Source organism: Leptinotarsa decemlineata, unplaced genomic scaffold (genome assembly GCF_025532065.1).
Source record: "Leptinotarsa decemlineata unplaced genomic scaffold, Ldec_3_MD MMD2_tig00026328_RagTag_RagTag, whole genome shotgun sequence".
Lineage (NCBI taxonomy): Eukaryota > Metazoa > Arthropoda > Insecta > Coleoptera > Chrysomelidae > Leptinotarsa > Leptinotarsa decemlineata.
Window position 1 is genome coordinate 13,047,363 of NW_027412688.1, and position 144,179 is coordinate 13,191,541.

The 144,179-nt window shown below is 33.7% G+C and overlaps 6 protein-coding genes and 1 long non-coding RNA gene across 7 annotated transcripts; 1 reads left to right on the top strand and 6 right to left on the bottom strand.

Moving 5' to 3' along the window:
• Window positions 1-2,046: 2,046 nt before the first annotated feature.
• LOC141485494 (V-type proton ATPase 16 kDa proteolipid subunit c-like) lies at window positions 2,047-12,236 on the bottom strand. Its single transcript, XM_074182305.1, has 3 exons — window positions 11,934-12,236; window positions 5,928-6,117; window positions 2,047-3,857 (listed from the first exon to the last, which is right to left on the bottom strand). The coding sequence occupies exons 1-3, from the start codon at window positions 12,013-12,015 to the stop codon at window positions 3,650-3,652; spliced, it is 480 nt and encodes a 159-aa protein (XP_074038406.1). The 5' UTR covers window positions 12,016-12,236; the 3' UTR covers window positions 2,047-3,649.
• A 12,143-nt stretch (window positions 12,237-24,379) lies between these two features.
• On the bottom strand, window positions 24,380-79,477 carry LOC111510019 (TNF receptor associated protein 1). Its single transcript, XM_074182519.1, has 13 exons — window positions 79,283-79,477; window positions 79,133-79,225; window positions 78,832-79,073; window positions 78,642-78,713; window positions 63,952-64,112; window positions 63,536-63,882; window positions 63,273-63,456; window positions 63,000-63,147; window positions 39,750-39,874; window positions 39,502-39,689; window positions 37,180-37,411; window positions 25,570-25,642; window positions 24,380-24,559 (listed from the first exon to the last, which is right to left on the bottom strand). Exons 1-13 carry the CDS (start codon window positions 79,398-79,400, stop codon window positions 24,458-24,460), a joined length of 2,085 nt encoding a protein of 694 aa, XP_074038620.1. The 5' UTR covers window positions 79,401-79,477; the 3' UTR covers window positions 24,380-24,457.
• LOC141485591 (uncharacterized) lies at window positions 29,141-30,736 on the bottom strand. The gene is made up of 2 exons (XR_012467300.1): window positions 29,821-30,736; window positions 29,141-29,614 (listed from the first exon to the last, which is right to left on the bottom strand). It is a non-coding gene; the product is annotated as an uncharacterized lncRNA (long non-coding RNA).
• LOC111510016 (Fanconi anemia group D2 protein) lies at window positions 46,442-63,256 on the top strand. Its single transcript, XM_074182518.1, has 12 exons — window positions 46,442-46,973; window positions 47,027-47,459; window positions 47,877-48,285; window positions 48,381-48,792; window positions 48,848-49,213; window positions 51,317-51,650; window positions 51,699-52,010; window positions 52,673-52,894; window positions 52,947-53,117; window positions 60,647-61,125; window positions 62,296-62,652; window positions 62,748-63,256. The coding sequence occupies exons 1-12, from the start codon at window positions 46,609-46,611 to the stop codon at window positions 62,980-62,982; spliced, it is 4,095 nt and encodes a 1,364-aa protein (XP_074038619.1). The 5' UTR covers window positions 46,442-46,608; the 3' UTR covers window positions 62,983-63,256.
• A 9,165-nt stretch (window positions 79,478-88,642) lies between the features above and the next one.
• LOC141485514 (uncharacterized) lies at window positions 88,643-92,702 on the bottom strand. The gene is made up of 3 exons (XM_074182350.1): window positions 92,646-92,702; window positions 92,089-92,439; window positions 88,643-91,242 (listed from the first exon to the last, which is right to left on the bottom strand). Exon 3 carries the CDS (start codon window positions 90,519-90,521, stop codon window positions 90,096-90,098), a length of 426 nt encoding a protein of 141 aa, XP_074038451.1. The 5' UTR covers window positions 90,522-91,242; window positions 92,089-92,439; window positions 92,646-92,702; the 3' UTR covers window positions 88,643-90,095.
• A 37,338-nt stretch (window positions 92,703-130,040) lies between these two features.
• Window positions 130,041-131,126, bottom strand: LOC141485491 (uncharacterized). Its single transcript, XM_074182302.1, has 2 exons — window positions 130,963-131,126; window positions 130,041-130,899 (listed from the first exon to the last, which is right to left on the bottom strand). Exons 1-2 carry the CDS (start codon window positions 131,112-131,114, stop codon window positions 130,188-130,190), a joined length of 864 nt encoding a protein of 287 aa, XP_074038403.1. The 5' UTR covers window positions 131,115-131,126; the 3' UTR covers window positions 130,041-130,187.
• Window positions 131,127-131,209: 83 nt separating this feature from the next.
• On the bottom strand, window positions 131,210-137,201 carry LOC141485471 (uncharacterized). The gene is made up of 2 exons (XM_074182250.1): window positions 135,927-137,201; window positions 131,210-135,864 (listed from the first exon to the last, which is right to left on the bottom strand). The coding sequence occupies exons 1-2, from the start codon at window positions 136,483-136,485 to the stop codon at window positions 132,581-132,583; spliced, it is 3,843 nt and encodes a 1,280-aa protein (XP_074038351.1). The 5' UTR covers window positions 136,486-137,201; the 3' UTR covers window positions 131,210-132,580.
• Window positions 137,202-144,179: the final 6,978 nt, after the last annotated feature.

Sequence of the window (144,179 nt, forward strand, 5' to 3'; positions counted from 1 at the left end):
CTGAATCATTGGGAAAAACTTGGAATAATTGGACAGGTAGACAATGAGAATAAAACAGGTGGTAAAAATTTCACACTACCTACCTTATCGTGCTGTACCAGTTACCTACCTACCAGTTTTCGATCTCTTCAAAAAATGAATTTGGCAATTCAATAAACAATAATGTACGTAACTCAATAGAACATATTCCTATATTCCTTCCTTTATTGAAATTTATGGCTGATTTTACGGAAGAAAAAATGAAATTTTATAGACATTGTCGTGTTATTTTTGAAGTGAAACCAAGTCTATATTCACTAGCTGCTACTATAAATTTTCTTTTGTCCCTTGACTCTTGACTGATGGCTTTAGATAATGCCAGTCTCAGAGAATGGGTATAGGTATAGTTCAGAAGATTGCTGAAAAAAAGTTATACTTTAGTATAAGGAATGACTTGTATCTGAAAGTAACTTCTATGCATGATCTATACATTTTTTGCTTCCCTCGTAAATTTCCTATTTTTTTTATATTAAAAAAGAGAATTAGAAAGCCAAAACCTTTTTTTTTCAAAAATCAACCTCTCTTAAAAGAAAAATAGGATTTGTATATGTTCATTATACTATTGTAGCCAACTAAAACTTAATAAGGTCGTTTTTAGCCTGAATAACCCCGTAGACCTCTGATTTTCCGTAATCTAAAAAACTGATGAGATTTCCACATGAAGTGTAGGGTTAATGCAAATAATCACCTTTAATATATACCATAAATGTGTCTTTGTCTGTTTGTTGCTACTCTTCAATTCAATCAATTTGCGTGCAATTTTTTTAAATTACAATCTGTTCATAAATGAAAAAGTTATGTTACTTAAAAAAATGTCATCGAACATTTGATGAAAAAAAGATCTATGAAAATAATGTTCAGTTAGTTTGGTACTATTGTACATTGTACCTACTACTGTACTTACAATTACAAATTGAATAAACCTGTTGTGTAGTACTTATTCCACACTAATACCAATTTCAGAAATTCAGACGAAATAGTTCGTTTCTATTGATCAAAGCAATCTGTGGGAATTCTGTTGGATCTAACCCCGTAGACTTCTGATTTTCCGTAATCTAAAAAACTGATGAGATTTCCACATGAAGTGTAGGGTTAATGCAAATAATCACTTTTAATACATACCATAAATGTGTCTTTGTCTGTTTGTTGCTACTCTTCAATTCAATCAATTTGGGTGCAATTTTTTTAATTACAATCTGTTCATAAATGAAAAAGTTATGTTACTTAAAAAAATGTCATCAAACATTTGTTGAAAACAAAGTCTATGAAAATAATGTTCAGTTAGTACTACTACTGTACTAATACCAATTTCAGAAATTCAGACGAAATAGTTCGTTTCTATTGATCAAAGCAATCTGTGGGAATTCTGTTGGATCTAAGAACTTACTCTGATATCATTTTTTCATTTCCAAAAGTTATGACATGTCTTTCATTTACAGTAGTACATTAATGACCACTGTGTATGGATTGTCTTCAAGAGATGTTCTGCCTACTCCAAAAAAATTGACTCATAGATCAACAATGCTTTCAGATTCAGCCAATTTCAAAACTAAACTTTATGAATGTTGATCAATTTCTGTAGAATTCACGCTCCCTTAAAAAAAATACATAGCAGCATCTTCTTAGCTTGTTCGTGAAACAGTATTGAAAAAGTACATCTGTTTTATTCCAAAAACAAAAATGCAAACAGAATATTAAAAGACATATCTGCACAACCATATCAAGACTTATGCCTGACTTATTTGTAATACTTTGAAGCAAACTTCTTCTTAGTTTTAGATTTATCGCTATTGAAAAATATTCTCATTAAATTCCACTCTATGGAATATAGTATTTGAAGGATCCAATAACTTCACTTGTTTTTAAAAATTATTTGAATGATAATCAATATATTTTAGCTAGACTTGAGGTCCATATTCGAATCAATAAGCTACCTTTATGTTTAAACAACTGTTACCCAGGGCTTATAGCCATAAATTCTCAGACCACACAAAATAAAAACACAAATTTAAAAAACAGAGATATAATGGAATGTACAAATTATTCATTTTCAACATAATTTTGCCGCATCCTCAATACAACATAATGGCTGTAAACAATATAATACTCTACAACTTCTAGTCTAGTAAGTTCTGAATCTACTTTGACTGAGAAACTCACATGCCTTAAATCGTATGACAAATAATAGTTATAATTACATGAATAACAATTCTCATCTTGGGTTCTGAATGATTCGAAAAGCAGTTAATAAAATCAAATGGTTGTGAAAAACAAACTGCGTTATACGTTTTCTGACAAAAAATATGATTTCATAATTGTCACGTCTTAGATGAGTGATATATTTTGGCAAGTCTTTCAATAACTGAAGATTCCTGTCATTTCTATGCAATATGAATTTATGATATATTATATGTATAAAAAAACCTACTGACGATTTTACACATTTTTTTGATATTGTTATACATCGTATTTAAGGTACTTTGAAATTCTTCACTTGTTACATTGCATAATATATATTATCATAATGCCTTCCGTTACGCCAAGTTGGCAACCCTAGATAATTATGTTACTAGACATGTAACAGCATATCTAGTAGGGTAGTTCAAAATGTTACATTTGTGAGTTTCTACTATCAGATCCAAGTGATTCCAGAACCAAATAATTTAAAACTTCTTAGTGAGGTTTGGACAATTATTTTTTTTTAAGTGTTTTTTTCTCGTGAAAGTAAAGTTCATTGAAATTTCTCAATCATCATTATCATTATTCTTATTTGATTTATGATTTTATGTAGTATATGTGGCAGTAGGCTATATGTGTCACATTCTGCAAGTTCATGAAAAAATGTTGTAAAACTGTAAGGGTTAACATCTATTACACGCCAATCTCAACACCTTCAATACACTCTTTCATCACTCTAAGATAATAATACAACATTGAGTAAACATTGTACAAAGCTTTTGATTTAAAATAAGACTTGACTAAACTTCGGCAAAAGTGGAACAAAAAAATGAGTATATTAACTAATGACTCTTCAATGTACGAACACTCATACACCATTTGAAAGTTTAGTTTTATGTTTAATGTTCATTTTGATACCACAATTAAAAAAAAAAGATAACTATCAATTATTTTAAAGAAAGGCATGATCATACTAATATTAAAACTGGGAAACTTTTCACAAATATTTGGTGAACTCGGTAGAGCTTCTTACTTATAGAAAAGAAAAAAGAAACATACAATTAATTTACCGATGAGAGGTGACTAGCTATGAAAATGAAGTTGAACGCATTCAATTCTATTAAAATTATTTACAATGATAGTACTAGTGTAGGAGAGTACCAGGCAAAATGAAAGAAAAACAATACAAGTCAGACGTCACATTCAAGAAAGTCACATCTTTCGTGGGAGTGTTGTTTATTTTCTCTCATACTTCTGAATTATCAGTCCTAAAAAAACTAACCTATTTACAACTCCCACATTTGTCACTTCGACCCCTTGTTACGAATGTTATACAATCATTTTCCTTTATAGTGACTGAAACATTGAAAACAAAATGATAAGCAGTGAGGTGAGACTCAACATTTTGTTTGCTATGTTGTACTCTAGTAATTTATGATTTAGTGTACAGAAAGATGGCTACAATGAGACCATAAAGACCTAATACTTCAGCAAAAATGAGAATCAAAATCATTCCTACGAAGAGTCTTGGTTGTTGCGCTATTCCTCTAACCCCAGCATCACCTACAATACCAATGGCGAAGCCAGCAGCAAGTCCAGAGAAGCCTACTGAAAGTCCTGCACCCAAATGTACGAAACCACTGAAAAAATAGAAAACAAATTACAGAACTTCAAGATTTTTCCACGTTTACAGAGAAATACTGAAGAACCTCCAAAATTATATTGAACAGCCCTTAAAAAATAATAATGAAAGTTCATTTTCTTAAAGAAAAAAGGATAGAATATTAATTCCATAAAATAATGTATAAAACTAGCTGGAAACAATAAAAACAAAAAATTTTGGAATATCTGAAGCCATCTGAGTTATTTACAAGGATCTATTTTTGGACCTCACCTCTTTTTAACATACATCAATGATGTACCTCAAATCATAAATTTTTAATACCAATGATACCTTCTTTTTCAAAAATAATAAATGAAACTGATGATCTTGGACACAATAAAACAACTGTGAATAATACTATATCTTGAAGCAATTACATTACTGCTTTAATAACACCAAGCCCTCTTTCATTCAGAGTTAACCTGTCATACCACACTTGAAAGAGTTTTTATTTTTCAAAAAGGGTTTCGAGATGGGTAATTGTTAGAGCCGTTAGATGAACACAGTGCTCCAATTCTCAAGAGCAATTAAATATAACTTGATTCACCTTCAAACAAGGATGAATTAGGTTAAAAAAAATTGGAATACTACCTCCCATGAACATATGTGATCTACTCCTCAACGAGTGTAAAATAAAATTGTTAACGACATACATGCGTCTTTATAAAACAATAAAATCAACTTCAAAGTACAATACATTTTTTTAAAAGGTATCTACCCCTCAATAATTTTATGAATAGGTCTAAAAGGTAGGAACTAATGTATTGAAAATTTTCACAATAATTTGTAATGTAGACAGGTGAAATGACTTTGAAGAATAAAGAGAATTTTTGTGACAAAAAAAACAATTTCAAAGAGAATCAGTTGCAATTTCTCCCCAGTCTCCAGAAAATATTGCAGCCTCATGGGCTATTGAGATTTTCTCCCATCTTTTTATAACACCCTGTACTAGTTTGCACAGGACCATTGCTGGATGTGTCACATTCTCCTGGTTATAATTTGGGTTGTCCATAAATTGTTTGCCTCCTGTTATCCAAATCCTCACATTCACATAAAATATGAAGAGCCGTCTCTGTTCCTTTGTTGCATGGTCTGCAGTTAAGATTTCCGTTGTATCTATTTTGTTCAGGTGTCGTCTCAATGGACAGTGTCCAGTGAGTGGCCCTGAGCCGATCCCTGCTTTGTTGAGGCAGCTCTTCGGTTCTATTCATAGATGTTTCCTTTATGACGGTTTTTCAGTGTGTGTTTTCCCACCCATTTATTAATATGATTCCACACCAAAGATTTTGGCACACCAAACTTTTTTTAGGACCTATATGTGGAGTTGATGATCCGTGTCTGGCACACACATCTGCGATACCTGAGTGTATTCCGGTCAGCCAGATTCCTCAGTTCTTCACGGCATTCCCAGACCAGTACTAATGTCACTTTTGGGTTCGTCATTGCCCCAAGGCCTAGCTGTCTGTGAAAAATATTGATCCACTGATTTTGCTGAGCCCTCACTTGAGCCTGAAAGCATTGTGTCACAGTAGGTGATTATTAAAATAATGGATCAAACTTCGAGTTACTAGCTTCACTCTATTCCAAACTATTAAAGCATTATTTATATACTTGTATTTTCAAAAATTATACCCAAATGTGTAATGTCAACCAACCCATTTTGATTTCGTTTAACCCGCCTTTTGTTAGGTTAGAAACATCTATAATAGTTTCATCTTTCACCTCACTATATTTTAGACTCCTCAGAAATAACAAACTTATTGAAGCAGGTTCGATCTCTGAAATATTTTATATTAGAACTTATAAAAACAATTAAAAGGGTAACAAAGCTGTAAGATGCCTAATATCTCAAAAAACCACAATTGGTACTAATCAATGCAGACATTAGAGGAAGAAAAAAACATCCCATCAGCATTGCTTAGATAGGGTACTAATTTTGAAAATGAGGAGCAACTGAAAAATTTAGTTGTTAAAAAACACTAGGGTGATTACGATCCCTTATCTTTGATTGCATTAGTCAATTTACACAATATCTAAGTTAACTTACTTATATAAGCTGTAGGTTGAGTTATCGTTTACGCTACCAGAGATCAGTACGGCAATGACCAACCCGTAAATGGCGACAATACCCGCCATGACAACAGGTATGATACACTTCATAATCTGTTCAGGCCTCATGACGGCCATGGCGGCGATACCTGTGCCAGATTTAGCCGTTCCATATGCAGCACCCAAAGCTGAAATTGAAATAAATCAAATGATACAATTGTGACATTGAAGCAATGATTATATTTTGAGAAAAAAACCTTCAATATTCATTCAAATTTTTCACATAGACAAAGGCACTTACATCACTAATGGTTCAAATAATATTATTACAAGTTATATGAAGAATGGGTTATAAGGTGATGTAGTTCAAACAGAATTCTCTGATTATTGGAGACAGAATGCTGACAGTAAACTGCTACGTTATTCAACTCCCTGAAAAGATGCAAAAGAGCAATGCGCGCAGGGAATTGATATCGTGGGGTTGAAAAGAATTGGTAGTGAACTCTATATATGAAATAGTAACATTCTACTCTTGAAATACATTTTAGTAGTGGAAAAGAAACCTGATAACACATTCCCATAGTTTGTAAGACCTCAGGTGGAGGCTGAGGTAGTTACTATAAACATTCAAATAACCCCTCCTTTCAATAAAATAGTACCCCATGCTAATTTGACTTCGCTTTTAATGACTAATCTTTTTTAGCGATGATAATGTTTACTCAACTTGAGTTTCATACTTAGGTATTGTCGCGAAATATTTTGTTTACACAACCTACGCACCAATACCAATACAATTGAAGAAAAAAGTACAATATTACACCAATTAGCAACCGGAGAATCAAATTCAGCCCTTGCAAAGGAGTTTGGCGTATCTCGTTCTACAATATCCACTAAAAATCGAGCCGCTGTTTAATGCCAATGTTTAATGCCAATGTTTTGAAATGCAAAGGTGTAAAGACTTCTACGAAAAACAGTATTCGAAGTGAAATAGTAAATGTTGAATTATTTGATGATAATTTTCCCTCGTTGATTTGATTACATGTAGATGCTTTTTAAAGCACATTTCATTTTGAGGGTGTTATTTATATTCCACCATCTGTAAGCACTGAGACTTACGACTAGAAATTTTGCAGACAAAAAATATTGCTTGAATTGGTGACTTCAATGTTCCTAATTTTGTATGTGTCTCCGCTCTTGATAACAAGTCCTACACTCTCTATAATATGATTAACTTCTTGAATATGAACCAATGAAATAATATCTTGCATGACTGGAATAGGCTCTTGGACCTGATCATTTTCATTATGAAATGTGAGGTAACAAGAGAAAATATCCAGCTCTAATTATTGATTTCAATAATTTTTTGATTGACGAATCTAGTTTCAACTCAAATGATAATCAAAACAAAAAGAAATTATTTCAAATGAGCCAATTATCCTGCATTATATAATGCGCTACTTTCCACGTTAAGGTATTACTTCATCATGTCCAGGCAGACACCTCTCACTCCGTAGAAATCTAATTTGGCTAATAAAATCGAGTGATTTACCGAGTCGAATGCTGAAGTAAGATCTGTAAAAACGCTCACATATTTTTCTTGGTTATCAAAGGCGTCTTTTATACTATTTGTGAGAAAGTTTATTGCATCAGACGTCGATTTTTCTTTTCTTTCCGAAATCCAAATTGATGAAGACTCAGAAGATTATTTATATCAAAGTATTTTACTAGTTGTTCGTAAATTATGTGTTCGAAAATCTTCGAAAAAGTTGGCAGTATTGCTATCTGTCGAAAATTTTTTTGGTTCAGATGTAACACCTTTTTTATGAATTGGCAGGATTCTACCAATTTTTAATTGCTGAGGGAAGCAGCCTTCACTTAGACAGGTATTGATAATATCTGTTAAGGGTTGAGTTATACATTTAATGGTACTTTTTATGACTAAAACATTCACACCGTTTATATCTTCCGTTTTTTTATTTTTTAACTTGGTTATGATTATTCTCACCTCATCTGTCGTTACAGGCCTAAAGAACATCGACTTATTTGTGCGTTCATTTTTTTATCCATAAAAGCAATAGGGTCAACATCAGATTTGGGGTAGTGCAGTAGAGTTGTGTTTATGTTATTGATGAAGAAGTCATTCATCTGGTTAGCTGTTAGATTTTCAGGTTCATTTAAGATTTTGTTTTTTCGACCTGTTTCGGAGTTAATGATTTGCCAACCAGTTTTGCTGTAATTATCTGTTCTACTTAATATACTGTGGTAATGTGCTTTTTTAGCCTCCAATAGTGACTCCTGATATTGTTGTTTACAAGTTTTATAGATGTTTTTATGTTGCTCAGATGGATTTTGCCTTTGTATATCATATGCAAGCATTAAAATATCTTTTGAGGCTGTAACCTCAGGGGTAATCCATTTTGATGCGCTCTTTGATTCAAATCTTGCTTTAGTGAGTGGAAAGCTAAAGTTATAATAAAACATAAATGAGATTTCAAAGTTACTGAATTTTTCTTTAGCATCATTTTTTGTATATACACTGGACCAATCTTCTTTTTGCAGATATGACTTTAGTGTTTCTATATTACTGGTTGTATACTTTCTTGATAGTTTACTTTCACTGTGTTTACTCGACTCCACTTCAACTTTGACTATCAAACCCAAGGGATGATCGGATAGTCCTGGAGGCAACATGGATACTTTGGCAAGATCATTATTACAAAATATGTTATCAAGACAATTTCCAACCAAGATCATTTGCAGTATCGAAAAGAAAGGTAACTATGCAAGAAGTACAAGAAAACTGGTAATATGCAGTACAATTATGAATCTAAGAGCCTTAAACTTGTCATCAAAAACCAAATCAAAGTTGCATATGATATTTGTTTAAATTCTATATGATAATCTGTAGTATCTAATCCTCAATCATTGTTGTGGTCATACGTACATTCCAAGAATAGGACCTTCCGTATTCCAGGTAGGATGAAATATGACTTCACTACTGATTTTCCAGATGGCATTGTAAATAGTTTTGCAAATTTTTTTCACAGTGCATGTTCACACTCTGCAGTTGATGAAAATACTTTGCATCCATCCTTATCAAATTCAAATTGTTTTTATAATAATATAGACTTAAGTTGTAAATGGTTTTAACTGTTGGGTAATAAAGGTATTATTATTACTATTATTATTATATCACAAAATTTAGTAAAAATATCATATCTAACATCATTTTATGTGACCTTATTTCAAAATTGATCATAGAGTATTTCATCTAGTCTTCCCACCAATTGGGATGTTAATTTTGTTTCTCCATGTATATTTGTGGATGTCAAATTCCCATGGATTGTCTACAGACAGTGTAATTATTTTGATAAGGAAAAAGTGTTTTTATTCAATAGACTTTCTGCTGATTCAGATATCACCCTGAAAGTTATGGTTGAATATAATCAGTGAACAAGATTCCAGAATTTTTTGAGTAATTTTATTACTCAGTAAACCATATTAACAGCAATGGCTCCTACCAACCACTACTAGTTTAACTTTGTTACCGAATGTATGCAACTAGTAAAGCATATGAACGTTAAGGTCTTTGTTCAAGTAAAAAAATACTAACATAAACAGACGAAATAATGCCCCTAAATGATGTATCATCCTGAGGTGTGTGAATCAGTCAAAAGGATGTATGAAACTTGAGTCCATGATATTCCAGTAGTCCTCTGGTCATAGCAAGCTATGCCACAGTGATGTGGAACTCTGTCGTGATGGACCTTCCATTATTCTAGCTACTCGTGGGATTCCTTATGGAACATGAAGTAACCAAAATCCTGAACTTGATTCTACAGAGGAGATGGCTGTCAATTAATCGACCCCAACTGCCTTCCTTTTAGCAGAAGATCAATAGCAAGATTTTCCCATTTCTTCTGCTGTTGAGCTGAGTTTGAAGGGGACGTGTGAGTTCTCTAACTTATCGCCTCCCAAAAATTCAGATATTTCATGAATCTACCTCAACCAAATATATCGTCAGGAGAAGAAATAATCTCCCCCTAAGCAGGTCCTCCAAATAATCTCAGTCAACAGTGGAAACGAACGTCAAGTAAAGAACCCTAACTGCTTATAACAAAGAATCAAGAAAAAGAGCTTCTCGGTTGTCCAGCTCTTGAGCTTGATTTACAAAGCAGATGAAGGTTGTTCAAACTATGTTAGGTAGAACACAGAGTTACTATCCTAGATTATTTATAAGGCAATAGAAATTAGGAAACAAAAAAAAATAAATTAATATTAATATAATCGGCTTGGCTTTCTGGACTTCATAGCTCTTGTATGAGGTTATTCAATTGACTGAAAGTATTCTGTAGTATCTACTTCAAGCATAGCTTTTTAGAATGTCTACCGCAGTTGTAGAAGAAACAGCAAGCATAAAATCTGCAAACCACCTCTGACAAAACCGGAAAATACCTTAAACAGAGTTATCTCCATCCGTGAAAGTGTACACTCTTTGATTCAACAATGCTAATTATTTCATAATTTTATGTTTATTCTACTTAGTTTTAAGTGGTGCAAACAGGAACAGGATTGTCAACAAAATATTAAATGGGATGAGCTTACTCTAGAAATATGTTTGACTAATCAGTAAGTCATGATTTGCTTGTGACAATAGTTTTGACTAGAATTATTGTGTGCTTGATACAGGCTCCCAATTGAAGTAAGGCTTAACACTATAGAGAAATACAACAAAATACTCAAGGTGTATAAGTAGGGAACATTATCGATGTATAGGATTTGTATGATGTATAATAACCAAGATAATAACACCGTGCTAAACGAAATAAAAACTCGTTATTACAGTGTACTCAAAAGAGAGTCGGAAACGATTTTTATCAAACACTGCTTCTACTATTTTGAAAAATGTTCATCTAATTGTTGTGGAATTAACCTTTCCATTTCCCTCAAAGAGCTCATAGATGTGCCTTCTTCCTATTCTGAAAGTATTGTTTTTTTCGTAGGTATACGAAATAAAATTCTATGGTTCTTTCTACTTGTCTTTGACCAGTCTTCGACAGAGTCATATGATTCCAAGCATTCCAGATAGCTGGAGATAAACCTTGACATAAAGTCAGATGGTTTCATGTGACGCATACAACCAACCAGCTGTTAAAAATTGACATTGTAATCAATTCTATACGCAGTTTAAAATATTTTATATTATATTTCTGGTTTTATTCATGGAAATAACAGTTGAACACAGAATTTGGAAGATCAGTGTATTATAAGTATTACTCCAAAATTTTTATCAAGGGAAAAGAAACGCATCATATTTTTATTTGAAAACTTTCTAGGTTGAAAATTATTCTTTTTTTTTCAATTTCTATTTTTAATATGAAATGCTTTGGAATCAATAGTTACCCTTATGAAAAAACCATCAATTTCTCATATTAAGACCAATTATTATTTCATTTGGGTGTGCCTTGGATGACATGTGATCATTGGAAATATGATAGGTAGGTGTACTTAGGTATTAAATTCCATTTTATGAGAATGTAAAAAAAAATTGCTTAGGATTCTTTAAAACTTTCACCAAAATGATTTGAAAAATTAAATCCATCTATGAACTACTAGGTCATTGACCATTCCAAGTGGTTAAAAAGATTTCAAACCAGAAACTCATTAGGATTATTTTTGTAACCAGCTTTGAATACTAACTATACATAAGTTGAATACAATAATTACTGAAATGTCTATAAGTTGATAACATTTTAAAAAAATAGATGGCACAGAATCGATATTGACGAATCACAGTCACTATAATGTTTGTACATACAGGTCTAAAAAGCCTCCTTGAATCTGGAAGGATTTCAAAATTTGATTTGATTTAGTGAAAACCATCGGGAGTTTAACAATATTCACAGGTTAAGATAACTTCAAAAGTGCACACCCTACAGATAAGAAGAGAGAATAGGTCATGTGAAGTTTCCTAAAATATTGTAATTTGTGAAAATCTACTTACAGCTGAATATAATAGCCGAAGCGGCCCCCATAACGCCAAAGAAGGGTCCATAGACGGGATTAGTTTCTGTGTTAACAACCATTCTGAGTTTTTTTGAGAATATTCACAAACCAGAACTATGTTGATGGTGCACCGCTCATAAAAACTACAGACCCTCTGACAAATACAGCTTTCAGCTTAAACGACACTGCTCATCTGCTCAATGCTCAACTACAATTCTGTGGCTCAACTCGATCAACTAGGAAAAGGGGGTCGTATGTCATGTGACGAAATGAGAAATGACGATAATTACAAATGGAGATATCAGACATCCGATTTCGTTGTGACCTTGAAAAATAGAGAAAAGTTCATAAATGATTTCATCCTTTTTTTTCAGGGAAACTTTTCCTAGGCAAAATTTCAAAATCCCAATTTTAATACTTAACACCCTAATAGTTACCCACAAATTGAGAGATAAGTGATGAATTTCTAGAATAGTTTTGCGATGATCAAGATGACAGAAAAATTGTGAAACTTTTATTAAAATGTAAAAGAGCAACTTGAGTAATCTAGGCCGTCATTTTTCAGTCGGCCCATTTGATTTTCAGCTGCAGAAAACTCGTTGTTTCGTGATCATGTGAGATTCTTGCAGTTTTTAAAACATATTCTCGTCTACAAAATTCTCTCGAAGAGATTTTCTCAAATAAATTATTTTTTCAAATATATAGTACATTCCAAAAGTAACCAGAAATGTGGTACCATTACTGTGGTCACAGCATCTGTAGTACTATTGGAAAATCGGTAAGTCATGGAACACGGTTATCTGAAAATTAGTGAACCAAACGTCAAAATTCAACCAATGACTTTGTTGTGGTGAGAGTGACATCTGGCACATAATGGGTTTGAATTTGTAATTTTCGAACATGTGATTGTTGAAAGGTACCTTTTTGGTTATTTAATGTTACTTTCTCAACCAAATAATTTTTGTAATTGTAGAGTAAGAACATTATATTATGTTTTACTCAACTAGATGAGTAAATCGTATGATTTTTACAGTATTTTATCATAGACATTTTATGAAAAATAAATGATGTTTATTCCCAAAATGAATTCATTGACGATGTTGACTACTAATATACCTTAATTTCCATTTGACAATTTACAAGCCTGAGTCTCACTTCAGCTTTTTCATAAACAATCAATCTATTTCCAATAGCTGTTTCCAGAATAGGAACTGCTAATAACGTATTCAATTTACTTGTATTGGAAATGTCGGCGCTCATTCCTGATCTCATTGCTTCAATTTCGATTTCGTCAGATTTTCCTCAAAGAGTGACGCGTCATCCTCAGCGACAGCTACAACTCCGTGTCACGAACTACATCGACGAAGCTATAGACACTAATCTAGTGGGTAAATTTATGGGGTACTTCTGGATAGGCCAGCCTTACCAACCTTTCGACGTCAGCCCCAAACTCCTGCAGACTCTCAGAGGGACCTCTCGGATGGACCTTGAGTAGTCATCATCAGTTGAGCATGGTAGACTAGTTGAAGGTGCTCACTACCATGTCTGACTTCCAAAGTTGATAAGACTACTTTATAGTTTTTCTGCGTATTCACTGGATATTTCGCAAAATTTCGGAGGCTTTTCTTTGTAGTGCCAATATGAGGGCTGTCGCTTTCTCCTTATTTATCTACTCTTTAATTTCCTCAGTTTAAATAAAACTACTGCCAGACAGGAGAGATGTTGATTCCGATTTGAATTTTTCCACAGCTATCATCTCGGCTCCAGAAATTAATACCCAAGTTCCCGGAAAACCTCATCAAATTTCAGCTCCTTCGAGCAGCTTTTAATCGACTACTTTTTCAAGTTCCTCCTTTGTTTCTGCAAATACTTTTTCAAATTCTTTCTTCATGTTCTCAACAACTCATTCAAATTTTTCCTGAATAAACTTTTGTACCTCCCCGTCATGTCTGTCTTTTTCTAACTTTTCAATTAGCAATTTTTTTCTATTCTTGTTTTTGCCGAATATTTATCAATGCTTTACGATTTTCCTCTATGTCGATTTCTTGTTTCTCCTGAACTTTTTTTGTATTTTTAGATATTTCTTCTTCATTCTCTGTCAAGGATGCTTGCAAAGCCTCGAACATTCTCTTAAGGGGCCGTCCATTAATCACACATGAAGTTCGAAAGGGGAATAGAGGGTTTAGCAAAAATCACGAAATATCACAAAGGGAGGGTGAATGTACTATGACTTTGACTCGCCGTTGCCAGCGAATGAAGTACCTGTGCGCCGCGCACCATGACGACCGCTCGGCTCGGCTTGCCAGTCGCCAGTTCATATTCTGTTATTTCGGTGCCAAATACATGCATACACCCATTACCTCGTACATTTTTCATTAAAACTATGTTTAAACTAGGTGATCTGTATAAAGACCTTTTTGCAGGGTATAAGTAAAAAAAATTCAAGATTCTTTATAGGTATTGAAAAATACACGTGATTTTGAGTTTGTGAGGGGGGTTAGTCTTCAATCTCACCACGTATCACCAAGGGGGAGGGGTTAATAAATTCAAAAAAAATATCACATAATCAATGGGCGGCCCCTAAGTTCTTTCACCCTGTCGTAATCGGCGTCTTGCCGTAATTCTTGTTTCCACTAACGAGAAAATTTTCAGTCGATTATTTCACTTCCGATACCAAATATAACATTTTCCCCATAGGTTTGATAATTATTGAACACACCGTGTTAGGAATCACACGTTAAAGGTATAAGACCTCGTTAGTCCTTAGCTCGCACAAGTTTCTCAACTTCTGAGAGTTGTCGTTCGTATTGGGGCGACAGCTGATTAACAGAAAAACAGATTTTAAACAGATTTAAACCATACTATGGAACGCCGTTTTACTTTTTATCGTCACAAATATTCATACTTCAATTTATTCAACTAACAATTTATTTGTTTGAATTTAATTGATTCATTTAATTGATTCACTGATTCATTGTTCGACACATTAAAAACGATTTTAAATGGCACTTAATTTAAAATGTTACATGAATTAATTTGTTTGATGAAAAGTTGCGAACAGCTATAATATAGATTCATTGTTTGAAATTTTTGGAAGTAAATGTTTGTCATATATACTTTTTTTGTAACTATCGTAATTCGGCGCTAGCGTCGAGCGGATTCTTGAAAAAGCTGAATTTTTAAATCTGGCAACATGATAGTCTAGTGATGGTAACACAATATTCCGTCCAACCGCAGCGCCGAATAAAAATTATCAACAATCAATTTAATTCAAGTATCAACTTAAAGCAACAATCAAAACAATTCGTTTTTACAAAATACCAATAAAAAGTAAAACGGCGTGCCACGCCTTTTTATTAATATTCCTTTGAAATGAGCTGGATTATTTTGTTTGTTGAATTTCAGTGATACATGAATTAAATTGATTGTTGATAATTTTTATTCGGTGCTGACGTCGGGCGTATTTTTGTGGAACTACAATTACCAACGCATATATGTATAGCGTTGGTCATAGTACGGTTATAATCCGTTCGACCGCAGCGACGAGTAAAAATTATCAACAATCAATTTAATTCATGTATTCCTAAATGCAATAGTCAAAACAATTCATTTTTACAAAATACCAATTATTATTATTCCTTTGAAATGAGCTGAATTATTTTGTTTGTTGAATTTCAGTGATACATGAATTAAATTGATTGTTATAATTTTTATTCGGCGCCACCGTTGAACGGTTGAACGGCGTTTTGTCGTACTATAAATGAACTAGCATGTTGCCATATGTAACACTTGAAGTTCTTGATAAATCCGCTCGATACCAGCGTCGAATTAAAATTATCAACGGTCGTTTTAAATGTATCTTTCAAAAACAATAAACTTTTTAAATCATCAAAAAATTTAATTCTTTGTCAGAAATTAGCTTTTTAAAAATATTGATATTCATATAAGAATATTCAGTATGGAAAGTTCATTTGCTATATTTTCAGACAAACGAAAGTCTATTTTTATTACCAACAATTTTTCATGGGAAAACTGTGACTGTCATTGAAATATATTCATTAAAATTTTATTCCCAAATTCACTTTTAGAAAGTCAACAGTCATATAAATAACTAACATTTTATTCGAAAGGTCAAAAATGTATGCGGAATTGAAACGTTTGTTGAATTTACTCGAATAATACATTCCATTGACTGTTGAAAAAAATGTTTGTTCATTGCTGAGTTGAACTATATGTATATAGATTATTTTTCAGCATAATATATATAGTAAACTGGCGTTCCATTTTCCAATACTCTGAAACAATATTTTTCTTCGGAATCATTAAAAGCTTCAAGTTATTTCATTAGTCTTTTTTATTCAAATAACAATTTTATTCATGTAACATTTTAAATCAAGTGTCATGTAAAATAGAACAAATTTTGCGAACAATCGTTTTTAATGTGTCCAACAAATGCATGAATGAAAACAAATAAATTGTTAGGTGAATAAATTGAAGAAAGAATATTTGTGACAATAAAAAGTAAAACGGCGTTCCATACTGTACATTAAACTCAGCTTTATTTCACTTCTACACTGTCAATACAACACAAACAGTCAAACTAAACTTCAGTCTAATGCTTAAATATTCATTATCTTATTAGTTCGATGCGCAATACACTTGCCGAATTGGACTGCCCTTCCCTACATGCTCATATCTAGATAGAAGTCTTCGAACGCCGGTGGAATAATTCTAGAAGCGACGCAACATCCAGACATCCAGAGGATCGAGAGACACAAGTGGGATTGAGCGCAAGCTTGAGCAAGTCGCAGTCGATCGGTGGAGACCAGCGGCGGCCGGCGTTATTTTTTTTTTTTCAGGAGATAGTTTACATCAAAGATGGAAACATACACTAATATGAGGAACTGAGTTTCCTTTTCACACCAATATATGCATCCATCCTTAGAGAATATAGAAGTATACTTGATTATTCATAAGGTCCCTTTTTACAATCACACATAAGTATTGTGTTTTCACTGTTATCAGGTTTTCGTTTCATTCAGAATCAGAAAACTCTTTCTTTGACGTCAGGGAACGGTGTCAGTGTTGCCGTTTTCATTACTTTCAAAATAATATTAATAATATTATATATTTTTCAGTACATCGTTATACGTCAAAGCACAGTCTATTATCTTTTCATAATAGGCAACTCGCATGTATTTTTTATTCTTCAAATTATTGATGTGGTCCTCAAATATTTTAGTGACACACTGAAAGAAATTTCTATGCAATTTTTTTTATATTCAAATTTGAAAATAGCCTACAATTTTAACTTCATTAGATCTGGATTTTGAATAATTTTTCTTATAAATATTCAGAAAAACCCAACTACAATCATTATCATCAATAATAATACGATCTACAGTAATGCTGGCTCATCAATAATATTTAAAAATACAAACAATCCGCAGAAAGTATCGGTTAATTACATTTTGGAAAAATTGAAACTAAGTATTCACCAGAAACCGTCAGGCATACGTTTTTTGACGGGTCCAAAAATTCGGTATATTCAGTTGTGTAGGTATTATAAAAAAAGTTTTATTTGTAAATTCCAAGCATATTTAACAGCTTCGTTAGGGGCCTGTACCTGTTGAAATCGATATATTTTAAAACTGAGACATGTTCCCTATTGGATATTTTGCTAGTGTTTACCTTTTTTAAATAAATTTGAGAGCTATATCAAACATTTATTGACTTTATTATCAATTTCAGGCCAAATATCGTCTAGACTCTAGACAGATATAAAACTCTGGTTGTGATTCTGCGAGTTTGTGCAAGCTTCTGAATCAAATAGGTTGCAGTTTTCATTTTTTCTATTCAACAAAACGTATAGGAAAATACTTTAATGAGAACATTTGAACATACCTCCTGACCAATTGATATTGCAGATTCAATATGAATGAGAAACTTTCTGTATGTAGAAAAAGGCTGTGGTATTCACCTTATGGTCACGAAAAATGAATCAATATCGAATAAGTGATAAAATCAACCGATCCTTGATGAAGATAAAAAAAATATATTCATTGTGAGATTTTCACTCAACAGATCACAAAACTGCGTCACGTGCGAGCTTCTTCGGGCGTGTTCAATAGGTAATAACTAATATATTTAACACGCCTGAAGAAGATAATGTAGAATTAAACACCCCTCGCGGATTTGAAAAATCTTGATTGAAATTCTTACAATGAAGTGTTCTCAAAATACATCAATTTCAAGTACTTCAACACTAAGATGAAACTGTAATGTGATTGCCTCAGAACATTTTTATTCGGCCTCACTACATTTTCCCCTTCCAAAAACATATCAGTTGCAAATATAGATCAATCTCTAATATTTTTTCCAGTTGTCTGGACGTAGAACTTTCTACGTCCTCATATTGGGGTGCGAGTGGTTACACCCTTCATCCTATTAATACGTCATTGATTTCAAGTTGACATAAAAAACTAAACTGTAACTCTGACATCATTATTGTACTTAGTTTGATGCTTGAGTTTGATACTATATTTCGTAATAACATTCATTATTATAGCCGGGTTATTGAATATATTACATGGCTGTAACTATAAAGTGAACATGCTGAATCATTCCACCTGTTATTTGTTGAGTCTCATCTACCAACCGTATTCATCAAATGCGTTCTTTATCGAAAACGAAACAACTTTTGAGTTAAGATTCATTAATGTGTTCAATAGTTTGACATTGAAAGAAAATGATTGCTGACAGCCGACAACAAACTAATTGAAAGAAAAAGTGCTGTACAACTATGTGTTGGTTATTTTGCGATTCGTAACAAAAATGCGAATATTTAGATAAGCATGAACCAGGGTTCTTATTTAGGGGGTTAGCTAAATTTGAATAGGTATGGGATACAAATGATGCATTTCTTTTCTATTTGATGCATTCATAATCTTGGAGATGTTGAAAATGAAGGTGGAAAACTAGGTTAGAGGCAAATTGTTGAAAGCAATCAAAAAAAACATCACAACTTCCTCAATAATTGTATCAAAATTGTTACGTGCTTACATTCCTCATTATAAATTCAATGCAAAGAAAATATTTTACGAATCATCGATATTCAATTCAATTATGTTCAATTATGCAGATTCTCTTTATAGGTCTAATTTGACCATTAAATATAATAGTAGATGTTTGTTTACATAAATTTCCCAATCACAATAAATGCATTGAAATCAAGTGTTACTAGATAGCAAACAGAAAAGTATAGTAATATATATCTATATGAATTCTATGACAATCCTTATGGTAAAACACGTATAAATTTGAGCAGGTTCATTCTGGCGATTTTACGTACTCCGATCGGAACCTAGTGGAACACCCGCACGTAGATCAACTATGAGAGTTCTGTGACAGGAAGTAGCTTATCAGTGTTTGTTCATGTGAATGGCTCAAGAATCGGGTTAGCGGCGGCGTTATCGCTGTTTGAGAGAGTCGAGCGCCCTTGTAATGATTTGAGAATAATAATTGAGTATACAGGGTGTTGTTTTAAAACAAACCAATCATTTGAAAAAAAAAAATCAATTTAACGGATATCTTAACTTTTTAACGTGCGATCCAACATGCCAAAAGGACAGCACCATTTATCATCGATGATGGTGACCAATATATGAATTAAGCATTTTCAGAAGTGTAAAATACATTGTAGGCTAACTTTCTTATCATCTAAGATAGGAGAGGATGCGGGTGCTCTAATTTCAAAATTTTTACTGGAGAACATGAAAATAAATCATAGGTATGTAGCATTTTATTTATTTTGCTAGTATATTATAAAACCATTTATTTGATCATTTATTTAAAATGCATACAGGACTGCAGCGTTGTCAAATATTAGGTGGTGGACGTCAAAGAAAACACGTCGCATTGGGGAGGTGGGTAATATTATTGTTTGGAAGTATGTTAATGTCATTGAGCAGATGAAATAATCAGTAATAAAATGTCACGTTTCAACGTGCGATCCTTCAATGTGTACAGGGTGTCTGAATTTTTTCATTGTTATGAGAAAAAGCATGAATTTTTTCGGTTGTCATTTAGTGAATTGTTTTATCATCATCGACGAGGAGATATATCAGCATTATTTATCATTGATGATGGTGACCAATATATGAATTAACGAAGATTCGGATCTTTACGATTCATTGAAAAATAAACACTTCCGGTTTTTAAAAATCGAGATAGAAAAAACCTAATGGTGAATTCTTATTGCCCATATCGAGGAGAGTCCAAATCTACAATAAAATGTCATTTCCGGTTTTCACTTCCGGTCATCCATTTTCGATGATTTCGGCATCAATGGATTTGTTTCGAGTAATAGTGACATAAAAAATGAAACAGCTAATATACTCATCAACTTTTATATTACATGTAGATTCAGATTTTCTCTTAACAAATTTCAATATAATTTTCATTATTAAAATGAGTATATATGCTAATATTATACAATCTGTTGCAAAACAATATTTATTTCACTTTTCATATTCTCCTCAACTTTGCTTATATTGAACATGTTCGTTCTCATATGTAAACCGATTTTGTTCAAAAACAATCTCAGGTTGAATACGTCTTTCGGATATGTTCTTACTGTGGTTAGTCGTCTCAAGGTGTAGTTTAAAACACTGGCTCCTTGCTGTCGATTTATTTCTTTGGATACCAACTTTTCATGGTTCCGCAATACACAAAGGTTATCTAATATTTTCGTAACCTCACTTTTATCCTCAAATCGCTAATCAAAAGTATATCATACGTCATGAAAATTACCAACACGCCCCCATTTTTTCCTACATAACTCTCAATGCGATGTTTATATAAATTACTTTATAATATACTACCAAAATGACGAAAAGGCATGCTACATACCTATGATTTTTATTTTTCTCCAGTAAAAATTGTGTGGTTAGAGTACCCGCATCTCTCCTATCTTCAATAATAACCAAGTTAGCCTCCTATCTCTTTTACTCTTCCGAAAATGCTTAAATATGTTTCTTGGCATGGAAACGAATTCATTGATGCCAAAATTATCGAAATCTGACGACCGGAAGGGAAAACCGGAACTGACCTTTGTATTGTAGATTGGGACTCTCCTCGATATGGGCAACCCGAATTCATAATTAGTTTTCTTCTGAATCAATTTTTTCAAACAGGAAGTGTTTTTTTCAATGAATCGTAAAGATCCGAATCTTCGTTGATTTATATATTGGTCACCATCATCAATGATAAATAATGCTGATGTATCTCCTCGTCAATGATGATAACACAATTCACTAAATAACTGAAAATATTCATGCTTTTTCTAATAACAATAAAAAAATTTATACACCTCGTATGTATATGCATATATATTTCTCAATAACATGACACACGCGCGATCATGTTTTTTTCTTGAATGACACCCTGTTTACATTTATGGATCGCACGTTGAAACATTAGGGTCCCATTGAACGGTCATGTTTTTTCTTGAATTATGTATTTTGCCACACCTTGTACACATTGATGACATGTTTTTCTTCTTAAATGATGTATTTTGATACACCCTGTACACATTGGTGGATCGCACGTTAAAACGTTAGGACCCCGTTGAACTGTCATATTTTTCTCAAATAATTTATTTTTGCCACACTTTGTACACATTGAGGTTATGTTTTTTTCTTCAATAATGCATTTTGAGCCACCCTATACACATTGACGCCATGTTTTTTTTCTCAAATGATATATTTTGAAACACCTTGTACAGATTCAGGTATCGCACCTTAAAATGTTATTTTTTTTCGAATGACGTATTTTGATTCACCCTGTACACATTGAAGCCATGCTCCTTTCATAAATGATGTTTTTTGAGACACCCTGTGAACTTTGAGGGATCGCACGTTAAAACGTGACATTTTATTACTGATTATTCCATCTGCTCAATGACATTAACATATTTTCAAACAATAATGTTACCCATCTCCTAACGCCACTTGTTTTCTTTGGCGTCCCCTACCCCCACCTAATATTTGACAACGCTAATTTTTCATTCATAATTATTATTATACCATTATTTTTATAGTTAGCAGCCATGTTTTTTTCTTTAACTTTTCTTTAACGCAGGCAGCCATGTTTTTTTTAACGCTGCACACAATATACCATTTGGTTGATGTGTTTTGAAACAACACCCTGCATACCTGAATGGTGGCCATTTTTTTTTCTTCAACGAAAGCAGCCATGTTTTTTTAACGCTGCACACACCATATATACCAATTGATTGATATGTTTTGAAACAACACCCTTTATACCCACTTATTATTCTTATTCAATCATTCCAAACGCGCTCGACTCGTTATCTCTCAAACAGCGATAACGCCGCTGCTAAACCGATTCTCCAGCCATACACATGCACAAATACTGATAAGCCACTTCCTGTCACAGAACTCTCATAGTTGATTTACTGGCAGGTGTTCCACAAGTTTCCGATCGTAGGTCGTAAAATCGCCAGAATGAACCTGCTCCAATTTACACGGGTTTTTAGGATTGTCATAGAACTCCTATATCTAAATTACTGAGTATAGGTACTCAAAAAAAGTTTCATCAAGGAACTTGCCTGAGTATTCATCCAGTTCACGTTTAGCAAAAATTATCTTATTCCTAATTATGTTATATTACTAAGTTCTATATGAGACATGTATAATGTTATTATGACACAATATAAAAACAAAAATTAAAAAATTCAGAAATGCTGCCTCATATTAATATTTGGTGTTTGTCTATAAGACGAAGGATGTCATAAAATTTTGCTAATGGGGAGGATTCATATGAACAACAGTCTGCTTTTTACATCAGTCGTTACTGAGATTTCGAGATATAACTTCCATATTCGCTGTCAAGCCGCATACCACTGATGATTGCCATTATAGAATCGTGTAGGATTTTTTGCTCATATTCTGAGGGTTCTGGATGCGCCCGGTTTCTCTTAATCCGGAAACGCTTCACGCTGTCACTGATTTTTTTAAGCATAACGATTTTCTCGAGTGCATTTGGTTCCACACATTGGAGTCATCTGCAGTCAGACATACTATATCACAGACGTTGAGCATTTTGCATAATTCGTCTGCTAATACACAAAGTACTTCGTCCTCGACATCTTCCTATCCCCGGGACTCCTCATATGAGAAAAACATCCGTTCTACGTCAGTTTCTATATCTATTTCAGCTTCCCCTTCTGCGAGGTTGCATGGCAAAAAGTCTGGAAGTTGTTTCTTTCTTCCCGGAATGTGCTCCACTTCGAAATCATATTCCTGTAGTAGCAACGACCAACGGGTCAACTTAGCCTTATCATTCATCCGATTCAGCCGTGTAAGGGCTGAACTATCGGCGAAAAATGCAAAGTGACCGTCCTGCAGATACGTGCTTTTACTTACGGATCCTCCAGACCAGTACGACACTCTCCTTCTCATTAAAGTGATATTTGCGTTTCGAAGATACCTATCATTTTCGCGCTGCTGTTTAGGATGACCCTACGTGCACCGGTCTACGGTTCCACTTAGAACAAGACGATGTCTATGTGGCTAGCATCCGGCTGCAAGTCGTACAGGAGGACAGGATCTGGTTGCGCTAGCTAGGGTTAGAAGACTATTTTTTTGGTAGGCTGGAAGCTTTACTGTGCTTCCTGGTTCCACTGGAACCTCATTTTCTTGTCGATCATGCCTGTTAGGGGTTCGACTATTTCTGCGAACTTCGGAATATATACTCGAAGATATCTGGGAGTGCCGAGAAAGGCACGCACCTGCTTGATATTTGTCGGGACTGGAATATTTTTTACGTTCAACACCTGTTTTTCATGGGGTTTGTTCCCGTCCTCAGAGACCACCCTACTCAAGTAGTTCGAAGTCGAGGACCCAAATTTACATTTAAATGGTGATGGAGTCCGAGTCATTCCAGAATCAACTGCAGATGGTGACAGGTTCGTCTTTGGTATGTGAGTATACTATAGAAGTAGACTTTGCAGAATTTATCTACAAAGCCTATCAGGACTTCAAACATTAGTTTTTGGAATACGACAGGCCTGTTCTTTAACTCAAAGCTGAAAACTTTGAACTCATACACTGCGCCAACGCGGTGTATTTCCTGGAATCCTTATCGAGCGGGGCCTGCCAGAACCTTAAAAGTTTAATGCATAGGTTTAAAACTATAAGACTGGATAGAATTATTGAAGATGAAAATAATACAGGTTAATTGATATAAATTCATTTAGTAATTGTATTTTCTAGTTTAATGAGAACTACGCATATAATATCTTTGAATTGACAAGAAAAAATTGATAGGTTAAGAATATTATATTGGCTCTACAAAAAAATAATATCATAAAATCCTTCAGAAGCCTACATGTTGGCTTTAATTTGGAATAAATGAGGAAAATGAATCATTCAAGTTACTTTATTGAAACAACGTACAAAATTAACAACCAATTAAATGTAGGTTTGGCAAGTCCACTTGTCAGTGCTTATCCAGCACTTTAACCAGCAATTCGTTCATAGAAGTGAGAAGAAATCTGGAATCTTCCACAAGTCCTGCTCCTACCATAGAATTTGCAAATAACTGAAAATGAAATACACATTTATTTCAAATCGATATTCATCTGATCTAACAAGATCGCGGAAAATATTTCAGAAGAAGTAAACACCTAAATATTATCAAATATGAAAATTTCAAAAATTTATATTGCTTGGTAGATATTTATCTCGACCAATTGAGTGAGTAACCTGTTTATTCTATTTATTTCTCTCATTATGCGCGATTTTTCAGTCCAATAAGTATGGAAGAGCAATTATTGTCAGACAATTGTTGAATTATGTTAATGTATTGTAGTAGTAATTGAACTCAAGAAAGATGTATATTATTATCATTATTATTATCATTATTATTATATTGATTATAATGGATAGATGGATGGATTATAATTTTCATGATTATGTTTTTGTACTTACTCATCCTTTTGAAAAGGTCTATATTATTAATATATTTACATAATATGTGGTGATTATGAAAAGAAGGAATAATAAATACATTCATTTTCTAGTTTCTAGTTTCTCAATTCAATTCAAAAAATGTATTTTTTCTAGATGCTGTACCTAGATGGAAAAAATGTTATATGCATTTTTTCAGCTGGTTTATGACATAATTTTTAGCGAGCAGTTCGTTCATTGAAAGTTTATATTACTTGATATGAACCTATAATTATTTTGAACAATTTTGGTAGCACTTATCACAAATTTTATTTTTACTGTTAAAGCACACAAATCGGCTATTGAAACATTTTTGCATCATAGTGAAATAACTGCACTAAAAAAAAAGTACATTAAATTAAAGATATTAAACATCAAGATGCATAATACATTTTTCAAAAATGGCTTGACTAAAATATTTCTTCAAATATTCTAATTTCAATTCCAACAATAATAATAAATTTTTGAGCATTGGTGAAGTTTTCATCAGCTCAATTTTCAAGTAGGTAAGTCAATTTAAACAGAGTTGAATCACTGTGAATGAGTTGAGTTGAATAAACATTTCACTTTTAAATATGTATGAACTATATGTTTTCCACTCACTTGTTTTGCTAAAAGTTCTGCCAATTCTGGATCCGATTTGGTCAATTTGTGTAGTTTTTTAATGATGGGATGCCTGAAAAAAGTAAAAGGAATCACAAATATGAAATGCCAAGCACTTAATGAAGTGACATTCTCTATACCCTATATGAAAAAAATTAAAGAAAAAATTACAGCTGACTATTCTTCCAATGACTGCTCTTACTTATTTTGAGAGATTACATGAGAAACTGCATTTGTTTTGGTGAACACAATGCACTAAACTGGCCAATATTCTTTGTGAATTCAAAACCAAAATTGTTAACCACACTAGATTTGTATCACTGGTAGCTTAATCGACATTCTTATTTTTCAAGTAGTATTGAGAATGTTATGTAATTTTTTTTTATTAGAAGTTAGAGGTTTACCAATCAGTTATTGTTATATATAACTTTTTTGCATATCAGGATTTATTCCTACTTAAATTTTAGTCATACACATACTGCTATCTGTCTGATCTCATTGAAGGCAAAAAGGAGGAGGGATAGAAGGAGGGTGGGAGGAGAAGTTAAGTTTTTTTTTCGGGATGCTGGCAAGAAGGTAAACAAATCAATTGGGTAAACAAAAAAAGATTCTTTGTAGCTAAATAATGAAATGGTGACAATTTTAGTGGTGGGCCATACCAGTGAAATGATCCTATGGTGGTAGAATAAAAAACCAATAGGAAATATTTGTAACTCATGATATTTTCTAACCTATGGAGGTTTATCGGCAATACGCACTGTTATATTTTATATTATTCAAAGAGCAGTTCTCCAGTAGCATTGAATCTGTACCTAATAGATTATTAGAAGCTAGTGGGGAGCATTTTCAGAAATAAATGACAGGACGGAGACTATGAGAGGAAAACATCAAATAAATGAAACCATATTTCATCAAAATGTACAATTACTAGGAAATAGTTTGGATTTACTATATGTGTCGCCCGGTGAGATACCATCGCACCGGCTTAGGCAGCGCGAAGTTGCTTTCGGGCTAATGTTTCATTGCTGTGCCGCTGTTTCTGGTTTCAAAGGTGGGAATATAAGAAAAATGCATGATAACGTTCCTAGGATCAAAATACTCCGGAGGTAAAATAGTTCCCCAATCGGATCTCCAGATGGGAGCGGATTCAAGGGCATCATTCTACAGAAGTTATTCGAAAACCAATTTTTCTGACAGTCAGCAGGGTCTTCCTAACATCAGTCCACAGGGTAATAGCATCGTAACTGCAGTTGCTAAGAGGCCCACTAACAACTTCAACATCGATTTCTGCAACATTAGAGGACTCAACTCAAATATAAACTCAGTACACCAACATCTGCAATCAAATAGTCCTCAAATTCTTGCAATCACAGAAACCAAAGTCAGTGCTTCAATAAACCCCTTCAATTTTCTATATCCCGGCTATGATTTCCACTCCCAATTCAGACGTAACTTTGGAATATCTCTTTTTATCAGAAGCTATATCTCCCGTCAACGAGAGGAAATGCTGAAATCCCGAAACTTTGATGTTATATGGTTCAAAATATTATCACAGAAGATCACCAAATTCATATATTGCGTTTATCGATCACTCAAATTTTCAAAAATCAACGAAGAACAAGGTCGCTTTTGTGATATGGACCGTTATGGAGAATATGCTAGTCTTCTGGATCTATACCTAACAACCAATCCAGAAATTTACACAGTCACCGTAAGGTCTCCATTGGGATCTTCTGACCACAAACTCATTTTAGTGTTGAGTTAATTACCGATAAATGTTAGGGGAACAATCTAAGCCGTGCAAAGTTTGGCATTACAAATCAGCTGAATGAGAGGATCTTCAAGATTCAGAAATTTCCCCTGACTAGATGTTTGTTTCAGCTCTAAAGATCCATCAACTCGTGCTTCTAAAGTCACAGAAGTTTTTCTTTCATCCATGGACGCATATATTCCTTTTTCAATAAAACGAACTTCTAACGGCAAACCTTGGTCAACAAAAATTGTGAGCAAGCTGTCGCCTCCAAAAAACTTGCCTATCGGCCGTGCCGTAAAAATCCCAGTGCCGAAAACCGAACTAGGTTTGTTAATACTCACGACAGCTGCAAGCTTAGGTTAACATTTAAATATGTTACTCAGAACTTTACAAAATCCACAATTCCACCACTAACACAAGCAGATGGTTCAATTGCAACAACGGCCATAGAAAAAGCAAATTTACTAGTTGATGAACAATTTCTTTTCTTTTCGAGTTTGAAAGCCGTGGATTTTTGGAATTTCTTCCTGACGTTTCGCTGGCGCGAGTGGCTAGCTTCTTCAGAGGTTTAACCATCATGGCTTGCTGTCCGACTTTACAGTCGATTTTCTGGGAAAGGCACCATCTACTATTCCCACACTAGAATACACAATGCTGAAAATTACTTTTCGACAGCGTCTAGTCAGGCGAATTTTGAACCAGCTCACTATCAACAAGACGTCTGGTCTTGATAAAGTGCCCGTCATTTGCACACTTAAAAAGTGTACAAATGAACTCGCACTAGTATTTTGCACACTTTTCAACCTGTCTTAAGAAAAATGTGTTTGCCTATTCCCAAAAAGGGCAAGAAAAATCTTCCAAATAACTATAGACCAGTCGCTTTGCTATCAGTGATATCAAAAATCATGGAGATAGCCGTAAACGACCATATCCTCAAATATCTGAAAGGCTTCAACATCTTGAGCGATCATCAATATGGCTTTCGGAAACAAAGACCAACAGGCGACCTTCTAACGCATGTCACCCATATTTGGAATAACGCAATCGAGAAACATGAAGAGTTAAGAGGGTTTGCTGGTCAAACTTCGATGCTATGGCTTGTGGGATTATTTTTGTGTATGGCTCTTCAGCTTCCTGAAAGAACGTTTCCTGCAAGTGGCTGTCGATGGATATCTCTCGAATACTTTCAACATCAATGCTGATGTTCCCCAGAGATCTATATTGTCTTCAACACTCTTTTTATTATATATCAACGACCTATTGGAAAAAAACGAGAATCCAATATATTGCTTTGCTGACGACAGCACACTTGTCTCGTCATTACATTTGGATCCCAAGGAATCGTCTGTGGATACACATCTTCACCGGCAGCAGGAGCCCACATAGCAATAGATATTCCAGGTATATTTCATGAATATACATTTAAGGATATTGTATTATGCTATGAATATGCCATGGATATATATATCTTCTGGAGAATATTCCCTGGAAGTGCTCCTGGCGAACCTTTGATATATTTTAAGAATATTCCTTGGGAATATTCTTGGAATATCTTATAATATTCTTAGAATATCTAAGGTATATTCTATTAAGAATATTCCAGGAATAGAACCCGAGGAATATTCATAAAATATTCAGGATATTCTTAGTTTATTGTAGGAATATACAATAGAGAAACACCATAGAATATTCTTTAAATATATTTTATGAATATTCTAGGAATATTTGGAATATTCCAAGAATGTGACGAGTAACCGCTATTAGGCATGTATATATTGCATTTTGATACAAGATTCATACAAGTAATAAAACACATAATATTCATAAACAAATATATTTTAAAAACAATATACACTGAAATATTTGGCGTTTCAACCAATATTAAAAATAAAAAATCTAATTCAAAATATTTATTCACTGAATAAAATATTCCTGAATACTATCATATTACAAATATTAGAAATGTATTCAAATTAGAATGTTCCTACTCTCAAACAAGTGTATACTAAAAAATATACTAAAATTAACAACTCTGTGAATTCATCAGCACTAATTAAAAAATAATAAATATATCATTTCATTGAAAAAGAAAAAGTGTATTACATCAAGAAATAGGTTAGGTTAGGTTTCTCACTTAGAAAAATAAACCCACAAATGAAGTATTTAAAATGAGTGGTATGATGGGTTCTTCAATGAATTTCACTTACTTAAAGTTATTCAAACTTTGCTCACCAGAATAGTTTTCCTTATATTTGTCCAACAATGCATCAGCCAGTGTTTCAATAGTAATACCTGGAACAAAATGTACATTAACGTTCATTATCACTATTTGAAAGTGGCACAATAAAACTGGAATAAAAATCAAATAGATATTTTTCGCATAGGTTACTCATGAACATTTACAACATTTTATGACTTGGAGAGCAACTTGCATTGTCCTATTGAAAAGTAATCATTACGTTTTCAGTTTACTATCGATACTATTGCATTTTACTTACTTTTCTTGAAGACTGAATAGATGCAACTCTCATGTTTGAAGATCCAAAATCAAACTATTCGCTGTACTGCAAACTGGACAACCCCAAATTATAAATGGTACACTGAACGTGACAGAATTATACTTTGATAATAACACCAACACATCATGCATTACACACGCGAACCTGCCACGTCAACCGCCATGTTGAATCAAATGTCGAATTTAACGCAAACGCAAATGTACCATGCATTAAGGGACAGCCGCTTTCACAGAGCTTATTCGACTGTCGCGCGCTACACTTCAATTGACCAATGAGAAACGTTTACTCCAATTATTCACTTCCCCATTTCTCTGTTTCCAGGATTTTTCGCTTTGTAATTAAATAATTTCAAATACAAAAAGACAAATAGGATGAGAATTAACCAATTTATTGATGCAATTGGTTCATTTATTGGCCCATTCAAATTTTTTTGTCGTTTCCAACAACTGCTGTTGGAGCAATTCATCCAGAATCTTTGCGTTGAGTTCAAAAACTGGTTAACACTATCAGGGTTATATACATTAGGTTATGCATTCGATTAAGATCTTCAAATATTTTTGTTTTTAATAATATTGAATTATTTGAATACGTTATTATAAGATAATTCAAAATTCCATTGTATAGAATATTCCAAAATATACCGTGGGGACATATTCTAAGAATATACCATATGGTATATTCGATCGACAATATTCTTAGAATATTCAAGGGAGAATAATCCATTTATAGACATTCTATGCACATTCTTTCGGGAATAATCCTGCCATATTCATTCAAGCATATTCTATGAATATTCTAAAGGTATGAATATATTCCAAGAATATTCTATGAATATTTGGAATATATACGTTCGTTTTATGATATACAGGGAATATTCCAAGAATATCTAGTGCTGTGTGGGAGGTTGACTAGCTTTATGAGGATCCAGAAGTAATTTCGAATTGGGGTGAAAGTAACCAGGTTCAATTCAATGCCACAAAAACGTAGGAATCGTTTTTTTCCCAAAAAGATAAATGTTTCCGAACCGGATGTAATAATGTCAGGTCAGACAATTCCGCTTTCTGCTTCGATAAGTTTCTTGGGGTTAAAGTGGACACCAATATGTCTTTGCACGATCATGTCGCAAAGGCTGCTTCTCAAAAGCTTGGAACACTGTTCCAAACCAGAAAACTGTACACACGTCAGCGATTTTTGATGCTTTATAAAGCTCAGATCAGACCTTCTTTGGAGTATTGTTCTTATGTATGGAGCTCTGCCCCCAAACATACCCTGAAGCTGCTGGACTCCATCCAAGAAAGAGCCATCCGCCTGATTGGAGACGCGAACATCACTTGCAACCTTGATAGTCTAGAACAGGGGTCTCCATACTTTGAAGCCTTCGGGCCATAATGACTTTTTCAGTTTGTTCCAAGGGTCAATTTCTGCCCTTAACTATATTTCTAGACTAGGATAGTCGCAAAGTGCGTGACCTAAGCAAACTTACGCTTTTTTTGCATTTCAATTATTATTGTGTATTGTGACACTTAACGATATCTAGTGGCGAGTAGTGGTACTATGTACTATCTTTTTCAGCTACCCGCTAGGTGACATTAAGCGTAATTAAATATTTGGAATTACCGCGTTGGTTCGAGAAAGTTCTGGTTCTAGCTAGTGTATTCCGATCACCTCGAGATTGCAGTAATAATTGCATATAAAAAGGCTAGCGGTGCAACTGCGAGTTAGTCTGCGTAGGAAAGGCGAAGGAAAGGCGAAGGAAGCGAAACTGTCTATTGTGAAATAAAGTAACACCCGTCAATAAAAGTATTTTGATTTGACTTATTGTATTTATGTGTGATTTGTTAGTATGGAAAAGAAGCGAAAAATCGACAGTGAATGCAGAATGTTTTAAGAAAAATGGAACTTTCAGTATTTTGTGATTGAGTCCAGTAATAAGGCGCTATGTTTAATTTGTAATAAAACCATAGTTGTTCTCAAAGACTATAACATTAAACGACACTATGAATCGAAAGATCTTCAAAGTTACTCCAAGTATACAGGAAGTTTGCAGAAGGAAAAATTTGAAACGCGGACTCAAATCGCAGCAATCTTTGTTTACCAAAGCGAATACTGAACAAGAGTCTGCAACTCGCGCCATCTTTCTTGTGGCTCTTGAAATCGGAAAACGTGGCAAACTATTCACCGATGGAGAAATGATAAAATAATGCTTGATTGCAGTAGCCGAAGAAATATGCCCCGAAAAGGTAAATTTATTTAAAAGTGTCAGTTTGTCAGCAAACACCGTGGCTCGGAGGGTGCAAGTCACCGCAGAAAATATATCATCTCAACTGTCTGACAAAAATGGACATCATGAGTGGTTTTCTCTAGCATTGGATGAGTCAACGGATGTGTCAGATACTGCTCAGGTGTTGATTTTTATTCGCGGAGTAGATAAAAGCTATGAAGTGTATGAAGAACTTCTTGATATTGATAGTATTCACGGCACGACAACTGGGGCAGATATTTTTAAGGGAGTTTAAAATGCCATTAGTAAAAAGAACCTTCGATGGAGAAATTTGAAATTTATAACAACTGATGGAGGCAAATATATGTATGGTAAAAATAAAGGAGTGGTTGCACTTGTGTCAAAGGCTGTAGAAAATGATGGTGGTTCAAAACCATTAGTCTTACATTGTATCATTCATCAACAGTCCTTGTGCGGAAAATGTTTGGATATGTCTGAAATTCTAAAACCAGTTATATCAGTTGTTAACTTCATCAGATCCACTGGGCTGAATCACTGACAATTCCGCGAGTTTATTCAACAGATTGGAGAAAATGATTTACCATATCATACTGCCGTATGCTGGCTTAGTTGCGGAAAAGTCCTTAAGCGCTTTTTTGAACTTCGAGCAGAGATCGAAATTTTTTTAAATGAGTAACAGCCCCTTTTGCCGATTTAGAAAATAGTGAATGGATGTGGAAGTTAGCCTTCTATGTCGATTTGACAAATCATATGAACGAACTGAATTTGAGATTGCAAGGAGAAAATCAGCTTCTCCCTGATTTATACACCAATATCAAATCCTTCAGGCAGAAAATAATACTATTTCAATCGCAATTATGTAAAACATGTTTCACACATTTTGAAACATGTGAAATACTACAGCCACACTACAGAGACTGAATTTCCCGTCAATTTTGCAATCGAAACTTTGAGTGCTTTGAAGATAAATTTTGATACTCGTTTTTCAGATTTTGATGTCAATGCGAATTAAATTAAGCTTTTTCAAAATCCTTTTGATTCTGACATTGAAATCCTGGCTCCAGAAGTCCAAATGGAAATTATTGATTTACGGTGCAGTGATATGCTTAAGAACAAATATCAAAATTCATCTTTGTTGGAATTTTATAAGAGTCTTCCACTGGAACAATTTGATAATTTGCATGAATTTGCTCGTGGGTTGTTTTCTGTTTTTGGTACTACTTACTTGTGTGAGAAAACGTTTTCCAAGATGAAGTACACGAATAATGTTTACAGATCTCAATCAACCGATGAGCATCTTAAATCTCTTTATATAATTGGTACAAGTAAAATTGATCCACAACTACAAAGTATTGTCGGTTGAAAATCACAATTACATAAATCTCATTAGTGTTTTTGTTTTACCGTGATTCATTTCAATTATTTGTTAGTTATTAATATGCTTAAACTTTCTTTTCTTTGTCATCATTTCTGTCGTTAAGTTTTACCTTGCAAGTAAATAAAACCGAGTAATTATCATTCTGTGTTTTCTTCTTCAACTTATCACAGCAATAGTAACAACACCTAATTGTTGTTGTTGGCTGTCGCGGGCCAGATTGATGACAGTAAATCATTGGCTGTCGCGGACCGGATTTGGCCCGCGGGCCGTAGTTTGGAGACCCCTGGTCTAGAACATCGAAGAAAGGTTGGAGATTTGTCTCTCTTTTATAGATACTTTCATGGGTAGTGTTCAAGTAACTTGTCATATTCGATTCCACCAAGAGCGTAACATATCAGAAATTCGCGACGGAATGTGGCTGCTCATCGTTTTGAGGTTCAACTGAGTACACCTCGAACATCACTGTTTAAGAACTCTTTCATTTGGAGAATTGCGTTTGTGGGAAATAAACTTCCTGAGAACGTTTTTCCAAATGGATTTAATCTCCAGCGATTCAAATCCAATTTGAATCACTACTTTCGTACAGGCACCACTCTAAGAGCGCCTTAAAAATTTTCCTGTAGCGCTTGTGTTTTTTTCTTTCAAAAATGCCATAATTCGAAGTATAAAGTGTCCAGTGGTCTGGCTATCTATTTAGAACGTGGTGCTCCAACCTAGCAGTAAAGTACGTTTTGAAACGTGTTCAAGTGTAGACTGCGTTTTGAGTGGAATGAGGTATATTATCATCTGTATACCGGGTGTCCCACATTTTATGTGACAGGCAATATCTGGTTTGTTGAAGGAGATACACAAAAATGTTTCATACAAAAGTTTTAGGAGTTCATGAGAGCTATATTTTGATATAATTTTTAAATATACAGGGTGTTTGGTGTTGGTGCTACAGACCAAAATTCCATTTTTTAAAATAGAACGCCCTGTATATCATTACATATTCAGAAGCTACGTTAAATTCTGATATCATTTCATGTTTGGTTTTTGAAATTCGGTTACGGCGTTGTTGAGTTATTGCTTAAAATGTAAAGTCTTGAGAACGACTATTATTTTTAAAAATATCTCATACAATTATTCTCTCTGCATCAGATCACATAAAAATTAGTCAAAATTTTGGGTGTCGAAGTAATGGTTTCAATTTTGAGTTGTGGAATTCAGTCAGGAATCATTTTGAATATGAAACAATTGCGAAATTGAAAGAGGTGTATTCGAAAACAAATCTTTAATTAATAACAATGTAAATAATATAACTTGATGAATCATTACATAAGAATGGTAGGTACCTAGAAATAAGTCATAAAAATTGTTCAAAGTGATGCCCATTAGATATTATACAGGCTTCGAAACGTCGAATCACTTCTCTCTTACAAGTCGCTCTTATAATATCAGGCGTAATATCACTACACGTTAGTCGAATTTTCATTTTCAGATCATCCACATTCAAAGGGGGAGTAGTGAAAACAATATCTTTTAAATAACCCAATAGGAAAAAATCAAGCGGTGATAAATCTGGGGAACGAGCCGGCCACCGAATTGGACCCTTATTACCAATCCATCTATTTGGGTACGTTCTATCCAGATATTCAGTAACAACCTGTGAATTGTGAGGAGGAGCACCATCTTGTTGCCACCAAATTCCTTGTCATTCTGCTATGGGAATATCTTCCATCAACTGGATCAATCATTTTCTAGAAAATGTAAATATTGCAATCCATTGAGATTTTCATTGAAAAAGTAAGGTCCTATGATGCGGCCATTGAACAATCCACACCATACATTAATACCCCAAGTAGTTTGAAAATTACTTTCGCGGACCCAGTGGGGATTTTCTTGAGACCAATAGTGACTATTATGTCGATTCACAACTCCATTATTGTGGAATCGCGATTCATCGCTCCACAAAATTTGACTGAATATGTTAGGACTTTTATGTAATATTACCTGAATACAAGCAATGAATTCAAGTAGTCGTTCAAAGTCCGTGGGTTTCAAACCTTGTACTAACTGAATTTTGAATGGGTGGTATTTATTTTCTTTCAGAATTCTCTGTACATTAGATTTACTCACACTGACTTCTTCTGCAAGAGTACGGATAGAAACATGTGGATGAGTAATAATATAAGCCAACACATTGATCTCTAAATCTTCAGTTCTAACAGATCTCGTATGATGACGATGCTTTATAGTAGAAGGAAATGACCCAGTTCGCAATTTTTCTACAACTCTCGAAAAAGTCATTCGTGACGGAATGGGTCTGTCTGGAAAACGTTCTTGGTGTAGACGTTGTGCTTGACGGCAGTTTTTCTGACATTCCCCAAAAATTAATAACATATCAATGCAATCACTTGGACTAAACGCGAAAGGCATACTGGGAGTTTTCGCACAAAGAACACAGTTACTGTTTTGCAAAGAATCACTGAATCGAACTGACAAATAGATACAATTCAACAACATTTGTTACTATGGCATCAACAAGCATAAGCTACTTGATGAAATTGTGCAATATAAAGCAATTCACCCTCAAGTTAGTCACATTCTCAAGAATTTCAATATTATATTCAACTGATATCGATATCGTATTGTAGAGGTGAGAATAATGGTTTGTATTCAGTAGTAGTCTAGTTCAATTCAATAAAAGATATAGACTGGATTTGTGTACGAGTAAATGAGTTTTTTTGAAACTTTATATTTAAGGAATAGTGCAATAACTCAACAACGCCGTAACCGAATTTCAAAAACCAAACATGAAATGATATCAGAATTTAACGTAGCATCTGAATATGTAATGATATACAGGGCGTTCTATTTTAAAAAATGGAATTTTGGTCTGTAGTACCTACACCAAACACCCTGTATATTTAAAAATTATATCAAAATATAGCTCTCATGAAGTCCTAAAACTTTTGTATGAAACATTATTGTGTATCTCCTTCAACAAACCAGATATTGCCTGTCACATAAAATGTGGGACACCCGGTATATAGGTCACCTTTGAGAGGTGTTGAAAAGTTTTCAAATGAATTTGATTTTTTGTTGGATTTGCTTGATGAAGATAAGTATACCAATTTTTATCAGACGATTTTAATATCGACCTAATTACAAGCAGCAAAGCTAGCAAGGCTTTTTCGAATCTGCTAACATCCTACAATGCACACTTAACAATCCAAACTCATTACAAGAATAACCTCAAGTAAGTGAAGTCATTAATACTGGAATTTCAGATCACATAATTCAATTACTATCCTATAATCTCAAAATAAGCTATAGCATGAAATTAGAAAAAAAGGGCATTACCAAAATCATCAATAAAATTTTTCAGAGATAAATTAAAAACCGAATTAAAAACCCAATACAGTCGCCGATTTTCTTTTGAGAAAAAAAAAGGATTAATCAGTTTTTTTATACTTTCAATTTTTCAGTGTTAGTTTTGTTTGTATGTTGTATGCAATATTTTTATTTAAGTGGCGTTATGTATTCTTAAAAACTTTTTGGACGTTTTTCGCAGTAATTATTGTAATATTATATGTTGTATATATTTCTGCAAATAATATTTCTCTTTGTTAAAAATAAAATCAAATTCCTGCACAACCTGTACTACTTCAATAATAAGGTTTCTTGTATGAATTTCCAGTAGCTACAGAATAAGCATTCTCTAGCTATTATTTACCTGGGGTTGATCTCAAATTGTGGTCTCAAAATGGAGTATCTTCTGTCTTCAGGTAAATTATGACTCTGTGTTTTGATGAAATGTCTTGCAGCTGCCATTTCTTCAACTGTCACTACACATGGATGATTTTCTAAGCGCGTAGTAGCATGAACAGAATCCGCCTTGCCACTTAATTTATCTTTCACCCAATTCGACAGCTCATCGATTTCACTGCGTTTCAAACTATCTTCCCCTGCAACAGAAAAAAAGTTGAAATCAGAAAACTTCAATCAAACATAAGAGGTTCAGATTTTCACTGCCTAAAAAAGTTTCAACATATTTGAAATATTAAATCAGATAATATAATGATTTTTATTGACGTCAAGTATGGAAAGTGTAGTAGTCAGTAGGCCATTTGTTTTGACACGATGACTAAATGATCCAGTGGTTCACCAAAATATTACAAGGTTGAAATTGGTGTTACTGGGGCTTTTTAAAATCTGAAAGTGTATATTTCTTCATTTCCATCAGTAAAACAGCTTTAGTTTTACTGGGACAAGATCAAGTTCATTCTTCGGCATCCACATGTTGATCTTTTCCAATGCTCTGTTAGCATTCGCACGGTTCATTCTGTAGAACGCCATTTTTTGCAGCTCATGTGCCAACCGTTTACTTTCTTTGCCATATACGTATTCACAGAGGTAAGATCAATAACAGATATTGTATTTCTCTCTAAGTTTTGTGTGTTTCCCAAGTTCATTATTATGAGTTCTACTTCAAGAATCCAGTCTTCAAATACTTCGCCTCTATGGCTATTCTTTGCACTTTTCCATTATTTGGTAGAACTGGCATAAAATCACCCGTCACCAAAATAGGACCAGAATGTCTTCTAATGCCTCTACCCAATTCGTAGAGTATTTGCTTGAAAGCTTTAATTCCTCTATAAAATGTCCCTGCTTTCAAGGTTTTACTCATAAAACTATGTCCAGCTTTACCCCGACTCACACTAATGTTACTTATTGGTGTGTGAATTATTACGTCTTTATTCAAGTCTATGATTCAATTGCTTTTCTGGGCCAGCCTAAAATTGGGTTCGCATACAAGTTCACATACATATCGGTCTTCTGTTTATTGATTCCTCTGCTATTGGATATTGTTGCTCAATTTTTTGTAAATTCAATTTGGCATTCCGCATGGCCTTTTCGTTTGAGCTCTCCTATCTCTGAGTGTCTCTAAAGTAGAGCCTTCAAAGACTCATTCTCAGGGTTCATATTTGGCTTTAGGAAAATAGCAAGATCTCTGATTGTATTCATCCCAGATATGTGATCATAAAACTTTGCGTTGTTATCAATACATAGACCTGCGAAGTTTGTTGTTTTTTTCTTCAAACGAGGTATTGTTAAGATTAAAATCCGGAAGCACGCATCGGACAGTCATGATATATGTCTGTTTTAGAATCAAGCAACTGCAAATAATGCGATATTCACTTTTTTTGAAATCGTTAACATATACGGAAGGAAGAGAATTACTTCTAGTAGAGATCTCTGAAGTAGTCCATAGCTGATATTAATTTTTGTGGGTGCACTTGTGCCTCATAGATTTGATCATTTAAATAAGATTCGATCCAAGCAATACTTTAATCCATCCATAAATCATAGAGCTCTGCCAAAATAAACTTACCACTATTAAGCTTTTCATATGTTCTGGTCATTAATTATAAAAAAGCTTTTTATGTAATTCTTTGGGGAGAATACTTCCTCACAGCTTTTTGGAAATATTGCAATAGTAGTTGTGCTTCAAAGGATCTGTGACCCAGTTTTACCTAAAAGTCGTGTATTATTAACCAGCATTCTGGTTGTTCATGCAAAAAATATAACTTTGAAATAATTGAGTGAGTCGTTTCATCGTTTCAAGTCTGTCAGACCTTTTCAGACATAACTCATAAAAATTTGTTGTAGTTTGAAGCATTATATATTCTACCATATTATCATATGTTCTTGCTTAGTAGATGATCTAACAATCCCGACAGATAACTTTGAGCAAGATATGTTTTCTGTGAAAGTTACTGCTGAAATATTTAATTGTCGTTGCGGAATGTCGAAAGCTTCTGGCTGATGTTTCCACTTGCTGATGATGACTTATACATTGAATGAGCAGGGCTTGAAAAAATCACAACCATAAAAGAAGGAAGGAACCAAACACCTTCTCTGTGATAGATTGATAATGACTATTAAAAAATTGAAACCGCATTTGATAAAAATAACATTCTTTGGAAATAATCAAGAAGAAACCTTTCTATTTACCAACATCAATTTTAGAAGAAATCACACAAGCAATACATACCCAAATTCGTAAGATCATTAGCCGTCTTGTCATCTCTCATATCACTTTCAACGGACACCAACTTATAACCTTTGAACTGCCTCAACTGTGTTAAAACTAACTCGTCGTATGGCTCATAACAGAAGAGCACTTCCTGATTTTTAGTTTTGAGAGATTCATAATATGGAGATGATTCTGCCAGAGTGCGACTGAAAATTGAAATACATTTACAATTATACAAATTCGTTTCGTTCACAAGATATTTCTACCTAGGAGCTGCTAAAAAGAATATGGTCCTATTATCAGCGGCTCTGGATATATATTCATTAAGATTTACTTTCTTATTAGGTTCTTGTTGAGATGATTCGAACATTAATAGATGAGCAGCTTCTTCCTATAACGAAAAATATATATATATATATATTAGAATGTTTTGTTATGGTTATGAGAAGTTTTTGTGATGGAGCAGGGCCAGTTTCGCCTTTTTGTTAATAGGAAAGGGAATCGAGTGATACCTCATTGAAAAAAGTTTTCGATTCTCGGTCCATTCCTTCGTTTTTGAAAATCAATATGTATGGAGTTTTTCCGAAGAATTGAAAAGTTAAATCGATATCAAATGAAAATCTATCGCATTGATCTAAATGTTAGTAACAATTTACAGTTTTTGACGAACAGCGAGTACGTGTATGCCGAAAAGGCATAACTTATGCCGGGAAGAGGTAATTATTAAACTCAGGAATAATGAATATGGAAATTGGGTTGACGAACTCTTTAACCAACTGCGTTCTGGTAGCTATCTTTCTGAGAAAATTTTAGAAAACTGGATATATCCAGAATAAGAAGAATCAAATTGAGAATCCGATACCTAATAAAGTAATAAAACAAGAACGTAAGTGGCGTGAGTTCTCCCATATAAGATTCGGTTAGTGTAAGAAATAAACAAAGGAGATAAAATCGTCGCATGCAATTTTGCAAAATTATAAATAATGTGTGTTTTCCGGACTAGTGTACTTTCCTTTTGAGTGGGATATCGAGACAATTAACGTTAGTGGGTCGATAGCAATCCCAAGATCATCCAAACGTTACTTGCACAAAACACTCAAAAGTTTTACGCTGGTATTTTTTGAAATTCCCTTCTGAACCCAGAAAAAGTCATTGAATTCATCAGAGGAAAGGTCTGAATGTTTGTGTTTTTTGTTGTTTTAGCTTCTGTTGCGCACTTTTTAAGTACGATGAGGGGACTTCATCAGGATTAGACGCCTTGTTGATATTGAGCTGTTTCAAAATTCGCCTGACTAGACGTCATCGACAAGTAATTTCCGCCATTGTGGATTCTAGTGTGAAAATAATGGGTAGTGCCTTTTCCAGAAAATCGACTGTGGAGTGGGAGGAAACAAATTGTTCACCTAGTAGATTTGCTTTTTCTATGACTGTTGTTGCAATTGAATCATCCGTTCGTGTTAGCGGTGGAATTGTGGGTTTTGTAAAGTTTTGATTAACAGCTTGTAGCTAACGACCAGAAGGATCTAGACCCGTTGAGATTGGCAAGCAGTTTATCCCTAATTCTCTGATTGTGAAGTTCTTTGCTTTCATTTATTCTGAATTTGCAGCTGCTTCGAGCATTTACAAACCTAGTTCGGGGATTTTTGCGCCACTGCCGGTAGGCGAGATTTTTGGAGGCTACAGACAGCTTGCTCACAATTTTTGTTGAACCAAGGTTTGCCGTTAGAAGTTCGTTACACTGAAGGAATATATGCACGAATGGAGGATAGAATAACTTCCGCGACTTCAGAAGCACAAGTCGATGGATTACAGCTGAAGCAAACATCTAGCCAGGGAAAATTTCGGAAATGGTCTTGACGATCCTCCCACTTAGCAGATCTGTAAAACCAAACTTTGTTCGCCAACATTTATCGGTAATTTGCCCAACACTGAAATGAGTTTGTGGTCAGAAGATCCCAATGGATACCTTACGGTGACTGTGTAAACCTCTGGATTGGTTGTTAGGTATAGAACTAGGAGACTAGCATATTCTCCATTGCGGTCAGGAATCCTGGTTGGCTCATTTTTATTCTGAGTAAGTCCGCTGCTTATTGCAAAAGTGTCAGCTTCGCGACCTTGTTCGTCGTTGATATTTGAAAATTTAAGCCATTCGATATTGTGAACATTGAAGTCACCGAATATGGAAATTTCGGCACTGGGATGATTGATTTGCAGAAAGTCAATGGTGTTTGCAAGTGAAGAGAAAAGTGCCCTATATTGTGTATCGCTTGGATGTCGATAAAGGCAACATATGAATTTTGTGATCTTCTGTGATATTATTGTTTCGAAATTGGATGATACCGTAGAACCAGCCCCCACCCGAAGATCCGATTGGGGAGCTGTTTTACCTCCGGAGTATTTTGACCCTCGGAGCGCCATCATGCAATTTTTTCTTATATTCCCACCTTCGAAACCGAAAATAGCGGCACAGCAACGAAACGTTAGCCCGAAAGCAACTTCACGCTGTCTATGTCGTTGCAATGGTATCTCACCGGGCGATGCCGGGTGGGACCAGCATCTACCATTTGTGTAGGAGGTGGAATAATGAATTAGGAAAAAACAAATATCTCAGCGTGTCAAAAAGGCACTACGTCGTATATCCGTTGATAATAACAGGAACGTGGCTTGCAGCACATCAACTGAAAGGGGAGCAGATGCTAAAGTGGAAAAAAATTGATAATAGCCCGAAAGGGGACGTGAGGTGAGTCGATTAAAGAAAAAAGAAAGATTGTTACCTGCCTAAAAGGCACTGCATAGTATCCCCTAGTATCCCCATTAATAATAGTGGAATTGTGACATATGATGCGTCAAATGAAGGGAAAGATGCTGAATTTATTGGTATAAGAAATAACGAAAATTGTTGTATGTCAAAAAGGCAATAAAGGAAATAATTTGTATCTTCGTAAATAATTTGGAAAATAATGACATATGGTACGTCAAATGAAAGGGAAGAGGATGCTGAATTGAAAAAAGAGACGGTACCTACAAAGATTGTTGCATGCCAAAAAACACTAATTCGTAACTTCGTTAATAATAGTAGGATCGCGATGTATGATAAGTTGAATATAAGAAGAATGATGATTTGAGAAAAGAGATAAAACAAAGATTGTTGCTCGTTAATAATAGTCGGGTCGTATTGAAACTAAGGTAGAGAGTTGAAGAACTTAATCTTTGCAGACGAATATCAATTTGTCGTTTGTCAAATAAGCAAATGCCAACTGTAAAACAAAAAAATGGTAATCCGATTTTGCTCAAAGTGGTATCATTGGAATTATCTAGATATTCAGAAATATTATTAATCATTATCCGGAACTAATGGGATTTTATAACCTATTTTCGTTATAAGAGGTGCAATAGGCTGATGTGGATACTCATTTCATTCGATTTACTTTATAGATCACGAAATATATGATATCTAGCTTTAATAATAGTATAGCCCAATGGAAATCTCAAACGTGACGGAAATTGATAAAAAATTATATTTGAAGGTGTTGAACAAATGTTAAATAAATTCAATAGTAGCAACCATATGAACTTGAAGGTTTTGATTAGTATAAAAATGCACTGTCATATACGTTTTTTATTTATTGGGATTGAAAGAAATATATAATTCAATTCTTCTGCCGATGTTTTAGTACTCAGCGATGCATATTAATTGTCACACGATAGACTCCTAGGTGTACTGGGTTGGGGAAGCGTGATTGGGGGATTTTTCGTCTATTTACCTCATCCAAAATTGATTCTATGATATTTACTTTTGATTCACTGTTTGGGGCCTTTGGTGTAGTAATGAATATTACTGGATTTTTTTCCCAACACCATACCATTATTTCAACACCTCGATAAGTGTTTCGATCACCAAGCAATTATATTCAAGAGGAAGATCAGTTTTATCTTGGTGATCACTTGGTGATCGCAATACGTGTCGAGGTGTTAAAATAATGGTTTGGTGTTGGTAAAAAACTCCAGTAATATTCGATGATATTTGTTGAATATCTTTCAAATTCAGATGTTCACTTTCATAAAAAAAATAAATTAAAATGAGGTAATAGATGTTCTACAAACATGACAATCATCACATGTGATACGTTTAAAGACGAGTACTACTAGCAAACATCAGAACTATGACACTTGACGCGCATACACCAATCAAGTTAGCGTCATCAGGAAATCAATAGACATGAAAAAACCTTCAGAAGAGAAGAGAACGTCCTAAAAATACGTTATTGTATTCGAAGGCAAGGCTATATGTTGAATTATAGAATTTTACCTATAGAGATATAGGAATTCAGTCTATTTTGGTTTATTCATAAATATGCTGCAGATATCCAATTATCATTTGTTACAAAGGTACTATGTGAAAAAACAATAATTTTCCCTTCAAATCGCTAGATTCAGAAAAATAAATGACCACTCCAACTACGTATGTATTTGTTGGTAGACATGTGAGGTATTTCATTAAGCGGATGTTTTTACAAAGAAGAATATCAGAATACTTCAAATACAGACGTTTACTTGAAAAAGAGTAAATGTATAATATAGATTCTGGCCCCAAATCCCATGCTTTTTCTTATGGCTATGACTATAATTGCTACTATCACTTGAGCTATTTTCATAAGTTATCCGTCAGTGATATATAATTATGTAACTCTATTTTAAACCAGTGGGGAGCGACAGTTTCTATAACTTCAAAAATCAAATTTGCTGCCAAACAAAACTTAAATTGTGCATAACTGATTTTCGTGCATACCTCAAAATGAGTGTATTAAGCCAATTGGAGTTTTCCTGTTCAAAATCACTGGTAATGTCAGCTAGAACTCTCCAACACATTACGTGACATGTGTTCCGTTATCCGATATCCTGCTCCCCAATGCACTCATTGAATATTTTTATTGTTACAAGGTAAAAATTATATCGTCGTAGTGCCTTTTGACATGCAACAACATTTGTCTCCAATCAGCTCACCTTCCATTTTCATTCGACTTACCACTCTCATTTCATGTGCCACGTGCCATCATGATTCGACCATCAAAACCAAAGATTTGAGCTAATGCCTTTTTGGCAAGCAATAATTTTATTTTATTTTCACTTTACTCAATTTAGCACTCCATTCATCCGCGTCCCACACGTCGCAATCCCCTTTATAAATACCGATATAACCCTTTTGGTACGCTACCATCACTTCCCGATTCAATATCCCCAATCCCTCATACCAATCGCGATTCCTTCAATACGCAGCCACCTTTTTTTTCTCTTCTCAATTCAATAAATTCAGATATGTGATGGAATCGGCCTATACTTGATTGAAATTCATAACGTACTCTAGTGAAAAACTCAAAATAAAATGTTTCTTGAATATAATAAATTCAGCAAGTCTCAATTCATCTATTACTAAAGAAGATACTACTTAGTGGCTGTTCCACAAGATTCCGATCGGAGGTCTGAAATTTTGCAGACTGACCCTTCATACGAAAAAGCATGGGATTTTGTCAAACTAATACAATATTAGTTTGCAAATGTCCATATAGGACAAATAAAAGTGGTAAAAACATAGAAATACGATATTATTCGTATCACGGGGACAATACATATAATCGTAAATTGCACAGCGCGTAATTCGGACGGCAGACATCAACGCAATACAATAAAGAGAAAAAGTGTACAATATGGACTCTCTACTTCTCCATCGATAATAGGATTACGATTCGGATATCGGATGAAGGAACTGTGGGAATCGAAGCTTAAAAGAACTGTCTCGTGTATACTAATAGTATTTTCGATTAGTAAAACTAGTGTGTAGGTATTTCTTTCCTTCATTAATGTATCAAGAAATAGAGAAGAGAGAAACAATGAATATGCACTGGTTGCAATTGAGCAACCATTAATTCTTTATGTCCTAATTATCTTTAGGAGTTTTTTCCTGAAGCTAAATATTCTTTTTGTTGCGAATCGCACATCAAAAAGTAACCATCGCATTGATCGTTCATACCTATATGGCACATGACAGTTGTCATTTGCTTCAAATAATAAAAACTACACAGCTGCAAAATTGTAATTTTTTTGTTTACAATAAATAACGAATATTGTCTGAATACAGTTTGTAGGCAAGTTTAGAAACATAACTGGAAAAATAATTTAACTTGTTCACCTTAGAATTACCGAAATCCTTTCAGTAGGAGGTATTCGTTTTGTAATATTGAACTATTGTATCAATCTCGGCCCTGCCATCAACAATTCTTCAAACTGAGAGGAATTTATATGAATATAGTAGAAATCAACCTCAAAATGAAATTGCTCAATTAATAGCAGTCTCAACATAAACTTTTATATTTATTTTACCACTATAAAAATAATTGAATGTTAATGTCTTCTTTTGAAATGTTTTTTAAACATAGTTGAATTCAAGCATAGCGTTCTGCTACACTTCGCCATGTTGAATAAAGACCATTCATTATTATTATATTTCCTTGTATATGGTTGTCTTTCGGTATTTCTTTCAATTTCTACGAACACTGAACTTTTCATGGAAAGTTTCGATAGTTTCTAGAGACTATGTATTTGAAAAAGTTGTAATAAATTATTCCAGGCATCCATATCTGAAACCAATGTAAATAAAAGTTGAAACCTATTACAGAAGTTCTGTGATTTCATGATGTATCCGATTTGCAAGATGCAAGAAAGTTCAAAGTTCTTAACCAAACTATAGCGAAATGACTTTGGCCACAAACTATGACACAATACCTATCTAACTGGTATAAGAACCTAATATTAATCTTCGACAAATCAACTGAGTAAGCTAATGTCAGCAACGACTCCGAAATGATTAGAAATAATCAGGAAATATTGGAAAGTTCTGCTACCTTAGGTTAAGAAAAAGTCATGGCCGGATAACACTGGTTGTGAGGCTAAAAATAGTTATTACAGAAGAAGAATTCGTTTTCGCAAAAACAAGCAAACGTCAAATTACAAGGAAAACCGGGAAAGTTTCAGGATTTCATTAATGAGAATTTATTCCTTCAGAATTCTAGGTATCAGACATAATAACTGAAAAAATTCAATCAAAGGAATATCAAGCAAGTATACACTATGTCTGAGACAGAGAGTGATATCTTAACCTCGCAAATCCTCCCGTCTTTACAACGGTCACAACAAATCAAAAATCACCTAAATGACTTTCAAAATAAACTACAAATATTCGGTATAAAGTTGTCTTTGGAGGATGAAGACACACATAAGTTAACCCAAGAACAAGCTCTTGTTGTTAGAGACTTAGAGAAATATTTTGAAGGTTCCAAAGACAGTGTTGAAGATTTTGTTAAAGGATTGAAACAACTTTGCAAGAAAGAAAAATATTTTCGCAAATTATTACTATTAACACGTCTTGAGAAAAATGATAGTAAAGAACCTTCTAGATATAGACCAGGACGAATTGAACAAGAAAGTTTATTCAGGTAAAAGACTCATAAGTTCAGTGAAGTTTTCTTCCAATTCAAACATGTTTCAGAATTTTCTTGAAAGTATCTTGTTTACAAAAGGAAGTTATGGATATTCTTCTAACAGAAATAACGGAGACATCCGAATCAGCAGAGGATACTTCACTGCTTCATCTACTGTTGAATCCTTTTCGCTTCCTCCCACACATCAATGATCCGCAAACTCTTACCACAAAACTATTAGATATTTTAGAGATTGCAAGCTATCCAGCTCAGCTGGAAATACTAGATTCAATTCCCGACATCATTCCTGATAGCCAGAATTCAGAAACGGCTCAACAACTTAGCAAACTTATGGATGATAAAGATGAGTTAACAGGGGCTATTGTTGACTGTTTGAATGTATTAGATTTAGATTCTGAAATGAGAGCAGAAATACAAGATAGAGTTTTGACAAAAATTGCTAGTGGGACTTCTCTGAAGATATTTCCTATACTTCTATCAGTAAGTAAAAGTGTTACTGAAAATATTTTAAGATTGATTAGAGGCTATAAACATTTGATGAATCAATATTCAACTTGTATTATTATTTTATTGAAATATTTGACATATCAATAAAGAATTGAACCTTTTTTATCACTAATACAACCTCATATCAATTATTTATTTACTTTTTATTTATTTACTTTTTACTCCTACAAACACAATATTGAATTGTAATTAAAAGTAAGAGAGATAAAACTACAATAACAAAATAAGCTAATAATAAATAAATAAATTATTTTAACAATTCATTATTTCGTGATTCCGTTTACTGTGTTGATCGTTTTCAAGATCTAAACACTGTCAACTGGTACAAATGAAAATTAGTTATCATTAACATTAACTCAAATTATTATTCAACAAGTAAATCTTTTTCAGTTTCTCTTGACCGACCACAAATCACAAAACTGTATTCAAACACTTCTCAAAATACGTAGTGCACTTGACACAACTATGTTGTCTACGGACAAAACCAAAGAAAGAGATACCTGCAAAATTCTCATTTTCAATAAACTTCAAGCATACACTCTGTCATCAAAAACTATAACTGATGCTTGGTTGAATATGATTTCTAGCATCAAATCCCATTCAGATCATAAACCTATCGATTTTCTGCTACTTTTTATGCTTCATACCACATCATCTGCTAAGAAGAGAATAATTGAGGCCATTTTCCGAAAACGTGTGCAGAGTGGACTCTTTAAGATCAGTCAACTGGAGAAAATGTTTGAAAAGTATATGTCACATCAGCTTTTAAAAGACTATTTCACATCTATAGTAGAAATAGGTAAGTTAAAATGTGTCAGGTAGTAGGAGGAAGTATTTATACATGTACAATTTTCTTAAATTGGAAATATTAGTAAACTGTGAATTATTTGCTAGGTTGCAGTTTAGTTCGAGCCTCAAATAACCAAATGATCGCGGAATTTTCTTCTACGCTATTTCAAATCCTGTTTGATCATTACTACACCGAAACAGTCTACCGAAGAGAAATTCTCGATAGCTTGATAGTTCTCACTGGTTCTAATGACAAAAAAACAGTCAGTACGGTTTTGAAAATCATATTTTCACTCTTGGAGAAAAAGGAAAAATTGCAGCAACATGTTATTCTATTAATGAGACTGCTGGAAAGATTGGACTCTTTGGAACTGAAAGACGTAAAAATGATATTTGAAATATTGTGCTGCTTGACCTGTGGACCTGATGTTGATGAATCTGTGTCTGGTTTGGGAAATGAGATTCATATGGTTATCAGAAAACAATTGTATAGCACCAAGAAAGCTATAAAACACAGGTGAATAAAAACGTGTGGGTTGGCAGAATTGAAGTTTTTATTGTTTTTTTTTCAGAGGAATTGTCTCTGCTGTAGTAATGGCTCAAAACATTGTTCGAACTACAAAAGATTATGAACCACCCCTGTTACCTAAGGATTCTATAAAAAGTATATCGGATTTGCCACGAGGATCAGCCAGAGAGGCTGGATCTCTTCTGGATCTTGCCACTATGTGCACTTCAGGCTGTGCCGAACTTATGGGTCTTTACTATGATCAACTAGCTTCAATGCTAATAGCCAATCATCATTTAGACCAGGCTTTCATGGCTTGGTTATTTGAAAATATTACCGCTGATTTTACGTTCAAATACATTGGTGGAATATCAAAAACAGTTATGAAGGAAAGCAATTTGGAACTTGAGTTACAATTTTCACTCAACAGGTAATATATTTCAGATAAAATGTTAAAGGTATAGACTTCCATTGTATTGAAATATTGACAGATATGACACTTGAAGGTGAAGAAATTAGAAAATTACAGGCTCAAAATATTTCAGTGACCTTAGAACATTTTAAGTGAAATGGAAATAAAAAATTAAATAGGATCAAAATGAACAATAAGTGGAATTTGATTATTGTGATTAACATTAATGTAAGTTCAAAAACAAGGCTGGGAGGTAAGTAATTAATTGTTCTAAATGATATGCACCCTGCTCTACACCTTCAAGTTCAAATCCACCACTAGCCAGGTATTTTTCTTAAGAGAATTAAATTAATCTTGTTGATTGAGGCTTGTTTCTGCTAAGTTACATGATTGACCTGGCAGATCTTGTTACTCTTTAAGTAGCTCAGGTAAGTAACTGTACCGGGTGTCAACAAGTCTATAAGACAAGTCATAACTGCAACATCAGGTTTATCAGGTATCAGGTATGTGAAGAGGAGATATTTCACACATTTTTCTTTCCAGTCATTCTAGTTTTACAGGAAGTGGCTCCGGTTTTGAATTTTTGAGTGGAATACCCTGTATGTAACATTTCTTATGAGTCACTTTTAATATTGCATTTACATGGCCATGATCGGACATGAACTAATCTAAGGATTTCAGGTAATGCCAAAAAATCACAATCACAAAGTTGCTTGGCGCTTAGTATGATAGATAGGAATAAGACAAGTTGTCGAAATTATATTTTCTTGTCTGTTATTTTTCAAATAGCCCCCATTTTTTGAAAAGCACTTTACGAAAAAAAGATTTTGATGAATCCAACAAACCTAATTTATTTGCGATTAGACTATTAAAATTAACAAGCTAATATTGGGTTTATCGATAAAACATTAAATAGGGATGACCTTGTATTCTAGCTTATAATTTTATTCTAATATAACTATATAATGAAAACGTTGCGAATGTGAATCATATCTGTACTCGAATGACTAGATATTATGGTATATATTAGTCAGTTGATTCTGAGCATTCATCAAGATAGCGTGTATAACTGAATATAAGTGGGTCTACCTAAACTGGTCGTTTTAATTTAATGCCCCATCCTCATAGCTAACACATTAATGTTAAAAAAAAATCAAAATTAACCTCTATGCTTTTGAAACAGCCAATCTTGAAACACTACTCATCTATTGCCATCTTTAGCTTACAAAATGTATATATATATATATATATATATATATATATATATATATATATATATATATATATATATATATATATATATATATATATATATAGATATACAACTGTGATATAAAAACTTGGCAAGTTGATATGGGTATCACACCAATAGGTGGTTCCACTTATGTTTGGCTTGCGTTTACGCAATTATTTTTATTAAGTACTTTTCTTGGCATTTTGTCTTCACTTGAGTACCTCCTGTCCGGTACTGACGATGCCCAATAGGCTGAAACAGCTGTCTACTGGTGGCTCTTAAATTGAAATCAATATGGGAAAGATTAGAATGGTAGGGTTACTGAGTGTCTTGTTAATAATCGGACATAGCACTCAAGAAAGTGGCAAACCATAGACACGTGTTTCGGGCTTTTGGACCATCAGTTTGGTACAGCTAAGTGTAAGGATGGGTAACACTTGTTACCAAAAAAAAAATACAAATGCACGGAGCCACAAGCAGAAGCCAGCCGAATATTTGTGGTTTCAGTTAATAGATCTTGTGTTTACAAGAAAACTATCAAAATCACCACCGAGGCAGCTATAGACCTGCGAGTCCAGGAAATAATACAAATATGAAGGTTATTGAGTGTCTATATATAATTTAATAATAGGACATAGCACTCAAGAAAGTGGCAAACCATAGACATGTGTTTCAAGCTTTTGGAAAATGTTCATTTTCCTCAAATATATCATAGAAAATTTAGCGTTACTGTAAAATCAAATTCAAATGCAATTTCGCAAACAAAAGCTGATTATTGAACGAGTTGAAAAACTACGTAACCTAAGTGCTCTTATCTAAAAACCATTTCTTAATGATTTTGTTGAAGTAATGTTGATGATATCAAACTAATATTAAAGCATTTTCAGTCCTGAAGAGACAGATTCGCCTGAAATGGGAATAAACATAGCAGAATTAACTTTAACGAAGAACTCTTCCATTTTGCTCCTGGCACCTCATTTTCGATTGCTCAGGCTTCTTCACTATAGACTACAGGATGGAAACCTTGCAACAGTTAATGCTCTGCTTGGTTGCGCAGTGGCTTTACCCAAGGTGGAAGACATTGATGACTTGGAGTCGGATCAGGTGAAAAATGTAGCCGATTGTCTGTTTCACTGTGCCAATTGGTTCAGAGAAATAATTAGTGGGTTTGTGACCCAACACAAGAGATCATTGAGGGTAAAAGTTGTGGCTAGATTGGAGGTAAGTTTCTATTTGTGTTAGGGTTGAAATGAAAACTTTTGCTTTCAGCATTTACTTGAAATTGAAAAGAAACTTGAGCATTGCTTGGAGAAAGTTCCTGATCATAAACTACCAATGAGCTACTTTGACTCAGATTCTGGTATTTATACTAATAAACAGAAGATAACAAAAAGTGAAAGTAAATCCAAAAATCCAAAAAAGAAAATGAAGTCAGCACCAGTTGTGGATGATCCAGATGAGAGTGCAAATACTGTTGCTTTTTCTCAAGTAAAAAAAAAGAAAACCCTGATGAAAATGCTTAGTGGAGGACAAAAATTGAACTTCAGAGATTTAGATACCGACACAGTACTGTTATTTAAGGTGAGATCTTAGTTTTTTATGAGAAATTTTCAATTGATTCCAAATTTTACTTCAGAAATTAAAAGCATTAATGTTCGGGATGTGCACAAATTATAACATTCACGTGAATATCTGAAAGTTCATTTTTAGAAAGGTACTTCATAAATAAAAAATATGACAATTTTTATTTTAAATAAATTGAAGCAGACTTACTGTTAAGAGATAGATACACCAAAAAAATTTGTAATATTTATCTCACCCAGCTTTCTTTCACGGTAGGATTTGGAAAATGCCTACTGAAATATATATTTTATGACGGATATTCAGGATATACAAATAATATCTGACAGGTGTTTAGCAGAGGTTCACAAATTAAAAACTAATTGAGCCAATAATTTGTTCACTCAGAATATTGATTGAACATCCGATCTAAAAAATATGAATTCACTTTTTTTTGCATATAATAATAGATGATACTGTATGAATAATCTCATAAAACAATGTGTCCAAAAGACCAAACTTGTATAAGTAAGGTTTAAAGATTTAACTGATCAATTTGAAGAGCATATATTTTCTGATCCAGAAAATACAAAAAATTGCTAATACTGATAAAATAAATCAATCTAAGCAGCTTCGTTTGAATGTATTTTGTGTTTTAAATAACTGATGATCATCATTTGAAGTACCCTTTGAAATTTCCCGAGGACGACTGCACCCAGCTGACGCAAACAGCATCTTTGAATATTCAGCAGCTTGAATTTCTACTGAAGGATTTAGTTTCCAAACTGTCTATTGCAACACAAAATAAAAACATTGGATTATCCCATTTGAATGAAGTTGTTCCTCTACACCTCATAAAAGATTCTGCAGCACACATATTGCCGAACTTGGATTCCCACCTAGAGGTAACGATATATTTTTGTTCAAACTGTTGCCATTCATTTAATGATGTTGCAGGTTCTTACAGAAAAAATAAACAAATTATTAGAAGACAATGATGGCAGATTAGATTTGCCGGAAATGTTCTCTCCAGATGCTCTCGTTATCAAGAATTGTTTTGGATTGATTTTGGAGTCCTTTTATTTAATATTCAGTTGGACTGGGTTCCAACATTCTAGTAATCTGGAGGTAAGGGTCTCATTTATTTATTGTCCTATCAGGATAAAACACACTGATAAACCCGCTGAAGTGAACTGAAAGGAAATTGAATAGCTGGAGAAAATATGATTGAAAATGTAAAATTAACTCGGTCTAAGAAACCATGAAGATAGAAAATATTCTACCTTTTCATCCAATGGAGTGAATGATATTTTTGCACTAGAAAATGAATCATTCGACTAATAATGAGAGAATGAATTTTGATTTTATCAATGAAAAATCCATTAATTTATATTGAGAAATTTCTTCTTGATGTCCGTAACTTATATACAGTGTCACCATTAAAGTGCGCACCAAATGGGAAACTTTTTTTTCAAAAAGTTTCAATGAAGTTCAACTTCGGCACATGTTTGTGATTAAGTTGTGTCTACGGCAATTTTATATCCATATGCCAAATTTTATGCAACTAGGATAAAGTTAATGTTTTGCTTATTTTTGACATATATCCCCTTTATTTTAAAAAACAAGTTTGGTTAATTGTCATCAATTCATGTATACATAACAAACTCATCATGGAGTTTAACTTTTCTGATACATTTTTATTTATACGGACATTTTTAGGGAGAAATTGAAAATTTGCTATAAAATTTTTAACATGACTGGTGCAAAGTTTCAATCACTTGGCTATTTTCTTAAACAAACCTTTGATTTTGAAAAAGCAGAGGCAACTAAAAAAAATGCAAATAATTTCGATAGAACTATTATTATTATTATAAATTTTAAACAACAATAATATTATAGAAAATACAAATGGGTACAAAAAATTACTTATTGATCTAAATGAGGTTGTCAAAAACTTATAGCCTACATTTCAGTATGTCGTCCTCCATGTTCAATACAAATTATGTTTTTTCTACTGACATCTGTAACTGCATTTTTAATAAATCGGGGATTTATATTTTCACAGCACTCGCGAATGGTATTTTCCAGATGGCTTGTAAGGCCAAAATTTATTCTTTAATAAAATTTTTCTAACTTTCTCTCTTGTAATCGGTATTTTTTATAATATCGGTTATGCTTGTTTGCCCGTGTTCAATAACTTTTACTTGGAGTGTGCTTTTTCTTAAATTGATTTGCTACGGATCCTGTTTCTCTGAATTTCGACATTATCCTTGACACAGTAGTATGTTGAACATTTTTTCCTGGATGCCGTTCATGGTGCCGTTCATGATGCCGGTATGGTGTATTCTCACCACATATTGAAACTATTTCTATTCTTTCCTGACGAGACAACATTATTGCAACAATAACTGTTGAAAATTTGACAAGTAAATCAACAACTTGACACTACCATAGCATGCATTTTGTTTGTCAAGACCTACTTAAAAATTTTATTCAACGTGATTAAGCATCCTTACCGCTCTAGTCAGTGTTTATAAATAATCTGTAAATACTGAATATTGAAATTTTAATGTAATTTCAACTCTAGTAATTTTATTAATACTTATTGCAGTTTTTGAGTTGTGTCTGCTTTTTCAAAATTGAAGGTACTGACGTTTGTTTAAGAAAATAGCCAAGTGATTGAAACTTTGCACCAGTCATGTTAAAATTTTTATAGCACATTTTTAATTTCTCTCTAAAAATGTCCGTCTAAGTAAAAATTTATCAGAAAAGTTAAACTCCATGATGAGTTTGTTATGTATACATGAATTGATGACAATCAACCGAACTTGTTTTTTAAAATAAAGGGTATATCTGTCAAAAATAAGTAAAACGTTAACTTTATCCTAGTTGCATACAATTTGGCATATGGATACAAAATTGCCGTAGACATAACTTTTTCAAGTAACTTTTTGTTAAATTCGATCTAGAAATGCACTTTTTCAATTTTTTTTCAAAAAAAAGTTGAATTTGATAAACACTGAACGTCAGTGGGTCGCAGTTGGCCACATCATTTTAGGTTGAATTTAAAGCACAAACAAGTGCCGAAGTTAAACTCCATTGAAACTTTTCGAAAAAAAAATTCCCATAAGGTGCGCATTTTAATGGTGACACTGTATATTGTCGTAAATCATCCCATGAAAAAAATAACGCCGGCCGCCGCTGGTCGTCGTCAATCGTTGTGCCTCAGCCAAGATCGCGCTCAACTCTACTTGTGTTTCTATATCGTTCTAGGTGTTGCGTCGCTTCAAGAATAATTCTATCGGCTTCCTAAAACTTCCATTGGCATATATAAACACTACCAACATGCATATCGAAAAGTCTAGTTGACAGTGCGATACGAAGTGATCGATCTAATAAGGCGATAGACGATTGCATGTTAGTTTCAAGTTTCAGTTAGTGTTTGGTTGTATTGTCAGTGTAGTAGTGAAATAGTTAGTTTTAATTGTACAGCGTAGTCAATTACTGGCAAACCCACACGAAAAATTCAACAATATATACTGTACAATATCTAAATTATAAAACGCTAAGCGGCGTCTCTCTAGTTACTTATCAAAATTGATACAAGCTTATCTCATTTTGTGGAAGTACAAATTTTGTGTGTTTGTTTAACAACAATTGAATATGATGATGGTTCCGGGACCAATAATTTTTTTATAATTTTTATTAGTGTTTTTGTAGTCCTGTCAGGACTGGGACCGTATGTATGATGACGGACAGAGTATGATGAATTGTTTTTTGGGTTTCAATCCGTGTTGTGTCATTTTGGTCCTCACTGTGATTGTTTTCACGACGTTTCGGCAAATTCTCATTTGCCATCTACTGGTGATATTTAGGTGTTCTGAACTAGCTTGATCTTGCTGGAACCCATTTCCTACTATATAGGTATAGATGTTTATGTTTACCTCAGCGATTCGATTTTTATCTCCTCAATCGTCGCAAAACGCCGTCCTCTCATGGGTATCTTCAATCTTGGGAACAGGAAAAAGTCGTGTGGATCAAATCTGGAGAATACGGTGGCTGATTAATGATTACGGACAGCTACCGGACTGAGTCATGGCCGGTGGGAGAAATCGTATCTGCGTAAAGTTTGGGTCGGTGTATGACAAAGAAAGTATTAGGAAAAAAAGAATAGAAACACTTGTTTGCAATTTTACGTATATGGCTCGAATAATCCAACAAACGTTTAACAGATTTCTACACATCTACTGCACATCTTGATGGAGGGGCTTCTCAGCGGCCATGACTCAGTCTGGCATATATACATACTAGTTCTGTTAAAAAATAAGATAAGCGATTTTTTAAGTGTTTTTATATTGGTACACTCGTCTTGAACATATATATGTTCATAGTTTGAGCTGTTGAGCATGCTCAGGTTGTTGGTGAGAGACATAAATGTTAGAAGTGTTTTGCGTGTTCGGCAATTTTCTGCTGTTGGAAAAAATGGGTCAAAGAATTTTGATTAAAAATTGTCTTATAACTCTATACCACGTAGAGTATGTCTAAGAGTACTCTGAGAGATGTGAAACAAAGCAATTTTGGTCTCATTATATTTGATAAAATTCTAGACAAAGGAGAATGTTTTCCATAATTACACCTATGAAAGTCGAGACTGAAGTTTGGTTGTTACATGTCTTCGGGGAACATGCAGATTGACTTGACAGAGAAGAGTTGGGCAATTAATTACGTTGTTCAACAATTTATAGAGAAATAATATATTTGCATGTGCCCGTCTTGGACTGAGTTTGAGCAAGCCAATAGTAGAGCGAATTTCAGAGAGCGAATGAATTTTAGATGGCATATTCATTTTGAAGGCAACATGCCTAAGAAATAAATTTGTTCCGAACTTTCTCAATATTATGACCATGGTTGAAGTTATCTGGAGACCAGATACAAGTGCAATACTCAATCACTGATTTTACCAATGTAAAGTATAGTATTTTAATAGATCTCGTATAGATTGTACACATTCCAACTTCTTTCCTGCAATACTATAATCAGCAGTATATAGGTTCAATGACTGAGAAGATTGTGAAAACACAATCCATGGTGTTTGCATCATGATAATGCACCTGATCACTCGTCATTGCTAGTTCGTAATTTCTTGGCCAAAAACAACACCGTAATCATGTCTCAACCACTGTATTCCCTAGATTTGGCCCCCACGACTTCTTCCTGTTCCAAAGATTCAAGATATCCATGAGAGAACGGCGTTTTGCGACGACTGAGGAGATAAAAACCGAATCACTGAGGTAAACAGGTAAGCATTAACATCTAGTCCAACAAGTTTCATGTATTTACACTTTTTTTATGTTGTACATGTGAACTTTAGTGATGAATAAACTTCTATTCTATTCTATTCTATTCTATTCTATTCTATTCTATACCTATATAGTAGGAAATGGATTCGAGCAATGTCAGGCTAGTTCAGAACACCTTAATATCACCAGAAGATGGCAAATGAGATTTTGCCGAAACGTCGTAAAACAAATTGGGGACCAAAAACACAGAACACGGATTGAAACCCGAAAATTAATTCATCATACTCTGTTATACATATCATAATCTATCATACATATTGTCCCAGTTCCTGACAGGACTACAAAAACACTAATGAAAATTATATATATATATATATATATATATATATATATATAATTGATATAAAAAAAAATTGATCCCAGAACCATCATCATATTTGATTGTTGGAAGGCCTACAATCGGTTGGGAACAGTGGGTTAAGAGAACCTCACTGTGAATCAGAGTATAAATTTTGTTGATCCTCACACCGATTAGTTGTGCCTATTCTTTTTTTAATATTCATCATAAATTAATATATACTTTACGTGCTAACACACAGTCCTTGAAGATCATGTGAATGGAAGTTCTACACAATATTCTCAGCTTCGGATGAAAAAAAGAATATTTCACTAGCTATCTGGCAGAATATTTATTCAAATGAAACATTCCACTTGATAACACGTTTTTGTAGTTTTCTAGAAATTACAATGTATATGTTGCATAAAGATGCATGATTACGTTATTTGTTGTTGAATATGTTGAATAGAGAATTGAATAACCTTTCAAATGAGTTATGAATGTTTATTCGAAAAATATTTAAAATCATATTTTCTGAATTTGATTCAATTACAATTCAAAGTTTTTAGTTTCTTTCACCTTTTTATCTTTCTAATTTAACCATCGCATCAGTTCGTTTCGTGAAGTCGCAGTCAATCGCTAGACTGTTACAAAAAACTCTTTGTTATGTGCACGCTTTCGGTATATTCATACCTTTGTTAGGACAACTACAATAAGAAGGTTGCATATTTTGTAAAAATATTAATATGGCGAACTTACTAACGTGATAATAAAATATAAAATGGCTCAAAAATAGACAGAAAAAATACAAAATATTGAATGTTATCAAAATTTGACTGACAATGTCAAGTGGGAAAACACTGAATATTAGTCGATCTTTTGTTGTTCTCATCATATTATATTTTAGTATGTATGTGTAAATTTTGTATGTATTTTTCAATACCAGTTTTTTTATTCATTGAATGTTCCTCGAGATATATGTAATATTTCTAAAAATATTCTATTAGTATGCATAATGAACAGGAATTAACCATTGAGGCTTTTTGGGTATTTTGAAAGCTGTAAGAAACAAACTCAATTCTGGCGAAGTTTTTCCAGTTCCCAAAATTATATCATGACACTATAAGTACAACGGAAACCTCTTCTGAAGAATGAATCTTACGAAATTAATTTTCCCCACACCTTAAAATGTGTCAAAAAACTATTCTCGGCAGCGGCGGCTCGTCAGAGGAGGCAAGGGAGGCTTAGCCTCACCATAAAATTAGAGGCTATTCATCGCAATAAATTAAAAGATATTGACAAATAATTATGATTATTTTTTTCTAAAAATGCTAGGGTATCATTTCTTTACCATTAATTTTTAGTATAAATATATAATATGCCCGAAAAAACACTATCACTCACTACGTAGTACGTACCACACTGTATGCTGCATCAACAAAACTCAAACGCACCGCCCATGAACGAATAATGAATAAACTATCAACCCGAAATAATAAATGCCATACGTTGCAAGGGAGCCAAGCCTCCGACCGCTTTAAAAAGCACAGGCTCGACGAGACCGATCCAACCAGCGACATACATCCCGATTTGTAATTTCAGTTGCAGAAATTAAAGCGTCAGAGGAGGCTTGCCTCCAGTTGGTCTCCGTTAGTGTACGAATGCGTTTGTATTTTATTTTATTATTCAGACGGGATACCGTGACGGACTGGGACTAAAAAATATTCCGGTAAATCGTTTTAGTGTTTCTTGATAATATTTGTTATTTGTGTATAAAACAGGCAGTATTATATTATAGCAGTGCTTTTTGGTAATATTTTTAATGTGTTTTTAAAGTGTTTCCTTTCAATTTCAAGGTGTTTTCAGGTTTTCACTTTTCGGTAAGTTTTTTTTTTCATTTATTATGGATAAGTTGGACGAAATAAAAAAATCTGACGATATAGTCGATTGGTTGCTGACGAATAATTTCAAGTCTTTATCGTATGATTATAAATTTTACATTATTAAAACTCTGGAAAGGCCTCGACCAAATTTTATTTCAATTAAATCATCAGGTAATTGACAAAATCGTGGATTTAATATTAGATGGTACGATAAATGCGATTGGTTAACCGCCTCCATTAAACAGGAAAAACTTTTTTGTTGGCCCTGTGTTTTATTTTCCGTACAAACCGAATACCAAACGTGGTCTAAAATAGGATACTCAGATTTTAAAAATTTACCTCGTGTTATGGGGCAAATATGATTCCCAATTTGGCACTTTTTTAAACGGTAGCGTTTTTTTTGGGCACCCCAAAAACCATCCAAAATGAGCTTATTATACACAGTGTGGCATACATTATTAAGGAAAATATAAGCAAGGAGATTGAAAGTGTTTCTTTTTTTGCATGGGAAATTGATGAAACTACAATATTACCTGTACATCACAACTTTCAATCGTTTTTAGATATGTCAAAGATGGTAATGTGGTAGAACGTTTTATGTGTTTTTATGATGCTTCATCTGGGCGCACAGCTGACGATTTGTTTAATTTTTTAATTCGTATGTGTGACACCTATAATTTTAGGCAAAAGTTAATTGCGCAAACCTATGATGGGGCTGCGGTCATGGTCGGTCATTTAAATGGTTTACAAACTAAAATAAAGTCCATAGCTCCTCATGCACTTTTTACGCATTGTCATGCCCATACCCTAACTTTAGTATTAAGCAAAGCGTGCAACAACATAAAAATTTTCGCGCCTCCGGCGGGCTTTTCTGTGTGTATATAGTCTATATGACTTAAGCCTCCCCTGTTCTCCAATGCACGAGCCGTCACTGATTCTCGGCACACGTTTGTTGCATGATTTCGACTGGGATATTTTTCATTGATTTCAGTCATATTTTCATTCTTAGTCCATTCTTATAACCCATAGTCCAGTCTTAAGTGTTTGACAATTATGATCAAAAAAGTATTTTTTACCATATTTTTTGAACCCTTTTTTATTTCGCAATCATTTTTAAAAACAAAATATTAATTTTAGGTACTGAAAACACTGTTGAAAAGCATGCGTTCTACCAACCAAACTCAAACACTTAACTCTGCACATAAACTGATCATTGATTTTATCATGCGCCTCTCAGGCTTCACTGAGCAATGCTTGGAACTACCTCAGGCAGTAAATTTGGTTAAAACAATGGAAGCTTTGTATTCGTTAACAACACCTAGTCCTGAAATTCAGAAGAAAATAGTATCAGTGTCTGAAAAACTTCTTTCCAAGCGATGGTACAATTCCAAAGGTTTATTGGAAACTGGAAGAAGTTGCATTTTGAACATTGACGTTTTGATGAAAGTATACCTAGGAACTGCTAATGTGAAAACAATCAAAGGCTTAGTAGGTACGCTGCAAGAACAAATCGACTCTTTGCAAACTAATGAAGATTGCTTACTGATGCTGTCCAGTATTGACAAGAAGAATTTTCATGTCTTCTTCAATGGATTGTGTAATGCATTGCTGAACAGGTATTGTAAAGTTTTCTAGCGTTCTCCCTACATTAAATTTGTTGAGTGTCTCAATTGAAAAATCTGAAACTTTTCATGTGCCGTCAAATTTCTACCGAAGAAGTTACGGTGTTAGCGAAACGTATCTAGAAATTAAATAATCGTGAAAATTGTGTTCATGGATTGTGTTGATGATTTTTATCAAGTAACGGGTGAGTTCATTCATGAGCCGTCAATCAAATTGTGAAAATGTTTTTAACACGCTTTTATTAGCTTCACTTGTATGTTAGTTTATTTGTAAACGGCTCCTTTGGACTTGATTTTGACTAACTTTAAACGGACAGATGTAGGTTAGCGTTCCTTTCTACACTTGTCAAGAATCTGTGAGCGTGGGGTGCTAAATATCCATTGTTATGAATACTCGGTTAGGAGCTGTTTGCCAGATTGGAGCTATAATGAAAATATAATTCAAAGGATCCCACGATTTTTTACAACTAAATTAATTTTTTCGAATTATTTTCATTTTGTGTTTCTATTAAAGCGTGTTTTTTTCAGTTTGTTTTAACTATTACTTTTTTTGAGGTAATAACCTCCTAGTAGACACACCTGGTCTCTCAGTCGAGTCAGCACTATATTACAATTAAATGAAAGGTTGAAGGGATAGTATGCTCTCATAATAAGTAACTTCCTGTTCTTCGCAATATATCAGGGTCAGTTTTAACAGATATTTGTTGATACTCTAGTGACTACACTAGAGTACTAGACTAGGGGTGTCTGATACCAGGATTTTGATATTGGTGAGCATAGGAATAACTTGTTATTTGTGATTACTTTTGGATAGACTGTACAACATAATTTTTCATTTTTGACAAGCAGACAATACCTTTTAATGTTAATGCATACAATATGCATACCACGTTTCACATTAATATATTCCAAAGTTATCACGAAATAGAATTTTTTTACTATGTAATTTTTTTCAAGTTGTTCATTTCATGTATATAAATTGCATAGTTTGCAATGAAAGTTTTCTATTTAAATTTTAAAAAATACAATAATATCTAAGAATGAATTTATTTTGAGATGTCATTTTAAGCACATAAAAGTGTACTCTGATCGAAGTCACATGTTTTTTAAGCTTCATCTCAAAATATATCACATAGGCGATTGAAACTCTTTTTTTGTTCACAGGATAAAGAGTGAAGTTCAATCCTTAACCAATTATCAGCATCTAACCTTATGGAGGAATGCAGCTTTAACCATGCAAGGTTTGATGACTATTGCAAAAGCCCAAGAAACTAAAACCAATTTGGCATGTTTCTTAAAGAAATCCATCGGTATCCTCAAATTATTTTTATCACATGGGATTCCGATAATGGAAATAACACTGCGTTCAAAACCCGATGATGTTGTGTCCATTTTCAAGTCATTGCAGTTGAGTACAAGATTTTTGCATCATTTGTGCTGTTATACGAAGTTTACTAAAGATTCCAGCTTGATGGCATATGTTCCACAATTTCGGTTAACTCTGGAATCGCTAGTTTACAGGTGAATCAAATGTTTTTTTTGAAAACTAGAAGTATTTTGATATGGCGAGATTTTGACTTCTAAGTATTTAAAATTTCTCAAAAATTTGTTAATAGGGTCAAAGCTACTTTGGCAGCCAACAATTGCTCAACAGCATTCTGGATGGGTAACTTGAGAAATAGAGACTTAGAAGGTCATGATATTTTGTCCCAGAGTACCACAATTACTGAAGATAATGAAGAAGGCAGTGAAGAGGAGTTACCTGCAGACGATTCTGATGATATGTTAGAAATTGATTTTTCAAGCAATAACGATAATGAGCAACGGTCAAGTAGTGAAGTGTTTGATTGAAATACAGTTAAACTCACCTTTTCGGCTTGATCATAGTTTGTGATAATTCCTTCCTTAATGAAAATTCCATAGTCCTGGTAAAACTTTTCGTATTCTGCTTGATTTTTCTTCAATTGGTCTTGCAGAAATTTAATTATTTTTGCAGTTAAAACATCACGTAACTTCCTTGAATAGAGAATATTATGTTAGCATTCCATAGCTCTCAATTTAGTTATAAGATGAGAGTATATTTTGTACTGTTTTTTTAAAATAAAATTTTCCTTGTTCTATAACAGTTTTGATTTACTTACTTTATGAGAGCACTGTTCTGCAACAGTTCTCGACTTAAATTCAATGGAATGTCTTCAGAATCAATAACTCCTTTAACGAATCGCAACCACTTTGGTAAAATATTATCAGCTCTATTTTTTATTAGAATTTTTTTTGTATAAAGTGCAACACCTGATTGGTTTTCCTGGGACATTTCAAACAGTCCTAAAAATATACATTGTTATTTATATAAAAATTACAATTCAATAATTATTTACAAGAAATGAGTCCATAAATTACAAACCTGGTTTTCCTTCAGGAAAATATAACAAAGCTCTAATCGACAAAGGTACATCAGTCTTATAATGTAAAGTAAACCTTGGCATATCGTAACTCTTACTGACGAATCTATAAAAATCGTTGTGTTGTTGTGGTGTTATGCTTTTGGGATCTGATAACCATAAGGGTTGAACAATATTAGCTTTTTTCCCATTCAGATATAGAGGGCTTCCAACAAAATTACTGTATTTATTTATGATACTCTTGATTGTGTCATCATCAGCAAACTCTCGACAGTCCGTTTTTAAGTGTATAACTATTTTTGTACCAAATAAAACACCTTCTGCTGGTTGAATTTCATAAGTACCAGTGCTGAAAGTGATATGAGTGGGAAAGTACAAACTTTACGAAGTATAACTTCAATATGAAGTGGTTATTTACCCATCCGATGTCCATTTGAAACCCTGATCTTCTCCTGCTGCTCTGGAATAAACTTCAACTTTATCTGCGACCATAAAAACACTATAAAAGCCTACTCCAAACTGGCCTATTATGTTGTTGTCACCATTTGTTTGTTTTGATTTCATTTCTTCAATGAATGCCTAAAAAAGAATTTATCATGTTTTGGTTTATCTGAATTTAAATAACAAAATGTCAGACATATTACAAATAGACCTTCTTAAAATCACAAGCTACTCAATTCAAGTGGCTTATTGAATTTATTGTTTGATGATGATCGCATGTTGTAAAGTAGAATCATTTTTTATTATATTTTCGAACCAACTTACTTTTTGAGTTTGAAAGAGGAATTATTAAAAACAAATGAATCATCCATCCATTAGGATACAGTTGGTAGAACATTTGTGGCATTGCAGGCGCACAAATTATTATTATTCTTTTCTGCCTATTTAGGTTTCATTTCGCAAGTATCGTATTAAGGCTCACAGTTTTAGAAGTTTTCTTGGCTTCACTTATAACCATGCGATAATAATCAGTTAGTCATTAAGTTTGAAAGGGAATCTAGTGATTTAAATTCTTATGCGATGGAATTGGCCGATACTTGATGAAAATCCAATATCAATAACGTATTCAAGTAACACTTTATTGTGATATTTTCACTGGACAGTTCATAAAACTGCAACACGTGTTTCACTATACAATAGCTTGCTTAGGGATTTTCATACTGAATATGAAAAAGTTTGTTACTTGATTTGAATTTATCATAACATCCTGATTGTAAGAAGAATGAAAAATAAGCAGGACATAAATATCCGGAAAAAGATTACTTTTGATATAAAAACTGAACTTATTTACTGAACTGAACTTAGTTCATGATTGAATGGTGAAATAGAAATGAATTTATTTTCTTCAAGTTGAAATGAAAAATCTGTTTCTTGAGGCTTGTTCCACTATCTACATATTTTCGAAATCCAATAATTTCTTCAATTGGTGAAGTGTAGGAGAAACAAACGTGAATGAAGTAACAAGGACAGTTCATGTGCGCAAAATAAAATCCTAGGAGATGGTTTTCTTTATTTTATAGCTTGGTAACGTAATATTTTTGGAATTCTTTTCAGATATTAAGGTTATTTCCTCTCAAAGAATGCCTCTACAAGAAAATACCCATGGCTGGCAGGGATTCGTTAAGCAAAAAATGCTGATTATGATGTTATCTTTTTCAACAAAAATATTAACTCTGTCTCTTAAAAATACTGAACAATTAAGTTACTTCTGCCTTCTCTAGATTTTTTTTTAAATTCAGCTCGTAATTTCAAAAGATAAACAAGGTAAGGAATACTTTTCAAGATGTGTTAAATAGAATTTCCTGTTAACCAATCATGGAATTAGAGGGAAGTTAATTTATAACAGAATCTCAGACCCCAAGATAATGCACAATTTTCTTTAAAAAAAATAAATAAACATACTGCTGTTGAGTAATTTTTGCTCCATGGACTTGACGCTAGTTAAATTGAAGACGGCTAGCGAGGAAGGACCTGAGGAAATCAATGCACGCCACTTTACCTGGGCAAGTACCAACATATAAAAAACACGAAATGTAGGAAAGTAATTGACGTAACAATTGGTACTACATTTATAGGCAACTCTTTTCGAAAATGAAATGTGTCTGATGAGGAAAGTCTTTCAGATATCACCGGTACATGAACTTTAAAATCGGAGAAGAAAACTGGGAAACCTACAAGGCAGATCTGGAAAGTAGTCTAGTCCAAATGGGTTTTGAAATGAGGGACTCAACAGACATAGAGTTCACAAGCAGACAGACTACAGGGAGCACTAATCCCTACATATAACTAACACTGTTCCATAGTTAACCAGAGAAGTAACAGAAATGACCCTTGGTAGAATAAAGATTTGGCAAGTATGAGCGCCAATAAAGAGAAACATTTAAAAACGTAAGGGAACCTAACCTAACCTAACCTAACTGCATATAATATAAACCTGAGGAAATCCAAGAGAGACTCATGAAGGAGTTGATGCGAGGAGGTTGAACAAACCCAAATATGTGACAGGCTCTACAGAACTTGAAACCCCATAAAGATGTCTAGAAAAAATTGGCTGATGGCAACGAAACTGATAGATTTGGAGAAGATCAAATGGAGTGTAACCATATAGGTCACCAGAAACAGATGATACTTATCTAGCAATGCTACGAAAAGGTCCTGTAATTCAATTTCAAAACTGTGTGTAATCCTCAGAGGAAGTCTGTCACTGGAATACATATCCAAAACATGGAGTGATTAGGATTACCTTCATACCAAAACCTAGGAATATTGAACAGAACTTGAGACCAATCAGTCTCATATTATTTCCATGAAAACAGAAAGATTAATTGACAGACATATTAGTGAAGTGGGTTTATCAATAAGAAAATACGGGAAACCGTAATAAGCCCATGAGACTGCAGTGTTTTCATGTGACTTGGAAGCAATTGACAAGTCAGACGGTTCCCAGAAAACGAGCAAAATAGAAAAATTCAACAAAGTTGTGAAAGAATTTGAACAATACTGTAATCCGAAGAAGAGTAAAACCAACTAATCAATACAGTTTATTTGTATGATTTTCACTATAAGTGAAACTGTATTGATTAGTTGTTTAATATGGATTTTCATCAAGTATCGGCCAATTCTATTCAATTAAGTGTAAAACCTATTAAAGGTTTATATTCAATAACGGATTCCAAGAAGAAGATGAACTGTTCTATCATTTCTTGACTGATTTAAAAAAATTGATAAAGTTTTGCGACTATAGGGGATCAAGAAAAATCAATATAATCATTGAAAGAATACTTCTTGGTATAAGAGACACAGCTCTACAGGAGAAGGTATTGAATACATCCAATATATCACTGAAAATAGTAGAGGGAACTTATCGTTCTGTAGAAATTACAAGAAAACAGGTGGAGATATTACAAAATAAAATTAATTGCGTTTGAGCGGTTAGGAAAATAATTCTGGTACACAAATGCGAAGGAAAGACGACTAGAAAAAACAATGTAATAATAATCAATGTACAAGGTGTAATTACAATCATTATGTAAAAGGAAAGTGTCCTGCATACGAAAAATTTTTGTCATAAGTGCTAAGGAAAAACAAATTCAGCTCAGTGTGCAGAGTAAAAAACGTGAAAGAAATAACAAAAAGTAACGACGACAATAATTTTGGGACATTGAGACCAATTATAATAATAATGGTCTTTATTGGGTTGAAAAGAATATAACAACCAAGAGGGGAAGTTCAAAACTCCAATGTAAAACACTATAGGTTTGTTCTACCACTTAACCTTGAAAATATAGTTAGAGTTGGGGAAATCAGGGAATGAATGCCGTGGAACAAGAGCGTGAGGATTGGTGAAACTGAAGTCAATTTCAAAATCAACACAGGATCAGACGTGAATATTCTTCCTAGAAAGTATTTTATTGCACTTTTGAGGCTTGTGGAGGAATCAGAATGATACCAGATGGAATCGTAAAACTCCATGATCTTACAATGGTACACGTAATTGCATATACGGATGACACTAATTTTCTCATCGAAGCAAACAACCCAATAGAACTTGCAGATATAACTGAAACGGTTTTCAAGAGAATCATTACATGGGCTACTAAAAATCATCTGTCACTCGATGTCAACAAAACAGTACTGATGAAATATTCTACATCATATGAATGACACTCAGTATATTTGAATATAATGATCTGGAGGTTAGATTTTGTCCAACAACAAAAATGCTTGGTCTCACTTCAGACCACAAACTCACATATCGACCTACTTGTGAGAAGTTGAAAAAATTTGTTATACGCTAAGATTTATGCAAAATCACTGCAGTAAGGAAGTCTGTACTATGCAACAATCAACACGATGCGGAATTCTAAACTAGGATACAGAATCTTCTGCACAAAGGATTTTCATGCTCCAGAAATATTCCATCAGAATGAATCATCGATGATCTAAAATGGCAACAGTCATGTGAAGTTGCCTTTAAGAAATTGAGAATTGTGTATTTATGTGTATAAACTGACAAAACCATGCCTACTCAACTAGTTCGAAAAACTTGTTGAAAAGTGCCGCCCATCGAATCGCATTATCAAAAAAAATGCATCTTTATCTAAGACCTGAATTATTCAATAAGTTGGACATTGTAATGAGAGTCGCCTAATATTTTGATTATGAAGACAAATTGAAAACCCACCTCATCCAAAAAAAACTGATACACCATCGAGAAATTTTTTGCAGATCAATAGTTCTTCAGTATAAGGTAAGTTATTTATTATTCAAGTGTTGTTTTGCCTTTTGTATTATATGTTAAACTATGAGTAATGTTTGACGTCTTTCTTGTTACTGGGTACTATTTTGTAAAAGAAATGTCATATTGTTTAACGAGAGAAATAAATATTATTATTATTTTGAAGCTCCTTTTATTGCATTGCTTACTCTGAAAAGTGGAAATATAATATTGAATAAAATACAACTGAATTTTTTTGAAGTGGAAAGATAATATTGAATAATTTGAATTTGAATTATTATCGAGTCGTTTCTTGTGTATACATCAGACCAATCTTCTTTTACCAAATAAAACTTTAATGTTTGAATACTAATTGATGTGTACTTTCTTATAAATTTACTGTTACGGTCGTTACTGAAATCCGTAACTCCTAGCTCAGCTATAAACTAAAGGACGATCGGATAGTCCGAGAGGCTCTGTGTATACTTCCATTTTGTTATTATTACTAACTATTTTATCAAGGCAGTTATTCTATTATGTTTTTTTTAAATAATCATTTGACGTAGGTCAAATGACGTGAATAATTGCGTTATCTTTTGAGTATTTGGATCATTTATGTCATTTGAATGTACATTGGGACAGTAGCAAGTTGGGTTGCGTGACTTCCATTTGTTCCATTCATTCAATCGACCGTCAGGTGAAACGGTGGTTCGAACCGCGAGGCCGGACGATTGATTTTCACTGACTACCACCCAATCCGTGCTAGGAATTGCACGTTCCAAGGTAAGACCCCGTTAATCCTTAGCTCGCAGAAGTTTCGATTTTTGAGGGTTCTTGTTCGTAGGGGTTAACGGAAAAATATTTTTTCTTAAATCGCCCACTATGTAAATATTTCAAGATATTTTTATATTTTGTTCATTAATAATCCAAAGTGATCTAGATTTTCAAGGTCAGAACACCATTATCATAACCATTACTGTAATTAAAATTATGTGGTGGACATCAGACATCTACACTTGCATAAAGTTCCCCATTACAATTTATATTTTCTTCAGATTGTGAAAGGTGAAGAAAATAACCAAAAAGGTCTATAAAAACTATATCAGATATTTCACATTCTGAGACTTAACAAAACTTCAGTTGAATATTTCGTAATGCCAATAAGCTTGACAGCATTAATTCCATTGTGAATCCCCATTTTTTATTACTACAAAAATAACTTACTATGAAGTATGAAAAATTGTGATAGTGAATATAATTTGTTCTCAACCAATGTTCAAATTTTATTGAAGTATTGAGCGTTATAAAGTGTTCTATAGCTAAAAGTTTGTTTCTGGGATACTGCTGAAAGCTAGAGATACTTTCAGAGCACCTCTCAGTATTGTTGTATATTCCACCAAACCATTATGGTTTGAATTGGTAGTTTTATTTGTCTCCCTATTGAGTTTGGTCATCTATGTATTTTCTTTGTGTTATCATCTGTTATGTTATTCAGGTAATTTCAGATAATTTATTCAGGTAATTTTAGGTAATTTATTCAGGTAATTTATTCAGATAATTCAGGTAATTTACAGAGAACATTTTACAAAAAGGGGAAAAAAGAAGAAAGAGGTAATAAACCACTGTGAGTCACCTAAGCAAGCTTGTGATGTGATTCTCACAGCGGTATTACGATATATATATAATATTTATATAGTACAGTATTCAAACGTCTAATTTAACTTCTATAACATGTATTACATAGAATGGCGAGATATAGTTAGTAGCAACCCTGTGCAGGTCTAGAGGATTTGTTACAAAATCTACGTTGTTTAGGTCAATATGTATTTAGAAATAGGTCTTTTATTTTTTCATGATTTTGTTCTATAAAGCACTTTAGTTCTTTTTTCAACTTATAGTTCTTAGTGATATTTTTTATATGTGGAGGCAACATATTAAAGAGTTTGGGTTATAAGATACTTTTAATATAAATCGCCGTATTTTCTTTTCAGTTCCTTCATTTCTAGACATTTTGCTACCTCCTTCAAAATTGCTAACTTTTTATCGTCTATTTCTCCTCGTTATCATTTAGAATGCATCTTTCTCTTTGTCATAATTTTTGGTAGATTCATTTCCATTCATTTTATTTCATAAGTTTTATGATTTCATCACATTTCTGTTTTGTCTGAATTTCCAACAGATCCGTGGAAAGCTGATTCAAATATATATAGCTTCACCTTTGTATATTGGAACTTTTTGTTTGTTTTGATTAGCAGATTTTTGTTTGAAGGTGGTTGACAATGTTTCATGGTGCATTTCATTAGTTCGGACTTCCATTGTCTGATATGATATAAATTTATTTGAAATCCCTGAAAGAATCTGTAAAAAATTGAAAAGATTAGCTGAAAAATACCAGTTATATTAAGCAGAAAAAAATGAAATTACAATGAAATATAATACAAGGAACAAGCAAAAAAAAATTGAACTATCAACACGAGATGAAAATGAAAAAATTATTAACAAGAAATGAAAATTAACGGATTCCAAACCAAGTTACTTCACGACGTTTCAATTGGTGGTATCCACAATCGTCTTCAGGTGATAACTGGACTTATTCCTCAGCAAATCAGGAATAGCAGAGCATGTTTGGACTCATCAATATAAGATCAAGTGGGCTCAAGCTGAAATCATCCATAAGGAGGAACACTGGTTTAGGAGAAAATTCACAGAAGCCGCATATATGTTGTCCAACAACGCATTTAGCCAAGCTAGAGATAGGCAACATATGGAAACCTCTAATCAAGCGGAACACACCAACTCCCGCCAAACAGTCAGTTTCTGCTAAAACTGATGAAGCGGAGAGAGGAAAGAGGGGATAGGTGAAAGCACTCGAATGACCTATAAATAGTCAGATCTCTGAGGAATAAGTCCAGTTGTGGAATTGGCTGCGGTGGTAGTGCGCCCGACTCACGATCGGAAGGCCTCGACTAGATATTTTTCTCGAGATAATTTATCTGATTGAAGCTGGGATGATTCTGCAACCGTGTTAGGAATCACACGTTAAAAGGTAAGACCTAGTTAGTCCTTAGCTCGTGCAAGTTTCTCAACTTCTGAGCGACAGCTGATTAACGTAAAAACAGAGTTATCACTCGAAGACGATTGTGGATACTAACAATCGAAACTCGTGAAGTAACTTGGTTTGGAATCTTTTAATTTTCATTTCTTGTTAATAATTTTTTAATTTTCATATCGTATTAATAGTTGAATTTTTTCTTTGATTTTTTGGTTGTTTCTTGTATTTTATTTCATTACAATTTCAGTTTTTTTGCTTGATATAATTTTTATTTTTCAGCTAATCTTTCCAATTTTTTATAGATTCTTTCAGGGATTTCAAATCAATTTATATCATATTAGACAACGGAAGTCCGAACTAATGAAATGTAGCAAATTTTTATTTTTGTGGTGGGAGTTTGTCACCTTTTTACTAGTTGTTGGTATCATGTCCTCGTTTTTCTGTTTTATTGTTTTTGCTGCCGAGTCAGAAATTTGGCATATCTCCTTTTTGTTGAATTTCACCAGTTCAGCCTCAAAGAAGGACATTTCTAGTAGATACACATCTTTTTTTATTTTATTCATGGGTAACTCCCTATATTACTATAAAATATTCTACAAATATGAAATTATTTACGCTAACTTTAATCTAATTTACACATAAATTAAACATAAATTTAAACAGATAGAATATGAAGTTGATTCAAATCAAAGAAAAAAATTATGACATACTTGTGGTTTACAAATCAATATTTCTTCACTTATATCCTCACGAAAATAAAAGTGATCAAATTCAGTTTTGTTTCCATTCATGACAATTCTTAAATGCTTTTCACTTATATATACGGCACTCCTCTGCAAAAGTTAGATTATTTCATTCCACTTGTGGGAACATGAAAATCATTTTGAGAAAGAAGAGTTGGATAATTGTTATTAGAAGTAAGCCATTTTGGACTATAGTAGGGATGAACTACGATGTCTAACAGGCCTTCTTACAGGTCACTGTCATTTGAATCATCATATGCAGAGACTCGGATTGTCGGAAGACAGTGGGTGTCGACTCTGTTTGGAAAATGATGAAACAGCAGAGCATATACTTTGTGCCTGCCCCGCTGGGAACCGAATAAGGTTTTTAGAGTTTGGCAGAGCCGTACTCTTACCATCTGACCTGAAAGAACACTCACCATGCAAACTAATCGGCTTCGTTAAGAAGCTGGGTTCATTTGGTCGAGTGTGAATAGGTGTGAGCCACAATAAACCCTTGCAGGTTGTGGTGGAGGGTCGAATAAACTTACTCACTTTAGACCTAACCTAAGCCAAAGAAGAAATATATATCTATATGTACTTTGTGTATACCGAGTTTTGATATATCAGTTATAGAACAAATTCCTCAAAAGAAATAATAACTAAGAAGCATACATTCAAGTTGAAGGCAATATTTTTATGAATTTTCTCAATTTTTTTTTTTAACAATAATCTTTGAGATTTTTTTTGTGTTGAAGTCACGCATTTGCTTTTTCAGCTGCAGGAAAGCCCGAAAAAACCTGCAGTACCACATCATCTGAAGATCTTGATCTGCCAATATCCTCTCTTTCCATTTCAAGGAAATGGAAAAAAAATCAAAATGGAAAAGAAGACTATGTGTACATAATCTAACGACGTGTTGCGTAAAGAAACAGAAACCTAAAAATTGGGCGATTATGCGCTCCTTTCGTACTCTAAAGTTCATCACAATATCTCAATGATAGAAATAGAATGAATCGTCCAACTCAACTTGCCGAAAATATTACCAATTATCAAGCACTTGGCAAGGTTTGTTATTCATCAGGCTCGACACATTCAGATTGATTAGTAGCCAGCTGTGACAGCGGTTGTACCATAAATTCTTATACAAAACAAGATATATTTTACTATAACAGGAGGAGAACTGTCGAGTTTCTCAAACAGGCAATTAATAACAAAGGTTATTGGTATCTGTAATGGTCTGAATAAAACTGAGGAACTAGAAACACATCAACCTCTTCTATACCTGTTATTGATATACTTTTTGAAATATTAGGATTAGAATAAGAATATAGGCTTTCAGAGCCAGAGTCACAATTATCCTTGCAGTCAATGCACATACCACTGATGATGTCTACTGTTCCGGCAGCCGAAACGTTTGGTACTACAGGCTTCATTCGACCACAACCTATCAGTTCAGAATTTGTTCTCTTTAATTTAGTATTAGTATTAACAACGAAGAGTATCCAATAACAGTTCTCGGGAAGCAGAAAAGCCAAAACCTATCATTACTTGAAAACAAATCATTTTTGGAACCAGGAATCAGTGTAAAAGCAGCCACGAGTTCCAGCCATGGATTTGTCGAAGCGAAGCGGGAGATCCGATAATCAGCAGCTCCCAAAATACGAACCAAATTCGTGGCCAACCATGAATTCTTCGGAAGGGAATTTTATTCTTGAAATGTATTAATTTTATCGTACTTGAGAAGACCCCTATGTCAAAATATTTTGTGGGGCAGAAAATCAACCCCCACCCCGAATTAAATAATTTTCAAAGAAAAATCCATAACTCTTTCAAATATTGTTTGAATTGGGATTTTTTCTTTGAATGTATTCATTTGCGTATTTGAGAAGACTCTTATGTCAAATATTTTGTCAGGCAGAAAATCTACCCCCACCCCGAATAAAATAATTTTCAAAATAAAATCCATAACTCTTTCAAATACTGTTTGAATTGGGATTTTTTTCTTCGAATATATTCATTTTAGCGTACTTGAAAAGACCCCTATGTCAAAATATTTTGTCGGGCAGAAAATCAACCCCCACCCCGAATGAAATAATTTTCAAAGAAAAATCCATAACTCTTTCAATTATTCTTCGGAAGGGAAGTTTTTTTCTTGAAATGTATTAATTTCATCGTACTTGAGAATACCCCTATGTCAAAATATTTTATCGAGCAGAAAATCAACCCCCACCCCGAATTAAATAATTTTCAAAGAAAAATCCATAACTCTTTCAAATATTGTTTGAATTGGGATTTTTTTCTTTGAATGTTATCATTTTAGCGTATTTGAAAAGACCCTCATGTCAAAATATTTTGTCGGGCAGAAAATCTACCCCCACCCCGAATAAAATAATTTTCAAAAAAAAATTCATCTCTTTCAAATACTGTTTGAATTGGGATTTTTTTTCTTTGAATGTATTCATTTTAGGGTATTTGAAGAGACCCCTATGTCAAAATAGGTGTCGGGCAGAAAATCAACCCCCACCCCTAATTGAATAATTTTCAAATAAAAATCCATAACTCTTTCGATTATTCTTCGAAAGGATTTTTTTTTCTTGAAATGTATTTATTTCAGCGTACTTGAGAAGACCCACATGCCAAAATATTTTGTCGGGCAGAAAATCAACCCCTTCAGGTAAACAAATAAAATCAATAACAAGTATCATGCAGATAAAATCTGTAATCAAAGTAAATCATATTAATTTCATGTCAAGTACATGAATTATTTCCGTACAAAAATAAAAAACTAAATAAATGATATAATTATTAGTTACATCCTTCTTAAATGAATCAATCTGAATTCTTCCTAACAAAAATAAAATATGAAATTAAAAATAATATCAGGCAAATATATATCTACATCATTTATATGAACTTCATCACATACATCACATTTTTCTATACGAGTATAAAAAATAAATAATAATGAACAGTTCTTGAAAAAATAAATTGATGCAAAAATCTGTCGAATTGCAAATATTCCCAGAAACTTCTAAAAAAAATTGAGTACCTATGTAAAGTGCAATATATAATAATTTATGATTATATCAAACATATATATCATAATCGATTTGTTAATTATTATTATAAAATTTTTTGCACAGCAAACATTCAAAATTATTGAGTTTACAGCAAGAATCATGAAGTTTTCTGTGACAAGATTTACATCTATTGTTTAAAGATCCAGCAATGGCAAATCCGCATATGAGGCAAAATTCAAGTTGATCTCTACCAGCATTTTCCAAAATTATCCACATTAATTCATTTCTGAACTAGTCCATATTCGATGACTTCATCAGATAGTCTTTCTTTAAACATTGCATGAAAAATATATGACGTAAACTCCACAATTATATCCCTCTCTTTGTCTAATGTGACCAATGCTCAGTTTAAAATATGAATGTTTCTTCTTCTATATATTCATTTTTTTGGTGATTTTATATTTTTGTAGAAATATCAGAAATTTTTCTTTATAATTTTCAGCGTCTTTTGAAATATTATTTTATCTTGGATCGATGTATATGAATTGCTTTTTCTGCATATCGGCTATTGCTAAGACCCAATGGTCGCGATTCAAAACTGTTCCAATTATGATGGGGAGAAAAATTTCAGATTTATTTTTAATTTCAGGTAGGTCATCAAAAAAGTCGATTCTAAATCATTCCCGCAATGCATTATGGCGTAAACTTGATTTGTCGTTAAAAGAATATGAGATTCATCATGATGTAATTTTGCCAAAGATGATAAACAATAATTCATACCAAAGTCCGATAGCCACTGTCTTTCATATAATGTTTTAAAATCCTCAAATCTCCTTTCTATCGAAAAATTTTCTTTTTACTTGGCAACAACCTAATTCCTGTATTCAATGCAAGTATCGTAATATTTATAATTTTGAACTAGACCATTGTGAAAAAAGCGTAAGTATTGTTTATCATTTGATTTATTATCAATGAAATCGTTATTTTTATCGTTTATGAAAATTGAATATCCCTTTCTACTCTAATCAAAAATGCACCTGCCCAAGACCAAGTGAAAAATCACACCACATTATTTCCAAAATATTCAGCAGGCCTTGTATTTGGTAAAAATAATTGTTTCTTTTCAATTCACGATGTTCATTAATATATTTCAATTTATTGTTCGCTATGGATATTTCAGGATTCTCGAATTTAGTAGTAAAAGGACAATGATGGAATTAGCCGATACTTGATGAAAATCCATAACTAACGTATTAATGAAAGACACGCCCGAGGAAGCCATTGTATGGCGAAACAGGTGTTCCATTTTTGTAAAACTGTCTAGTGAAAATCACACAATAAAGTGTTTTTAGATGACGTTAGTAAAAGGACATTTAAACTCAACCATTCCATGAGTGCCTACCAAGCCATCCTGAGAACAGGCCAAGTAGGGATATTTTTTATGAACTATTAGCCCTACACTTGTAACCTTGCATTTGTTGCTTTTTCATAGTTTTCAACAGTTTCACTCTCATACTTATTTCCATGGTATATGGCTTCTGTTTGTGGAGTGTTTTTATACAAAAGATATTTTGCTATAGATTTTCTGGTCTTGTCCGAAGTAGACCTTATTATTTTTCCAAAATTACAAGAAGTCATACGAATTTTTCGATGGTATAGCTATAATCCAGATTTTTGTTCTAATTTTTCTAGTTCGTTCAAGTACTTTTCACAATTTTCTGAAATAATCGTTACCTTCGGTATTTTTGAAAGGTATGATAAAAGTCCCCATCATCTGTTAGCTCATCATCGGTTCCTGTCAACTGTCAAGATATCTTTGAATTCATCCCAGAACTTTTTTGTTTGATTTCGTTTAACACTTTTTTCAAATTTGTTCCTAAAAAGTTGGTACTCTTTTTAATTTGCGTATTAGTTGACTTCACTTCTTTCGAAGTACACGTGTTTCATGGAATACTCAACATTATCTCTTTGTGGAGTGAAATTACTTATTTTCGTAACATCCTTATGACTCTGCTGCACTTTTGATTGTAGCAGTTTCCGTTGAAAAGATTATTTTAAAGTTGTGAAAACCAATTTTCAACATTTGCATTGCTGAATCTCCTGGAATTATTATTTTTATAAATTACTCCTGACCATAACGAAAGAAATGGCAAATATTTTTTCAAAATTAAATTCAGAAATTCAGTGTTATAATACCAGTTCGCTTCCCCTATTTCACAATCTACTGGGAGGTAGTTGTTTCATATACTTTCAAAAATTTTTTATAAAGGGGACTATTTAAATACAGAACTTCTGATTCCTTATCATATTGCGTTTCAAATAATGAATATTCAAATTTAATACTTTCAGTTTCTGGTGACTCTGGCTCTGAACATAACTTCAATAAACTGAATAGGGCTTTTCTCATTTGCCGATTTTGATTTTTAGAAAAGAGAATTTTAACCAAATTCGTGAACCGAACTACGACTTATTCTAAGTGGCTGAAATTGATACATGCTGCCATAAATTCTCTCAAATGTTTTTGTGAGTCTTCAGTGGCCCCACTTCTTCACAAAAGATTTTCTGCATATGCAGTTGGCAATAAAACTGAAAAAATCGACTTTCAATTTTGGAACAGGCACACTTGCAGACCGGTTTCGGGCTCCTTGGTCACTCGTCAGTGCAAGATTGTTAACTAGTTGTTAACTGATAACAGATCCAATTCGGGTAGGGGTTGATTTTCTGCCCGAAAAAATATTTTGACATAGGGATCTTTTCGAGTACGCTGAAATGAATACTTTTGAAGAAAACTTGTTTAATCCAAACTATTTTTGAAAGAGTTATTGTTTTTTTTGAAAATTATTTTATTCGAGGCGGGGGGGTTGATTTTCTGCCCGACAAAATATTTTGACATAGGCGTCTTTGCTAGTACGCTGAAATGAATACATTTCAAGAAAAAATCCCAATTCAAACAGTATTTGAAAGAGTTATGGATTTTTCATTGAAAATTATTTAATTCGGGGTGGGGGTTGATTTTCTGGCCGACAAAATATTTTGGCATGAGGGTCTTCTCAAGTACGCTGAAATGAATACATTTCAAGAAAAAAAATCCCTTCCGAAGAATAATCGAAAGAGTTATGGATTTTTTTTTGAAAATTATTCAATTCAGGGTGGGGGTTGACAAAATATTTTGGCATAAGGGTCTTATTCTGTATGCTGGAATGAATGCATTTAAAGAAAAAATCTCCATCCACGAAATATTTGAATAAGTTATAGATTTGATGAATCATGGATTTTCTTCAAACTTATATGTATATATTCCAACAATTTCTGATTTCTCGACAAATTGTTATACTTGTTTTTAATCGCATAAATTTCAGGTTGTTCAGTAAATTCATGGTTGGCCACAAATTTGGTTCGAATTTTGGGAGCCACTGATTATCGGATATCCCACTTCGCATCGACACATCTATGGCTGGAACTCGTGGCTGCTTTCACACTGATGAACCAGAATGACTAATAATATACGATATGATCCAGATACTTGCACCAAGTTATAAGCATGGTTGTGACTACTGGAAGGTGAGGAATTATAAATCATGTCTCACACTATACCTTCGATCCCGATTTGGCAATAACTCCAAGGTTTGAAATGAGCTCAGATTCTGTCATACCAATCCCAGTATCCTAAAAAATATATATATATATATATATATATATATATATATATATATATATATATATATATATATATATATATATATATATCAAAGTAAAGTGTGCATAATAAAACAAACTGTTTAACCTGTATGGTCAAGGTTCGATTATGTTTGTCTGTTGAAATATGGATTTCAAGTGCTCTATCGACATCTTTTATTTTCTCAGCACCTTCTTTTGATATAGAAAGATATCTGAATTTCTCTAATGCGTCACTTGCATTGGATATTAATTCTCTGATAAAAACTTCTTTTTCAGAATACAAAGATCTTGCTACTATATCTAAAAGCATTCTAGTCTCTGCTTGAAATTCATGTTTGGTACTTTCTCCTGGAAATTTCAAAATTTAAAAGCCCATTGAATAAACGGGGGCTAATCACATATACTACCTATGGGTTTTTCTGTATCCTTTATTATAGAATGATAATCTTCTTCTCTTGGAGACGTTTCCGTGCTAAGAAATCTCAAGAACGTTCGATTTCCTATAAGTAAATAGCTAATAAAATAAAGTTATGACTAGTTAACCTCAAAACTGTTACCCCAAGATAGACCTTCGATATTATTTATTTTGCTAATATTCCTGATAGGATTCTTTGTTGCATGTGGTATTAAATGTCTGAGAGGAAATAAACGATTTATTCTTACAAGAGAGGACATTATTCAGTATTTCGGTAAGTCAATTAAAAACTACTTATTTACTTAACCTTTTTGTCTTTTCTAGTCTCTCTTCTTCTCTTTTTTTGTAATTGCTTCCCTTACGGCGCTGTAGACCAGTCTCCACCTATAGCATAACGTCTTTATGTTGTTGATAGATAGTGCGCGTAAATTGAATCTTTGTTGCGTCATTGGAACTCTTTTGGCTTGAGTATCTGCGTTCTTTCTTCACTAACTGGCATGTATTCACCAGACAAAGAATACTTACAAAGGTTATGTGATACTAGGATTGAAAAGAAAAAAAATGGAATGAGGTGTGGGTGTACCAAATTCATGCTGTTATAATTCATTATGGGTATACTCCATGAATTTGCATTTAAGTTTTATGCTAACACTTAATTTTCTCATTCTCAGGACTGTAGACATGTTTAGAGGGGTGACCGGGTGACCTGTTTTCATGCGTCTAAGACTTGTATATAATATGTCTTCTATCCATTGAAGGAACTTTCCAGTACCATGTTGTCACTTGAAATTACATAAAACTTATTCAGTATTTTTGTTTCAGGTAGGGAATGAAATTATTTTTATATATTTTCATATCTAGTGGGACATTTAGGGAAGTACCGATTTTTGCCAACGTATCCGCTTGTTCTTGCCTACAATACTATTATGTCCAGGTATCCAAGCGAATTTGAAAATGATGTTGTTACGTACTGCCCTATTTATTAACTCTCTTTTGTTTAGTAGTAATATAATCAATATTTACAACATATAACATACATGTTTTCATCCCTTTATAGATTATAGATTAACATCATTTCTGCATCGTAAATATTTATTTGATCGTATAACCGAACTGAAAATGTAAAATCTATTTGAGGCATGTGTATCCCTATTCCCACTTTATTATCCGATTTTGAAGCTTCTGTACATATAAAGTTATATTCTGTTGGGCATTTTTCTGTGCTACTTAAGAATTGCTTATTACTTGATGGGGCGTATTTTTTATCTTAATGTTAACTACATCTATTTCCTGAATATACTTGTTGTAGTTATAGCTGAAAGCTGGTATGACGATATTTTTATATATATATATATATATTGGCTGTATGGGTTTGACATACTGAATGTGTCATCCTAGGATAACCCGAAAATCTTGATTATATGTTTTATCCAATTTGGCCGGATTTTTTTTTGGAACAAGATTTGTATAACATGGACTCCTAGATCATTGAATGCTATCACCAGCGTTTTGGGATTCGCGCTTGAATTTATTGTAGCAAGGTATTCCACCTTATTTTTTGTTTGTATGGTTTGTTCCCCTATTTCAATCCCTAGATTATCTTTCATTTGTCTACCTTTTTTGAAATACATAACTTCGCATTTACACGTTGATAATTATAGGCATTTTCCTTGATCCACAAATCAATCTTGATCGATATTTGATTAATTGATTTTTATGTGAATTGAATGTGTTGTCCCTTACATATTAGAACAAGTTCGTTCACGTAAGATAGTAGTTATGACGTATTAGGTATCAACGCAAATAATGAAATCATATAAATGTCAAATAATAGTGGTGAACCCTGTGTGATGCCTCTTGTGGAAATGAATTCTCCTCTTTGTCTACTATATAATTTTCTCTGTTCTGCAGTATCCTAAATATTACATTGGCTATATCATTCTGCACCTCATACTTTAATATACTCATAATACTAAAAATTTGCTATTGTTATTTTGTTTAACCCCTTATGCCATTTGGGCGTAGACCACCAAATAGGCAATAGTATCCATCGTTTCCATTTCCTTACGAAACCAACTTCATTTCGGTTAAATATTCGATGATGTCCAAACTTCCATTATAGTCTGTTTTTTATTGATTTTTTTAGAATTTTCAGTCCATATGATGCCATTGCCAATAGACGGTTATTGTCTATGTCGTTATAATAAAAACTCTTTCCACGAACTCTGTAGGATCTCGCTCTGTAGGATTTTGTTGCAGATTGTTAACTATATGTTTTTTCAATACTATTCGTAAGTTGATAAACATACATTTCTACCAGGTGCAGATTTTTTAAATTTCAAACATTTTTCTAATCCTACAATTGAGCAAGGTTTTGATTTTTTTATTCTATTCTGGGTTTATTTCACAGTTATAATGTTGTCTTGAAAGTTGTTCGGCTAAGATAGGGTCCGGTGTGAAAATACTTATAACCACTCAAAACAGAGGCGAATGTTTATTACTATAATTATAGAAAACGTAGATTTTTTGCCAAAGCAAACTGGGATGAGTATTGCGTACAACTATCTGATAAAACGAACGTTATTACTTTAGGATCATTTGACGAATTGATACGACCAAGGAACACAGGTGGGGACAGATAGTTATCAGTGGTTTTAACGGTACGAAATGCGTAAAAAACCTAAAGAATATTTATACTGATTTTTTCTTTAAAAATCCAGTTATCCAAGACTGGACCGGAATTTGTCAATAACGCCTGTTAAAGTTACTTTCGCGTGTAGAATGAATCATTTTCAAATATATCTTTGTATTGTTTTTTTCGTATTATCAATAAAGCCGATTTATTATTATTATTATTATTATTATTATATATTGGTAATTATGGTGCAAATGGGGGAAAGTGACGGAAACTGCCTTCTTGCATCTAGGATTCACAAAGAGAAGTTCCCCGAAAAAAGACATCCAGATGGAAGGGCATTTCAGGCTCTAAAAACAAGATTTAAAAGAACTGGTAATGTCAATCACGAGAAGTTCGAACGTGTCTGTCCTGTAACAAATGAAGAGAATACATTTCAAATTGCTCTTCACCTTGTTGAAAATCCTCATGTGAGTACCCGAAACCTGAGCAGGGAATTATGATTTTCTCAAACCAGCGTGTTTCGAATGATACGAGCAAGCAAATTTCATCCTTACTACATGCAATTGATGCAAGGCTTAAGAGGAAGAGATTTTGAAAAACATGTTCAATTTTGCCTATTGGGCTTAGAAAAGATCAATCAGGAAAATTATTTTTTCTATTTCATGTTATTTTCTGATGAACCAACTTTTCATAAAAATGGAACTTTGAATCGGCATAACATGCTTTATTATGCAACGGAAAACCCCCATTTTGTTCGTTGCCTGAACCATCAAAAGCGTTGGTCACTGAATGTTTGGGGTGGAATTCTCGGAAAAGAGTTATCGGTCCGTATTTTTTGGATGAGCATCTCACTGGAAGAAAATATGTAAGATTTCTTCGGCATGAATTTTCGAATTTATTGGACGAGGTTCCATATGGAACAAGACTTAGAATGTGGCTACAACAAGACGGTGCACCACCACATTTTAAAACTGAAGTACGGGAATACCTCAACGATCATTTCAATAAAAAATAGATAGGTAGGGGTGGGCTTGTGGCGTGGCCACCCAGATCACCTGATCTGACCATAATTGATTATTTATGGGAGTATATCAAATGGATTGTCTACCAAACACCTCCAACATCTATAGAAGACATGAAACGAAGAATCATTAGAGCTTCCAGGGAAATCCCAGAGGATATGCTGGAGCGTGTAGAGAATTTGTTAAAAAAAATTACATTATGTGTTGCAGAAAATGGTCGCCATTTTAAACATCTTTTGGGCTCCTTTATTTAATAAAAAATTTAGGCGTTATTGTTCATATTGAAAAAATGTTGAGTAAGTGAACGCAAATAAATGAATTTTTTTGTGGTTACAACAATTAATAAAACTGAGTATAATTTGTGAAATATCTGTTTTTCGTATAGTACACCTCTGATAAAAAATGTAGTGAAATGTTGAAACATTTCATACAAATGAAAAAAATACAGGGTGTTGCATTTGAAAAAGTTTAATTATGTCTGTTTGAAATGAATGAAACTTGACCGGTTTTACCGAGCATCCTATATATTGGTTTCGAAAGTTGAGATTCCCGAAATTTTATCAGAGTGATGTTGACTAACTATTCTTAAAAAAATCCACTGTCGGCATGCGGGTGGTGAATTAAAAAAATATTGTCTGCACAATAGGTTTTCTGGAATAACTTGGCAATGCCGCAATGGAAATTCGAAAATAAAAATTCCTTAGAGAGCTAAAAAATATGGAATCGAATGACGTATTCATATACTGAGTATTCCATTTAAAAAAATATAACTTTGGTTGGCCACGCTCGGCTCAATCATCCAGTATACGAGAAAATAATTTTAAAAGATAGTATTTATCGATTATGACTGCAAAAAAATGAGCAATTCGAAAAATTGTTTTTCCTCATAGCAATGAACCGAGGGAATCTTGTTGACTCGCCCTGGAGATACGATCCTTGAGGAAAAGCTATTCGCTTTCTCTACTTAAAACAAGCATAGACACTGAATTATTATTGGTGAGAACGACTCTGTCTAAAATGAGAAGGTCTAACTATTTTGCAGGTCAACAAATTGTTCTCAGTAAACATTGCTCTTGTTATCTTATAGGAAGGGTGAAATTTTTGCAGATCGGGTCTCCCAGATAAGGAACTCCTACCAAATTAATCATAGCTTTTCCATTAATAATTACGTCATTAATGTAGACCAATGTACCCGTGTGGTATATACGAGTACATTGGTCTAATCCACAAATAAAAGGCATTAATTGCCACAAATATGGTTAAGGCTTTCGTGGCTGAGGTTTTCAGTATCACTATTTTTATTCGGGTTTGAAATTTCTTTCTCTCTGAAGCTAGCCACTCACGCCAGCGAAACGTCAGGAAGAAATTCCAAAAATCTGCGGCCTGCAAACCCGAATAAAAATAGTGATACGCCACAAATATATTATATATCTATATAAGCAATATTATTTCGCAATTATATTGCTTATACAGGTAGGCTAATATATTTGTGGCGTATCACTATTTTTATACGGGTTTGCAGGCCGCCAATTTTTGGAATTTCTTCCTGACATTTCGCTGGCGTAAGTGGCTAGCTTCAGAGAGAAAGAAATTTCAAACCCGAATAGACATAGTGATACTGAAAACCTCAGCCGCGAAAGCCGTAACCATATTTGTGGCGGTTAACTCCTTTTATTCGTGGATTAGACCAATGTACTCGTAGGTATATACCATACGGGTACATTGGTCTACATTAATGACGTAATTATTAATGGAAAAACTATGATTAATTTGGTAGGAGTTCCTTATCTGGGAGACCCGATTTGCAAGAATTTCACTCTTCCTATAAGATAACAAGAGCAATGTTTACTGAGAACAATTTGTTGACCTGCAAAATAGTTAGACCTTCTCATTTCAGATAAAGTCGTTCCCACCAATAATCATTCGGTGTCTATGCTTGTTTTGAGTAGAGAAAGCGAATAACTTTTTCTCAGGGTTCGTATCTACAGGATGAGTCAATAAGATTCTCTGGGTCCATTGCTATCAGGGAAAACAATTTTTCGAAATGCTCAATTTTTTTTCGCAGTCATATCGATAAACACTATCTTTTAAAATTATTTTCTCGCATACTGGGTGATTCAGCCGAGCGTAGCCAACCAAAGTTATATTTTTAGACGGAACACCCAGTATATGAATACGTCATTCGATTCCATATTTTCTTAGCTTTCTAAGAAATTTCTGTTTTCGAGTTTCCATTGCGGAATTTGCGAATTTTGCAGAAAATATTTTTTTAATTCACCACCCGCATGTCGACAGCAATTAAGTGGATTTTTTTAGGAATACTTGGTCAACATCACTGTGATAACATTTCAGGAATTTCAACTTTTGAAAACAATATATAGGGTGCTCGATAAAACCGGTCAAGTTTCATTCATTTTCAAATAGATGTAACACCCTGTATTTTTTTCATTTGTATAAAATGTTTCAACATTTCACTACATTTTGTATCAGAGGTGTACTATACGAAAAACAAATATTTCAAAAGTTATACCCATTTTCATTAATTTTTGTAATCACAAAAAATTCATTTATTTACGTTTACTACTCAATTTTTTTTCAATATGAACAATAACGCCTAAATTTTTTATTGAATAGAGGAGTCCAAAAGATGTTCAAAATGGCGACCATTTTCTGCAACACACAATGTCAGTCTTTTTTTAAACGAATTCTCTACACGTTCCAGCATATCCTCTGGGATTTCCCTGAAAGCTCTGTTGATTCTTCGTTTTATGTCTTCTATAGATGTTGTAGGAGTTTGGTAGACAATCCATTTGATATACCCCCATAAAAAATCCATCAGATCAGGTGATCTGGGTGGCCACGCCACAGGCCCACCCCTACCTATCCATTTTTTATTGAAATGATCGTTGAGGTATTCCCGTACCTCAGTTTTGAAATGTAGTGCTGCACCGTCTTGTTGTAGCCACATTCTAAGTCTTGTTCCATATGGAACCCCGTCCAATAAATTCGAAAACTCATGCCGAAGAAATTTTACATATTTTCTTTCAGTGAGATGCCCACCCAAAAAATACGGACCGATAACTCTTTTTCCGAGAATTCCACCCCAAACATTTAGTGACCAACGCTGTTGATGGTTCAGGCAACGAAAAAAATGGGGGTTTTCCGTTGTATGATAATGCATGTCATGTCGCTTCATCAGAAAATAACACGAAATCAAAAAAACAATTTTCCTGATTGATCTTTTCCAAGCCCCATCGGCAAAATTGAACAAGTTTTTCAAAATCTCTTCCTCTTAAGCCTTGCATTAATTGTTACCCAACCTTTTCGATGTGACTGCGAGGAAATGAACGACTCCATATACCTAAGGAATCTACAACTGAAAAAAAACAGTGCACACTAAAAAACTGAACACTAATATACTAGAATGTAATAACATTCTGAGAAAATCAAATTACCACCGAAATGGGTACAGTATTACGGCAAAAGGAAAGCGGTATATAGGTAGAGCTATTTGGAAATTAATAATAACAAAAGAAATCTGCTGTCAACCCAACCAGGAACACGAGAACCATTATGAGCAAAATATTAACATGCACTATACTGAACTACCTAAAACCCTGGCCACTGAACTTCAGGAAGCAATAGAAAAACAAGAAGAGAAAGCTCAGTCAAATTTTTTATATCCACGGCTCTCGCAGGTTGCTCCAAAAATGACGCCATAATGAATCAGATTAATATAGATGAGCACAATCGGTGTAAAATCAGAAAATATAGTAAACCAAGTGGAAAGGATGGGAATGTCTTAGCTGTATGTCACCAAAACATGTAATGTATTAGTAATAAAATTCTTCAGATAGATATGTTAACAGAAAGTGAACTGGTTTGTGATCTGTTAATGATCTCAGAACATTGGCAGAACAAAATACAGATCGATGTCATAAAGCTGAAAAACTTTAATATATGTACAAACTTCTGCAGAAGTTTCTCTAAAGAAGGGGGTGTAGCAATTTACAAACATGATGAAAGTTGTCTAGAAATTAATGAACTAGACTTAACGGGCTTTTGCGAGGAAGGAGTCCTCGAATATTGTGGTATTACATTAAAAAAATCTATTACGGTTTGTGTGTGTATTTATAGACCTCCATCAGGTAATCTGAAATAGTTTTTAAAACTTTTCATGGGAATTCTAACTCTGGTGAGTCAAAACTATAATACCATTATCATAGGTGGTGACTTCAATATAAACTTCTCGGTTGCCAGTAGGGAACTCGACCTCTTTCGTGACCAGTTAGCAAGTTTTAATCTGAAATATACTGTTGATGAACCAACAAGGATAACTGCTAACTCAAGTACTTGCCTAGATAATTTTATAATCAATGAAAATATTGACTACGAAGTGGCAATCAAAAACTACAATCTGTCTGATCACTTTGCCCAAATTATTCGAATTCCGACTATAAGAAGTGAAAAACAGGTAAAAAATGTACGGTAGAGTGTTTTCGTAAAATAATATAAATAATTTCAAACTCTCCTAGGAAAATGAGTCATGGGAGGATATCTACAACGAAATCTGCCCAAACAAAGCCTATGAAATTTTCCATAATATAGTTCAATATTACATTGAAGTTGCCTTTCCTCTGAAGCCACTCCAAAAACAAATGAAAAAATTCGTTCCCAGCTTACTAACACCAGAACTTCAAGAATTGAAAAACTTAGTGTCCCTATACTCAGACTGCGCAAGAGTTGATGAGCGTTATGTAGACATTAGTAGGCAAATAACGCAGACTTATAGAGAAAAACTTAAAAATAATTGTAAACAAAGTGTAGATGACAGAATAACTAATTGGAACAATAAATCGAAAACAATGTGGCAAATTATTAACCAAATCCATCATTCATAATGATGGATTTGGATATCATAATTCATGATGATGATAAAACTGTCCCTGAAATTGAAATGACCAACAACTTCAATAAACATTTTTCCGTAGCTCATAAACAAGAAGCTATTGACTTGAATTTTTTGGAAAGCAACATAAAAATATGCTAAAACTTCATTTTCTTACATCCTATAACTAGGCATGACATTGTAGACCTTGTAAAAATATTGAAAAATTTCAATGCACGTGGTCACGGCGAAATCTCAAATAACCTTTTGAAAAAATGTGTTTTTCAGGTATGTGAACCTTAGGCATACATCTTGAATATGTCCATGGAACGAGGAACTTTTCCCGAAAAATTGAAAGCTGCACTCGTTATACCAATATTTGAAAAAAAAAAGATACTAATCTTTACGATAATTATAGAGGAATAAGCTTGCTTCCAAGCATTTCAAAGATTTTCGAGCTGCATATTAAAAAGCAATTACTATCATTTTTTTATGCTAATGAACAATTTTCACCAAATCAGCATGGTTTCACCCAGAACAAAAGTACTGAAACGGCACTGTATGAATTCCACGAATATGTCATAAATGCTCTTGATGGCAAACTAAGTATCTGTGGTTTATTTATTGACTTCTACATAGCCTTCGATAATGTAAATCACATACTTCTACTTCAGAAAATGGAACGATATGGGGTGAGGGGAACCGCATTGAAATTAATGAAGTCTTATTTGCATGGCGGGACCCAAAAAGTAGTGATTCGGAAAACGGTAAGTCAGTCAGCAACCATTGAACAGGGTGTCCCACAAGGCTCAATTCTTGGCCCCTTACTGTTTATTATATATGCGAATGACTTGTTGCAGTTCATGAATAGTCTCACAGAAATACATGTGATTGCTTATGCAGACGACACCAACTTCCTCATCAAGGAGAGCAATGCAATAGCACTTGCAGAGAATGTCTATGAGCAGGTAGTAACATGGGCAGAAAAAATCAACCATCACTGAACATCACGAAAACATCATTAATGAAATTCTCGCTGAATTCTGCTCATGACAATTTTATCATTTATGAAAACGAGGAGTTGTATGTTGAATCTTGCTCAACAACAAAGATGCTTGGCCTTACACTTGATTACAAGCTCACCTGGATCCCTCACATTGAAACTCTTTGCGACAAACTCCGCAGAAATTGCTATACGCTAAGATTTATGTCAAACCATTGCAGTAAACAAGTTTTGTTGAATCTGTACTATGGATCAATACACTGTCATATACGATATGGAATACTGAACTGGGGCACTGGATCGTTTGCATTGAGGGTTTTTATTCTACAGAAATATACCATTGGAACTATTGCTCGTATAGGATGGAGGCAATCGTGTAGAAACATTTCCAAAGAACTTAAAATACTCACCGTTGCGGGTATTTATATTTATGAATTATGCATATACATGTACAAGAATGGTCACAATTTTATATCTAATCAGCATAAATACCCTACGCGCTCTAAAAACTTATTAATACCCCATATGCATCGAACCACCCTATACAAAAAAACCACCTTTTTCTTGGACCAAAATTTTACAATAAGCTTGATGATTCGGTAAAGAATGCGCCAAATGTCAATATTTTTATATCAAGACTGAAAGCTGCTCTCATAGAAACAAATTGCTACACCCTTGAGGAATTTTAGGTTAGGTGTTTTTTTTTGTCTTCTTTAACGTTCTTGTCACTATTTGACATTACCATTATTTTAAACTTTTTAATTATAACCATGACCATCAATTTTACTGTTGTAGTATTTCCCTACTTTTATGTGAATAAGGTGAAGTGGGGTAAATGTGATATAGTTTTTCAATAGTTCGCGAAGAAAGGGCTATAACTGATACTTTCGATGGAACACATTTTTCCTTGTTCAACAACGATGATAAAAATATATTTTAAAACTGATAATAGGACATACATATTTTCAGTACCTTGTTAAAAAATCTGAGGTGGTATTTTTTAAAACAATGTAGGTGTAACACATTTACCCCAACATTTGGGGCAAATGTGATAAAGATATATACCTTCCTATGCATAACTCACTTGGAATTGAATTGGGCAAATGTATAACATTTATAGTTTATTGATTATTTTAATTTTCACAAACTCAAAATATCTTAGTAAAGAAAAAAGTTATGAATTTTTTTCTATTCCTTCGTCAAACTGTAAAATGAACTTCCTTTCTGATCATAAAAAGTGTTACGTGAAATATAAGGAAAAATATAAATATGAATAATAGATCTGACATTCACATTTATAACACACTAATAGGCTAAGTTATAGCCTTCGAATGACACCGCGAATATAAAAGAACCGCGTCTATTGACAGTTGGCTCTGGCAAAACCGTAACTTCATCACTTTGCTAAACAATGTCGCTATCCACCGCTTCTGGCCACGAAAATGTGTTTTTTGAAAATCTTGTGAATTTGACCATCCAACCATCGTCACAAGCCTCGGTCACCTTTCCAACGAAATGGTTGGTCGTTTTCTTGGTATGGTACTCCACTAATACCCAAGAAGTAGGAGTTATAGTTTGGTCAATATCTTCATTTTCATCGTTTGTATTATTCTCTATTTCCTGCCAAAACTCTTCTGAGTTGTCAGAATCCATACAAGGTGGGGACTCTGGCTCATTGTCTTCACTGCTGGATGAAAGTTTACGCTTTTTCTTATTTTTCTTTGTTGACTCTGCTCGTTTTTTTTCTTTATTTCCTTGCGGTTTTTTAATTTGTTCTCTTAGTCGATTCATCGCCTCTTCTGATGTTAACAATTCCGAACCGTGACACATTTTTGTTTTTTTTGTTGAACTGGTTTGGATACTTGGTGAACTGAAGCTAATAATAGGTTTTCGAACGAGTTGTTATCGCTAGGTTCTTTTTCATATATTTCTGACGATGTACAAGCCACTACATTGTCATCTAGAATCGAATGTCCATTCGTACTTGTGTTTTTTATCACATTTATATTTGTTGATATTTCTCCTGATGTACTAACCACTTCAGTATCATCTGGTTTCGAACTTCCATCAACAGTAAGATTATTTGTCATCACGTCAGAAAATTCTCTTCGGTAATTTCTGGCCCACATGTTGTCGTTGCCAAGAAATGAGTTTTTCATCCCATTTCGATTTGAATGGTCGAAAAACAGAAAGATCCAAGGGTTGTAGCAAATGACTGGTGTGCGGGGGAAGCTTCAATATTGTAATATCATTCAGAATTGCTGTTTCAAGTATTTTTAAACCTACATGGGTTGAATGACCATCGTAAATTATCAAAACGGGACGTTCTGGTCCAAGGGCTGGAATCAAAGTCTTCAGGAAATGTCCTGTGAAAATATCACTCTCCATCCAGCCTTTCTTGCTTGCAGCATATACGGTGCCTGAAAAATCTGTTTTCGAAGGAGCAAGCCACTGGTCCTATAGGTGTTTGCCTTTATATATTACTAGATGTTGCCCGCGGCTTCGTCCGCGTAGAATTTGGTAGTTGTAGCACTAATCAGTTGCTGAATCACTGTAATAGATTTGACAGAATCAAAATCAACGAACTTAGGCGTGCGCGGAGTTATAAAACAGTGCTTTCAAAAAAAAAATCTTCTACAGCGCCATCTAGTGGCGAATTACAGAAAAATTAATAGCCTAAAAACCTTCTCTATGAAAAATTACTCATACATGTCAAGTTTCATTACGATCGGTTGAGCGATGTAGAAGTTTATCACTTACCAACCAACCAACAAACATCTATTTTTATATATTAGACTAGTACTATGTTGCTGTATCGCTGCTGTTGCAATGTTTTGACAGAATCAGATTCAACGAACTTAGGCGTGCGCAGCGTTATAGAACAGTGTTTTCAAAAAATGTCCTACAGCGCCATCTAGTGCGAGTTACAGAAAAATTGATAGCCTAAAAACCTTCTCTATGAAAAATTACTTATACATGTCAAGTTTCATCACGATCGGTTGAGCGATGTAGAAGTTTATCACTTACCAACCAACCAACCAACAAACATCCAGATTTATATATTAGATTATTGGTGGCGCTTTATCGCCACTTACATTACACATTAGCAAGATTGTAGTGTTCTCCTTACCCGGGAACTTATAGATCTTGACGATGGTTTGTTGATTGCACCGACCACTTTAGACTTTCTAGGGTCTATACTTAGGCTGCTCTCGTCTAAATTCCATATTCTATGTGGCTTGTCGAGAAGTTGAAGCTCTATCAAAGTTATCTCCAACAAGTCTAAATATTCATAGATTATCAATGGGTCTAATGCTTTTTACGAGCATATTCCACATTTTGTGGAATTTTCAAGCTCATATTATGACGTTTTTGAAGTTTAAAAACCAGTCCTTACCAGGGATTCCATTTTTGAAACTTGTCTTGATTTTGTTTTCCGTTACAAATTTCCCAACCACTTCAAATACTTCTTTCCTCGACAACCCAAATCCCCACTCCTCTAAAGTTTTCAGGCCATTGACCAATTTCAATTCTTCTGTTATTGGAATATCTGTAGGACGTCCTTTATTAGGATACCTTTAACACGACTATATAGTGTTACATATGGTATTTTGTATTCTTTTGAAGCCCCATATATGGTTTTCCGTCTTGCAATCACTTCTTCTATTGCTGAATTCAACGCTTCCTTGGAATATTTCATGTCATCTGTACTTTTTTTTTCCTGATGTATGTTCGAACCATGATGTATCTGGAACAACGGGGTAAATGTATTATATGTATATCTCACAATTACCCAAAATTCGTCTATCACATTTTCCCCACCTAAGTACTTTCCAAGGGGCAAATATGATATATGCCCAAATAATATAGCGGCGTGATTATTGCATCAAAATGATTCATAAACACAAAATATAACTCAAGAACATAATGCCAGATATACCGGTGTGGACTTACCTTATCAGCAATAGTTTCTCGGGGAAATTTCGAAACACTTGTCGATCTGACAGTTAGGTAATACGATAATCAGAAATTGTAATGCCGTTAGTAACAACACCAGCACGTAATATCGTTTCGTCTAGTGTCGTACTTATTCGTATACAAGTTTGAAGAGTTGTAAGATAGATGGCAGCATCAATTATGAATTTGAATGTAAATTATTGCGCGTTATCACAATTACCCCGTTATCACATTTACCCCACTTCACCTTACATATATTTGTCATCTTTTTATCTCAATTCTTATTATTATTGTACTGATAGAATTATCCACTGTTATGTACTTTTTAAGAAGCGAAATAAATTAATTATTATTATTATTATTATTGCATGTAGTAAGGATGAAATTTGCTTGCTCGTATCATTCGAGACACGCTGGTTTGAGAAAATCCTCATTCCCTGCTCAGGTTTCCGGGTACTCACATGCGGCTTTTCAACAAGGTGAAGAGCAATTTGAAATGTATTCTCTTCATTTGTTACAGGACAGACACGTTCGAACTACTCGTGATTGACATTACCATTTCTTTTAAAACTTATTTTTAGAGCCTGAAATACCGTTCCATCTGGTTTAGGTACTTTTTAGGTGGTTTTTAGGTACGTAAGTCAAAAATTAGGTGCTCTCTGTAACTCACACCGCAACTCAATACTCAAAGTTGCGTTGCTAGCATTATGTAATGCTAGCAACGCAATGAAAATAATAATGAAATAATGAATGTTATGAAAACACTATTAGGTGCTAATTAAATGCTGAACGGTGAGAATCGTAAAATTTTCTAATTAATAAACAAAAGCTTCCAATTTCGCTAAACAACAGATCTGAAAATAAGGTTTTTCGAAAACGAGGACGAATGCTCAATTAGGTATAAACTAAGCGTGGTAATAAGGTGGTAATTAGGTGCTTGCAAGAAATTAAGATAAAAACGACCGTGAATAAGCGGGAAAAAAAATTCGAGATACCTGATTTGAGAAAAAAAATTAACAATATTCAATAACGTCTTGAAATGCTGGTAAACTCATACGTAGACAATCAAAATACAGTTTTAATTAAGATATTCATAGTAAACTTAGATTCTATAATGCCTATGGGTCTCATGGACCTGAAAACCACCATGACTGATGTGCTGAGTTTTTATAGTATGTTTCTTAATAAATAATGGCAAGAAAATAAAGTGCCAACTAGGTGCTCATTAGATATTTATAGAAAACCTAGATTCCATATTTACTATGGGGCTCATGGACCTGAAAACCACCATGACTGATATACTGAGTTCTTATAATACGTTCCTCAATAAATAAGCGCAAGAGAATAAAGTGATAATTAGGTGCTCACTTGATGTTTATAGTAAACCTAGATTCCATAATGCCTATGAGGCCTATGGATCTGAAAACTACTATGACTGATGGACTGAGTTCTTATAGTATGTTCCTCAATAAATAAGGGCAATAATGCCCTTATTTATTCCATAATGCCTATTGACTTTCGCTCTCAAAATTTCCGTGGTTGATGTACTTTATTGGATTGGTATCCGATTCATTTTGTTAGTGCACGTCTGAGAAAGCTGAAAGTAATCTATTCCAATGAAAATGCCAAGAATTGAATAAAATAATGTTTTGATCCTCAATTTTACAAAAAAAAAACAATTGGAAACTTTCTTATTTTGAAAAAATATTATTTTTTATTAGCGGACGTTTGCAAGATTACTTTGAACTGGTTCGTCTATATGAATGGAGTGATCCAATAAAAACAGTCTTTCGCTTACTGTCTAAAAATTTTTTTTAGGATGTTACAAAAATTCTCTCAGAAGTGCAGCTCGATATCTCAACTCTTTACGAAGGTCACTGAATTTATAATGTTCTTTCTAAATAACACGAAAAACAACTTTTTCCCCATTTTTTTTCAGTAGAACTACGAAAATGATTTTGAATCAAACTTGGAGCTTCTGTTCTTGTCGGCAATTCAATTCTCATTAAAGAAGCTTTGATCCTTTTTTGTCGACTTAACAGGTGAAGATGTATGAAGCTCTGAAAACCTGCGAGGATAAATATTTGCTATTATTATAGTAAAAAAATTAAAATTCGAAATCTTTTCTTTGGTCTGTTTAAGATAATATCTCACACTTCTTATTTTAAATCAAATGGTGGTCCATAAGCCCCATAGGAATTATGAAATCTAGATTTACTATAAATACCTAATGAGCACCTAATTAGCACTTTATTCTCATGCCCTTATTTATTGAGGAAAGTACTGAAACAACTCAGTACATCAGTCATGGTGGTTTTCAGGTCCATGAACCCCATAGGCATTATAGAATCTATTCTACTATGAATATCTAGTGAGCACTCAATTAGCACTTTATTTTGATTATTTGTCTATTAGTTTACGAGCATCTCAAGACTTTATTTCATATTGCTGATTTTTTTCTCAAATCAGGTATCTGGAATTTTTTTCCGCTTGTTCACGGTCGTTTTCATCCTAATTTCTTGCAAGCACCTAATTAGTTTTTTATTACCACTTTTAGTTTATATCTAATTGGGCATTCGTCCTCGTCTTCGAGAGACCTGATTCTTAGATCTGTTGTTTAGCGAAATTGGAAGCTTTTGTTTTTGTTTATTAATTAGAAAATCTAATGATGAAAGATCAGGTGATCGCGTTGGCCATTCAATCGATCCTCGCCTCTCCATCCACCGATTGGGAAATGTTGTATCGAGGTATTGCCGAACATTAACTTGGTGATGTGGTGGTGCTCCATCCCGCTGAAACCATATCGTATTCACTGAAACTTGAGGGTTTCCTGGATCAGGATATAAATTAGCTAAACTTTGAAGTAATGCCAAATAATTATGGCCATTCAAATTGCCTTAATTAAAATGATATGGTTTCCTACAATCTTGCCCAAACATTAATCTTTTGAGGGTATTGCATGTGTTCTTCTCTCATCCAGTGAGGATTTTCCGTTGCAGCAATTTTGCCGATTAGTATGACCGTTAAGAGACAAAGTACAGTCATCAGAAAACATAACGTCTTCTAATTGTATGATATTGTTATCCAACATGTCCATCATTTGCTCACAAAAATAAGTTCTATCAAAATCGTCTTCCATGAGCTCTTGAGTAGGTATCATTTTATAGGGATGCATTTTATTTTCTTTTAATATGTTTACTATCGATGTATGGTTAACATTGAATGTAGTGGATGCCTGTCTACTCGATGTATGTGGGTTATCGTCAAATTCAAGCATCATATCTAATTTGAGTTCATCACTCATTGCATTGGCAGCTGCTTTCTTTATCTGCCCCACATGACCAAGCTCGCGAAACTGCTTCTCTATTTTGCTTATTGTTCCTTGAAATATGGGCGGAAAATTAGGAAATTTGTCATGAAATAGTGCGAGCTACTTCCTGTTGTGTTCGGGTTTTATCTCCGTAACCAATCATTTGTAAAACTTTTATTTTCTTGCATTTCCGTTATTCTAATCATTTGTCAGACTTGAAGTTAAATTTTTTAAAGGATACCATCTAAAAATATCATTGCTATGGTTTTTGATTACTTTCTTATTATCAATACCTCAACATGAGATAAGTTTTGAGTATACTGAAATAAGTTTTGAGTGTATTTTATCGAATTTCGGTAACCACATGGTTTCAATTCATTTTATCTTAATTGTTGCAATAAAGATGAAAGCGATACCATTTTTGAATAGAGAATAAAGAGACCTTTCAAACGATATATCACAAGCCTATACTTCCCATTTAAAAAATTGGGGGTAGTACATGTCATTCGACGGCGATTGAAGGTAGGGGTAGCATTTTTCCGTTGAAGTATGTCAAATTATAATTTAAATATGTCTTGTTTCGGGATTTTGTTAAAATAAATACCGTAACCAAAATAATGAATTTATTCCATTTGTCTTTTACACACTATAATTTGTACACTTGTTAGAAGGACCAACCCTTTGTTTAAAAAGTTCTCTGTGATGGAATTGGCCGATAGTTTCTTCGTAAAACATGTGCTGCCATTTCATTAACTGTTGAGTGAAAATCTCACAACAAAATATTACTTGAAAAAAAATTGTTTTTATATATTTGTTGATTCCTTCGTTTTTTTTCTTCAGAAGTTTTCTTTCATATACTTTGAGATAAGTGAAATGAAGCCAAATAGTATTTTTGAAAACTATAACATTAAAATTGGAAATATCAAACTGAAACCCTTTGTTATTGTGCATAGTGCTGGAGATATAATAATATATCATGTATTCAAAGTATTACCACTGTTAATATGCTTTGATATACAGGTCTGCGAAGTAACCGTGCAAAGTCATTTTTCATTCAGTTATTTCAACTCATTGAATATCTAAATCAAGAATTGAAAAATTCCAGGCACCTACTGGATAGAATAATGAACAATAATTCAGGGTCAAAAATTGTTTATCGTGATTTTCTATTCCATCAGTTATTCAAAAATTTTTTTTCTACTTGAACAGGTACATTGCAAGTGCGATAATTATTAAATAACAAATCTGAGATTTTCATCTTTTTTGAGCTATTTATGAAAGGTCTCAGAATAGATTCCTATTGGAAAATAAAAAAATTCTTCAATTTGTTATCAACAATTTACTTAGGTTGAAAATTGAAAAGCTTCATTAATCATTGAAAATATATTTTTTTATTTTTTTAACGATCCGTTTTTTTATGATCAGAAGCTACACTAAAATAATATTTGTAAATTTTCATTTGCTATTATTTAAAAAATTGTTATAAACGAATGCATTGTTTATAAGATGATTGAAAAGTTTCTTTAGGAAACATAATTCATGATGCAAATTATGATTTAAAAAAGAATCGTCTCCTAAAAAAGTATTTTATTGCTTGAAAACGGATTTGTTTATTGACGATTTTTTTAACCACTGTTTAATATTAAGGAACCCATTTTTCAAATCATAATCTATCTTGCTCTCTGATAACTGGGAAAATTTATTATGAACAATTGAATTTTTTCTTTATTTCTTTTTCTTTCTACACAATGTATTATTTCTTGAAAAAAATCATTTATATTTTATATAAATGATTTTTATTTATTTTTATTGTTGTATTTATTTTATTTTTAATGTCATAAATTATAAACTTTTATATTGAATTTTAGAAATACTGTTCAACTTTACTTCATTATTCTCACCTGTTCAAACTTATCACAATCTCATCAGTTCGGAGTTCCATTGTCTAATATGATATAAATTGATTTGAAATCCCTGAAAGAATCTGTAAAAAATTAAAAAGATTAGCAGAAAAAACAATTTTATTGAGCAAAACAACTGAAATTACAATGGAATAACATACAAGCAACAACCAAAGAAACAAAAATTGAACTATTAACACGAGCTGAAGAAATTAAATTAGTTCAATTTTTGTATTTTTGGTTGTTGCTTGGATGTTATCTCATTGTAATTTCAGTTTTTTTTTGCTCAATACAATTGTTTTTTCAGGTAATCTTTTTATTTTTTTACAGATTTTTTCGGGGATTTCAAATTAATTTATATCATATTAGACAATGGAAGTCCGAACTGATGGAAAATTTAGAACCTATCTATGCTGAATCAGCAATTATCTGTTCACATGAAAAAATGAAGATTAATGCACTTTCTAACTAAAATAAAGAATTGCATAAAATTTCATAGGTAATAACAGAAAATGTTCGTATTGTCCTGGAACAGCTAAAGTATACCTACTCAACTAATATCAATTTCATCGTAAATATTTACATAGTCTATAAAACTACAAAGAATCATGACTCGCACCTTGAGTAAAACTATATATCATCAGAGTGTATGAAAGATATGTATTATAATTACAATCCAGAAAAATTATCTCACTACAAATATAAATTAATTACAATACACAATATCTAATAAAATTCCATACGTGCAATAAAAATTCGGCACTAAATTTGTAATCAGTGCATTGTTGACGAAATTACAATAGAAGATTTAGTAAAATTGTAAGTTCTGTTTTTTTTTAATCCTAAAAAATTATAATAATAATAATAATAATAATAATAAATATGCTTTATTGTCATAAGAAAAACTTGTTGACAAAGCAAGATACATATATTCAATTACAACACCTTATAAAATAAAACTATAAATTATCAAATACTTCGATAACTTAACGTCAAATGTCAAATGTCAAAATAACTAATACAATCTACAATAAAATATGCCGGTAAATAGATCTTTCATTCAATATGCACATCAAAGCAAAACTTTTAAAAGGAGTCATTAAAATATTCCTGTTATATAATTTCCAAATTGTTTATTGTGAAAAAAATTATGAGATTTTTTAATATAAACAAATAAATCAACTTGAATAGAGAATACGAGATCCGATGCCACAGTCCATCACAATGTCCAAAATTTACGATTCGAAAATTTTGAGAGAACTGTTGCCTACATGCCTGTAAAAATTCATACGTTCGGAAATAAGAACCGAGTTGACTTGTGGCCTTACGACATTTACCTACATGTCGATCTCACTTGTGTCAAAACGAGATGTCGAGATTACATTGGTCGACATATTCGCATAAGTCGCTATATTAGTGTGCTCCGACCTTGACTTACTGAATTTTCAAGTTTCTTAAGGTTTCTTCAACACTTCTAAATTATTCTATTCTGTTCAGCTACTCTTCGGTAGATGTCAGCAGTACAATAGTTATCTAATAGTTAAAATTGAAAACGTTCAGTACCTAATAATAATTACATACAGTAAAAATATATTCTCTACTTACTTATGTCTGTCTAGAATGTGGATATTTGTCTTTAAAGAAAATGATGATGTATAAACGGGACAGAATTGCAAACGGGAAAACGTGTTTTTGTCTTTTGGATTCGGATGTCATGTAGGTATATATACCTACATATATATATATATATATATATATATATATATATATATATATATATATATATATATATACAGTGTGGTCCAACGAAAACTTAACACCTCGAGTTTCCGGCGTTAACATGAAAATGTGGAAAATCGCTCGAACCCGTCAATTTCTGATTCGAGGGGGAACAACTGTTCCACTGTTTTCATCCCCGTGACTTCAACCCCCTAACGGGGGTGAGCACAACCCCTTGATTTTGAATAGGGATGAGGGGTGTTGAGATACCTCATTTTGAAGATCTTATCGTGTACTATCTGACCGTAAAATTTCGCTCCAAAATATCCATCGATAACGACATGACAGGTAAAAGAGTGGAAGAGTACGTACTTTTGTGATTACTTTATTAAATGTTCGAAATGGGCACCATCCACTTCCATGCAGTAATATAAGTTTTGCTGAAAACGTTCACGTACATTACTCAAGATGTCTGGTGTAATTTGACGGCATTCATTAATGATCCGAGTTCGCAAATCATCCAGTGACTCAGGCTGGGTAGCGTAAATCTTGGATTTCAGGTGACCCCATAGAAAAAAGTCCAGTGGAGCCAGATCCGGTGATCTGGGTGGCCACTCAATATGTCCCCTTCTTCCAATCCAGGCGTGAGGAAAATTGTCATCTAAAAACTGACGCACCGGTTGAACAAAGTGAGGTGGTGCGCCATCTTGTTGGAAAATGATCGTTTGATGGTCTTCTGCATTCTCCAATACTTGCACGAGGGCTGGATAAATAGCGTTCTCCAATAGATCGAGATAAAGTTGGCCTGTGAGATTACCGGGTAGAAAAAAAGGGCCGATTATGTGATTTCCATAAATACCCGCCCAAACATTTGATTTTTGGGGGCGCTGTGTATACACCTCACGAAATAATCGTGGATTTTCATCTGACCAATACCGACAGTTATGCCGGTTTACAATGCCGTTAAGGTAAAATGAACACTCGTCCGAAAAACAGATATCGAACATGTAGTTTTGATTGCAGTTAATTATTTCACTGATCACTTCACAGAACTGGAGTCGGCGATCGGGATCATCCTCATTCAGTTCCTGAACCAATCGTATCTTATACGGATGGAATTTATGTTGTTTCAGGATTCTCATGATTGTTGTGCGTGAAACACCAGATACCTCGGACAATTTCCTAGTACTAACGGTCGGATCCATTGCTATATGACCTAAGACAGCCACGTCCCTCGCTTCGTCTCTTTCATGCACCCTCTTTTTGTTTCCAACTGACCCAGTAGCGTCAAATTTGGCAACCAGTTGCACAACGTAAGCAGCGGATACATTTTTTCCAGGATGTCGTTCGTTAAATAAAGCCGCTGTTGTGCGCGCAGAGTCGTTATTTCGGAAAAATAATTTTATCATTTCCACCCTTTCTTCTACGGAATACACCATTTTAATTCCACTACAAATTTACAATCGCTTGTACACACTTGTACCGTTCTTAACAATTCACGATAGACTAAGGTACAAAAACAAGGTTCGTCTACTTTTTTGGACAAAAAATTAACCACTCAATACCTTTGAAATGCGTCGGATACGAATAATATTCTCGAGATAAATTCCATATTGCCTCTTTCACTATTTTCGCTGTTATTTCATTATCGATGGATATTTTGAAGTGAAATTTTACGGGCAGATAGTACACGATAAGATCTTCAAAATGAGGTATCTCAACACCCCTCATCCCTATTCAAAATCAAGGGGTTGTGCTCACCCCCGTTAGGGGGTTGAAGTCACGGGGATGAAAACAGCGGAAAAGTTGTTCCCCCTCGAATCAGCAATTGACGGGTTCGAGCGATTTTCCACATTTTCATGTTAACGCCGGAAAATCGAGGTGTTAAGTTTTCGTTGGACCACACTGTATATATATGTAAACGGTCATTTGTCAGCCCGTAGAATATACGATGTGAACTCTGGTCAGCCCTCGGAAACGTCGGTCGTCCCGATTTCGGGCTCACCAACGTTTCCCACTGTATATAGTGTTTTTTGGACATGTTATCATGTGAAATGACGTTTAGCAAATTTTCGGTTGGGCCGACCATTACACCATATACACATAGCTGATACACCACCTACTTTCACAAAACTTCGCCAGGAGACGTGGCTGTGTAATTGTATACACCTGATGTGAATAGTGTCTTTGTGAGCCCAGGTTTATACGAACACTTTCAATGGATAGCATGTTGGTCAGCCCACAATCGGGCAACGCTGCACTTGCATTTCATGATTCTAACTAGATTGTCGTGATGCAGAAATTCGATAATAGAAATGGAAATTTTTTTGAGAGATGTAGAATTTTATGAAAAAGTTCCTGTTTTGTATGTTTCTTGTACAAGCGTTCGTGTGCGTGCATCACCCTATATCTATACAAGCAATTTAGATCAGGCTCTGATAAAAGTTTATCAGAGCTTCGTAACATATTCACTTGTAGAAAAATGCTTGATCTGAACTCATACTTTCCCACATTCGACTACTTACCCGAAATCAGGTTTTTCGGATAACGGTGTCGAGTACAGATGTACTGTTTCCGTTCTAGTTAGGATAATAATAATATAATTACTAACAGTGCGTTATTCCATTTAGCTTGTCGAAGCAATTTTAACCTCTGCACTATCTTAGATACAAAAATTTGAATATGTTATAAGTTGAAAATATCAATATAGTGTTCGGAATCACACGTTAAAATGTAAGACCTCGTTAATCTATAGCTAGTACAAGTTTATACTTCTGAGGGTTGTCGTTCGTAGGGACAGACATATTTTAAACCGTTTCCTGTTTGTATTTTCAAATGTAGATTTTCAAATTCTAATTATTTGGCATGGACGCCTCAACAGAAATCGCGTTGTGTAAGTCAATTTTAGACATTAAGCAGGAAACTTCGGATTTGACTTTGAAATTGTAGATTTGAAAACCTGACTGCACAAAAATAATCGAAGTGTGACTGAGTAGAAATGAGTAGATGAAAAATGACATTTTTTTCACAAACGAAAAATCTAAAATATGATGAATGATCTGGTAATGAATTTATTGAGAAATGAATAGTGAATATCCAGAATGTCTACAGTTTCAATAAATTCTATATAAAAATTCGCAGCAGCACTACGGATTTCCGATATATAATTTAGTTCAAAAATTAGGTAAAAATCGCACTAAGTATGTTTTCTATGACGAAACGAAATTCTGAGTGACTAGCATAAGGTAAGATATAATTTGTAAAACAGATATTAGTAATAAGTTTCAATTCTCTTTTTCTTAGCAATAGTTTTTTCGAAAACTCCCTTTCAGTTTTTGGAGGTATGATGTTGTTCAGGTTGAACATAATGAAGTGGAGAATAAACCAATGTTTTTTTATTATGTTGACTGTTCATGACGATGAATACGTCATATCATCATCGATTATAACCTGCAGCAGACATTTCAATCAAAATAAAAAAGACTTGGAATATTTCAGCACAGAAAAAATTTGATCAGGTTGAATAAACATTAATTTGAATGGAGTATTATTCTTCAATTTGAGAACTGCTGACAAAAATTGTTCGGTAAACTAATAAACACGTAGTATGAAAAAATAACATAATTTCTAATGAAATGAAACTACAACATGGGTAAAAAAATATCAAATGAAAATTATTAATATTATTTCTTCTTTCTATAACAACAGTAAACGTATTCTTTGATTGCAGCCCAGTTTCTATTTTTTAATAATGATGAATATTTCTTTTCCTTATATTTTAGATACAAACAAGAACTAATTCAATTCTAGCACTTCTTTTTTTTTCGGAGCGAAAAACTTTTTGACTATATTTCGTTTTGCTCCTTAGACCAAGTTTGTTTTTGAGAAGGTTTTATTGTTTTCAAAACTGTGCGTGTCTGATGATCTGAAATGAGATCAGTGTGTTGAAAAACTCTATCAAGATATCAAACGGGTTGAAAATGGATCCAAAAATGAATGATAAAAATAAAAAATGGAAGGACGATACTGAAAAGTGATTTGACTCATTTCCAACCTATACTCAGAGATACGGATGATTCCAAAACAGCTCAAAATATAAATAATTGATTGCATATAGGGAATTTTTTTCAAAAGGAACCACGTTCAATATCTCCATATATCAGACAGTAATGTAAATTTCCCGAAACACCTAATTTTTGTGAAATAATATAAGGTATCGCTAAGATGCGTACACACCCCTCTTCAAAATATCAAACAAAATAACCCTATATATGCCATCTATTGGATACGTGATTTTATCAGGAATTCAACGATGATTTTTCAGGGTTGATTTCTAATTTACTGTGAAGAAGGACCTTGAAGTATAAGTGAACGACTTTTTAGATTAATTGATACAATCTCTCACAAAAACGTATACAACAATTATTTCTATTGTCAAGTTCCTAACAGAAAACAACTTTTGTCGCGTTGAATTATATCTGTCGGATTTTTGGCAAAGTTTCTCACACAAAACACTTCAAAATACTTTCTAAAACTCACAGCCAAAAATGTTCCACTAAACAGTTTTATAAAAACGCGACACGTGTTTCGCCATACAATGGCTTCTTCGGGCGTATCTTTATCTACTATATTTTACAAATTTAATGCTTGGTATACCTAATTTTAAAATTTAAAGTACCTACATTTCAAGTACTTGAGTTTGTAATGGATTAAATGACCTGAGCTTATGTCCCAGTCCCCACATTTGAAAAATATTTAGTAACGGTTATTCAATTCTAATTGATCATTTAGTTAGTTACCCGAATTCTTGAATCTATTGATTGCTTGACATTTTAGAAGATTGAATTTCAAACTCTTCTCTTCTAAATATAACATGTCATATTCATGACTGAACTCATGTACTTCTGTTAAAAGGTGGTTTGCAAATGTGAAATTGGTCTTTCTATTCACAAAATTACATCTAAGCTTTTAATTCTTTGGAAAATAATCTCCCTGTTTGGCCATTATACAGTTTTGGGCAAGAGCCACAACTCAGCTGATATACTCCCGATCTATCCGATACCGAGTTTTTGTCTTTATTGTTTTTAATAACTGCCTCACACTATTATTCGGACTATTACTATTTCTGTGAGCTAAGTTTACGCAGTCTTTCTTCAAAAAAATATTATTGGTTGGTTCAGCCAAAAATGACAATGTCTCATAACTGACGTTATCGCATCTTGAATTTGGGTAGATATGGTCCATGGCTTGCTTTTGTAGTTTTTGTTTGATTTGTTTGATCAAACTCAGCTCTCTCTGGAAATTATTCAATAGTCTATGAAGAATATTATTGAATGCAGCAACTTTATGCTGGTAAGAGTGCGTAGAGGAATTATGTATGATAATGTCCGTGTAAGATGGTTTGTGGAAAATTGCAAATTCATGTTATTTTTTGTAATGGTTGAGTCAAGGTAATTCAATGAATTATTTACCTTCCTCTCAGTGGTAAATTTTATACCCCGGGTGGATGGAATTGACATATTCAACGAACTTGCCTACTTGCTTTTCTGTAATGATTTCATTATTCACTAGTGATAAATGGATATCGTAATGCTTGAAGAAATACATGCATAATGAATATTTAATACAACAGTCCTGAACAAACTGTAACGTCTATTTGATAAAAAAATTGATGAGCTTCCGTGAAGTATCATATTTATTCTAATACTTGCTACTTTCTACACACATTCACATCAAATCGATATACCAAATTTGGAACATCCATCCGAACTAAAACGGAAAACACAGGAAAATAATATTTCATTTGAGTTAGGAATTGGAAAACAGTGAATTACTTAAAATTAAGTAGATTCTATGATATTTATTTGTAATCGTCATATACCTATATATTCTCTAATTATTCTCTAAGTATACCAAAATATTGGCAAGCCAATTAACAAAATAGCATTAGGACCATTGCAAAGATCGTAACGGTTCTCAAAGAGTTTCGCGCCAAAATAGTTAACGCGTGTCAAACAATTGCAGATTTCGTAGGAATACTGAAACTTTAATGAAATGAATAAAAACACTTTTGTCTAATTACCTATATTTGATTTTATTTATATGACCGTTTTCAGGTTTGACCCCATTACCAAGTATTACCTTACCTATAAATTTCGTCGCCGCTGATATGTACCATTATTTTTTGAAGAGAAATTTTGATGATCATAATATCCTCCATTTCATAAATTTATTATCGGATGAAAAGTGCAATTTTCTATACTTCACTGAATTTGACTTCAATACTAAATTTTCCCATTTTCATGATGTTTTTCTTCAAGCTTTTGATATATCCTTTCCTAAACAGTTTCAAAAAATTAAACAAAATAAAAATTCAAGTAGACACAAACCATGGATTACTAAGGATATCGTTGAAGAAGGTATATTACTCAGAGATATTTATAATTTGAACAAGAGCCAAACCAATGTACATTTATTGGGTCAATATAAGCAACTCTTAAAAAATCATAGACAAAAAATTGTGCTCTCAAAAAGTCAATACTTTAATAATCAATTCCTCAAGGCTCAACATAAATCTGAAGCTGCCTGGTCTATCATCAGGAAAAATACTATTATAAACGATTCATCTAAGACATTGGCGATGGTGTACTTGTTGACGATGGTCCCGGTATATCTCAAGCATTTAGTAGTTATTTTGTCGATTCAGTGGAGTCATTAGTAAAAAATACTGCACCTGGTGGCATTGAAAATCGTTGTGTAAAAACTGAGAGTCTTTTCCTCTATCCAATAGATGAAACTGAACTCGTGGAAATAATTAAATTCGCATGTTCGAAAAATTCCAATGGGGTTGATGAATTGCCAGGCAATGTTTCAATGAAGGCTGCTTTGAAAATAATGGACCTCTGATTTATCTAATCAATTTATCTTTCTCTGAAGGTATTTTTCCTTCCCGACTTAAGCAAGCAATGGTCGTCCCAGTCTATAAAAAAAGCGATAAGCATGTAATGTCGAACTACAGAGGTATTGCTTTACTATCTCCATTTTCGAAAATATTTGAAGAATCATATCAAAACTTGTGTCTTTTTTAAATAAATACAATATCGTATCTGACAACCAATATGGGTTTCAAGTGGGCTTGTCAACCCAGGATGCCATCCTTTCTCTACATAATCATGTATTATCAAACTTCGACAACGATGAAAAATCACTTAGTGTTCTTTTCGACTTGACACGAGCGTTTGATATCAGTCATCATGGTCTTCTTCTTGATGAACTGCTTGGCATGGGCGTTCGTGGTCCAAGTCTGAAATGGATTGAAACCTATTCAACTGGTCGTACACAGGTTGTTAAAGTTAGGCTTCAGACTGGGTCATTTTTCTCTGAATTTCGAAACGTTGTTACAGGTGTGCCCCAAGGTAGTGTTTTGGGGCCTACACTATTTATTTGATTTGTTAATGACCTTTCAAAAATTAATCATCCACAGTGCTCTATACAATTTGCTGATGACACATCTTTTACTGTCAGTGGTTCGGAATGTGAAACATTGTCAGTAAGAGCAAATGATGCTGTATTCAACATGCAAAATTATTGTTCTGAGAATGGCTTGATTCTAAATAATCTTAAAACCAACACCATTTTCTTTACAATTCAGGAAACTGATTGTAGTGTATTGGTTAGGTCTGAGATTAAAAATATTGAACAGGTGAACTATAAAAAATTTTTAGGAGTTTTTATTGATTCCCAACTCAATTGGAATCATCATGTTGATTTCATACTGAAGAAATTAGCGACACATTGTTTCGTTATATGGAATCTGCGTAATTTTGTGTCTATTGAAATTCTTAAAAGTTACTATTATGCATATATTTACTCTGCCCTCAATTACTGTATTATTTGTTTTGGCAACTGCAATAGAATCAGTGTCTTATTAATTTTCCAGAAAAAAAATATTAGAACAATTTGTTTAAAAAAAAACTCGATTCCTGTAAACCACTATTTGCAAAGTTGAATATATTAACTGTTACTTGCATGTATATTTTTAATTGCGTAATCTACGTTAAATCAAATTGCTCCAAGTTTTAGAACAGAGATGATACATGTCTTCTTTCGGGCTTCACCCTGAGAAAAAACTATAACATTTTAATTCCTAGTCATAAGTTAGCCAAGGTGACTAATGGACCTCATATCATGTCAAAAAAACTGTACAACAAGCTCCCAATATCCATTAAAAAATAACTAGTGTAAAGCTCTCTAAACAAAAAGTTCGGAAAGTATTATGTGAAAAGGTATTTTATTCGCTTGATGAATTTTTTCAGTCTGATTTGGAATTTTAAATTTTAATTTTTGTACCCCTTTTATGGTCTGAATGTTATGTAATATATCATATAATAATCATAATGTTTTATGATTGTGACCTCATTGTAATTGTACTGAGTTATGTGACTTTTTCCATGCCGTCCCTAGGTCTACGGAAATAAAGATTTTTGATTTGATTTGAAGTATTGAAAAAATACTTAATAATGCGGGGTCAAACCCGAAACTGGTCGTATACATAAAATCAACTAGTGGTACTTAGACAAACGTGTTTTTATTCATTTCATTAAAGTGATCATGAATTACCACAAAATAAACAAGTAATCAATCATACATAATACAGAAACTATATGAAACATAAATAGTCAATAGTAACGGCATCTTTTTCTTTTCCTAATATATTGTTTCCGGTAAACTAACACATAGTTTACCTCTGAAAAACTGGATTTGCCAGGGTTTTAAAAACACTTGATACCCTCACGATGAAATCCAATGATACACTGAAATGGATCGCGTTCGTGGTCAGCCCTTCGATGTGGCAGCATTGTAGGGCTGACCAAGATGCTCTTCATATAGCGATTTGTATAACTATGGGCTGACCAACAGCATGGGGCTGACAAAGGTTTAAAGGATATGTAAAATTTTTATTTTCAGAAAAAATCTACCCCTCTGATGGGCCTATTAATAAAATCATACCACTGAAGAGTATTCCGAAAAGTATATACCTAAATATATTCGGGAAGTGCTGGGTGGACCAACGCCCCGTTCATATACCGGGTTCACCAATATGCAATGAACAAATATATATATATATATATATATATATATATATATATATATATATATATATATATATATATATATATATATATATATATGAATAATATGAAACGTAAAAAATCGAAGAAAGTTCTGAAAGCGTGTCGGAGAGTTTCTAACGAATGGATTGGTTTGCTTGTCCAACCCAGCCGGTCCTCTTGATATAGGTACAACAACATTGAAACATATATGTACGCAGTTGGTTATTCTCAACTGAATAAAGAATAATACTTACTGTTTTTTTACAAACACCACTGCAAAAGTATTCTCCTTGAAGAACATTGCACAAATAGATGCCAGATTTGCTTGCAGGTGGTCACCCTGCCATATCGAAACAAAATTTTGCTAGTTGGTTTTAGCTAGGATGCCCTTGTAACTTGATAACATTGCAAAAGGGTTTTTTATATAATTCAGTATTCGTCATGGCACTAGAAAGGGGACAGGTGTTTGGTATAACAGCCTACATGGGAACTAGAAATGGGTGAACCATCGGTCGGGAACAACTATCGTTTCTAAACGATTTTCCAAAAGATATCTAAGCTTGGTGTCAGTGTATGAATATAATAATAATCAAAATTTTGATGATAATAATTGGGATGAGTGTAAAAGAGTTAGGAATCTTCTGTAACTATTGTATTGCACCATAATATGTATATGTATATCACGTTTGTCGTTCTAAATATTACGAGTATTATTAAAAATATTGCAAGCACCTATTATCTGTATCGATTTAAGACTGTACTTATAGTATTTAATGCAAGAATATTTGATATATGGTTTTTCAATGAATCTTTGATTGCGTTTAAAAATAATTCAATGACCACATGAAATATTCATTCATTAGGCTTATGGACGAAAATATATGATTTGTATATGCTACCTCTTAAAAAGGTACATTCAAAAATATAAGTACAAATTATTATATTTTCAACGTATTCATCCCTTATCTTTTAAAATTGACCAAAAACTAAGGAATGATGAAATCGTTATTTGCCATCTCTTTGCAAACTTCATCCTATTGGTAACATCTTCGTTGTTTTCTTTTAAAACTCTCATTTCTTTAAACTTTGTTTTCATATCTTTTGAAATACGAATGCAATATGAAATGAATCAGAACTTAGAATATTTCTGGCGAAGTGGTAATACTAGTATTATTTAAAAAAAGGCGTGCCATATTTTTTGTATATCAAGCGTCCGTCACTTTTTTCACAATCATAATAGTATTATTCGTTCGTTATTGTTTTAAGCTTATTTATAAAAATATTTTTAACTTTTTAGTTCGATGTTCTTTAAAAGCGTGTTTTTAATTTTTTTGAACTATATTTTTTTTTCTGTAACAGTTCTGCCTTACGGAACATTTTCGATGGCTCACTCTGTATAGTGTTATTCCCAGAATGAAACGAAGATTCTATAAGTGTATATTTCACCCTTCTTTAGTACACATCACACTAAAATACAAAAGCAATTCTCTAGAATAATACTAAACTGCTTCATCGCACACCAATACGCTGAGGAGAAAATAAAAACACCTTTTAAAAGGGTTTTGAACTATCATCACGCAAAATCCTTCTTATCCCTTTGCAAGACTGATATTCTTCAGTGATACACCGACGACACGTTTTTCAATTCTTCCAAGACTTAGAGGATTTTGTAACCATACCTATATATAGGCTCGGGGTTAAATAAGGCGTGAATATAGCAATACTTTTGTTCGCAATTTGAGAACTGAGGGTTGAATATGTGTTATTGCTGATCATTATCTGCATCGAACAAAAGTTTTTCTCTACCGATACGAGAGAATAGATTTTAAAATTAGTAGAAGTATTATGCATTATGATTATTTGAAAACCCCTAGCATTTAATATGTTTATATGTTTGAAGGATTCAAAAATGTTGACTGCGAGGCAGTCTGTTTGAGTACTTTCGTCTGTTTGAGACTTCGCAAATCAACCCCTTGTCAGAACAAGACTTAACATATCTGTAGTTTCTAGGAAAGTAATGCATGTATGTGGACAATGTTTCTTCAGAAAGGGTTATTCTAGACCTAGATCAAAAGAAGGACCAAACAAACCAAAAACTTTTGAAATAATAATTATAGTTTAAAAAACTAAAAAACACGCTTTTAAACAACATCGAACTGAAATGTTAAAAATATTTTTTTAAATAAGCTTAAAACAATAACGAACGAAGAATACTAGTATTATTGTTTAAAAAGCGACGAGCGCTTGATATACAAAAAAGATGGCACAAAACACCCACGCGCCTACTTCGGGATCAATCAGCCGTATATTGTCTAGAAAAATGGCCATTGACATTTTCCGATTCCGAAGAGGGTGCCTGAAAATCAGCTACCAAGCCCAAAGCAGCAGGCGCGCAGAAATACATGTAAAGTGAGTTCGAATTATATCAATGAGGTTGCGTATAGCGCCATCTGCCCGCGAATAGATCAAGCAATAATGTAGATAATTTTGTCAAATACAAATCCCGAGGTTGAGAGTTACAAACAAACAAACAAACATTCATACATACATACAATACCATTGAAAAGTAACCTTGCTACAGTAATAACATGTCATATATGACAACATAGGAACTTAGCATGTCATTACAAATGAATAGTAAATGTTTAAAATACATGAATTTTCATAGAATAAAAAAGAAGTTATCAGCTCATCTCAGTTCATATTGCAGATAGAGGAAAACTCTTGAATGTTATAAAATGTATTTGTGATCAAAAACGACTTAAGACTATTTTTGAATCTGGCTAGACCTGTTATATTTTTCAAATTGTATGGTAAAATGTATAGTTTATATAAATAAATACCTGTGAAAGTTGAACATAGCACGGTTTATTATTTTTTGTCCAGAAAAAATCTGTTACTGGAAATTGCTAGCCCATAGACTAAGATGTAACTAATGACGTAGTAGACGAGAGCTTAGTAGACGAGGGCTCAGTAGATTGCGATTAGTCCATCTTCGTTCAGGAAGCTTTTCAGGTTGTTTATGGCAAAGTATTGTTCATTTAATTTAGTTTAGAGCAAATTCTGTTAATGCATTCGTCCCAGCTGAGAGTTTCATCTAGGACTGTGCCTAAAAAATTGCATTTGGTAGGTACTGAATAGTAAACTATATTGTCTAAATATGATATTTTGGTGATTATGGGATCTACAGAGGGTCTGTGGAATCTGAGTTGTGTTGTCTTTGAGTGATTAATCATCAGATATCACTTCATCTTCGTTTGTTCTAGATATGATTATAGATGTGTCGTCTGCATACACGGAGACTTCACCGTAACTTGTGTGGTCAGGTTAATCATTGATGAATAATATGAAAATCAGGGGACCAGGCACACTTTCCTGAGGTATTCCCGAATCAATCAGGTACCCTTTTAGGAATCATTGAATCCAATCAAGTATATTACCTCGCAATCCTATTGCTAATAATTTTGACAATATGAAATAAAAATTGATGCAGTAAAATGCACCACGCGAGAGATAAAAAAAAGTCCAACAATAAATTCATTTTTATCCATTTTGTCACTAATAAGTTGTTCAAAAAGAGTTGTTAGCAGTTTCGGTTGAGTAGTTTTTCCTGAATCCGTGTTGGTTTTGGTCCAGTATGTTGAATTTTGTATAAAAACTATTGATTCTTTTGCAAATACCGTTCTCTAATACTTTGGAAAATATTCTGAGGAAGATTATGGGTCTGTAGTTGAGCATTATTCGGTCGTTTTCTTATGTGTAGGTGAAACTACAGACAGTTTAAGTCTAGACGTAAAATGACCCAACTTGAATGAGATATTCAGTATCTCAGCCAACAAGGGTGCAAATACAAATGAGTTGATTACCAGGCGCTTGGAAATTGTACACATTTCAGATAATTTTTTTCCAAAATCAGATTGTAACTAATCATTGACAATACCAATAAAAATTCTACCAAAAATGTTTGCAACTTTAATGCCGTCGGTATTAATTGATTCTGGTGTTTCAGCGAAATATCGGTTTGTTATTTTTTCTGTTTAGTCTACTATTATTGGATGAGTCTATCAGAATGCGAAGGAGTTTTGTTTTGATACGACAATATTTTGATTATAATTTTTTTTGCAGTTTTGTACTCAATCTGATTCATCGCTTGTTGGATGTGACTTGCGTAGTTGCTTGGATGATTTAAATTTTCTGATTCTGTCTTTATTTCATTATCATACTAGGCATTATTGAAAGCGAAGGTAAAATAATAATAATAATAATTCTTTTATTCCATCTGGATCATTTACATGATATTGGAAACGTCACAGTCACAAGAATATCTTATTCAATGATAGAGTATTCTAAGGAATAAATATAAAAAATGTATATACATATGAAACACATTACTAACATCACTAAAACAGTCGCTAAAACAGATGATTGAACATTTCATTCAGAATGTATATAAGTAAAACACATTACAAACATTATTAAAACAAATGATTTCAGTTTTGCCCGTGTTGAAGAAACTCTGTAGTACTATAAAAGGCGTTCTCCAAGAGGTATTTTTTGAGAGTGGACTTGAAAGTAATTTGACTGTTTATCTCTTTTACGTATGTGGGAAGAGAATTAAAAAGTTTTATACTCATATAAAATGGACTGTTCTCATATAGAGCTGTGTGATGTTTGGGAAGCCTGATAGAGTTTCCTTGCCTTGTGGGATAACTATGAAAATTGGAATTTTTTTCAAACATTTCCTGATGGTCTCTGAGGTATAGAATGCATTTATAGATGTATATGCTAGGCAGAGTCAGGATTGAGTTCTGATTGAAGCATGTTCTGCATGAGTCTCTTGGACCTAAACCAAATATCAGCCTAATAATTCTCTTTTGGGATATGAAAATTCTATGAGCGTGTGATGTGTTGCCCCATAATATTATATTATAAGATATATGAGAATAAATTATGGCATAATATACGTTTAGGAGTTGCATGTTATCCAGTGCAGTTTTAAGCTGTAGAATTGCATAATACCCACTACTAATTTTTTTTGATATAAAGTTAATATTGTTTTCCCAGCTCATATTTGCATTCAAATAAGACCCCAAAAATTTTGTAGACTCTGATATTTTTATCAATTCATTATTGAGTATCACATGTAAAGTATCAATTCTTGTAACTTCCCTCACATAGAACTGCATGCAAACTGTTTTTTTGGGATTGATGATTAGACCATTTCGATTACACCATCTACTGAATTCCATGGATATGGTATTGAGTTTGATTTGCAGTTCCTCAGGATTCCTTGCGTCAGCAGCAATTGTTGTGTCATCTGCATATAGGATGGTATGTTGCACACTTAGATGTAGTGATAAATCATTAATAAATAACAAAAACATTAGCGGACCCAGAATGGATCCCTGAGGAACTCCAAGATCTGTGTTGTATATAAGAGATTTCTCTTTTTCTATTTCTACATACAATCTTCTGTACTGTAAGTATGACAGTAACCACTTCAAAATAGTGCCCCTAAAACCCAATGAATATAACTTGCTTTTACTGATTGTAAGATTGATGGTATCAAATGCTTTGCTTAAATCGAAAAAAAAAACTGCCCCAACATATTTCCTATCATCAAGAGAATCATGAATATATTTAAGAAACATACTTGATGCACTTTCTGTCGATCTGCCTGGAAAAAACCGTGCTGATTTTTTGAGACGATGTCAAATTTTATAAGAAAAGTTAACATTTGATTGTAAACACATCTCTCAATGATTTTGCTCATAACCGAGGGAACTGTGATCGGTCGATAATTCTGAATGTTGGTGGGATCATCTTTTTTATAAATAGGGATACATCTTCCTATTCTGAGGGAGTCTGGGAATTCGCCTTGAGTTACTGACAAATTGATTATATGCGACAGAGGTTTGGCTATATGTGCACCGATTGTTTTTATCAATTTAGTAGATATAGAGTCACTTCCTATGCTGCTTGTATTTTTAAGACACCTTATGACATCAATGACATTTTCTGGAGATACAGGTGTGAAATAAAAAGTCTTATCTACATACATTGTAGTGTAATTACCAAAACTAACTTCACCAAAATGAGAGAGAACTACTTTTTTTGCTGCTTTTGAGAAGAACTCTCCAAAACCATTTGCAATTTGTTTGTTATCTGATATAATATCATCGCCATTTTGCAACATAATTTTATTAGATTTTGAGACTTTACCAGTTTTTTCCCTAACAATACTCCAGATAGTTTTCTGTGAAGTTCTGTAATCTTGATTATTTAATTTACGCTGATAATATTTTTTTTTTGCTAAATTAATTTTATGTCTGTACTCTTTTTTGTTATTCCTATATTGTTCCCACATATTGGTATCTTCTAATTGTCGACAAAGCCAGTAAAATTTTTTTAATTCCTTTCCCATATTGCTAATTTCGTTATTTATCCAACGGTTTTTGTTAGTATTTACAAGTTTTTTTGTTATCACTGGGCAAGTACTGTCTATTATATACGTAATGTCATCCATAAATTTGTCATATGTAGAATTCACATCAAAGCCTAGTAGAACCGAATTAAAATTTTCTTTGGACATGATATATTTTAAATTTTGCAAATTGTCATCGCAAGTGTCTCTGAATTGTACTGATTTCAAGTCTTGTTGCGTTTTCTCAGGGCTTTCTGTGGGAGAAAATGTGAATATAGATCCAAAATGGTCTCCCAGGTTCATATTTATTACCTTTTCGTTGTATGATTGAGTTTCAATGTTCGTGATAAAATAATCAATTTTGCTTTTACTTATTCTACCACTGACATCTCTGAAAATTCTAGTAGGTTCATTATTTTTTGAATTTAAATTATAGCTTTCCATGACATCTAACAATAATAATTTGTCATAGTTATCTTTAAGCAAGTCGACATTGAAATCACCACAAATTATGACCGTTTCGAACTGTTTCACACAAAAGTTCAATGCACTCGAGAGTTTATCAATAAAAGCTTCTATTGACCCTGACGGTGGTCTGTATATTGTGACTATGCAGATTTTTTTATTATTAGTCCTAATGCTCAAAGCGCAGCATTCAAAATGCATTTCACTTGACAAATCGTTGATAAAATTAACATTTTTATGACGGATATTTTCTGATACAAACATGATAACGCCACCGTGAATATGATTTTGTCTATTGAAATATGTCGCTGTTGTATATCCTGTAAACTGTATAGTATGTATATTGATATTCGAACACCACGATTCCGATACACAAAAAATATGTGGACGTTCTTCATATAAGAGAATTTCAATTTGATTTGTTTTGTTGATAATTGATTGACAGTGATCCCAGAATAATTAAAAGTTTTGATCCATGTGTGGAAATTTGAAATCGGAAGGGATAAAGTTTTTCAGGAGATGTTTGAACTGTATTATGTTGAAATCCGTGAATCTCCTAAAAAGGTTATTTGGAGTTTTGCATTTCTGAATCCTGGAATCATCTGGCAGTTGGACATCTTGGACATGATGGTCGGAAATATATGGATCGAGTATTACGAATGTGATTGATTTCGACATATTAATTATAATATAGTCTATTGCAGTAACATTTTCATTTCCTATATTCTACTGCAGTAGCGCTTTTATTTTCCCTTTTAGTTGCAACACGTGTAGGTTGCATTATCAGTGATTCGAGTTCATGACTTTTCAGTATGTCACATAGAATTTTTTTGATACACTGTTTTCCAGGAAATAAATATTCAAATCACCACATATTAGGATATTTTGAAATTGCTATTAAGGACATCAAGAACTTTGCAGAACTGTTTGAAGAATAGATCTGCAGTGCTATTGGACGACCTATAAAGAGCTACCATGCATGTATCTTTATTTATTCATTTTCTTTTTAAACGTTGAAGCCAGTCTCGAATATAATTACACAGTAGGTTGAATGGACTGACACCTATCAGAAAACAACTACTCCCCTGGCTAATACCACGAAAGGCGTTGGATTATATCCGACAGGCGTCAGTGCAGGAATCTTCACAGAAAATTTCCTGCATATGCAATTGTCAATACAACTGAAAGAGTCGACCTTCAGTTTTGGAACGGGCACACTTGCAAACCGGTTTCGGGCTCATTAGCCACTTATCAGTGCAAGATAGTAGCCATCATCGACATCGTAGGTATTGTGATATTGTCGAAAAACAATTCATTGCTTTTGCACCGTAATCATGCCACAGCCACCGCATTCACCAGATTTGGCCCCTGGTGACTTTTTTATTTCCACGATTGAAGACTCCCATAAAATAATGGCGTTCTACGACGATTGAGGAGACAAATACGGAATCGCTGAGAGAGGTCAAGGACATACTAAAAAGTGCATATCAGAACTGCTTCGAAGATTGGAAAAAACGCTGGCACAATCTGAGGGGGACTACTTTGAAAGGAACAAAAGAGAAATTGCTCATTTTTTGAACAGACAGCGTATATACGTTTTTTGAAAAAATGTTCAACATGTTATCCTCACAACAAATCGATTATGTGGAGGATATACGATATCCTTCTTTTCATTGGGATATACCTATTAAGCAAGAGATATCCATTTTCTTAATAAATGGGTTGCTACCCAAACATTATTAACTTTCAGGGAATTTGTATCTTTTCGTATTCAGTAGTCATTCAGAAACAGAGAAAATAAATTGTGATATGAACAACTATGTCTGCATTTCTTACGCAAAACCTAAAAAGGACAATTCTTAACATTTCACCCTTCCAAAAGGTTACAGATGGTCCAGGGCTGTACATATTCTATCTGAGATGAATTTGAAGTTTCAAGCTGGGGATATTTCACTTGGCATATGGAAGAAACTTCATTCATTCAAGAAAAACACATTTTCTAAAAAAGATTTGAAATAGTTGTATTCCAAGAAGTGAATATGAATCTTAAATGACGGTCTTGAAAAACTGTTGATAATAAATAATATATCTACCATTATATGTGATGCAATCGACTTCTTGATGAAAAAAACGTAATTCGAAATTCATGAAACAGCAAGAAAATGCTTATGACGTTTTGAGAACAGTGTGAATATTTGTGAAAACTGACCGATTCAATGGTTGAAACATTTTTCCACTACGTACATTTTCTTACAGATTTTTCCCTGGTTATAAGTTGCAGCGTATTCCCCAAAAAGTAAAACAATGGCGGCTTCTCATTAATTCTATCTCGTTAATTCTTTGATTGTGAGGGTTGACAGAATACTTCAGTATAATTTTTGTGTCTCCCCTACCTCATCAAATTTTTTATTGCTGTACCAGCCTCACAATAATTCATTTCACATCTTCACATATTTTAATATTTTGTAATCAAATTCCTACCTTTACTCTATATTCTTCTACACAATTGTTTCAGAAGTAGGTTCCTTTTTGAAAGATAATTCTTTTGAATTTCTTATTATGTTAATATTAATTCGAATTAACGATAGAAAAATACGTCATTCTTACTGAAATTGCTTTATATCAATTCCTCAGCTATTTCAGAAAGAGTCCACCCTTCTTCTACCTTCATTTATCAAAGATAGAATGCCTAAGTTTGATCTTTGGTGGTTGGACAACCCTGATTTTTCTAACATAACTCTTACGGAGGAAGCACATAAATCTAGTGTCAAAAATTACAACGAGTGGCCATGTGCAGAATACAAGGTCTAAGTTCTCGCAAGCCAGTTCTAATTCTTCAACCCAGTCTTTACGACTTCTTTTGTCCTCTTAATGTCCTCCTGCTACTGACGACACTATTGTTGATGATTCCAGAGGAACCATTTATTACCCCTTTAAATGACGTTAACAACCTATTCGTGAAAGTTGCCTTATGTACGAGATTTTGGGCTAAGTAGGTCATACACTGACGAATTCATTTAGGAAGATGATGTTAATGATGTCATTCATTGTTCGGATAAGTAGCATGGTTGACAAAAATTGATGGAATCAAAGTGGACTACAGGGTAGTTCATGTTAATGGTACCTGCAAGTCTTTGTGTTACGAAGTTTCTAAAACTGACATAAAGATGAATTTTTCAGTTGAATACGGTTTGTCAAGAAATAATACTTCTAACTTTGAGGAAATGCACTATAAAATAATTATTTATTTAGTAAGTAAGGTAATTGTTTTTCTTCAGTCCCGACGTAACCATTTTATCAAGGTTACAAAATGAATAAAATAAACAACCCAAAATATATATTCAATTAACTGGTTTAGTGATCCAATAATTTTTTCTAAGAAAGTTAGTTGGGTAACAGGGTCAATTTTTCCAAAAAAACAATTGTTTTCTTGTCAACGTTTCAACTTTATTTAAATTCTTCTTCAGGGATCGAAAAAAAGTTTCTTCGTATTAAAAATATAACTATCATAAAAACAACAGTCATATTAGATACATCATATCTCATTTTCTTCGTAATTATTTTTTATATTTTCTAGGAATATCTTCAGAAAAACGAAGAACAACTATTTGCTTAAACATGAACTGATTTCTATTGGTATCTATTTCTGAAAGTTCAGTTTATATATATTCAGAATTAAATGAAGAATAAAAAGGTTTGTAGGCAATTATTCATTTGAGGAGAATTGGATGATTTTCGTTCTCAAAAGTTTTACTTTTTCAATAAATAATTTAAACGTTTTTTCATGAGAGAGTAATTTTTGGGAATGAACCTTTGTTGCTTTCTACTTTTGCATGTGCATTTCAAGAGTGAAAAACTTCTTATTAGAGAAAGATAAAAATTTAAAATGAATATTTTAATAAAAACTGCTTCAGAATAAACTTGAAAAAATTAATGATTTCATTTGAATAAGAGTTTTACTAATATTATATATATTTTTTTCTCTCTTCAGCAATTAATCATTCTCTATATAGAGCCAAAAATGATTTGTTGAAAAGTTATTTCTGGATATTTATATTTGAAGACCTTATTTCTATCTTCTCATAATTCGTGATAATTTATTGCTATACTAGTTCATTAATTATTTTTTATTTCTTAGTTATCAAGTGCATAATAGTGTGTCTTATGGCCAGTGCGTAATACATAAAGTATCATTGTTTTGACCTTTTGTTTGACAGCTTGCAGAATTCATTTCTCCAGCAAAAGATCTCCAACAAATACATAGTTATAGCATTTTCTAAGCAACAATTATGAGCCGAATATTATAATATGAAAATGTTAAAATCAAACAAAATTTTCAGATTTGTTCCAAATTGAATATGTGAATGCAATTATTAACTAGTATGGGTTGAGAAGATGAATAAACTGCAGTTTGGCAGAATAATCTAAAGAACCCACCAAGACTCAAAAACTGTCAATTTCCTTTGAACCAAATGAGTAGTTAGTTCATGGTGCTCTATATATAAATTTCTTGTTTTTGTTCCATTTTTTGTCCTAATATATCCTATATATTTTTCTCCTGAGTAGTTAAAAACTTTTTGTTGTGAGTTACCGACAAGGCTAATTTGATATTGTACATAACAAAAATTCAAATGTCCAAAAATTTGAGAGTGCAAATTCCATTATATATTTTCAGGGGAGCTAAAACTTATTTTTTTCTAACCACATACGAGTAGGTATTATTGATAGAGAGACTATCTCACTTTCTTTGGATTTGAAAATAGCGACATGCCGATACTAGTTGTTAAATAACGTGAAAAGAAAGAGATTTTACGTCACCCTTTTTGACAAGGTTGTGACTGATATTTATCCGCTTGACTTGCACCGAAAAGGATACGTTTTTGTCCTTTGTGGGCGTTTGCATTCAAAGGATTGAAATGCGATAATAACAAAGATGTCGAGTACAATGGATTTGCTACAAATTCTGGTCCAGTAATCTTTGTGAAATTCGCCGCATTAAAAGCACGAAGGGTTTATGAATTCATACAGGATGTTTCAATATTTAGCAAGGCAACATTTAAAATTAAGTTTTGATAATCTACACTTTCCTTAGGTACCTTATACAGTGTGTCCATGACGAGGAAGGCCAGAATGGAAAAATCGATATCCGTAAGAGATACAAAATTGGGTGGATTGGGAAAAGTTGCTCATTTTAGAGCTTGTGCGTGATACATCAGTGAAATTTGCGCCATTAAAGCTAACTTATAATGGGTTCATCTAAAAAGTAAAATTGGTGATGGTTTCTGGAGACGAAACGTAAGATTAAAAATTTGTAAACCCCTCCATTTACAGTTTGGAAAATGGCAATGAGAAAGTGTCTTTCATTTTCGAATATATCCTCAACGTTGTAAAAATGAAATAAAATTGAATGCACTTATTTCGATTCTTTTCGAATATGTCCGCCACTAATCGCAATTTTCTATACTTAGAAAGGTCATTTAAATAAGCTGTGAAGTAGCATCGTTTTCCGCGTTTGTATCTCTTACCTTGAAATTGATGAAGAACAAAAAAGTTCGTAGGCAATTATCCAATTGAAAAAAATTGTATGATTTTTGTTCTCAAAATCCTTACTTTTTCAATGAATATATGAAAAAAAAGGATAATTTCAAGGAATAAATCTTTGTGGCTTACTACATATGCATGTTTATTTCGAGAGTGGAAAATTTCTTAGGAGAGGAGGACAAAATTTAAAATGAATATTTTAATTAAAACCGTTCCACAAAAAAATCTGAAAAAATTTATAATCCCGATTCAACAAGAGTTTCACTGATTATAATTTTTCTCTTCCTCTTTTTAGCCATTATTCATTCTATATATACATAGAGAAAAATGATTTTTTGAAAAGTTATTTCTGAAAAAATTCATTCAAGGATTTTTGTAGACCTCATTTAAAAAAAAAATTGAAAGAGATTTACTCACCATAAACTAAGCTCTTGTACAATCATTAATTAAATATGACATCTCAGTGTGGGAATGAGTAAGGAATAATTACATGACCAATCTGAAAGTCATTCATAATTGAATCATAAAAGTTATATTTAATAAAAATCGTACTCACCCTGGTGATGACATTTAAGGATCATCTGAGTAGTTGTTTACAGCTGATTCTCGGCCTCCCCCCACCACTATGACGTATTAATTGCTTTTTTTATTGGTTGTTGTTTGGTGAAGTTTTTTTGTTGTGCAGTGAAGTCAAGGCATTGTGACCTTGAAGTGTCTGGTGCATGGATCGTTCAGATTTTTTTTTCATATGAGATTTTGTGTGTTTATGTGTGTGTGTAGGAGAATGCACGGTACAGGGTTTCATCATGTGCTTGTTTGTCTATGTACAAACATACGTCTGCATACTTCGAAGATCCTCCAAGTAATAAATGCTCCATCGGTGTTAGGGCACCAAGTTAGTAGTGGAGTGACGTCACAGCAATAACCGTTCAACGGCTAGAGAGCGACATGTTCACTCCACGACGTGTGGCAGAGTAATGCGTATTCATCGGTCTGCCCTCACCTCTCCTGAAGCGATGAAGGTTCGCTCTAGCCCCGCTATCGATGGTGACACAACGGCAGCCGAGGACTGTTTGCCTAGCGTCTACCCTCTCCGAGACCGCAACGACCACTGCTTGCTCGTACCGGCAACTGTTATCGCATCAAGTTGGGAGATGGACTTGGCTGTGACGTCAGGCATCTCTAGTGGATAGCAACTAGCAATGTGAATCTTTCACGGTTTCATGGTGGGGGTGACTCACACTGTTTAATATAAAAGAAATGCCTGGCACACTATGAAATCAGTAGACGAATATATCTGCAGCAGTTAGCAATTGGTAGAGTGTTATTCAGTTCGTAATAGAAGGAAGACGGTGAGTGTATTTGTCTGTTGGAAATTGTTTATATTTTCATATATATTTTCATCATGTCCGTTTCAAAAGTAGACTTGAATAAAATTAATAATTTGATTGTACAGGAGGTTGAAATACTAGAGCAAAAGGCCTTATCATCATTGCCAATTGATGAAGTGTACATAATTAAAAATATGTCAACTTATTCTACACGATTTGGTAAATCAATTTTATTAACTTTGCAAGATGTGAGCAATGATAAATTATTTAAAACATGGCTACCAAAACGTATTTCGTTGCAATTCAGTGATGACGATATATCTTGTATCAACTCATCAGGTGGTAAATATACGATGATGTATTTAGGACAGAGCCAACAAAGTTTTGCTGGCATGAAAACGCGATCTCTAGTCAAATTCAATATGATTGAATAATAGTAATAATTTATAGTGAATTTCTTTAGGTCATAGCTTACAAAGTTTTTTTGGTGTGAAAACGATAACTCTAGTCAAATTCAATATGATTGAATAATAATAGTAATTATAATGAATTTCTTATTGTTTTATTAATATTCATATATTAGATGATAATTATATGGAAATATAAACATTACTAACTTAGTTGAATACACTCACTTTGTAACTACAAGTAAAATGGGAATGTGAGTATTATATCACTGAAAAATTGGAGGTTGCTTATTGTTTTTTTTATTCGATTTCAGTTCCACCATTTAAAGATGTGGATGCAGTACGCAAGTCAAGATTGGGTCGATATTGTAGATCTCAAATCATCGGTTCAACATTTGTCGTCTAAATTGAAGGTGTTGGGTGATGGAGCCGAACATGCAAGCGTTTATGATATGAGTGTATGCTATGATGAAAAACAAATCGAATTATGCCTTCGTGATGCTGAGAACTATTGGAGTGGTGCAGAAGTTTGCAACAAATTTTTGGATAATGAATTGGAATTGTGGCAACTTTGTGAGGTTATGATTGAACTGAACCTAAGAAGATTCCTGTATAGCCTCCAACCATACTTGCCAGAATGGATTATTCATCACTTTGAATTGAATGATGAAAATCGAGAGGAAATTGAAGATGGTCGCGAAAATGATGATTATGAGGAAGAAGTTATTTTAGATAGTCTGTATGTTCCTGTGAATCATAAATAATGTCAAATAAAAAACTTTGTATTATTTTCATGTTTTATTTATTTAAATCTGATGAAATACAATAGAAAATGATTACAAAACAATAAATATGATATAAAATACAATACATGATATAAGTCAGTTACAAATAAAAAAAAAAAAGATCATAAAACAGTACATGATAGAGTGAAAAAAAAGTGTCAATATCTGCTATGAACTGAACCATCCAATGCATTGTATGTTAAAACTGTATCATGCAAAATTAATGCATATACTTTAGTGTTGTCTGGAAACTTGGTCTTCCTCGTCTCAAACTCAATCTTTATATCAATAGTTGATGATTTTGTTGCATTCGGTTGATGGGAACAATCGATGACGAATAGTGGATTCTCTCTAAATTGTCCAATGTCCATCAGAGGTTCACTCATATCTTTATCATAATAACTTCGCTGGAAACTCTCAAAAGCATAATAAGCAGGAGCATCAAGTTTTTTATCGAAATTCAAATTCCAACGCTCATATGGATAAACTTCAGAATTCAAGTATACTCGAATACTATTGATATCAGCAGTTGTGAATTTTGTAATATCTTGTGTTCTATCTTCAGATGTGGTAGTACTTTGGAATGCGATGATGACAAAACGAGGAGTTTCCAATGCGTTAGTTGTTTTGATGGCCCATATGTCTGAAGAAGTCCCACGTAATGATGGTAGTTCATAGAGGTCCCACATACGATACGCCAACTTGATTTTGGCATTCAGACCGCTTTTGTTTATTCTACTCAAAAGTTTGAGCTTGTGTTTATCATCTGGTACAATATGCCTTATTTTCCATTCGATTTTATTTATTTCCAAATCAGCATCAACCTCACCTATATATGAGTTTTTGAATGATCGAGCGATAATCAAAATCAATTCCTGTTTGGCATTCAAGATACTTTTGTTGTAATCTTCAGCAAAACCCATCAAATATTTCAGTGGTAGTTTTCCACTATTTTGCAGATCTATGGCAAATAGATTTAGCTGAACTGCAACCTTATGCAAAAAGTAATGAAGGATACCGATATATACTTGTAGTGATAGATTGTTACTCCAAATATCTGTGGACTGTAGCAGTTAAAGATAAAACAGGTAGTACAGTAACTAATGCAATGAAACATGTACTGAAAGAAGCCAAATACTCCCCCAAACACATACAAAGCGATCAAGGGAAAGAATTTTTCAATAAAAGCTTCTCATCTCTCATGCGAGAATATAATATCAATCATTATTCAACATTTAGCACAAAGAAGGCAGCTATAGCAGAAAGAGTGATTCGTACAATAAAGGCATGGCTCTACAAGGAATTTTCGATGAGAGGTCACCACAAATGGCTTGATATTCTTCCAATTATAACTAGTAGATATAATAATAAAGTTCATCGTACAATAGGTATGGCACCCATCAATGTTGATTCAACAACAAAATTAAAATTCAAGGGTATCAATGGAATTGGAGGAAGACAAAGTAAACCCAAATTCCAATTAAATGATATTGTACGTATAAGTAAATACAAACATATTTTTGAAAAGTCTTACACTGCGAATTTTACCACGGAGCTATTCAAGATTGTTAAAATTAATAAAACCATCCCAACGACTTATAATCTTGAAGATATGAATGAACAGCCGATTAGAGGATGTTTTTACGAAGAAGAGTTATTACGAACCGAGAATCCTGACGTATATCTGATTGAGAAGGTGTTGAAGAGAAGAAAAAATAAAGTATATGTAAAGTGGTTAGGCCTTCCTAGCGAACAAAATTCTTGGATTGATGAATCAAATATGGTTTAAATGTATATAATAGTGACTTTTATGAATAAAGTAATATTAAAGTTCATTATTGTTTTCATTTCAATTATAAGTATGTGAACTGAAAAATATTGCAGCGGTAAACATTGCCCCAGCCATTCGCAATGTTCTGTGTATACCAAACCAAATTAATTGTATACTCCATTCCCGCTTATATTTTTCAACTCACGATATTGAAAACACATTATCATTCCCAAAACTAATCGCCGTCACTTTGAAATGCAGTATCCAACTCTTTTTGCCAATTATCTCTCACTGATAATGCTGTCTCATAAAGCTTAGTCGACTCCTCAAGCTCAGCCTGAGCTTGCATTCTCGAACGTTGATGGAATTGCTTATCTTTACCAATTTTTGAACGGAGTTCATCAGCATCTTTAGACATTCTAGCCAATTCAACCTTCGCTAATGCAATCTTGGCATCTAATGCTTCAAGAGTTTCATTATTAGCATTAATAGCTCGCTCACTCTTTTCAAGTTCAGCAATAGTCATCTGTGCCTTTACAAGACGGCATTTTGCTTTCCTTTTCATTTCCCCAAACCGATGGAGGGGGCTGAAAGAAGATAGCGGTTCAGCTTTCAAATCACTCTTCATTTCTTTAGGAGTACCTTTTGGCTTCCTCTTCGATCTGTCACTTTTCGTTGCGGGTTTTTTCTGTCGCACAACACTTTTGGATTCTTTCTTTTCTTTAAAGTCAGTGACAATCGATGAAGATGCCTTAGTAACCTTCCTCTTGATTGTTCTAGATTTCTTATCAACACCAAGAGGAAGGGTAGATGAAGAGTGTTTGAGTGATGATAATTGCGAAACGATCGGATTTTCAATAATAATTTGCTCATTTGGTTCTGGCACATCTGCAAAGTTAACGAAGTCGTTAATATCAAAATCATTTATCGAATCTTGACTCGATAAATGTAATACTGGAATATTTTCAAAATCAGTCTGATCGATATCAACAAGTGGTGAACCATCTTCAGCAATCAATAGCGGCATAGAGCTCATGATTATTAAGGTCTGAGGAATGATATGTGATAGCAATAGAATGTGGATAGGAAAGGTGATGATGTTACTGAGACCTCACCATTTATAGAAGAAAATAAACTAGCGCATGCGCTCTTTCATCAACTGGCACATGCGCTCTCTCACTAAACTATTCACGCATGTAACAATCTTTGTCATTTAAGAGGAAAACTTTGTGTTGCATGCATGTATTTTTAAATGTTAGAAAATAATACAAATAAATTCAAAATATATATATTTATTAATAATAGAGGACAATAACGATAATAAAAAATGAAAAATGTTAATATGTCTCTGTGGATGTGGAACGTTCTTTGACTCTATTCCTCAATAGTTGTTGCTCGTGCGTCAAACACCAACATTGAAAAAAATGGATTCTCCTATTGGGGTAGAGTTGACCAACCTTCTCACACAGATCCCAAGTACTTCTACATGCATTGCATACATGATTCCAACAATTCATGGAATATGTATCACAACGCAAACAACGTTGCAGTGGAGTTGGAACGGCAGCACAGGTACCACAAATATTTCTACAGATACCTATATTGTTAAATATTATAGGTTCGGAACACTTCAGACACTGTAACTGTTGTTGACGATAATCCGATTTTGTTCGCTTCGGTGGATGAGAAGGAGGCGATAGTTGAATCCGCAACACGCAATCACTACACATACCAGTACATGGATTGATTGAATCCTTAGGTCTACTTATTTGACAAAAGTAGCACACAATAGCCCCTGCAATCATCATTGGGTAGACACACACTTTTGGTTTTTCATTCCACTCTTTTGGAAACGGCATTTTACTAATTCGATTAGAAATATAAAGAGATGACTTACAGAAACTCTGAATGCTCTCTCCTATACCTACGATCTCTATTTATACAAATCAACATCATGTGGAAGTATAGTGGGATAACTTCTCCTACTATTCCACTCTAAACGAGTCAAGTGGGAGTCGCATCACCTCCTATATAAGTTGACTTGCAAACCTAGAGTTCATTCATTCACTCTCTACAACTGTGAGCAAACAACAACAAGATGAATTCTGCAAAAATAAATGCTGCATTAAATAGAATAGCTGCTGTTGATGAAAACAATTGGATAGACGAATCAGATGATGAGGATGTCAATGTTCCGCTAGAGGAAGTAATAGTTGAAGCAGAAGATGTTGGAGTCGATGAAGATGAGATAGACGAAGTTGAAAACGAGGCCAACCAAAGCGACGAAGATGATGACGTGATGGAGTTTGAGAGGGTCATGGATGAAGAAGGAGATGATGAAGGGATAGAAGCTGACACAACTGAAGGTGATGGTGCTATGAGGATCGGTATGCGAACACTCAATGTCAGTGAGACACTGGAAGATCCCTTGGATTTGTATTGTGCATTGGATGCATACGTATTGATCAGCACAATAGATGGAGAGAACAAAAAACTATGTTGGTGCTGCTTTCGGTTTTATTCGCATAGAAACAATAATGGAGGGTGGTATGCCCATGTCAACACCCACAACACTGTCTCAATTATGGAAATGGGACAGAATTGGTGTGAAGCTTGCGAGAGGCCACTAACAAACTTCACCCGAGTATCTACATGTATTATATGTAATAATGTCCAACCTGTGGCACAATAACCGTGGACCTACTGGTCAAAAAAAAAACAACAGCCCTTTTCAGGGCTACATTATTCACACAAACAGTAGTTAGTTGTATTAGTATTCATAGATTATGTGACAAATGAATACTTTGATTAATAAAAGTCTAAGTTGGAAATTTGTTAGTCTTTGAATATCTATACATTATATGACAAATAAATTACTACTTTGACTGAAAAGTCGAAATTTGGAATTTGATAGTCATTGAATATCTATGCATATGATGAGTACTACTTTAAATGAAAGTTGAAGTTGGCATTTGTCAATCATTCATATGCATATAATGATGAATACTTTCACATACATATATTTCGTTTGAGATTATAATGTTAACATAATGTTAACAATGGTATGAATCTGTTTCTGTTTGAAAGTATAATGGTAGCTCTGAAAAGAGCTATTTTTTTTATTGTTTCAGTCTTTAATTGTAGCCCTGAAAAGGGCTGTTATTTTTTTATTAATCCATGCAATGATATGGACTAACGCTCCTCATCATCAGAAACAATAATTATGGTATCGTCATCTGAATCAGATGATATACTAATGATATCATCCTCATAGTAGTCATCTGAATCAGATGATATACTCATGATGTCGTCGTCGTCATAATCAGCTGAATCAGATGATATACTAATCACATCATCCGCATTATTATCGTCAACAGCATCTATGTCGTCCTGAATACCTTGTTCCACTCGTTCTGCGAAATCATCAGGAAGATCATAGATTCGCTGCAGAAATTGAGCGAAGGTTGTACTCAAATGATCAGACGTTGAATCTATTTCATGTACTTGGATGGGTCCTGTACTCGACATTGTGGAAGAATGATATAGAACTGGGATTGTTGCTATATTTATATTGGAAGAAATGAAATGGAGGGGGTGAAATGTAGAACAGTGTTTGAGATTCGAAAACATCAAGAATGAAACTCTGAGCGATTATTAGGAGAAATTCTAGTGATTATTATGGAAAAAAAAACTAATAAGAGGGAGAGGAAGGGAGGAAGACACTGCCCCAGCCTCGCAGTGCCTCGTGTACACCAACCAAAAAGTGTGTACTCCGTGGAAGGAAAGGAAAGGAAATGATGGACGAGTAGATGATTATATGTCATCATCGGAATTGAGGACATCATCATCGATTAGGATTGGGGATGGCGGAGGACTATCCTCGATGAGGATAGGGGATGGTGGAGGACGTCTAACGTCAAGCTCGTCATCAGCATCATCACCAGAGTCGTCGTCGTCATCATCGTCGTCGTCGCTACTCATTGGGACAATGTCATCATAAGCAGGGTCCCACCATCCGTCAGGATCTGGATATTCCGAGTCATCCAAGTGTCCTTCGTCACTGCCAGTGACATGCTGAACTTGCATCCTGATGTCGTGATCCCGGTATTCGTATGGCGGACTGTGGGGTTCCGTGGTGGAAGAGACAACCTGTACCTGGCTGTTATCCCAGTAATTGAAGTTGTACCCCTGATCCGGGCAGCTATAGGGTTCGGAGGTTGAATCGGGTTCCATCTCGATGCTAGCTGATCAACTGAATGTTTCATCAGATGATTTCTACTTTTATACTTTCGAGAGGGAGTGGGAGAGGAGTGGAACATTGAGTAGGGGTAAATTGTAGTGTGACATAAGACATATTCAATGAGTAGGGGTAAATTGCAAAGTGACATAAGACATATTCAATGAAAGAGATACTTGAATGGATAAAATACAAATGAAATATACTTGTCGATTTCACTATGAAACATGTCTATTTTTTTATTTTTTAAATTTTCTTCACATGAAATTATTTACAAGTGATTAGAGAACACAAAAATTGATGTGAGGTATTTGTCTAGAAGAACTTGGAATTGAAATAAAAAAATAATAATGATAATAAGAGGAAGTGAAGAAAAATGCTCCAACCATCGCATTGTTCAATGTGTACCAAACCAAAAAACAGTGTACACCCTTTATTTCACTTCCTTTTCCTTTATTCAATATAAACTTAACAAATATAAACTTAAAACTACCATAATTAAATACTCCTAACTAACCTAAAACTAATCTTACATTTACACTTCATCTACAAAAAGAGTGTCCATAACTGTCACTACTTTTTTGTACAGCTCTATCGAAGAGGTCTTTGCTTTACACCTTTCCTGCAGAGATGCATAATTCCGATCTATTTCGGCCATTTCCTTTTGGAGTTCCCTCCGTCGGTTATCCATTTCAGCCATTTGTCGCTTCATGGTAACCAACTCGGCCTCGCTAGATCGGGCAGCTCGTTCTGCTTTCTTGCATCTCTGCAGAAAAACACTCATCTTTTCACTAACCTCTCCGATAGGCTGTGGCACCAACACCTCAGGATCCGCCGGTGTCGCTGGCAGCGGTGGTAGTCGCGTCACCAACGGCGACAATATCACCAACTCCGGAGAAGGACTCCTCGGAATTTCCACTGCTGCTGGTGCTGCTGCTGGTGTGGAGGCCCTCTTACGAGAGGTCGAAAAACTACCTGCATAAGGATTAGTCCTATTGCAAGTAGCTCGGTACTTTGAAATAGGACCAACCTTTGCTGCAGGTCGTTGGCAAACCTTCTTCACAGCCCTGACTTCCTCCTCCTCCTCGAATAAGTCAGGGCTAGAAGATCTGCACCTAACTCGCGAACGCGAAGTGGTTGGCTGGTCAACCGTCACCGCTCTCGAAGATGCTGCCTCCTCCTGGTCAGCGGACACCGGCAGAATAGACGCCACAGCATTATTCACCTCCTGTGTATTGGTTGCCATTCTGAAAAAGAAGAAATAATACAAAGTTAGTTGATATAAAAAATAACATTCCTAATTTACTTACTCAAATATCAAGTTGGTCGTTGGAACGTACTGCCTTGTTGTGGAGTGGACTGCTCTCGATGAGATGACTTCTCGAACTGAATGTTGTGGAGTGCTCTCCGGAGGGTATCGACTTCGATGCGTGAGCGGTGGGAAAATGGTGGGAGCGCACATGCGCGATGAGGGTAGGGGTACATGCGCAAATGTTGGGAGTCGGGGGGCGGGGCTTCGGGGAGGGGAGGGGCGGGGCTTCGGAAAGGGGGCGGGGCTTCGGAAAGGGGCGGGGTATCCGAAAAGTTGGTGGCGACGGGGGGGGGGGGGGTGGCCCTAACGGGCCCCGCCCACTGCCTGGGCTCCGCCCAGGTGGGTGGGGCCTCCGGCCCCAGGTAGGCGGGACATCTGGAGAGACATCTACGCCCTCTTCGCGCGCGCGTTCGTAACATAATATGCAACCGAACACCTAACCTAACGTATTAACGTATTAACGTAACCTAACCTAGTACGCTAACCTACCGCTATGCAACCGAACACCTAACCTATCGTATGTATTAACGTAACCTAACCTAGTACGCTAACCTACCGCTATGCAACCGAACACCTAACCTAACCTAACCTAACCTAACCTAACCTAACCTAACCTAACCTAACCTACAGTAACTATTAACCTAACCTAACGAGGGAATACTAACCTAACACCTAACCTAACGTAAGTATGCAGCTAACCTAACGTAGCTATTAACCTAACCTAACGAGGGAATACATTCACCATGTTGGTTCCATTAATACATCATCAGTTGGTTTTGGTTTTGGTTGTATTATTCTATGATTTGGATTAATGTTCAGTCCTGGATATCCCAGTCCACCTGATGATGATGGCCTGACTTTATAGTTTCTCTCCAAAACTTCTTTATGGTTTTTCTCCAATACTTCAACTCTCTGTTCCAGTACATCATACTTTTTCATTGTAGTCCCTGTTATGTTTGACATAGCATCAAATTTTTTATTTGTAGACGCTGTTATGTCAGACATTTTTATGTCTACATCACTTGTAAGTTTGTCAAATTTACGAGTGAAAGTTATCCGAGCCTCTGCAATTTTATCGTTAAATGCTTGCCGGGCGTCCCGAGCAATATTGCCTATTGTGGATTGTATTGCAGCTTGTAGGGCTAGAAGTATAACTTCCTTTGCTCCATTAATTTCCCCCTCAAGATATGATACAGTTACACAATCACTCTTGTCAATTGGTTCACTTGTATTTTTCAATATTTTCCTTTGCATGTCATAATGACCATCTTTTGTTAATTTAAAACCATTCCCAGGAGGACCTCGAATGACATTACCACCCCATTTTCTTTTTCTACCAAACTTATCGATTGTTTTAGACATTGTGCACTCTACGATGATTCTCTTCAAACTGATATTTCTGTCATTTACATTATACTATATATTGCAGTAATTGATTAGGGAAATAGAAATAATACAAATAAAATTTTAATCATTTTATATTCATTACAGTAATACATATACATACATACATAATACATTAATATCACATTACTTCTATCATATATTATTAATTATAAATGGCTACATAAATATCAATATTGAATTTTCCGGTTTTGAAGATATTGAATGATATTTCAATCATTGATCTCGGCAGATAATAAATTAATCAATTGATCCAATGGAGTCTCCTGAGATTGTGATTGTTGAATAATATTACTTATCCAACGAATGTTCTCATTTGGATCGTTTTCATAAAATTCAATATCATTATGACCCCAAGGAAGAGTGTGGGTAGTATTCGGAATGATAAATCGTTTATCGTCGTGATATGATAATGCAACTTTATTTTTTAATTCAGTATACATATCATGTAACACGCTTCTAAATGAATTCATCTTTCTGAATATCATACCACCTTGTTCGACGATTTTTTGATAATCTTCGCATGTCAATTCATTCTTTATTACAGATCGTTTAACCCCTTTGGCTTTCTTAAATTCACCATCAACAGATTTCACATAATATGCTTTAGCACCTGTACCATAAAAACTCATGATTGGATCATTTGGAAATTCATCTTTGAAGTTACCCAAGACTGAACTTGTTACTGGAATATTGAATTGGTTAACTATACTGTAATTGGATGTATCAAATCTACTTATGTTAGTTTTTATGAATTCATAAAAATTTTCTGTGTTTACTTTAAGAATGAGCGAGTCGGTATCTGTGTAAAGTAAAGAGACATTTTCATCAAAGTGTTGTTTGATGCATCCATAGAAAAAGTCATACATGACTGTTTTAGATAATTCTAATATGGAAAATCCCAAATATAATGGTTTATCGTAATGAACCTTCACTCTACCCAATTGAATGGCAACGAAATTATCAGTGAAAATTGAACAATTTTTGAAATTTGGTTTGGCTATGAGAGTGCTGGCACCTATATTTTTCTTTATATTTTCCCAATGTGTAACGAGTCTAACATCAATTCGATTATCTACATTCTCCATTGTCTTTCCATACACCGCATTATTCATTAGTTTATAGAAATCTTTAACAGATTTGTTGTTAGACCTATTACGCATTTCAGTATTAAGATCTATATAGGGTTTCATCCAGCATGATTGTTTGAATTTCAATACTCTATGTGTATTCATTACAATCAATCCATTTTTGACAGCTTGCTGTAGATTCCTATAATGAACAATATATTTTCTTTTATCATTCAAATTTGGAATTAATTTGGGAATTTTCGATTGTGTACGAGGTGGTATTATTTTTTCGACTAAAAATGGAAGGTCAGAATGTTTATCATGCAACTCTTGTGGATAATGAATGTCCACTTCAAATACATACCCATACGGACTATCAGTACTCACATCCATCACATCGAGATTAAGAATTTCATTTGGTGTCAACCATGTAAATTCACTTGTTGGTAGAGGTTGTGACATACTGTGACCGTATAGATTTGTTGCATCTAAATATGTAATGAATGTGGAAGGTTCGTTGGGATTATAATTGGGTAAAAATCTATTATTTGCTATATGTTTCCTCTCGCTACATTGACTAATTCCACCTCGTATACCTTTTTGAAAAAAGTGAATCATATCAATGTCAGTTAGTAATTCCAATTCAACATTAGTGAACTTCAACATGGCATCCCATGATAATCCAGGTGCAGTGTAATATTGTGCCGGATCTAAGTTATATATCTCTAAACTTGTGGTGCGGAAGTTTTCAAAAATATCACATAGTAGCAATACATCCGACTTCAAATACAAATCAGAGTATTCCCCCAAATTCTGACACTCGAATAAATTCCAAACTTTTCTAGCCCTATCATAATCAGTTTCCGATATATGTTCACAATTGAGTGTGTCATAAAACTGATTTTTTGTCGGAAGTAATGGATAATTCAATTTGTCAATGTCATCAACAAAACTATATGGAAATACACCTTTCTGTCTCATCAAATTGAATTTCTCAATTTGTGGGAAATGTTTGTGCATCTCCAAACATTGATCGGAGGTCAAGTTTGCACCCAACTTCTCCAACGAATTAGTCATAAATTTATAACTATCGATAAATCTCATTTTGAGATAATTCTTCCTAACCACACCATCTTTATCGGTATAGCTGTGTGTGAAGAGATGCTTCGTGAAAGATATATATTTCTCTTTAGTTTGCGGGATAACATCAACTTTCTCTTTATTCCTATACAATTCTTTTATGAATAAATGACAATCATAACCACTTAAATTATGAAAAATGATAGGTATGAAGTTTGGTATTTTGAAATTTAAATTACATTTCGAGTGAGCGGCATGTGATCTTTTCTTTCCTGTGACATGACAATGATCTCTTACTTTGACTTCACCATCAGTAAATGCTTTATTACATATACCACAAGTTCTGGCTGCAGCAAACTGTTCTTCTTCTTCGTCAGTTTGTGTATCCATCGGTTTAGGGTTTCTGAGATGATTTTCATGTATCTCTTTCAAATCATCTTCAATGCTACTCACAAATTTCTGAGCTGCATCTACACCCCTATATGTAACAAATTTTGACAAATCATCATTATATGAACACTTTATCAAATAAGCAAATGAATATGGGGCATGTTTGAATGTTTTAATCGTGTATGAACTTTCAGGATTTGGCTCATTCACATGAATCGGTTTAAGCACTGATTCAAAATCAGCATACACTACAAATGGCACCCTCATTTGCCTCTCAAAGTTTTCAAACATTAGTTTATTTTCCGCAACCATTCTACCATATTTATTGATCTTTAAATTAGTAGTTGGTGTTGTGGTACTAATGTGATTACAATCATACATATTATGACGTAAAAGCAATCTCTCATCAGAAAAATATATCAAACATCCGTCACAAAAATATTTTTTCTGTCTATGAGCTGATAGTTGATTAGAAACTAATCTTGAAAGATCTTTGATCCAACAATAGTGACCATTACCGGAGTCATCAGTTATAAACAACAAATTGACATGTCTCCGGAGTCTTCTCTGTGAGTATCGCAATGGACCAATCACTTCATACTTCATTTTACCCTTCTCAAATGTACTCTCTAAACCGTAAACATTAATTGAAATATCATTCCTATCTTCGAATATTTCGATACTCTTATTATTAACTTTAACCGGAAAATCCATACCTGTGACATCTAAAACAGTGGAAAAATGTGGATATGACGTAAGTTCGGACACTCGACTATCTGCAGGATATAATGCTGATGTTATAGCCCAAGCAAAACAATATTGATCTTCATTACGAACATTCACAACAGCTTTCTTCCATTGAATACATTGAGGCAGCTTCACATATGAACGTCCTTCCAGTGGACTGTATTTATTAATGTTGACCTCGAGAAACAATATTTTTTCACAAGTCCAACCTGAATTATAAAAAAAAAAATATTACTATTCAATCTTATTGAAATTTTTAAAAAATAAATACCTGAGTCGCGATCCTGGAACTCAGTCGTTTGAGCCACAATTACATCACGGAATCCATCAAAAACAGCATTCAAATCTGAAGATTGGTCCACTATTTTATTTTGGGAATTAAATGACTTCGTGTCCCTCGAATCATCAGTCTGAAGAATATAATTCCCAAAAACTTCCATATTCACCTTGATGCTTTTATGGATCCTGATGGCTGATTCCAGTAATTCAATGACCTTCTGCCTAATCTTATTGAAAAATGACATGTAGTCACTGGTTACAATCGAACTCTCCACCCTGTATGTAGCAATGCGGCAATTGAATGCATTCGTTATAATTTGAACACCGTCAGACAATTGAACACATGCATTATTTTTATGACTCATGGTTCTTCGGTGAGAATTCACTTGGCTCATAGGAATTGTCACATTACAACAATTGCACGTATACATAGGTGTTGCATTATCCACTCTCACCCGTTTCACTGCAGGCCCTCCTTGGCAACTCTGGAGCTGATGCCGACGAAGATTATCACTACGAGTGAAAGATTTACCACAGTCACAGGAATACATTTTATATAATAGTTCTCACTAACTCACTTGATGTAAACTGACATAGCCAACACTCGTACGCTTCTTAAATACACTCTGATAGGACCCGTCAAGACGTCATAGCCAACCCCACTTCTCAACTACATGCGCCAAGATTACCTCCCAACTGAATGCGATAACAGATGTCGATATACGAGCAAGCAGTGGTCGTTGCGGTCTCGGAGAGGGTAGACGCTAGGCAAACAGTCCTCGGCTGCCGTTGTGTCACCATGGATAGCGGGGCTAGAGCGAACCTTCATCGCTTCAGGAGAGGTGAGGGCAGACCGATGAATACGCATTACTCTGCCACACGTCGTGGAGTGAACATGTCGCTCTCTAGCCGTTGAACGGTTATTGCTGTGACGTCACTCCACTACTAACTTGGTGCCCTAACACCGATGGAGCATTTATTACTTGGAGGATCTTCGAAGTATGCAGACGTATGTTTGTACATAGACAAACAAGCACATGATGAAACCCTGTACCGTGCATTCTCCTACACACACACATAAACACACAAAATCTCATATGAAAAAAAAAATCTGAACGATCCATGCACCAGACACTTCAAGGTCACAACGCCTTGACTTCACTGCACAACAAAAAAAACTTCACCAAACAACAACCAATAAAAAAAGCAATTAATACGTCATAGTGGTGGGGGGAGGCCGAGAATCAGCTGTAAACAACTACTAAACATTACAACTGTGAGACTTATCCGCTTAGATTGCAATATAATATCTGGTTCATATATAAATGGTGAAGAATCCCACATTCTTTTCTCATTCGATATTGATGTTGAACCTGGCTACAATCTCACTAAAGAACCACACAGTATTATATATATGCCTGTCAGTCCAGAAGGTCGTCAATTGATTCACAACATTACAGTGCGTATTTTGGATGAAAAAAATAACCTTATCGATTTTGGAAGTGAAGAAGAGATTTTCATTATTTTGGAATTGAAGAAAATCGAATAACTGTTGTTATGGGTTTCATTTATAATAGACAAAATCGCATTGAACAATCCCAAACGAGTTGCACTATCAAAAAGAAAGGTGTGCATAAAAAGAAGCTCATTCCACAAGTGTATGCTAAACAGTTAGCACATAACGCTCTGTCTGTGAGTGATCTTAAATTTTTGAAATCGATTGGATTGAAAGTGAGAAAATAACAATGGTGCTCGAAACAAACAATGAAAAGTTGAATATATTCAATGAACCAGTGCTCGATCATTCTCTCATAAGTTTACATGAGCACACATATAAGCCCTATGGATCACCGCTATTCAGGAATTCGGATGAAATCAGAATTGCAATCAATAATCAAGATGTTATACTAGATATTGCCGAGAGCTTCATTTACATAGAAGGTAAATTCACCCCCAAAGATGTAGCGAAAACATGCTATCTCTCGAATAATGCAATTGCATTTCTCTTTGACGAAATTCGTTATGAAATGGGAGGTGAACAAGTGGCTGTTGTTAGAAAACCTGGGATAACATCTACAATGAAAACCATGATATCATTTGGACAATCTCATGCTAACACATTATTGACATCTGGTTGGGGACTTTCACAATTGAAGCAAGATATCTTGGATACAAACAGTCATGTTTTTAGTGGAAAACTACCACTGAAATATTTGATGGGTTTTGCTGAAGATTACAACAAAAGTATCTTGAATGCCAAACAGGAATTGATTTTGATTATCGCTCGATCATTCAAAAACTCATATATAGGTGAGGTTGATGCTGATTTGGAAATAAATAAAATCGAATGGAAAATAAGGCATATTGTACCAGATGATAAACACAAGCTCAAACTTTTGAGTAGAATAAACAAAAGCGGTCTGAATGCCAAAATCAAGTTGGCGTATCGTATGTGGGACCTCTATGAACTACCATCATTACGTGGGACTTCTTCAGACATATGGGCCATCAAAACAACTAACGCATTGGAAACTCCTCGTTTTGTCATCATCGCATTCCAAAGTACTACCACATCTGAAGATAGAACACAAGATATTACAAAATTCACAACTGCTGATATCAATAGTATTCGAGTATACTTGAATTCTGAAGTTTATCCATATGAGCGTTGGAATTTGAATTTCGATAAAAAACTTGATGCTCCTGCTTATTATGCTTTTGAGAGTTTCCAGCGAAGTTATTATGATAAAGATATGAGTGAACCTCTGATGGACATTGGACAATTTAGAGAGAATCCACTATTCGTCATCGATTGTTCCCATCAACCGAATGCAACAAAATCATCAACTATTGATATAAAGATTGAGTTTGAGACGAGGAAGACCAAGTTTCCAGACAACACTAAAGTATATGCATTAATTTTGCATGATACAGTTTTAACATACAATGCATTGGATGGTTCAGTTCATAGCAGATATTGACACTTTTTTTTTCACTCTATCATGTACTGTTTTATGATCTTTTTTTTTTTTATTTGTAACTGACTTATATCATGTATTGTATTTTATATCATATTTATTGTTTTGTAATCATTTTCTATTGTATTTCATCAGATTTAAATAAATAAAACATGAAAATAATACAAAGTTTTTTATTTGACATTATTTATGATTCACAGGAACATACAGACTATCTAAAATAACTTCTTCCTCATAATCATCATTTTCGCGACCATCTTCAATTTCCTCTCGATTTTCATCATTCAATTCAAAGTGATGAATAATCCATTCTGGCAAGTATGGTTGGAGGCTATACAGGAATCTTCTTAGGTTCAGTTCAATCATAACCTCACAAAGTTGCCACAATTCCAATTCATTATCCAAAATTTTGTTGCAAACTTCTGCACCACTCCAATAGTTCTCAGCATCACGAAGGCATAATTCGATTTGTTTTTCATCATAGCATACACTCATATCATAAACGCTTGCATGTTCGGCTCCATCACCCAACACCTTCAATTTAGACGACAAATGTTGAACCGATGATTTGAGATCTACAATATCGACCCAATCTTGACTTGCGTACTGCATCCACATCTTTAAATGGTGGAACTGAAATCGAATAAAAAAAACAATAAGCAACCTCCAATTTTTCAGTGATATAATACTCACATTCCCATTTTACTTGTAGTTACAAAGTGAGTGTATTCAACTAAGTTAGTAATGTTTATATTTCCATATAATTATCATCTAATATATGAATATTAATAAAACAATAAGAAATTCATTATAATTACTATTATTATTCAATCATATTGAATTTGACTAGAGTTATCGTTTTCACACCAAAAAAACTTTGTAAGCTATGACCTAAAGAAATTCACTATAAATTATTACTATTATTCAATCATATTGAATTTGACTAGAGATCGCGTTTTCATGCCAGCAAAACTTTGTTGGCTCTGTCCTAAATACATCATCGTATATTTACCACCTGATGAGTTGATACAAGATATATCGTCATCACTGAATTGCAACGAAATACGTTTTGGTAGCCATGTTTTAAATAATTTATCATTGCTCACATCTTGCAAAGTTAATAAAATTGATTTACCAAATCGTGTAGAATAAGTTGACATATTTTTAATTATGTACACTTCATCAATTGGCAATGATGATAAGGCCTTTTGCTCTAGTATTTCAACCTCCTGTACAATCAAATTATTAATTTTATTCAAGTCTACTTTTGAAACGGACATGATGAAAATATATATGAAAATATAAACAATTTCCAACAGACAAATACACTCACCGTCTTCCTTCTATTACGAACTGAATAACACTCTACCAATTGCTAACTGCTGCAGATATATTCGTCTACTGATTTCATAGTGTGCCAGGCATTTCTTTTATATTAAACAGTGTGAGTCACCCCCACCATGAAACCGTGAAAGATTCACATTGCTAGTTGCTATCCACTAGAGATGCCTGACGTCACAGCCAAGTCCATCTCCCAACTTGATGCGATAACAGTTGCCGGTACGAGCAAGCAGTGGTCGTTGCGGTCTCGGAGAGGGTAGACGCTAGGCAAACAGTCCTCGGCTGCCGTTGTGTCACCATCGATAGCGGGGCTAGAGCGAACCTTCATCGCTTCAGGAGAGGTGAGGGCAGACCGATGAATACGCATTACTCTGCCACACGTCGTGGAGTGAACATGTCGCTCTCTAGCCGTTGAACGGTTATTGCTGTGACGTCACTCCACTACTAACTTGGTGCCCTAACACCGATGGAGCATTTATTACTTGGAGGATCTTCGAAGTATGCAGACGTATGTTTGTACATAGACAAACAAGCACATGATGAAACCCTGTACCGTGCATTCTCCTACACACACACATAAACACACAAAATCTCATATGAAAAAAAAATCTGAACGATCCATGCACCAGACACTTCAAGGTCACAATGCCTTGACTTCACTGCACAACAAAAAAACTTCACCAAACAACAACCAATAAAAAAAGCAATTAATACGTCATAGTGGTGGGGGGAGGCCGAGAATCAGCTGTAAACAACTACTCATCTGGTTTATTGGACATTAGACAACTACGAGTACATTACATAAATATTGCATCATTCTGTAATATAAACAAGAAAATGTACGAATCGAAAAAAATCAATCGCGATGAAAGAAAAACTGTCAATAACGTAAGTGTACCTGCTTTGAAAAAGGCTATCGGTCAAAGAAACTTAGCCTTTTTAGAGCCAAAACTCTTCAACGAAATACCAAATTGTATAAAATAATGAATGTACATGAATTATTTAAAAAAAAATCAGAATTTCATAGTCACAGCAGAATACATTTGAAAAATAACTATACCTAAATGAAAAAAATTGTGATAAAAAGAAAACAATAAAATAAAGAAAAGAGAATTGAAACTTTTTATGTTTATTACCACTTTCATTTGTAACTAATTTTATTGTAGTTTTCTCATACAAGGACATTTCCAAACTTATACAATAAACTAAAAATTAGGTGATAATAGAAGTAATTAGGTTAATTGAGTACCTGCATTTTGTGACAATGTGGATATGCTGATTTGAAAACCGGTTAAACTAGATCGATTTGATCATTTAACATGTTGCTCCCGCAGTATTTATGCATGTTTATGAATTTCTAAGGATTCCAAATAATTGGAAATTCATAAGCATAAACATTGCGGGTGCAACCTGTTAAGTGATCAAATCGATCTAGTTTCCAAGGATTCCAAATAATTAGAAATTCATAAGCATAAACATTGTGGATGCAACCTATAAAATGATCAAATCAATCTAGTTTCCAAAGATTCCAAATAATTGAAAATTCATAAGCATAAACATTGCGGGTGCCACCTGTTAAATGATCAAATCGACCTAGTTTACTCACCGGCTTTCAAATTAGCATAAATACATTGTCACAAGTAGGTGAACAAAATTCAGGTACTCAATCAAGCTAATTATCTCTATTATTACCTATAGTGGTGTTGTATAAGTGCTAATGTAATCAATTATTTCAAGTTTAATGTATAAGTTTGAAAATGTCCTTATAGGATGAAACTGCAGTAACGCTAGTTACAAATGAAAGTGGTAAAAAACATAAAAAGTTTCAATTATCTTTTCTTCTTCATGATTTCCTACCACTTAGTAATGGCTAAATCCATCAATTTATTGAAATAATAATAAAATTGTAATACAGGGTGTAACATAAGAACGTTAAAATATTGAAGTGATGTATTCGGAGATACATACATGAAAGTTTTTTGATATAAGTTTTTTGCAATTCTAGTTATTTTCATCAAACATATTCGAATCGGCCAATTCCACTATATTCTGATATTCCAGAAAAAAAATGCACTTCATATTTAGTAGGTATCTTCCCGAAATCTACGCAGCATATTTGCTCACAAGTTCGCCTTCTGTGGGTTTTTCTGTTTTTCAAGTATAGTTTACTTTATTTTATATCATCTACCTGAATTAACATTTTCATTGATATTTTTATTATCAACAATGATTAATCCAGAGGTCATTTGCTGCAAAAATGTTCTTAAATAGGATATATATGATAACTGATAGAAACAACTTTGATGATTATTGCAGTCAATCATTGACTTTGACAGACTGTTACAGTCATGTCCGAATAGAGTAGAAGAGGGGTAATAATGCATAACAGCAGATGTGGGCTCAACCCGGATATGAACAAACTAGTAGAAAAGTGGAAAAATGGATGAGGTTCGTATTGGTCGTTGCCACTTACTTATCCAAATATTTACGGTTGAATACGGTATGAATTAAAAAATAGTTACATGTACCAAAATATTTATTCTTTTTTTCTCATTTCTCAAATTAAAATAGTTCGAGACTGAAATCATACATATTTGTTCACAATCAAAGTGAAATAAATGCAAATAATTGTAATCTCTAAAGACAATCGGATGATTTTTTACTGAATTTTGTTTTTTTCTCTTTTCGATTACTAGTAATTATGCTAATTCAACATTTAACTCTAATAAAAACAGTAGTTACAATATTTAATGAAATATTTTGTTTATGAACTACTAATCTCAGAATTTTATTCCTTTATCAATTTAATTGGAAAATATGTGATTTGTTGTACTGCCTGTTTCTCTATCTGAAGTGTGCACAAGTTTGGCTTTCATTTTCTTTCGATTGAAATGTAGTATCCTTCTGAACTTTTAGATAATCTGACGAACTTTCAGGGCCCATCGATACTGAAGAAAATTAAATCAGTTCGTGCTACCTAAGAATCCCACTGTGATGATCGATATTATAGTATCTATTATTCAATTTTGATTCACAACTTTGCATAAATATGATCACAGTTAATTTGGGGATGTTTCATCTGAAAAATGCAAATTTCTCTACTTGAATCTTTAAAACTATAATAAGGAGTACTACCTGTATATTAGATGTTAATGCATTTTTTCAGGTAATCTTAGTGTTTCACATATCTAAACTTCACAGAGTTTGACATCAGATATGTGCCGTAATAGTCGAAATCACTAAAAGATTAGCATAATTGATAAAGTACTCACTTTTTTTAAACCAGTATAATAGAAATTATATTTTGATTTGTCGTAAAAAATATTCATGTCTGAACTAAAACCTTGATATCCATGTTCCATATCAATATTGTATTCAGCATTCACGAAATATAAAGTAAATATATTTGACCTTCCTAATGATATTCAGGTGGAGATCATAATATAAATATCAAACGAATCTTATCAATAATTTAAAGAAAATATGTAAGTATCAAAATTTCATAGCCTAATAACAAACTTCTCAAAGCTTTTCTGTAGCGAAATCAAAGGACGGATGGCCGCTTTCCTGTCACTTTCTGCAATTCCAGACATTGGCATCTGATTAACAATGACAAAGAACGGGTCAAACAATAAAAGACTAAATTTATTTATGGTTACAAGTGAACAGTTAGTTCTTTGGTAGAGAAACCCAAATAAAACAGTTAACCTTTTAATGGCTTCGAAAACTTACCCAACAAAATGCAAATGTTCGCTGACTTTTTACGTAGTATTTTACTACCTATACAATTGGTGGTAATAAAACAATAAAAATTGATTCCAAAAATCCCAAATGACTTGTGCAATTCCCATAACTTTTCGTGGTATATTTCTTTATTAGTCCATAAATAAAAATTTTGCAAGGATAATATGCAAAGTAGCATTAAT

Coding starts and splice junctions, on each gene's coding strand:
- LOC111510019 (XM_074182519.1), bottom strand. CDS start 79,400: ATGTCCTCTCTTGTAAGAATAAATCGTTTATTTCCTCTCAGACATTTA. Junction 79,226..79,282: donor TATCGAAGGTCTATCTTGGG/GTAACAGTTTTG, acceptor ATTTACTTATAG/GAAATCGAACGTTCTTGAGA. Junction 24,560..25,569: donor CAGAACTTTTAGCAAAACAA/GTGAGTGGAAAA, acceptor TTTCATTTTCAG/TTATTTGCAAATTCTATGGT.
- LOC141485494 (XM_074182305.1), bottom strand. CDS start 12,015: ATGGTTGTTAACACAGAAACTAATCCCGTCTATGGACCCTTCTTTGGC. Junction 6,118..11,933: donor TTCGGCTATTATATTCAGCT/GTAAGTAGATTT, acceptor TTTCAATTTCAG/CTTTGGGTGCTGCATATGGA. Junction 3,858..5,927: donor TCAACCTACAGCTTATATAA/GTAAGTTAACTT, acceptor CTATTTTTTCAG/TGGTTTCGTACATTTGGGTG.
- LOC141485491 (XM_074182302.1), bottom strand. CDS start 131,114: ATGTGCGCTCCCACCATTTTCCCACCGCTCACGCATCGAAGTCGATAC. Junction 130,900..130,962: donor ACGACCAACTTGATATTTGA/GTAAGTAAATTA, acceptor CTTCTTTTTCAG/AATGGCAACCAATACACAGG.
- LOC141485514 (XM_074182350.1), bottom strand. CDS start 90,521: ATGTGTCACGGTTCGGAATTGTTAACATCAGAAGAGGCGATGAATCGA.
- LOC111510016 (XM_074182518.1), top strand. CDS start 46,609: ATGTCTGAGACAGAGAGTGATATCTTAACCTCGCAAATCCTCCCGTCT. Junction 51,651..51,698: donor AAGTTGTGGCTAGATTGGAG/GTAAGTTTCTAT, acceptor TTTTGCTTTCAG/CATTTACTTGAAATTGAAAA. Junction 53,118..60,646: donor AACATTCTAGTAATCTGGAG/GTAAGGGTCTCA, acceptor TATTAATTTTAG/GTACTGAAAACACTGTTGAA.
- LOC141485471 (XM_074182250.1), bottom strand. CDS start 136,485: ATGTATTCCTGTGACTGTGGTAAATCTTTCACTCGTAGTGATAATCTT. Junction 135,865..135,926: donor GTTCCAGGATCGCGACTCAG/GTATTTATTTTT, acceptor TTTATAATTCAG/GTTGGACTTGTGAAAAAATA.